This window comes from Haemaphysalis longicornis, unplaced genomic scaffold (assembly GCF_048455015.1).
Source record: "Haemaphysalis longicornis isolate Haplotype H1 unplaced genomic scaffold, Haemaphysalis longicornis Haplotype H1 scaffold_2, whole genome shotgun sequence".
NCBI classification, from domain to species: domain Eukaryota; kingdom Metazoa; phylum Arthropoda; class Arachnida; order Ixodida; family Ixodidae; genus Haemaphysalis; species Haemaphysalis longicornis.
This window is the reverse complement of record NW_027526295.1, coordinates 29,424,334-29,566,888: the sequence shown is the minus strand read 5'-3', so window position 1 is coordinate 29,566,888 and position 142,555 is coordinate 29,424,334. Positions and strand designations below refer to the sequence as shown.

The window sequence follows — 142,555 nt, the reverse complement described above, 5'->3', positions numbered from 1 at the left end:
CATAGGAAATGCACGGGCCGGATAACCCTCCACAAGCAGAGCGATGAATTTCAGATACTAAAGGTAGTAAGACCGAGAGATTCCATCTCTCCAAAACTATTCAAAGCATGTGTCAAAAGCTACCCGCCGCGGTGGCTCAGTGGCTAAGGCGTTGTGGTGCCGAGGACGAGGGGCTGATTCCGGCCGCGACGGCCGATTTTCTGATGGAGGCGAAAAGCCAGAACGCCCGTGTGTACGAGATAGCGGCGCACGATAAAGATGCCCAGGTGGTCAAAATTAATCCGGAGCCCGCCACTATGGCGCGCCTCATCGTCTGCGCTGCGTCGATGCGTTAAACCCTGCAATCCACCTGCAATTGTCAAAGGGGCATCACGGCCACTAGATGAAAGGCGCACTGATATGCAGCCTCACGCGTGCCCCCGAAGCGGCGTGAGTGCGCCTAGGCCCCGCCACTGTCAACGCGGCGCCACCGTTACTGGACTGGTCACGGCGATCACGGCCCACGGGGCGCCGGTTTTGGAGCCGCTCGTTCCTAAGTGTGTTCTTTTTACCGGACTTCCACGGTCTATATAAGGAATTTACCAGCACTTATGTTACGCCTACTAACACACAATCGCGGCGGGCGAGCATCTTTTGGTCAAGATGGAAGTTAAATTCCTTTCGTACCAGCAGTCGGCCGTCTCTCCCGCACTGCTGTTTCGGAATGTTGCACATTGCCCGTCACGCTCTTTGGGACGTCAGGCTCGGCAAAGGGTCACGTTTTGTCTGCAAGCTGCGAGTGCGCAGAAATATATTAAAATTCCAGGCAAACAGAAATAATATTTTTTCGACAGCGCTTGTTTATTCTCAACGTTTAAGACATAACCAACGGTTGTGTAGGTTTTTCCTCGCACTATAAATAAAACACCCCAATTCGTAAGCGTTTCTAGGCAGATAAGACATGATTACAGTTTGTTTATTTGTTTCGTAATAATATTAGTATAGTTATATGCAGTTGAATAAAAAGCGATTTCACTATCGAATAGATATGAAAGTCTCGACATCTGTTTCTGACAGTGGTTCTTGGGCAAACACTTCAAGCGGATCGACGGCCGCATTGATATTCCCGGTCCAGTCACCAAGCAGAATTCGCAGTATTTTGAGAACTTTGGGAAGTCCCTTGTTGTGGTCGGCATCATCCACGTCGATGTTCAAAGCGGAACACTACATGAGCGTGGCAAGGGCTCCGAGAGAAGATTCCACAATTTTCCGCGATCCCTCTGATCTCTGGTGACTGCATCACTTCCCTAACAAATGTGCATGTCATCAAGTCGCCGCATCCGACGCAAGCGCTGAGCAGGAAAGATACGTTGAGTTCAGATGCAGGTAGGCATAGGTGTCAATTGAATTGCAAAAGAGGGGTGGTGCGCTATTGAGGGCGCGACGCCCCCGCTTGGGAAGTTGGTATGTTTTTAGCTTCGTCAAGCTGCCCATGCAAAGTTTTAATTCTGCAAAATGATGATAATAGTATCGGCACAGAAAGAAATTACGTGCTCTCTCTCACAACATTTTCTAGTATGTCTTGTAGGGAAAAAAGCTATGTGGATCGACACTCGTGGTAATGCGGGGCCGTTAAACTGCTTGCAATTCTTACGTAATATGGCCCAATCATTTAGATTTCTGGTTAGCATAGTTTTCAAAATATTCAAAAGGAGGGTGTTAAAATTGAAATACCGTAGAACCCGGAATTACGACGAACCGCTTCTTAGAGCAGATCACCGCGTTCACGGCAAACTGCCCATAGAAACTATGCAATCAAACCCAGATGATCTGACTCTCGGATGCACACTCTTCGCTTCATACGACGGCCCCTGGGGCGGATAAACCGACGTTTTCTCATCTTTGAAACCGCTTAGCCTTCTTGTCTGGACCTTTCTTCTAAATCCCGGTTTGACGCTGCTTGATGTGCAAAGGTCTGCACACGGGCTATAGCACTTGCTGAACAAATGCAAGCAAGCAGATGGGTACTCGCGAGGTGGTGTTAACCTTCGATGGCCCCATGCGGGCCGCGAATTTGCAGCTCCCATGGACGCGCCGTAGAATGCTAACATACAGGACGCACAGTGATGACCGAACACCCGCTTTCGTCACCTGCTCGATCCAAGTTTCTTCCTTTCAAGACACTGTCTCTCCCCCTCTCTCTCCTGATCAGTGTCTTTCGAATCTGTGTTTCGGCCTCCTTCTTTCTTTGCTGCTTTTCTTTCATTACCGACCCCAACTACAGTCCGTTTTGCTTTCCCTTGACAGTTTCTCACTTGCCTTTTCCCCACCTAATTTGCTCGACCACTTAGGCCTTATGTCGCGCGCGTGAGACGCGAGGCTGGCAGGCTATAAATAGCGCCGGACGGCAAGGGGGTCGCATAGCACGCGACACTTGCTCGGCGCGCTAGCCCGGACGTCGTGGAGGGGAGGGTGCCTAAAACCGCCGGCTTCTTTTAACTTCGGATCAACCGAAAAGTTCGCAAAATACGCGTGAACGCGCAAAATATAGTAGTTTAACTAAGTTGATAGCGCACCTCTCGCACGAGACCATCTACTAAGTCGGCATTTTACCCGCACCCCGCACATACCGCTCCCGGTCATGCGACGCTTTCCCGCGGTCCCTTGAAAGTCACATTATCGCTGTTCCACCGTAGCTAGGTGATTTCGATAGTGCTCCCGCGGATTTTTTTTAAGGAGTAGCAAAGTGAGAAAGAATCTAAATGCGTTCGCATACATTACTCATACGGCCTGCTTTTTGCAGATTGCAAACACAAAAGTAGATATGCAATGACGTGACCAAGGGAATCGGACCGAAGCTCCAAGGCCGAAAGCTGATTGGTCAAAAGCTCACCATACAGAAAATTGCGAGTTTCTTGTCCGGCTGGGACAATTCACCCGTTCTTTTAAAACAAATTGCGAAGCAGCCACTACTAACTTTACAGGAAAATTTTGCGCTTTTCTCCAGCTCAGGGAACATACATCAGTGTTAAAGGAACACTGAAGTGATTTGTAAACAATGCGGGATTACGAGCGCAATAGGTAGTCCGGAGTCCCAAGGCCCTGTTTCGGCCACTCTGAGCGTATTTAGTAGAAAAATCAATTCAAAAATTCTGTCCTCCTCTCTGCAAACTCGTCCATTTTCTGTGGCGTATTCGTTTGACGTCAGCAGGAGAGGGGCTGGAAATTGGCTGCGCTACTGCACGGCTCACCGACCTTCCGCGACCGAGTCAGTCGGCGCAACGTTCCGCCGACGGGTCATCGCAATTCGCTCGATCAGTTGAAACTAAGCCACAACACGTTTGTGAATGGAAGAATATGCCTTTCATTACTTCGTTAGTTTGTACACTGTATCTGGCTCCAAGTCAAGGTCGCTTCACACAAGCGCTGCACAAGCGCACATGAGACGCTTCGCTGACCGGTACGCCAGTAGGAAAATATAAGGCCTCTTGAAAGGGGAGAAGAGTCAGCGAAGTCACTATAGGTACTAAGGAAATAAAATCAACTGATATTGTTACCGTACAGCATAAAAATAGGGTGCGGAAAGCACGTTTTTGCGCTGGGGGAAGAAGCACAGCGGTCAGCACCACGACTACGCATCTGCGAACGCTTTTCCGTCAATGCAATTGCTAGACGTGAGCTATTGTAGAAACTCAGGGGACGCTTACTGCACGAGCGCAATACAATACATATACACCTAAGCTGCTTGAAATACTAAAACTAAATAAAAGTGTAAACTGGTTATACATTATATACCTTATATTTCCATCACCGACAGCGCTGTCGCTTGTGGCCGAGTGGTCTGGAGCGCTTGGTGTGTCATCGCAGGTATTTTGCCAGTCCCAAGTTCGAATCCCCGCGGGTACAAGCTTTTTTTATAAGTTACCTTTTTCGTTGTTCGCCCATTTTTAAGTGTGAATACACTTTATAAGCGACCCTAAACCATCCACCGCCGGCGGCGGCGTCGGCGTCCGCAGTGCTCCTCTATAAAGAAACAGCATCCGGCGCCAGGTTTCGATCCGCGGACTTTACGGCCGCAGCGCGACGCTCTACCGATCAAGCCACGGACGCGACGGTGATATCAGTGTTGACGCGCCTTATTTCTTTAACGCATTCAAACTACGTCGTCAGCGGCGTGCGTTGGCGACTCAGCGGCGTTATAGCGGCTTGATAACTGCGTGGTGTACACGTGATACTACAAACCCGATGGAAGAGATGGAAGAGAAGGCGGCGAGGCGGTGGGCTGCGGGGGCCGAGCGCAAGCGCCGCAAGCGGGCCGACAACCGTGCATTCGCACTTTCACATTCTCCCCCTCGGGGAAATGCGGGGGAATTTTTTTTTTATACTGAGTTCACTTTTTTTGGGCCGCAACGTTCACTGCTCCACGAACTGGTACACAGAACTCGCGCTGGCGAGTTCTCGTTGGCGTGCTGTTGCCATAAGCACCGACTGCTTGCGGGCAGTGGGCACAGGCCAGAATCAACAAACCCTTGGCCTGGTGCGAACACGCTTTTTATGATACAGCCATGAGTGAGGCAAGCTCCAAATATGGGGAAAAAGCAAAGCGCATGCATTTGAGCGTCTGCGGGGACGCGGAGGGCGTTCATGCACTGCGTAGGCCTCGGCTAGTGAATGCTACGATTCCAAGCCTTCCTGGGAGGGTTATCTTACGCATTTCACAGCCGACAAAATGGCAGAAGCGCGGTACTACGATTACTGGGATATTGAGAATGCCCATCCAACGACGCCATCCGATGTCAAACATGTTGTTTTACAGAAGCGAAACCGAACCCGAAACTTGTTTGATTGCTAACCTTGAACCTTGGGTATTGTCCAATCACGGTGCCCCCTCCTCCCAACGTCACAGCTTAGTTGGTGCGGCCGCCGGAAACAGCGAATGGTAGTTTCTTTTCTTTCGCGCTTTGTAAAATAATTACCGATTTGTCAACCGGATAAACGATGAAAAGTGTGCTATGTTGAGCCAGTCTACGCAGTGCAACCAAGAACGGGAGCTTGACAAATTCACTTTAGTGTCCCTTTAAAGGAAAAAAAGTTAAGCTTTATTCTTGCGCGAGTAGATGTGGCGTACGGGTCGATAAATTTTTTGTTTAATTTTATCGACCCTGACTCCACTTTATCGATCGACCTGGTCGACCGGACGACTTTTATCAATTTTTTTAAAGACATTGTCAACTTTTGACACGTTCATAATTTGTCCGAACAAAAAAAAAGATAAAATGTACAGACCTTCTAAAAATACGTAAACATTGTAACACCGCTATTACATTTCACATTTTATTCTTTTCTTTGGTAGGTAGTTAACTTCTTTTGATCCAACAATATGCATCTATACTAGCATAAAATTTAATGTTCTAACTGCACAAATCACGCATTTTTGCAGTTACAACGCATTACACGTGCATTATGGAAACATATTGCCTGGGTACACAACAAAAAAGTTTGATTCCTTAAAAAGTTACGTGGTTATTTCCCTACACTACGAAAATTGATTCGAATAGAAGCGCAGTATGTTGGCAGAGCAAAAACACTGCAGCATCTTTAGAGCATGCTATTTCCGGCTCAGACAGGTACTGCTCCAGGAGCCGGGGTGTTAGTTTCATAGATGAATTCATATGGGTTCAAATCGCTGATGAAATAACGGAGGTAATCTCCGTAATGCTAAATATTATCGCAACGTTTACAAAATGCTTAACAGCTTGGAGACTCCACCGTACGCACCGTCCCCTGAACAACACATTGTTTATGTATTTTTTCTTATATACAACATTAGGTTTTCAGTAGTGTGTTTAAAGGCAGTGTCGCGCCTGCGAAAATAAAAAAACCCAAACCATTTTGCGCGGCCAGACATGAGTCAATACTTCTAGCTTCAAAAGGCACGCGTAGCAAAATGTGTGTATTTTCAAATGCTTTTACAACGATCTTGTCTCGTGTCCCCGTTTCATGAGGTGCACATTCCGACCATCAAACATATTCTTCCAAAAACGTGTCCCCGTACTCAAGGCAAGCTTAATTCCGTCGCCGGGAAATATTCTTCGCTGTCCTGTTTGTCGACAATGCGCTTCCCGAGAAAAGGTGCTTTTCGAAATTTCGGAGGACTAAAGTGCTAACAAATGCGTGCTGCTTCAGCTGTAACTAATCAACTGTGAACTATAAAAGTGCAACACGGTTTAACTGCTATGTGTGGGAGATATTTCCATGCAAAGCAGCTAACCCGTACTCTTATCTTGTTGTTCAATGTTATCTTTTTTTGACAATGTTGACGAATAAGGAGCATGTTTTTACACCTACTAGATCGCAAATGGCTTTCGGTTGTCTCACTCAAGAGTTATTTTAACTTCTGGTCGGGTGGCTGAATCGCGCACAGACTGACACACAGACGTACAACATGCAGATAGGCAGTTTCCGTGGTTTAGTAGCTCAGGATAGACTACAGTGTCTTTAAAACATGTGCGCCTGCTGCCCCCTTCAGTCGGCGCGAGCGCACAAGGGCTCGCCAAAGGGGATAACCCACTCCGTCCCGAAACCCGTCCCCGAACGCTAGCGCCGCGAGAGAGACTAGCGGCGGAAAACGTAAACACCCCCAGCCACGCCTCCGCCGGTTGAAGTCAGGGCGAAGCGGCAGGCGGCACCTTGCGTGCGCTGTCTCATAAGGGGCGAATACTTGAGCCACTTGAGGTTAGCGGACGATAAAGTCTTGCTGAGTGAGGCTCCAACACATATGCAAACAATGCTTAACTTACTACTTTCTGAAAGCACGGCTGTGAATCTAAAACATATTAATAAATCCAAAGTAATAAGAAGTAAGCTTGCCAAGAACATCTTCTTCAGCTTAATAAATGAAAGGTTGGATGAAGCGAAATATTACTGATTGATTGTAGGGTTTAAGGCGCAGACAAAACACACGCGATGAGGCCCGCCGAAGTGGAGGGCTCGGATGAATTTTGACAGCCTGATGATCTTTGAAGTGCGTCGAAATCCCCAACACACGGGTGTTTTGCTTTTCAGCTCAATCAAAAAAGGTACCGCCGCGGACGGAAAACGAACCCACGTCTTTTCTGACCCCCCGGCTTGTGAGCATTAGCCCACCCTCTGTACCCTCACAGATAAACAAAAAATCAGAAATACGTACCTTCAAAGACTATTCTAGGGCTAAAGACACTTTTATAATGGATTATCTGGAAAACTGTCTCTAGGAATTCAATGACAGTGACAGTGACCTTTGCTCCCTTTGGGACCACTTCAAGACAATTTGTCACATCTGCGTAGCTATATTTTTTGGGGAGAAACGCAAAAATGTTTGGAAACACACGCCGTGAATGACGCGTGACATAATTCACTCGAAACGCAAATTGAAAATACTAAAAAAGAAGCGGACGCCTACAAGAGTGATTAGAAACCTACAGAAAAACCTTTAAAACGCGATATTAGGCGCCAGAAATTACTACTTTAATACTTCACCGCCAAGCTTTATCAAAAGCGATCCTAGCACATTCTGGAACTGTATAACCGAGAAAAAACGACCAGTGTCCCAAATAATCACCAATGGTACAACTGTTTCTGATCAGTGAGGCATTGCTCAGCACTTTAACCAATAATTCCACGCTGATTTTTCATCCTCCGCTACATATGTGACTAACGATGCAATATCCAATTCATATGATATAGATTTTATTTCCTACACTGGTGTTTTTTCTTTCCTGCTCAATTTGAAAACCAAATCTTCCTCTGGTTCAGATAATATCCCAACTGTGTTTCTTCGTCGTTATGCTGAAATTCTCGCTTTGTAGTTGCTGTTTTCCGTGCTTCCTTGCGATCAGCCCAATTATAGGAAGACTGGAGGATTGAACGCGTGGTGCCCACTTTTAAAAAGGGAGACCGTGAATCGATAGAAAATTATTGCAAATTTTCTTAACTTCGTCGTCCTGCAAAGTGATAGAACATATTATATGACACTGCATAAATGAATATTTAGAATAACACTCAATCCTAACAAGATTTTAGCACAGGTTCAAAAAGGGCTGCTCTACCGTTACGCAACTAATTACGATTATCCACTCGCTCGATTCATCTGTAGATTAAAAAGGCCAGGTCCATGTCATTTTTTAGATTTTTGCAAATCCTTTGACGAGGTACCTCACACTAAACTAATTTTAAAAATTCGGAAAACTGGTGTCCCTGAAATTTTTGTCTCCTTGATTTCAACTTACTTGACCAATCTCAAACAATTTCTTGATGTGGACGGGTAGCACCCGGGCTGTCTTCAAGTCACTTATGGAGTACCACAGGGAAGTGTATTAGGTCTCATGCTTTATCTCTTGTATATCAATGACATTGTAGATGCAGTTAACCTTGGTGTTCCGATTCGAGTGTTCGCGGGTTATTGTACCATGTATAAAAATGCCAATTCGGCAACTGATCAAGACGTCCTGAACAATAGCCTAGGAAACATCCTGAAATGATGTGATGAATGCAGCACGACTCCTAATGCTAACAAGTGTGTGTGTCTTCCTGTCACTCGTAAAAAACAACACTCCACCAGGTGTACAAACTAGGTTCATTGCCGCTGGAAGAGGGAAATAACTATAAGTATTTAGGCGTGAAACTAATAAATAATTTGTCCTGGAACCCTCGCATCTACAAAGTTTGCTCTTCTGCCTTCCGAAAGATTTGTTATCTAAAACACAAACTTAAAAGTGCCCCGCCCAGCGGAAAGTGTTTAGCCTACGTAGCATTAATAAGAGCCAAGCTCGAATACGCATGCACCGTTAGGGAGGCGTAAACAGAAGTTAACATTGATAACCTTGAACAAACTCAAACAAAAGCTGTGTGGTTTATACACAACAAATTTTCCCGAACTGATTCACCCACCGAACTAATGAAAATAGATGTCTTACCTTTACTCAAAAATCGAAGACAGCAATTCAGACTTGACTTTCTTTCCCTACTCGTAGGTAAAAACTTAGCACTCATCGCCCTTAACAACAAGAGTAACCGGCACCGCCAACCCTACGCGCTTACTCCTTACTTTGCACAAACTAACATTTTCAAGTTTTTTTTCCACGCACTATCAGTGAGTGGAATGGCCTAGCCACCACAAATTTGCTGTCATAAAGTTGTGTATATCTGTTAAAATGTGTTCACTTGTATCGCCCACCTTGCTTGGACCTAGTGTCCGCAGTAGGTTATAAATAAATAAATAAAATAAATAATATAACTACCTCGGACAGATGGTTAGCGGTGACTAGAACGACGAGGGAGAAATCAGACGTGGAATTGCCATTGGTTGGGGAGCAATTGGAAAGTACTGCCAAATAATAAGAAGAAACCTACCTGTGTCACTTTAACGAAAAATCTACAACCACTGCATACTGCCGGTCATAACATACGGAGCTGAAACTTGGCGCCTTACTAAACAACTACAAAGAAAACTTAGTTCGGCTTGACGGGCGGTGGAACGAATAAGGGTAGGATTAACACTCATGGATAGGACACGGGCTACCTGGATTTGAGAACAAACTGGAATAGAAGAAATAATTGTTAAAATAAAGAAGAAGAAATGATCTTGGGCTGGCCAACTAGCGAGATGAACCGACAACCACTGGACAAATAATTGTTAAAATAAAGAAGAAGAAATGATCTTGGGCTGGCCACCTAGCGAGATGAACCCACAACCAATGGACAATAATGGCCGCAGAGTGAAAACCAGGAGATGCGACTAGAAGGGGGCGGTCATAAACCCGATGGAGGGATGAATTACGAAACTTCGGGGGTAAACTGTGGACTCGAGCATCGCAGGACAGAAGCGGTTGGAGTTCAATAGGGAGGCTTTTGTCCTGCAGTGGACCTGAGTAGGATGATGATGATTATGAGGATGATGATGATGATAAGGAGGCATACAAACTATTCCATTAAAAAGAACCCAAATCATGGAATTCGTACACACTCCTCTAGTAATCTAATGGGTCACACCCGCCACGGTTGCTCAGTGGATAAGGCGTTGTCCTGCTGAGTACGACAACGCGGGTGTGATTCCCGGCCGTGGCGGCCGCTTTTCTGGTTGAGGCGAAAAGCGAAAACACGCTTGTGTACGAGATTTCGGCGCACATAAAAGATCCTCAGGTGGTCAAAATGAACCCGGAACCAGCCACTACGGCGCTCCTTATCGCCTGCGTTGCGTCGGTGCGATAAACCTTACAGTCACTCATCCAATCTGGTGTGTCACACGATCGAAATCAAGGGAATAATAACAATAAAACTGCGTTTTTTCACCGCGCTGATTGATATCTAACTTGACGGATGAGTCATTCGGCGGTATCAGTACATTCTGCCGTTATCACGCTTTGTGTTTCGGTGTCCTTGACTCGTCATACAACCGACCGTCACTTCCTTCTTTTTGTGTAGTCACGCCATATACTTGTACAATAGCGTCAAGCGATAGCGTTGCGGTGGTGACGGCCAGAAAGCGGATAACAAGAAAGCGGATAAACAGGAGCGCTTATCTAACCTCTCATCGTGGTGCCTTTCTAATACATTGCTGTCCCCTTGTTGGCTCTCCCCACTAGCTTGTTTCGTTTCATAGCAACATCTGTCTTTAAACGTGTTCAGCTGTGCGCGCTATCACGAGATATGCATGCGGGAGCGGAATGTAATCAAGGGGCGCCCCCGCAATGGGTGGCGGAGCTAATCGCACACCACCACATCTGGGACGATCGTGTCGTCCCTATAAGGAAGCGTTTAAACAGGCATATTCAGGGCCAGCGGAAAAAAAATCATGCGCCTGTCTTTCTAACAGTGGCAACTTGCGTTTTGACGCCTTACCACAAGCATTTTAGGTGCAGAGCACCTTAGCACCGCACACTGTCCGTCCCCGTCCGTGTGCATAACATTTACAATCGCAAAAAAGCACACACGCACCGGCAGGATTCGATCGTGCGTCTGGTAGACCAGACAGAGCTAGCTTCCGTCGTATTACCCTTCGCACTAGGACCATGAGTTAGTACTCGAGCGTCAAGCGGCTTACAAACGGATTAGAAACGGCATCAAATGGCGCGTCAAAACGGTGCGGAGCAGCTTAGCACAGCCCAGTGTCCGTCGGCGTCCATCCGTTCGCACACCACAAACAAGCGAAAATCAAGCGAAATTCGATTTCAGCCGTGAGTTGCTGTTTCATATAGGGAATAATAAAGGTGCAACTCACGGCGGAAATCAAATGACGGTCGGGGCGCGAATCGGATGTCACTCGGGGCGCAACTTAGATGTCATTTTGAGTTCCCGTTCTCCGCACCCTCGCCATCATCCACGGAGTGGTGCTGCTGCCACTTTTTCGTTACACTTTTGATCTAATAAACATTTTCTACTACCTCCGTCTAACGACGCGATGGTTGAATGCGAAGTTTTGTGGTGATAGATTCTTTGGTTGTCGTCTGGGTTTTGCAAACCTGTTCTACAATGTTGAGACAGTCGGATAGACGCCGGCATCATTACGCGAGGGCCCTAGCTTCGACTTCACTTCATCCGGGATCATTCACCATTATAGTCAGAAAAAGTGGCTTAACTTCAGGGTGTATTCGTGTGGCACACGCCATCAGTGAGAAAACTAAAACTTCGCTTTAGGAGAAACCTGACCCAACCGGCCTAAGATGCAATTGTACGACGGGTATTTCGAAAACACCAAAGAAATAATGAACAAAAGTAATAAAGCACACCACCACATCTAACATAGCCTTATTGTGCTTACTCTAAATGGATGCAGAATAAAAAAATGTCGCCGTCCGCCCTGCGACAATGAATGTCCAATGAAGCTGTTACGAACCACTACAAATGGTGATGAACGAGGATATGAAATGTTTGTTGTCACGGCGGTCTCTTCGCTTCGGATCGCCTAGTGTCAAAATTTATGGGTACACAGTATCGGCGCTCTTTTCTCGCATTGTTAAGTGCCGTCGCTATGATCGTTGGTCAGTTCGCATTACCTGACATTGGCTTACTCTGCGACGGTTGATGGGCGCGCCATTTTGTCGTTAGGCGTTTTAGTCGGCCAACTCGGGTAGTCTTAGCTTGTCCTGCCTTCTCTGCGGCTGCGCGCCACTCACATCGCTCCGAATGCAAATACGAAATACGGCGTGTAACAGCATTTTCTCTGCAGAAGTGTGTTTTTTACTAAGTTGTATTGCGCATATTTGCATTCCTTTCCGCCTGCAATGTTCCCATGTATGTGTCCCTTCAAGTGACTTTTTTTTGTACATTCTTTTTCTCTTTAGTGACATATATCCTGTTATTTGCTGTTCCGTTCTTTCAAAGTTCATTCAAAGTTTGATGTTCCCTTACAGTTCTGTCACGACACTCACCCTTTGTTACCCCCCTTACACAATGCCCTGCAACAAGGGCCTGTAAGGTATTTTTAAATAAATAAATAAAGATGCCGTTTTGCTTATTCTGCGGTGGGGTTGTTAACAAACGATTCAGTTGAAGTCAATGGCGAGGCTGCAGCTGCGGCAATCTCGCCACACTGATGAACGACATAATGGCCGCAGTTAATGACTTGGATTTCTCAATGGCAATACTCTAATGCCCTATCTACTGACAGTGTGTGCGGTTGCTCCGATGGAAAATGCTCGGTACCGCCTAGCCTGACTCATGTGCTCGGCGTCTGGGCTAAGCACTGCTCTATATAGTGACAGTCGTCCTGCCGAGTCATCAAAGAAAATCTCTAAGCATAGTCATTACAAGGAACACGTGATGGGGGCTCCCATTGTTCACATGCGCCTTATCATCCACGATGCGCTTTGGATGGTTGTTTTGTGGTTTCCTTAACGAATTCTGATATCTATGCTCTCGGCCGGATTAGACCCAGGCATGCGCTCGACGTCGTAGGCCTTGGCGTCTAGGCGTTTCTGCCCACGGAGATAAAACTGTTTCGGGGTAGGGGTACAAAGCTTTGCTGTAAAATCACCCTTGCCTGCTTGCCCGCTTTTCTCCCGCGTGCTAAACAGTATATGCTTCCACAAACGACCAACCTCTACGTGGGTAGTCCGCCCTCTCCAGAGACGTGCGGCAATGATACATGAAAGGGGCGCCTCCTGCCCTCTAGCGAATACAGCAAGGCACAGATAGAGTGATTAGGCAACCCAAGACTATCAATACCAGTAATTATTTTAACCTTAATATTACGACCCGATGTTTAGTGTCACTGTGCCGCCAGCAGACGAAGCCACACGCTCTGCTGAGCAACATGTGCTGATGACCTTGTTTTTGCAAATGCAGATGATGTAAACCTGTGAGACGCCGCTCGCTATTTCCCCCTACAAATTTTTGTTGTTTCTATGCTCTGTATCTCACCAAATAAGATAAAATGGCAGGTTACTGACCCCAAGACAATGTTAGTTTTTTAGTAATGTACCGAATTGTGTACATAGCATCACAGGGGCAGGAGCGTCAAGCAGCGCTGAATATTTGCACTTACGTATATATTTGTGTGATATTTTTATTACAGCAATTTTTTTTAGAAAATGAGTAGAAGGAGTTTAAAAATATCACCCGCTGACTCGTGGCGTACATTGCCTATATGTTTGTTTATGGTTTGTTTACCTCAATGCGCATTGACATTTCAAATGATAGTTCATCAGCTCAACCGAAAGTTGTGTTTAGAAATCGCGCATAGGATACATAAACCACGCCAAGTAAAAACTGCCCACACAAAAAAAGAAATCTCTGCAGGAACTTTAACGCGCTAAATCGGCGGAGTGCGCAAAACGCTTCCTACCAGGGCCAGACACAAGAACACCTTGGTATGGGGAAATACTTTGTATAGCAGATGGATTCCCATCATTCGTTTATTGCTTCAATGCTTTGTACCTGTTTTAAAGAATTACTGGCTCGTACACTCAAGTTTTCTTAAATAACGCTTGAGCAGTAAGATATATATCAGCCCCCATGATAAATGATAGCAGCAACTGCGCTTCTTCGAGCAGAAAACCGGTCGCAATGTGTGCCAGGTCGCTGCTGCGATTTCACACTGCTCGGAAAGGGATTGCTGTAATTTTGGTTTACGGGTTTCCCGGAAACCATTGTCCTATATTGATTCCTGATAACCTTAATGTTCCTCCGTAGCTTTTGTCTTAACTAAAACAGAGCTGATATTTTCTACACGAGCGCCAACCGTATATACATATCCAGTTTCAGGGTGGCGAAGTCCCCGAAGCGCACTGTCCAACCGCCGCAAGCCAAAGTAGGGATAGCATTAAAGCTAGCCTTCGGCTGTATGGGCTTCGTGGGATTTACCAAGTTTGGTATATTCTAGAAAGTTACAAAAAAGGGCCACATTCATTACCACCCGAATGTTATCAGGGCACAGTTTTGCCTTCTCGGTAGATTCCCTACTATACCTGTCAGCGGACCGGTCAGTTTTATCCCCGTATTTGGTCAGCGAGGACTTACAGTACGCGGACTTTCGGTCGACCGACGTCTGTGTTTCGGCATCGGCGACATGGAAAAAGGCGGTCTCCCAACTCAGAAGTAGGCATTACTGTCGTGTAGTGGTCATATCGGCCTAATGTGAATGCGCCCTAACTAAACTGTGATAATACAGAAAAGAAGGTAAATATTGACAAAACGATAACGCGTAAGCGTGCTGAAGGAATTAGAAATAAACGAAAGATGCCTCACTGACCCGCTGAAGCTAAGGAGATGACGCTTCGTTTAGGTGCAGAGCACGTTATGACCGCACAATGCCCGTCCGCGTCCGTGAAAATTGCATTTACAATCGCAAAAAATCATCCAGGCTCCACCATCATTCGAGTCTGTGTCCTGTAGACTAGACAGAGTTAGTGTCCGTCATCATAACCTTTGGGCCAGGACCATGCGTTAGTACTCGACCGTTAAACGACTTACTCCTTTGCCTGCAATGGTGCGGAGTACCATAGACCTCCCAATCCCCGTCCGCGTATATCCGTGGGAACACCACCATCAAGCGACAATCAAGCGAAATTCGATTTGAGCCGTGAGATGCAGTTTCATTTAGGGAGTAATAAAGGTGTAACTCACGGCTCATATAGAATGATGGTCGGGGCGCAACTTGAATCTCATTTCGAGTCACCGTACTCCGCACCCCGCAATCACCCACGGAGTGAAGATGCTGCCATTTTTTGGCGGGAGACCGCGAAGAAAGCCCTCCCACAGCAGGATCCCTGATTTGGAGCACACATGGAGGTAGTTATAAGATATATGCGTTTAAATTGCGGTGTCCGAAACCACGCAAGAAAGGGTGAGAACAAAGCGACACCCTCTGCAAGAAAAGTGTCAGCTTTGCCCTTAAGGAAAAACAGTTACGCTTAGCAGGGATAACGTTCGCACCAAACTAAACAAATCTGCATATTCATTTAGTGCTCTCAAAACGCCTTGCAGGACCCTGTTAATAATACTTCGGAACACCAGCCCGGTCGAAAGGGCGTACGATCATCACTAAAACTGCTACATCGTAAGGACCAGCACGGGTATAAAAAGCAAAAAAAAACAGTAAATAATTCAATTTGAGAATATTTAGAGGAGCCGTCATTCTTAGACGATTGATTTTGGGGTTTAACGCGCCGACGCAAAGCAGGCGATGAGGCGCGCCGTAGTGGAGAGCTCCCCATTAATTTTGACCACCTGGGAATCTTTATCGTGCGCCGAAATCTCGAACACACGGGCGTTCTTGCTTTTCGCCTCCATCAGAAAAGCGGCCGCCCCGGGAATCGAACCCGCGACCTTGTGCTCAGCAGCGCAACGCCTTAGCCACTGAGCCACCGCGGCGGATCATTTTTAGACGAGCAGTATTATTGTTTGGCGTTTTAAATCTTTTGCGGAAAACATTTGTTAATTAATTCAACAAGCATACTCTGTTCAAACTCAAATCCGTCACAGCCCGTGACTCCCAAGCAGATTAGGCGCTATCTCCCTCTGTCTGTTATTTTCTGTGTATGTATATATATATATATATATATATATATATATATATATATATATATATATATATATATATATATATATATATATATATATATATATATATATATGTGACAGAAAATAAGGGTTGACAGTCAAGAAAACCTCGGGACGCGAAGCGGAGGTTATGGTGGGTCATAGAAACAAATGAAGAATTTTATGACTCAGACAAAAACTGGTGAAAAAATGCCCGCCGGGTGGGATCCGAACCCACGACCTCCTCATGTCGTAGACACTAGAGTCATGACCCGGGGGTTAAAAAGAAGGTCCCCTTCACCCCGAGTAGTCCGAGTGGCGCTGGCTACCACCCCCCAGTGCGGAAAGAAAAATACCTTAACATAACTACCAGAGAAAGTGTTGAGGGCACAGCCCCGCCGGTAACGTAGTGGCTATCGCACGAGACCGGTATTCTGGAGGTCGTGGGTTCGTGTCCCACCCGGCGGGAATTTTTTCACCACTTTCTTTCTTTCTTTCTAAATTCGTTATCTGTTTTAATGCCCTACCCGATCCTACTCTTTGCTTTCCGAGGTTTTCTTGACTGCCAACTCTTATTTTTGTGTTATTTTCAACGAGCCTCTCACTTCCTATTCTGATTTGCTGCATGCATAGCGAGAACCTATGTTCTGGCAGTCTTGGGGCCATAGGAAGCTTAAGACGGTTCAACGCTGGTCGACTACCCTCGACATGTCGTAGACACTCGAGTCACGGCCCGGGGGTTAAAAAGAAGGTACCCTTCAGCCCCAGCAGTCCGAGTGGCACTGGCTACCACCCCCAAGCACAGGAAACAAAAATACCTAAACATAAATACCCCAGAAAATGTAGGGGAAAATCGCCCCGCCGGTAGCGTAGTGGTTATCCCACCAGACCGGTATTCTGGAGGTCATGGGTTCGGACCCCACCTTAACGGTAACTTTTGCGCATTCGATACGGGAACACAGAAAAAGGTGACACGAACACAAGCGCCGACTAACAACTCAATTTTATTAAGAACATATCACATTTATACCATCAACGTCCTTCCTATGAAAACTGCGCATGGTCTGAATGGTGCACACATTGTCTAATCACTAAAAACAGTTTATTGAACAATCTTATTCATGCTGTTTAGCAAGTCAATCTCTTTTTGTGACAAGGCGATAGACGGATTGCTTACGCACCTTTGCATTACTTTACACATGTGCCATGCTTCCATAATCTCCCTGGTAGTCCGATTTGGGTGAACGAACAAAATGGTCGTCTTATCGAACAACGCTTCGCACTTTCCTGAAGTGCATTTCACACAATGTATTGCCAAATGTGTATATGGGCGTCCCTTGAGGCTTGACAAATGCTCCCTCAGCCTGATGTTAACGCATCGGCCCGTTTGCCCGATATAGTGCTGCTTACACGCGAAAGGGATTTTGTACACAACACTCTTTTTACATTCTACAAATTTCTTCTTGTGGCTCATAGAACACGTTTTTGTTTTCCTGCTCACCCCTTCTTCATATAATTTATTCACCACCGGGCAAACACGCCACACTTTGTTTCTTGCCGAAAAGACGACATTCACATCGTACAGAGCTGCGGCGTTTTTGAGTGTGTGGGAGAGGCCGTGCACAGACGGGATAACTGCTACTTTCTTTTTCTCCCCGCTTTTTTTCTTCAACTTGCCCTCCGACTTTATTCTCTTCAGTAGTCTTTCACTTGCCGTTAGCAGCAACGAAGTAGAGTACCCTGCCTTTCTAAGGCGCTGTTCCTGCTCTCTGAACGCTTCTCCTATCTTGTGTTTGCACGTCTTGGTGAGAGCTGATTGGAAGCATCCCATCGCTATTCCATTTTTTAATATTCTTGAATGGGCAGACTCGTATAGCAATAGGTGTTTTCCCATGCGCGGCGAGTATCTCCAGCAAACATGCAGGTCTTGCATCTCGTACCTGAAGCTCAACCCTTCACCTCTTACAGTAAAAGCATCCAACACCTTTGCTCTCAACTCTTGCAGTTCCTTGTTACTGCCAAGGACCAAATAAACGTCCACGTATCTGAAGATTTTCAGCTCACTTCCCTCTAAATCTGTGTTCACACGTCGATCCACCTTACTAAAAAAAATTGTGCTTAAAACAGGGACTACTTTCGACCCTATGCATACTCCGCTTTTTTGAAGGAACAAGGTGTTTTTATACTGTACAAACGTGCTCTCCAGATACATACACAGTACTTCTAGGAAGGTCTCCAGCGACATTCCATACTTATTCCGAAAGGCTATCCCTTCGTAATCCTGTTCAACACATTCCCTCACGCTCTGAAGCAAAGCCTCCTGTGGCAACGAATAATACAAGTCCTGTACGTCTACGCTAAATCCTGTGTGTCTCCCTTCCGCCAGACCGGATACATAGCCTACTACCTCTTCAGAATGCGTGACGGAAAACAGGTCATTCACTCTCAATGATGCAAGCATCTTTTGCAGGAGCCGACAGTAGTAACTGCCAGGACTCGCGTTCTGAAACAATTGCTCTAAAGGGATTTCCGGGCTTATGGGTTTTTGCTGCAAAAAACACCTGAAGTGTTTGGCCCTTTTCGTTTTTGATTTGTGAAGCCAATTTCTCTAAATTGTACTTCTTTAGCAATTCCATTGTACGTTTCTTGGCTACCTGCGGCCTTACCCTTACTTTTTTGAAGCACTTTTGCATGACATTGATAACTATTTCAGAGTACAGGCTATCTGGCATAACTACAAGGTACCCTTCTTTGTCTGCTGTCACTATTCGTAATTTATTTGAAAGCAAATAGCGAGCTAGCGAAACAACACACGGTTGCTTCTTACACCTTCCCTTGGCATTGGCTACTACTTCCACACAGTCTTTGATGCAAAGGTCGCTCTCCTCTTGACTGACGTTCCTGGATATGTTCCTTGCCAGAGACAGTCTCTCCGGCGCCTGAAGCAGCGATTCAACGCAGAACTTGATCCCAGTCGTAGGATCTTTTTCCGATCTTCGTCCACAACGGTGTCACCGCGAATCAACAGGTTCCCCGGCTCACCGTTTGTCTTCTCTTTCCTTGGTAGAGAGGGCCACACCTGAAGCCACAACACTTCCGTGAGGTTCACTTCACAGTCGCACCACCAACGGTATGCTTTTCAGTCAAATCTTCCACCCGCTGCCTGTGAACTGGCCACTCGAAGACAGGTCAGAGTGCTGGAGGCAGTGTCGGTTCCTCAAGGACTGTCCTCGAGTGGCCAGTTTGATTGACTTGAAAGAGAATGACTTGCTAAACAGCATGAATTAGATTGTTCAATAAAGTGTTTTTAGTGACTAGACATTGTGTGCACCATTCTGATCATGCGCAGTTTTCAAAGGAAGGATGTTGAGGGTATAAATGTGATATGTTCTTAATAAAATTGGGTTGTTAGTCGGCGCTTGTGTTCGTGTCACCTTTTTCTGTCTCCCCCTATCGAGTGCGCAAAAGGTACCGTTAAGATATCAAACCAACTAGCCCGGCTTTCCGTGTTATAACGGATCCCACCTGGCGGCCATTTTTTCTTCACTTTCTTTCTTTCTATATATCTATCAATATATATATATATATTTATATATATATACATTATATATATAAATATATATATATATATATATATATATATATATATATATATATATATATATATATATATATATATATATATATATATATATATATATATGTATGTATATATATATATATGTATATATATATATATATATATATATATATATATATATATATATATATATATATATATATATATAAATCTAGAGAAAGATAAACTCACAAAGCGCGCAGAAATGGTATAAGTAAAGAGCGGGATACACACACAGCACGAACAATAACAAACAATGTTTACTTACATAGCGGAAATGGGACTTGCCTTCATCAGAGTAAATTTACATGATTATGGCTACGTAAGTAAACATTGTATGTTAGTGTTCGTGCTGTGTATCCGACTCTCTACTTATACTATATATATATATATATATCTATATATATATATATATATATATATATGAAGAAAGAGAGAGAAAGAACCAAAAGCACGAAGAGAAAGACCGCTGCAGCCGAAGCCGACAACATGATGCAACAAGCCACTCCACCCACCGTGTCGTTTCACATATCCACCGGTGAAGACCCTGAGGATTGGCTGGAGAAAGTGGAGCACGTCCGCATTTTTCGGAGGAGGGATGACGAGAAAATTCCGCAATGGTTTATTCTGTTTAGAAGATACACTCCGAACGAGGTTCGAGCACTATGAATGCTCCCTAACCGACTGCACTCTCTTTAAAGAGAGTTCATTAAAACATTCGCCACCGTGGTGTGGAAAGACCAAGCCGAACTTTTGCTAAAAAAGCGCACGGAACACCCCACCGAAGGGTTCCGCAACCTCGTTGAGGAGATGAAGCGACTATTTCGCCGCGCCGTCCTCTAAATTACAGAAGAAACGAAACTCAGGTTTCTGATGCGAGGAGTCAGGAAAGAACTCTCTGATTGCCTTGTCCGCAACACCCTTAAAACAATGGCCGATATTACACCTGAGGCTGTCGCATTGGAGAAGACGACGAAAATTTGTGCGAGGCAGCACGACCGTCCCATCATTGCGCTTGCTTCGGAAAAGATTGGTGCCCGGGCACATAGCTCCGGTACACTACGCGAGACACTCCGTGCAGTCGTCAGGGAGAAGCGTCGGAAATTTTTAATGACGCCGCAACCTACAGTTGCGTCCCTGGCTGACGTCATCAGAGAAGAGGTTCAACGGGCACTGGGGACTTCTACTCCATCCGAAGAACCCGGCGAGCCACAAGCTATGGCATATTCTACAGATCTTCGTCGACCCCGCAGTGCTCAAAAACGTCGTCAAGAGGCCGCAACGTACTGCCGTCCACTGTCTCCCGCTCGACCCCTTGTAGTCGAATAGCAGACGCAAACGAAGACCGACATGTGCGAAACACGCGATAATCTTCCGCTTTGCTACCACTGTTGAGAGGCCAACCACATCTATCGTCGCTGCGCATACAAGAGGCTTGGACTGCGTGGTTTCTCCGTTGACGCACCTCGCCCAATTCCTAGCCAACGACCACGTGAGATCGACGAGTATCTATCTCAAACAAGCCATGGCCAAGCTCGTTTCAGCCGTTTGCGGTCACCCTACACATACCAGTCGCCGAACTGCCGTAGCAATGCTGACTTGGCACGTTGAAGTCACCCAGCCTACGCGGGGAACTACAAGCAGCAACTTCTGGAGGTGAAGTTGACCAACAACGGAAAAACGAAAACCCTCCAAAGACGCAAGGACGCACCGAACACCGTGCCCTCAGCCCGACGACTCGATCCTACCCTGACGTGACTCCCGAGCACGAGGACAGCCCAACGGTCTGACACGTACCCGACATGAACGGGCCTACTGGTGAGAAGAGGATGACAACAAGGACGCATAGTGTTCTACCGTCAACACGGACAAGCCGAGATACGACGACCGAACACACCCGGAACTCAAGGAAGGCGGCCTCTGACGTCACGGTGTGCTTCGACGGTTTTGATGCAGTTGCCCTCATAGATATGGGAGCTGAATACTCAGTAATGAGAGAGTCATTTGCATCTAAGCTTAAGAAAGTTACGACCAGATGGGACGGTCCGCACATCTGCAGATTAAGGGGCCATCTCGAAACGCCAAGTGGAATTTGCGCGCCGTACGTCATAATACACGGCACCATGCAGCCTGCTGCGTTCGGCATTTCGCCTAAGTGCTGCCACGACTTCATTCTTGGAATAAATTTTTGATGGACAAATGTGCAATAATCGATCTGCAGAAGAAATCGGTAACTTTTTTCTCTGATCCCTCCATGAAGAGGAAACCGAACCCCGAACACCGTGCTGCTGTAAGGATTGCCGGTGATAACGTCAGCCTGCCACCCCGCACAAGCCTGATGATCACCGTCTACTGTGAGGATGCTGCTCCTGACATCGACGCTATAGTGGAGAGTGACGAAAGGTTGCTTCTGGACCCGCGGTGTCTCGTTTCCAATCCCACGTATTGGTCCCTAATTTCACCGAGGAGTACAAGGACTAATACAAGGGCGTTGCAATTGCGGTCCTCGAAGAAACACAAGAAGCAAGGGACGTGATCGCGGTCCCCGACACGCAGCCGAAGTTAACTCCTAACTTCCACATCCCTTCTACCTCAGTCTGGTGCCACCGTAAAAAGAACGGTAAAACTTATTGGGTTTGCTGCGTCACTACAGCGAGTGTTTTTTGTCGAACTCAAAATTACATCACGCATATCTAGCGAACTACCGAATTATAACCGAATTTAGAGCCTGACCTACCAGACAGTCACCATACCGCCCGTCTTAACACGAGCAGCAAGCCATTCGGACACAAGGGGAAGACATGCTCAGCAGAGATACTATAAAGGCATTGAAGAGCCCCTGGGCTGCGCCGGTAATACTCGTAAATAAAAAACATTACACCATCTTCCCGAGGGGAACTCCGAGGTAATGCGAAGCCTCGCAGAGTTCTGATCCAATCCAATCCAAGCCAAGCCAAGCCAATCCAATCGAATCCAATCCAATGACCCTCGAGAGAGAGTCTTCGCTATCAGAGAGGAGAGAGGGTGAGCGGTGGAGAGCTCAGCTGGCGTGGCGAGGAGATTGGGGGAGGGGTGGACGCCGACAACGCCGACTACAACTCCGGGTGGATGCAAGGACAAGGCGAGTGAATGAGATTCGTCGCATCTAAAAAAGACGACCCATTAAGGTATTTTTTTGACTACAGGCGACTGTACTACCGATTAAAGATCAGTTTTAGGTTAGCGCTTGTCCCGTCTCCTTTCTTGTGAATCGTATTTGGTTTTTGCGCTCAACATATTTAAGAATCATGAACCAACTAGCCCCCCCCCCCCCAAAGTTTTGTGAAGTTACCTGTCACTTTCTGAGGGCTCCTTTGTATCCGTTCCCCCTGCTCCTTTCAAGTCAACACACATGTGTTCTTCATCATCACTCCAATGTGCCGGGATTGGTTAATTGCCTTCAACCTCTTAAAGGGACTTATACCAGCTGAATTGAGGGCTGTTTTCTGTTACTTGAACCCAGTCGTTTGGCTGCTCAAGCAGATCTGCGAGCATTTGTAGTCGGAACTACGGCGGCAAGTTCGTCGATGCAACGACCGGTTCAGAGTTTTGTGCTATGCCTTAGACACCGCTTGGCTTGCAGCAATTAAATTACGGTCTGCCTTACCCTACCCTGCTAAAATGACTGAAGTCTGCTGGACTCATTGCATTTGCGAAGCGTTAGGCTCTACCTAGAAGACGAGCAAGAAAAAGGAGGAGAGCGGCTTGTTGGTGCAGGGAGACGTAACTGTCTCCGAGAACGTGGCAAGCCTCTTGAGAAAGGGACCAAATTCAGTGAAAAACCGTGCATGCCAGCAGACAAACTTTTGGCAGTAAATCACCGCGTCGCGAGAAAGGTGTCACAGGAAGATAGAGATGGGTGCCTGTTGGAGGGTGTGGACGTCCTTTCACAAGCAGTGAACGGTACGGTTTCTTCTAACCCCAGGAATTTTACGGCCAGAGTGATATCATTCTTAAAACCCAATAAACTGCGAATGCTGCAAGCTGAAAAAGAAGGTGGGTTTGTGGCCATGCCAAAAAAAATCTTCCTCGAGAAGGCGGGCCAAGCGATAGACTGGAATTTCGTTCCTGTGAAAGCAAGTGCCACAAGAGAAAAAACATTCACAACCGTTGCAATGTGCAGCGACCTTGAATTGAATAAGTTGGCCGAGGATATTAATGAATGCAAGTGCCATGCTGTTGATGTGTTCTTATCGGTCAGAACGCATGAACAAAATTTCCCGTTTAACTACATCATCAGTGAAGAGGGCTCTTGGCACACTTACTCAGCCTATACCTTTTCAAGAACCTGAAGTGTCTAGAAATTGCTGCTCCGTTAGCTACCAATAGGTAAAATGAGGTGACCGGTTTTTGCAGGGCGGAGCACCTATTGGGTATGCGTTTTCTGTGGATGTTGAGGAACTGTTTCATTCGGTTATATATGGAGTTTTGTTCGACTCAGTTAGAGAGTGCATTGATGAAAATTGTGCCGTTGGTTTTCAGAACTCGGCTGGTGGGTCAGTGGACCACTTAATTTTGTTGCTTCAGTTTTATTTGATGTCTACTTTTATTCCATTTGACAACGGTCTGGTTCTGCAAACGCAAGAAATTTTTATTAGTTCCTGTGTGGCCCCTGTACTCTGTAATATATTTTTACCCGCAGTAGATGGTACCTTATACAAACATTTACGCGACAAGTTAGTCTTGAAAGTTTTTAGATATGCGGATGAGTTGTGGTGGTTTTAAAGAAGCATAACACTCTGACACACACAGAATCTGTTGAGTTTATTTTAGGCGCTTTTAGGCGCCACGAGACGGGCTTAGTTTTCACGCACGAGATTTTATTTACAGAAGTCGTTGCAGTTTATGTATATTATCATCCATTTTGTTGCGAAGCATGTCTGGTGGCGTTATTCCCACGGCCATAGAAAGAGCCCCTTCGTTTTGCTGTGCGCACTCCAAGACGGTGAAAAGACCACAAAGTCACTCGTGCCTGGAGTCGGCGCTCTCCAAGTCATGTCCCCACTCTATGCAGGCCAGCTTTGATAAGCAAATTGAAAGGCTGCTTACAGCCAGCTTCCTGTTCTCTGTTTTGTACTCAGTCACTGATACACTCCTCAAGACGGTTAAAGGAGGCAACTCTAGAAGAACGCCTGGGATAGCGCAAGGTACGGCAAAACCCGAAGTGGTGCCGTTGATCCACAAAGTCGCCCATCACCTCAAGAAGGTGACCAACAGGAATGGGATTCCGATCGTGTTCTTGGCACCATGAAAACTGACCTGACTTTGCGCGCGCACTTCTTTCAATGGTCAAAAAAGCAAGGCTGTGACAAGGATCATGCTAGGACCTTTGTGAACTGCGTTTAGGCGTCGTTTATCAGATTCCACCTAAATGAGAGAAAGTATAGGTTGGCCAGACCAGCCTATGTATCAACGACCGAGCACGGGAACATGATTTGTCCATAAAGAATAAAGGATATGCTCATTTGACATCACATTGCGATGCCCGCAAAAATAGGGTACTTGTGGGGAAGAGTTAAATTCTGGGTAGGAGCAGAGATGCGACAGCACAGGAACTCTTGGAAGCTTTTTATATCAAGCTAAAAGGCGATAATTGTATCAGCGATACGCCGGTGGTCCTTTTAAAGCAAAGCTTTTAACCTCTATTCCCCAAGGGTTCTTTCGCGGCCGTTGGTGTCACCAGAAAATTCCAGCGAACAATAAGCGAATTTACTGGCTCCGCCGGGAATGAAAACTGGAACTAATAGACTAACAAAGCGAGAGCCGTAGTCTTACCGATTTAGCTACGAGACCACGCGAAGACGGGGAAGACAGGTGGTGTACTCACCAAGCGCATCTACGTGTTTACCCCCTGCGTTCTCGCTGAATACCACGTGAAAGCGTCACGCGACCACTCATACCAGTCTAGCGATCCCTGTGCGCACCTTGCTCATGTGCTAAGAGTTAAAAAAATTATAGGAAGCTCACACCAATGCATGGCATCTCACTTCTAGTACGCCAATGAGCTAAAGCCTGTGGCCTCCAGTGTTCACGTAAAAAATCACAGCTCCTTGTCTTCCGCCCTCACGCCAAATAAAGGAATACATTCAAATACTCCTTGACGGCCAGGCCATCACTCCAAGCTCCAGCATCAAGATCCTGGGCCTACACCTCAAGGCTAACTCCAAGAGTGACGTCTGCTTGCAGCATCTTTAAAACAGCATCAATAAAATTACACACATGATCAGGCAAGTTGCCACCAAGACGCGAGGCCTAAAGGAATCCGGTACCTTTCAATAAATTCAAGCTTTTGTCCTCTCGAGAGTCACTTACGTCAATTCCCTGTCTTCTCGACAAGGAAGACTAAATAATGATTAGAAAGGCGGTTGAGGAGACCATTGGTCTTCTCATGAGTGCGTCCACATAGAGGCTGCTTAGCAAGCGGATCCACAACACGCTGGAAGAGCTGATAGAAGGCCATCTTTCTAACCAGAAGATCCGACTCAGAACTGCGGTGGGTAACCGCATGCTTCACCACATTGGCTGGGCAGCCCAGAATGTCATTCCGCTTGACGTACTACCAGACTCTTGGCGACCAAAACTAAAGATGCTCTTTTTGCTTAGAAATATGAAACCCTGACATGACGAGGGTCACCGAAAAGCACGGGCTCAAGTGCTAAACACCACCCTCGGTGGGGATCATGCAGTTATGTACACAGAAGCCCCTAAACATCGAGGGCAGCAATACGCCGTCATCGTGGCTACCTCCAGAACCAACCTCCTTGCGTGTACCACGCTTAGGACCCAAGAAATGACGGCAGCAGAACAGGCAGCCATCACCTTGGCTCTCAGTCAACCGGAGAGTAGTTTGGAGGGTAGGCACCGATTCCAATCAAGCCTACTGGAATAACCAGTCGAGTTGGGTGTCCTGACCTGCACTGCGCGTGCTAAAAAACCACTCCCCAAGCGGTTACATACAGATCATCTGGGCACCCCCTCACGCTTCAATGGAGGGCAACAAATATGCCCACCCGACAAGCCTGCGCTTTTACCTCCCGTGCTATGGAGCTGCACGAGGACAGTCATCCGCTTGTCACGCTCAGGGAGATTAACACAGCATTATCGCCTTCTGAGACAGACCGTAGCTTCGCCTTACCCTGACCTTTCCAGGGAACAACAAACTACCCTACGGCTCATACAATCCGGGCTCCTTCCCACAGCCTACGCGTCTTCACTTAATGTATCCGAATCGCTACGACGCTGAATGTAAATTTTGCCTATAAGTAAGAAGACCCGGCCTCGTAATTTAGCCCTGAGCACCCTCCTCTCTTTCCGTCAACTACCCAACAAGAGCAATGGGAGATGCTGCTGTCAATGCCCTCCCTACCTACCCAGCTCCAGCGGGTGGACAGAACACAGTCCGGGCGGAATGAGTATGGGCCCCACACAAGAAGGAATCACTCCCCAGGGCTGCACTCTGGGCCGTTCAGAAATCTCAACAGAAGTATTTCTTCCGCCTCCGCCTCCTTCTCGGCCGCCAATCTCGCCGCCTCCGTCCGCGGCGCAGAGACGGAGAAATCAGATCGTCTAACACCGGGTTGGAACTTTAATTTTATAAAACAAAGTGTTCACGCTTGTGCTACATCAATACAACTCATCCGAACACCGTTCATGCATCATGCATTGATTTAACCTTACCAAGAATATCTCTTTGAAGTTATAAATGGTGTTGTTAGTGCAAAATACTTTTCTCTGGTTTTACTATTTGTAGAGCGATGTGCGTGAATTTAAGTGACGTCGCATGGGAAATCGTCATGGGTGCCGTTTACAGCTTTGCTTTCCAACCACATTCACGGGGTGGATTGGCGCAATTTTTTTTAACTCGGAGAAATTTTTTTCCGATCGTTTCGGTGATTCACACACATGAGTACTTCTGATAACATAATGCGGCGCGGGCTGCGCATGTTCCAGTTTTTTTCTATATTTACCGGCTCCGCTGGTGATTACAGTTCACTTGAAAGTTAGCGCTTCTACCGTCTCCTTTCTTGTATACCGCATTTGGTTTATACCCTAAACATATTAAGGAATCTAGAACCAACTAGCCCCCAAAAAGTTTTGTTCCATTCCAGTTAGCTTGTACCGAACAGTTATTAAAATCGGCCACGGAAACGTCACCGAATTCGGAAAATTCGCTATTTATGGCATCGAAGGAATTTTTGTAGTCGCCAATTGTTTTCCGCGTTTGCTTGGCTTTTCGATAGGTTGCCTGGATGCAAACACTGTGAACTGAGTGGTGTCCGATACGCGGAAAGAAAGTAAGGGTTTAGGTATATTCCGACAGAAAAGAAACACGAGACGTTCCTGGTCGACCGCTGCATTTCGCGGGCACATATGGCGGCGACCCTCATGCTAAAGCGTACTCAGAACAAACAGAGCTACTGCTATCTAAAGGGAGTTTCTCGGTGCGGTTTGTACCTGCATTGTAAATGTATATTTGGCGGCGAGCTGCAATTTGGTGTTGTGCTTTGAAAGTCAGAATGTTTTGAGAAGTTGTTGCCAAGTTAGATTAGGTTTTAACGATCGATGCCGTGTTGTAATGTTTTTACTTTCTTTCAAATGCCCGTGCTTCTAAAGAATGACTTCGTTTGTTTTAAAACTTGCCAGTTTAGCTTTGACCTTGCGACATTTTCTCGGTAAGCGAGTACACAGATGCTTGGCTCGTTTAATAAAGTTGTTTATGAACGTCCAATTACCATAGATGATTATCTTTGAGCAGTTGAAACACTATTTTTATTTGTTTGCCAGGGTTACTGGGAAAGCACACAATTTCTCATAATACTTCAAAGCGAGTAGCAGGCAGTGGCTGCTATCAATATCCCGTGAGAGCAGGTACAATGGGGCCATTAATCAACAGCAAACGGGGGCCTGTAGGTGATATCAGGTGACTTCCTGTCTGTTCAAACAATAAGAACTTCTAACAGCTACTTTGAAGAAAATCACAACAAAAGCAAACGAGACAATGAAACTCCTATCTGCAGCGATGAGCAAATTAAACAATTCTGCTCCGTGCTAGTGATAAACTATTGCCTTCGCAGTGCCCCAGACAAAGAGGAAAAAATCAACGTATATACCGGTAGCGTTGCTGGGTTCATTTACCAGAAGGGCAAGGATTCGTATATAACATAATGCTGTCGTTTTACCGAGTAAAACAAAGAAAAATACTATGGCAATTGCATTACAATGTGGGAACTGGCCTTCGTAAATGAGATATGGGCAGTACATGAACCACCCTTGATTTGCAAACGAGTGTGTCTTGCTGTGTAAACTAGGAAAACGACTAAAAAATTCGCTCATATGTTTAAGACACCTCAGTCGGCGTTCCACAGAAACAATGATTCGTACGGACCAATAGATCGTTAAATCTCAAAAGTGTGCAGGAACCTGACATTCGGTGTTTTTATTCAAACATTTTGAAGAGGTGGATGATCATTGTGCTCTGGCACAGGTTTTCAGTGGTGATAGTTATCACACCAAGAAGTATGCGGAGCGGCAATAGCAAAGTGTGTTGAAATATTGAACTTTCATCTTCGTTCAATCAAAACAAACGTATACAACCGAAAAACATGTTAGGCAAATGCAATACACAAAATGTTGATAAACGTTGTGAGATTCTGCATTTCACACACTAGTTATTCCCCATCCTGCACCCTTCCGTGATCAGCAAACATGCCTTGCAAGCGTTGGCTGCGTACGGGTCTGTTGTTTGCGGAGACAGACAAAAGCAGGAGGTTACAAAGGCAAAACACCAATGGAAGCCTTTTTTGCAATGTGCAAGTGAAATATATTGCATGCAGACTAGTCATAGGCCATAACGGTAACATGGGGAACGAAGCATTAAGCAACATTAAAGATAGAAATCGTTCAACTCACCGATGGAGTACCGCAGAAGTGGAACGCCGCGCGTGCGAGCGCGGGTGCAGTCTCCGAGCTCACCTGTAAGCGTCCCTTTATGGCACGTTCCTCAGGTCCGGACCTGCGCGAACAAACGACCGCCCGCCAGCGCATCCCCAAGACCAATAGCGTCCTCTCGTTTGGCTACATCCCAGTACACCTCGCCAAACGGTGGCGTTAGCGAGAAGGGAAGAACTGGTTCTCGGGTAAGACAGGAAGAAAAAGGCTGACTCCATCCCGGCGACAACAAACCCTACGCTTGCTGGCGCTCGCCCGTCGCGCTTGCTAGGCGGGCTGTGCAACGCCGGCCGCGATAGAAAGCTACCGAGAAAATGGTTCGCCTGAAAGTCTCAATCCCCACATCCCTGCTTTCTAAATTGCTTGCGCCCGCCGGTGACATCACAATACAGGACTAGAGGCGATGGAAAGTTCGTTCGTCGATGAAACCACTATTCCCTGCATCCTTTTTCCTACGCCGGCATGCGCTCGTCCAACGCCACCGTTGGTGGTGTACCAGCAGGCCGGTCGTCACCCACTGATGTCTGCAGGAAGGTATATCCCGGGGGAGTCGCACCAGCCAGCCCCAGGAAGCGTTAATGAAGCGTCGGTACATCCGTGACTGCCTGTGGCCGCAAAGTGACCACAGACAACGGACTCCCTCGGCCAGGCTGGCGGTGGCATGCTGTACCGCGCCGCTTCAGAAGGCTCACAATCTGCAGACGACCCTTAGTCCAGAACAGTATTCAGCAGCATAAACATGCTTCTTCATATGGTCCTAGCCTGAGTGGCTCAGCTGCACAATGAAAATCCCCGCACATTCAATGTAGGCTGCAAAATAGCTCTCCTAATGCACGCCTTTTTGGCGCGATCCTAATGACAACTGTCAAGTTTTCAGCATTGCCATCGCTCTGTTTATGTCAACAAAGCCCGGTAAATTGTCCAAACCCTACAATGTATAGGGCGGTAAAAAGACGCCCCAGTAGCCCTTTGATCCCATTGATCATGTGGTTCGATGTCGAATGTCACCATTGTCATGCCTTCGGCATCGCAACCAGCCTGTTAACGTCAACAAAGCACACCAACTTGTACTAACCTTGCAGCGTGTAGTATGGGGAGAATACAAACTTGACTGCATCAGTAGCGTGACACAATCCGAAGGTTCAGCTGCTCAGTTTCTCATCAATGCAACCGCTCCCAAAACGTAAACAGAGCTAGAGAACCTGCTCTGACCCTGTAGCCTACAGGGCACAAATAACTGACGATGGCATCGACCACCCGGTAGGATGCTTAACTTTACAAACGCGAAAGCAGTATTTGCTCGCATCAGTAGCGCATATCAACGCGGAAACAGTACTTAATCCCAACGACAACCCTATGTTCACACATGCACAACGCTCGCATAAAAATGCCGAAGTACGTTTCAACACAGGCGCTTTGTTCACTGGAACCGAGCTTGGTCTCTCCAGCCGAACAGGAGCGCTCCTGCGAAGTTACAATTAGCAGGCCCAAAATTTGTCCCGCTTAATTCTCCGCGTTAAAGGAAATCAGGGAAGGATGAGGCACCGCTTTATTCCCGTCGCCAGCGTAGCGCGACAATTAAACCAGCTACGTTACGGAAATAAGGAGTGTTTTATGCCGCGTGGGGGTCAAAGCAACAGTATTCCTTTCTTTCTCTCGCGCTATTCAATCACAAAAAAGGGAGCACACCCTGCCGCCCTCGTATTGTTGCAAGGACGCTCCTTGCTCCGGTGGACCGGTCACCGGCTGTGAAAGCCGGCAAACTCACTTCCGCAAACGACCCGCATCAAAAACACGCAATATAAAACAGTCCAAACGAAAATAAACCCCTGAAGTACCATACGTGCAGCTGTGAGGATACACCTGCTTTGTTTAAGGTCCGACTCACTCGCTGCAACGCAAACAGCTTATGAGCGAACAGAGCGACCTCAGTCAATGGTATTGGAGGGCCCGTGCCAGGCTGCAATACCAGCTAGCCTTTTACAGCACACGTAGGCCGGCCACACGGCACCCAGAGCCTCTACTCCCGCAGTAAAAAAAAACATGAAAAAACAGTCCGATAAAAATTGCAGTTTCTGTATTCACTCACTTCGGGCTGACACAACGGCGCGGGCTGTGTGGCCTCGCGTGGATGCAAACTCGGAAACCCACGTTTCCATAAACAATTGTCGTTTATGGATTGTCGTCCTGAGTAAAATTCGGACACCACGTGTTAACTGGCAGCGATGTCCTGCCATTTGCACAATTGCTGCAAACTCGGCGCTTAAGAAATTAAAACCGCCGCCGCAATAAATAACCCTCCTTATTCTGGAGTAAAGTTCGCCTCTGCAAATATGTCGGAACAATCAGTTAGGCCTCAGATCTGTTGTCTGTGCTCGGATCGCCCGACACCAGAACAAAGGATGCTGCCGTGACTCCTGCTCGTCTCCGCAAACAAGGCCTCACGTTGGGGTGCCAGATATGGAATTCTACATTCCACACACTAGTTATTCCCCACCCTGGAGCCATCCGCGCTCAGCAAACATGCCTGGCGAGCGTTGGCTGAGGACGGGTCCGTTGTTTAGGAAGACAGACAAAGGCAGGTGGCGACAAGGGAAAACACCAATGACAGCCTTCATTGCAACGTGCAAGTCAAATATACTACATACAGACTAGTCGTAGGACATAACGGTAACATTGGGAGAGAGGCGAAAAAGAAGAAAACAAGGGGTGATGGCAGGGCGGGCAACATAGCCATAGGTGGTCTGCTTCTACGGCAGGTGGTGATTTCGGCCGTTATTTTTGTTTACAAATTTCGCGTCTGGGAAAGAGTTGTGGCTTTATTGCCGTGTCTCCGACGTAACTGTTATAAGGGAGAGGAGGTTGAGGCTGCTGACAATGCTTGTGAGTGTGCTTGTGCGCACTGAAGCTCCATTGTCTCCATTGTCACTTTTATTACCAAATATGAGCTTTTTCTGCCATTTGCGCCATTATATCAAAATGCAGGGTTGGCTCATTTGCTCACGGTTTTGCGGATTTTGGATATTTTGATTGGCGTTTTAAACATTATAGCGTGGTGTTTGTGCTTACTCTCCGCCTGTTGGTGGTCATATACAATATCATCAGGTCACTGGCAGCATCTTTATTACGGAATTTTATCAACCTTGGGTTTCGAAAATTGTGCTTGGCGACAGATCCCAATTTTCGCTATGATACCAAAGAACTGTGTTACTTCCGACTGGTGTGGTATTTTAAGGAAATGCATTGGCTTGCATGATTTGCTAATTTCGCGTTTTGTATTTGTTTTGAATGTGGTTTTCCGGGCTTGCCTGCTAAGTCTTCGCTTTTAGGAGGTTTATAAGATGCATGCTTTAACTTTGTTCTGTTCATAATACTAGCGCTTTATTCCTTTTATTTAACTCAATCTCTCATCTCCCAAAATTATGTTGCCACTAATTATTTTCATGGAAATTCAGGCCGTTGCACACTTTAGTCAATTTTGCAGTGTTTATTTACATTGAATGGTCTTCTGTTTTTTTTGTTGCTTTGCTACGGATTTTGCATGAGATGCATGAAATCAACATTTTCGATTACGTAACATCGTTTTTGCAAAATGTCCTTTCTTTCTGTTTACTTTTCTCTGGTTTATCCAAAGGGTGCTCCATCATTTATTCGATTTTACCAATCAGATGCGTTGGTGCCGCGAGTTATGCATTTTTTGTGCCAAGGAAGGGCGTTACATGGCTATTACATTTTCGGTTTTGTTTATGCGCATTTCAAACGTGCTTTTCCAGGGTTTTTTGTTTAGTTTTTAATTTTTAATGATTTATCTGATGCATACTTGTTAGTGGGACTGGTAATTTTCCAGAAACTTTTTTTAGGTTTACTTATGGTTTTTTAAAGTTTGGTCAGTTGTATTATTGTACGGTCCTACTCGCTCGCTGCAACGCAAACCACTTATCAGCGAATGCACAAACGCCATTTGTGCATTTTTGTTGAAATAAAGGGCTTTAAACGATTAGCGCATTCCTGCCAAGTTTGAATTTCTCATTTTGAAACTTCCAGTGCCGACTTTTTTTATTAGTCTTCCGTTTTCGGAAGAGATGTACAGAATAGATATCTTGCAGTCCCTTAAACAAATTGGTAATTTTATTTATTTGTTTTATTTTCCGATATTTTGGTTTTTAAACTGCTCTTTAATGAATTATCTGTATCTGATCTAGCACAACGATGAAATATCATTCTTTCGCCAGTGATGAATTGCTGTGTAAATTCAGGGCTTTATGCGCGTGGCTCAATTGTGCTTTTTCTGTAGTTCTTACGTTGTTTTGCTGGCGTTCTTGTTTAGTGCTTGTTTTCTCCAAGAGATGTATAAGGTGCATATTTTTCATTTCGTCACGTTATTTGCATGAAAACTTTATACTTTCTATTTCTCTTATTTTTTATTTTTAACAATGTATCTTTTACGAATTACTTCATTTATGCCGTTGTAAATATTAGTTGTGTTACTTCAACAAAGTCTGCATTTCCTGCGAATGCTGGGCGTTGGCATGGTTGTAGCTGTGTGATTACATGAGAAAGAATGCTAGGCATTCAGATTAGCCCTGCTTCGCTGACCTAACGCGGCGAACGCTGGTGGTAACAACGAAGCGGGTGCTGACCCGCTAATCCCATTAAGTGATTTTCATATAATTTCTCAATACCAGTAGATCGATTTCGATTCTCCCCCATTCATTTTTTGGTTTCTCTCTTGCCCAACATCATGTATTGCAACATTTTGTTATATTTGATCTTGGAACACCGCCAGGAGGAGTGCAGAGAGTGCTTAGTGTACTTCAGAGCTCTTCGTTGTAGAGAATTGCGAAACTGCGCCTCAAAAAACGGCCCGCACCGGCACCCCCCCCCGCCCCTGCGTTGAATCGTGCGTAGGGTGGCGCCACTGCGGCTGGCGCATGCACTATACTAAAAAGAAAGTTAATATTCAAACTGACAATTTAACATTCAATTGTGTTTTAAAGTGCATATGTCTTTATTTTTCGACTTTTCTGAGTTATGTATTACTATCTTAACGCTGGCTTTTTGGTTGCGGTTGTTTCTCCGTCCGCGCAACTGCCTCGACCCATTAGCGCTTGTGCCGGCACTCCGCCACAACATACGTCCTACCTGAAGTACTTCATTTGCAGTTATCGTTTGGCCTAAAGCACATTAGATGCCAAAGCTAATCCAATTGCCAAACAAGCTGCTATAAATAATCTTTTTCAGCTTGCATAAAGCCGTCGAAGCGCCCTATTTACTTTTTTGCTGCCACAAGACCGAAAAAGACGCGCAGCAGACGATTGTGTGCAAGCGACGGTTGACTCCACGGTTCCATTTCTTTTTAGTACTCTTGCTTGGTATGTATATAAAACACTTGCATAGTTCAACAAATTGCGCTCCTTTGGCATAAGAAATTTACATAAGCACTCAAATACTGCTTTTCACCCAGGTCGTCGAGTGGCGAGGCGAGTTATATACTTTATTTTCCCTCCAAAAGAAGGCGCCATTGTAAAACAGGATTCAAAGCAGGGGACCAATCGTAGCACCTTATTTTGATGCAGGGGGCGAATTGGGAGTTTCGAAACTCCTATATAAAGTCACTCTGATGTATTTTGGGGTCAGAACGTCTTTCAAAGGCGGGGTTTTTTTTTGTATCGGAAGAATGAAGCTGCCTAGTAATTTAAATAAACCAAAAATGAACCTATGACATGTATTGATACCTTGCCTAACGTATTCCTAATGTTTTCTTTTCGTTCAACCATTTCACGAGTATGCGAATTCCCGCTTGATCGAGTAATTTGGAAATATTTTGCCTAGGTAAACGTCTGTTTCAAAAATTCTTGTACATGGTTTACCTGCGCTTGGCCCGTGCTCTCCGCCCAGTAAGCTGTTGCCACAAAACTTCGGTGCGCCTGCGTTACCACGCGCCAAAACGGGAAATCCAAGACCAAGAACAGCTTCACCATCAAAAACATAAAAAAGAAATAATTCATGTAAAATGCAGCAATCCACGGAAATAAAAATTTTTGGTTTAATGCCGGGAAAATATAACTGGTCTAACGAAATTTTAAGAAACAACAAAAATAAGAAGGAAAGTAAACTTTTTTAGCACAATGCTCAAGCTATTACCAAAACTACGGATTTTATGCATTTCAAACGAAGAATAAAAAATCCAGGGAAATTTTGAATATGCCAACAACAATACCGCAAAAATCAAAGCTTCTAAGGCCATGTATTATACCCGTAATGCATAACTGGCTGAAAATCTACATTTTACCACATAGTGTAAATGGAGACAATGTCTGGAACAAAATTTTCAAAAACCAAGAACTAAGAAAAAGGGGAAAAATAAAAGTTTACCACAATAATCTGGCGATTTGAAAACTATAAAGATTATACACATTCTATGAAAACCGAAGACTAAACAATAGAAGTCCGCGAAAGCACTGGAAATACAAATAAAAACAGCAAAGATGGGCAACGCTGTACTCCGACTTGAATGTGCAAATAATTCCTCATTCGCGAATAAAAGGCAGGCAACCTTTACAATATTATAATATACATCTTTCCCGAAAAGAAAACAAAAACTTAAAAATATCAACACAACTCAACGTCCTTGGATGATTATAGTCAAATCTAGCTTTGGATAAGTAACACTCTACACAAGCGGCACAGGAATACATCAGGGGACAAATTTTTATGAATCTTCGCAGAATTTTTCCATTTAAGATTGGTAGCCACCACGGGGGTGGGCAATGTAGAAAAAGCTCAATCAAACAGGGTAATTTTCCGCCTTTTTGATCCGGAACGTGGATTTGTAATGAATCACTTACCCGCTGGGTATTTTCGTATAAAGATGAATATTATAGCAACAATTGTTACCCCAGCCCTGCATGAATGTGATGCGCTCGTAATGGTATTATCTCGCTGCGTGCCTTTATATAATTACGGCCGCATAAGTCGTCTAACGAAGAAAACTGAACAATTCTCGGCGTATTCTCAGAAAAGCATGTTCTTAGCCAAATATTTACGTTTCGACACTAATTACGCTAATGACAACTTGAATTTCACATCTCCTACTTCTTCGCTAATAAAATTACTATGGTTTTTTTTACATTGTATATAGCACGGAACTTTCCTCGAATAATTTTTAAAACTCAACAATATTCTGTGATTTCTGTAATTCCCTTTAGTAGCTGGTCGATTATCTAAAGCTATACAAGATAGAAGTCCACTCCCTCTCGGTCTAGGGAATGACGGTAATAGCAGATATGGCACCCTTCATCGTAAAAGCAACCTTTTGTTCTGATAAGGCTGGCTATCTCCCCTTTATCCCAGCTGCAAAATCATGGCTTGAGTGCTTTCCAGGCAAGCGTGACCATTATCGCGAAATTCAAAGCAGCCCTACGCGATATCAGCGCCCGATATCACGGACTTATGAAACAGTTGGCTTCGGGGGTTTCCCTTGATAGACGCCCTCTTGATATATATTCCGCGTGACCATATCTGCCACCCGGCAGACCCAGCAGCAAGAGCGACGGGAGAAGACTCAATTTCTGTTCTTGCAGGTTTGTAGAACTAATGAATTTTTAACCAAGAAAGCGCCCCTTGATGCGAATTTCTGGATCATACCTGAAAATTGGTATCGCAGCCATGTCGTAGTAAACTTGCGAACGTTTTGCTGTTGTTGTAATGTGGCGACGTTGGGTCTCTGGCCTCCGTTTTTCGAAGACGACCTCAATTTGCTCAGTTCAAGTAGAGTGCACTCCAACTAAAAGCCGATGAATATGTGATGCTCATGCACATGGAAAGCGTAAGTTCTTTTGGCGTGGTGCTCTGATGAGATCACGACAAACAGTATCTGAAGTTTTGTTTTAAAGCCCGAAGAATTTCTGTTAAAAAAACAAATTCCCGAGTCTTTTCGGCCGCGCTAAAGTAATGGCTTTTGTGATGGCTCAAAAGGGCGGCCAATATACTTTTACAGCCATCAAGTTTAACAAATGTTATCATGAATTTTCCTCTAAATATAATATTGCCATCCAGATACTAAAAGCAGATATTAAAAAAAGTACAATTTGGGCGTAAAAAATTGTTTGCGTTGCTCGGAGAAAGCTGACGTGAATCTTCAAGCAAAGATTGCAAGAACGCTCAGAGATACCAGAGGAAAACAGGTGGAGTAATGGAAACTTTTCAGCAACTTTCGGGGGGTTTCTACAGGAAGTATCTAAAATTTGCAGGCGTGATTGGCTTCCGCAGGCCAGGCCAAAGAAAACAGGAAATAAGTCTTGTGGGCAATCGCAGTGGGGCCTCTAGTACTGTTTTCTATGCTCATGTGCTAACGTGCGATTAACACAGTGATAATTATATTTTATTTCTGGCTCATATTACGTCACTGAATAGGAAGTTTTAAACTTTTTAATTATACTGGTACTTTACAGGCTAAAACGTCCATCAATTGGCTAAAATCAAGCTGAGTGAGTTACCAAGAGCTATTTGTCCTAGAAATAACCATTATGCATGTTGTTTTAACGGACCCTTTATAAATGTCATCTCTAATTTCTTATACTGAATTTTTAACCAGCTATTCGTTTGGCATCGTTCTGACGATACAAGTGCGGGTTTTCCGGTGAGAGTAGTAAATAGTTTATGGCAGGAGCGCACTCCTCTTGTTGGGTAAGCGCCTCCTGACCCACTTCATTGATTTAAAGCGCTTTTATTTAAAAAGTGTGCGCCTTCACAGGCGTGAAAACTTGACTTCGTGCAGGCTTCTTCAGATGCCACCACGCCCGCAATGCAAGCGTGTGATTAAGTTACTGCATTGTTCGTTGCGTGTAATGCATTTTTTTTCAGCAGTGTTGCTGCGAGCTAGGAGAGAACTGCCCTTTGAGCATATCGGCTGCCACTGTTGCATAGCAATAGTACAAACGCAGGTGAGGGAAGAACGTATGAAATAGCGTTTTCAGTACACCCTCTTCAAACCACGCGATTTCCGCAGCCCAAAACTTGATCGCCAACAGTTTCTGTGCCAGCAGAAAAAAGTAATACAAGAGCCTGTAACTTTTTTACGTTGGGAGGTAATTCCCAGAAGATAAGAGTAATTTTCAAAACGCACTATAACATGGTATATCAGAATGAAGAGCGTTATTAAATCTTCCCCGCTCCTCCCCTAGCCTTATACAGGCGCCTCAAAACTACCAGGGAGCAGCTCCCATGTGCCGAAAGTTGCAATTCATTTAAAATTGGATGAACATCATGCGGGAAGACCAGGTACCGCGTGGTCAAGCACATAACGACCACCACCGTGGATAAAATAGCAGCTGTTATTGATGATAAACGTTATTGCGACAAGGTTCTTGACAGCAAGCCTCGCTGAATGAAACGGTCACAACTGGTCAGCTGGGCCACCCATTGCTAGTCCCACGAGTTGCCGTCAGGGTCATGTGTGGGGATTGGTAGTTTTCTTGTACGATGTGAAACAGGATATGCGGTGTACCAAAGAATTCACAGGTCGCCGGGGAAAGGGCACGGTGCGTAACCTGTCATACCGTACGCTGCTACACGTCCCGTAAAAGCGCTGCTCCAAGACACGGGATAGCGTACGCCACTCCAAGGTCGTGTCCATTGATTACGACTTCCAACAAAATGACCGAAGCTCAAACTTACCGCAACAATGACGGAGTAAAGGTCGTTGTGGCAGCGAAGAAGAAGCAAATCGGCTGAAATCCTGACCTTAAACGTGTGTGACGATCGTGAAGGTTGCATACCGCTTCGCTACCTTCACATCTCACGCGTTAGACTAAGCTTCCTCCATTTTTTACAATAAAAGTTGTCTCGTGGGGGCCTGCATTGGAGTGTCAGATACCGAAGTGTTTTGAGCCGTGATAGAGCCCAAAAGCGCAGGTGTATTGTAGAAACGCGTAAGTAAACATGTAGGACAATCTGCTAGGCGGCGAAGTTTACCGTTGGTATTGTATTCTTTCTGAGAAGTAAGAGGCAGGGATGACTCAGTCACTGCAATTTGCTGGCAGTCTCAGCTCACCCGCGGTGCCCTCCGATAAATATGTGGTGCAGACTGAGAACCTCCTTCCCTGTCACACTCATCTCACCCATGTAATGTTTTTGTATTGTTTGGCCGCCTGCGAGAAAAGCGGGGTATATTGTTGTACGGTGTGTGCTCTCTCATACTTGCAGCTATGGGCCTGTGCTTCTGTAAACGTGTGTTTTTTTCCGCGAACATTGCAGCGTTCACGTGTGGGCCTGACGTGCTGAAAACATGTCGAGGACACCGTGTACTACAAAGTAAGTGATGTCGAAAAATAATGATATTCTTCATTCACATGGAAAAGTGCATATGTATGGTGAATTCCAGCAAATTCAAGCGTGCCACAAAAAACAAGGGCGGAACAGTCAACTCAAATCAACTCTCCCAATACAATTGCAATTCTATAGTTTTTGATCCCACTTAAGCAGTTATGATTTAGAGCAGTCTGCGCAATCCAACTTCGTGCACGGGGACCAGGTTTATTCTATTTACAGAATATACGAAGAGAAGGAGGAGTAAGAAATCTCTATAACTAAAAAACTAGTAATGAAACCGAACTAATACGGACAAATTAATACAGGACACAAAAAACTGCATGTAACGCAATATTGAATACAGAACTTTTGATAAAATAGTAAGATGTGGGCAGCATCGTATTAGGTAGGCACGCTTAGAAATTATCAAAACTTTAGTGTTAGCCACTGTGGGAAACATGTTGTTTTTGAAAACCTAGGGACGGCGGCGCCAAACTGAAGTTTTTTAAAACGAGAAAGCACATAATAGGAGCGTGTTGCAGGGTCCTCTCCCGTAGTTGATATAAACACAAATCATTACTTCTTATAAACCACAAAGATGTGTTTGTTTCGTGTCGTCGTCTTTAAAGATACTTTAAAGTATTCTCTGCAAAGTGAATTCAGTATAAACTGATTGTCGTCCTGAGAATGTTACGTTGATGTGTGATTAAGTCTGCCCACTCAGTGGAAGTATGTTCCACATAAAATGCTACGAGATATTCCCATGTTGCGGTTTCAGATTTTTGGTCGCTATTGAGAGGCTTGGTCCTAAATCGTTTTACCGGACATCAAAAGTTTCGTAAAAGTTTCGTAAAGTACCGTACTTCAAAAGTTGATGGTTCAAAAGTTTCGTATTCTATTTTTTTGTAAAAGGTGTGGGGCGTAAACCGTAAAAAACACACGTGGCTGCACACGGCCGGTAAACGCTTTGCTACTTCTTAAAAGTGTGCATGCAAAGACAATGTCTCGTCAGCGTGGCATTCTCAGCTCGCCCAGGGTGCTTCAACCACTTTTCCATATTTGAAGTGACAAGAATTGACAGAGACGCCTAAAACTGTCGCTGTCACGTAAAACTTAGTCTTTCATGGTATGACATGTTTCCGTGGAATATGAAAGCAATGAAAGCTTGTATTGGTGAATATCATATATAAAAACAATACTTATTCGGTAAAATAGGATACATCTGTTAGAATATTGTCCAGGACTTTGTTTACGACTAACTCGGCAGGGCTAAGGCCCTGTTGTCAGCATGTATGTAACCTTCCCGTCTTTCGATTTTAGTTAACCAAAATGCAAAACAAAATATTTACTAGCAACCACCCTTGCAGAACGCCTAAATCGACCACCCGGTTTTCGATAAAACAAATTTCTAATTTGACTCATTCTAGACAATTGCGGAAACAATAAAAAAACCAGAAAAACGCCTCTAGATTTAATATATTTGAGTGATAATAATTGATAAGTACTTTCAAGCGCCCGTTGTAAGTCTAAAAACAAAGAAACAATAAAATAAATATATGGAGTTTAGTGTAAAACAAACGGCTAGTCTTCTAGTGGTGTTGCCGTTCGTTAATCAAACTGGACAAGATTTATTTTTGTAGTTCTTTATTACTCTAGTTTCAATGACAAGAGGCCGTAATGAAGAAAATGGTTTAGTTTTAAAAACAAAAGTTATATTTGGTACAAAACATCCAGTTCTTATAAACAAGTTTTCTATGATGCACGTTATTCAGTAAAGTATTGCCATTGTCGAAGGTATTAATATATCTTTCTCGAGCACATTTGCAAACGCCTCGCTTAAGGCAGTGTCGATAAGCCTCGCGGGAGTCCTTGCCAAGTTGGTATTCTTGATGTTGGTTTGACCTGATTAAGGTAAGCGGAAAACTTGATCACGTAGTGTGTTTTCTTAGTAGTCCTTTGTTTGCAGAAACCTTTTTCCTTTTTTAGATCCCCCTTTGATTGTGATATTATCATGTTGCTGGAGCAATTTTAAACCCGACACCATTTAGATAGTTCAGTTTTATCATCTTGTCTTACACCCAAGGAATAGCTCTGTTTCTGCATCGGACCGTTATTTCCTTTTGAGTTATTCTAAATGTCATTAAACTTCTCGTACATACATCGTACACTACCAAGTGATTGTATTTAGTAAGTTTTTCCCAGTTATAGTTTTTGTTTTCTCTTCTTCCCATATTTCCTGATTTTTCAGCTCATGCTGTATGGGGAGCAAGGCAGCTACAATCATCGGAAACCCATAAATAATTAAAGTAGTGGTCTGCAGCTTTTAAAGATTCTGCCAAGTGTATTGTTTTTCTTTATAATTAGTTTAACTCAGCAATTGCAATAAATTCAGCTATTGTGCTCAATTTTTACTATATATGCATCTTTAACAAGTAATCAGTGACGATGAAGAACATAAAAGCCAGCTAAAGTGAGCAATTCGCGGCGCCATTTATGATTACTTTGAACGGAGCGTCAGTGTTAGTAACGTTGTGCAAATTGGCAGCTAAAGAAAATCTTCATGCTCAATGTGGAACAAGAAGTTGTGCTGCAACATGCCGAGTGCGCGGAGAGAGCAACAAAGCGCCGCCGTCCCGCACCTATGGCAGCGCACTGAGAGCACGCGCTTTGCTTACAGAATGCATGCGTGCCACCACTTTGTCACGCGTCAGCTGTTTTCACCGCTGCTGGCTGCCTGAGCGGCACCTCAGCACACCCGATGAGCCCTCTTCCTGAAAGCGCAGCTAGGCCTTAACATGCTGGATCAGCCACTTCTGCGTCACCAACGGGCAGCAGCATTAGCCTACGACATTAGCGAGTGACTCGTCCATGTTGGCCAAAAAGAATGGCAGCGAAGCATCGTTGCAGGTCGCTACGTATGTGCCGTTCTAATTCCCTTCAATGTCAGACTTACCCCCTGAAAGAGACGCTCCACTCTAAATCAAAATCATTGTCTAGAAAATAGTCTTCCTGAATCTCACAGTGATCACGACGCGCTTGTCGAGGCGCGAATGAGCTCTACGGCCAGTTCGTTCAATTTCGGGGCTATGGACTGTGCGAATACCTTTACATATAACGGTGGTTACACTTCTTTGTTACAATGTCCCACGGAGGCTAAAAGAGTTTTTTTCCGGAATAGTTTAGGAAAAGACAATAATATACAGATTGGTCGGCTTGAGGCACCGCCCAAGGGCTATTTTCCGCAGCCAGGCAGCAACGATCCTCCAATGGCGTCAGCGCCTTCACGACATATCGGATGGGAGAGGTGCTTCAAGCACAATGTATGGATGTGCATGAAATATGACACTTCAAAATGGCCTTTCCGGGCATGTCGATAGCAGGAAACGATGCGCAGATTCAAGCAAGAGAGGGAGGAAACATTCAGTACATGTTTTAGGTTCCGCCAGACTGAGCAGGTTCTACCGGTTCATCCTTCGGTGTAGATATGCGCAAAAGTTGCTGCAATTATGGGCGTTAAACAGGTTCCGGCATAAGTGAGTGTGTATTCTGAGGAGTGAGATGTATAGTGTCGCATTGTTTTCAGGAAGCGTCATGATTTGTGAGGTTACAAAATACAAAAAAGTCCGCAAAATGCCCGCGTTTTTCACATTGGCGGGTTTTACACACATGAGAGGACCCCGTTTAAAATTAAAGGATAATTTATGTGGCCACCATACCGCTGAAGGTACGGTTCACGCGCTCGGTAAAACCCCAAGTTCTGTTTCGTAGGGTGTGTAGTGTTAGATTGTAGGTGCCGGATTTAGAGTGTATAGTGCTGGGATTAGGGTGTATAGTTGCTCTCTGTATAGTTGGCCTCTGTTGCTCAACAATCATCACACCGCAACACAAAGGAGAACGAAATGACACAAAAGGAAGAAATTTATTTCTTGTGCTGTGCCCAATGCTTACCATGATGTTTTGGGGTGCTGGTGGGGTGATCAACAGCAAATAAGATTACACTTTACCCCCAGCCGTCGAAAAAAGTTCTCTGAACAAGTCACGATAGAAGTCCAATTGTTGGGTAGTCATGCCAACAGCTTTCCACCACCTGCTTTCTGGTCAGGTCCCAACTTTCGGTTCCGACATTGAATATAATGGCGAGAAACTCCTAAATTCTCTCTAAATCGTACCTAAGCGGATTGTTTTGGAACGTCTTGATCATAAGGTCGTGAGGACACTATCCGACGGCGTGAATAAAATCGGAGGTAATAAGGTACAAAGGAAAACAAATTACTAGGGACCACATCCGCTCTTCGGAGATATATCTACGGTGGGAGGGGTAGTTATCACGGATTGGGAACTGACAGGTGGGATCTCGAAGGGCTGGGGCTGCCTAAACCGTCGACAAGTTTGAAATAGATGTTCATACCGAAGAAATGCGAGATGTTTTTTGGCGGCTCAGTTGTCATGGTAGATAATGAAAGACGTGCAACAAAACTGCCCTGGGAGGCTAGAGAGGCCTTAGGGACGACCGCTGGTGAGAGGAAGAGTCCACCAGCGGAGGCATTCTTCGATCCACAGCTGTAGATAAGAGAGTTAAGGCATTACTTCATCTTAAAGGTGAAACGCTGAAATCACCACTTTCATATTGTTACGTGGCGGCAGGACACAGATGAGACGAACGATGGGATGGGGTGAAGCAATCTATTTACAGAATGGGCATAGCGGCGATAACACCGACCTCGCGCAAGATGGGCGCCGGGAACGTCGTCGTCGTCGTAATCGTTCTTCAGTCAAGGGGCTGTGAGGCATTGCCCACCTTAGTCCCGTAACAATTATGTAAGGGGCGCGATGTCCTGTCCCGAAAAATATTGGGCGGCCGTAAAACTAAGGTTCAATGTTGGATTAGGTACTCTTTCCCAGGGGTACATATGGTACTTAAGGTACATATTGTACACATGCTGGGGGGGTGCACCTTACATACGCAGCGGCTGACTAAAATCCACTAGGCGGTGCACGACCGCCGCGACCACCCCAAAACCAGTCGCGTCAGAGATATTTTGGTTTGCGTGCTTTACGAAGTGTAGAGGGCTAGATGGAGACATTAAAGGCAACAAACCGTGTAAAAAATAAAAAACAGTTCCGCCCAACGTGAAAGCTGAGAAGTGCGGACTAGTTATTCGCGACAGGGGGTGTGTGGCCGTTCTCCGCTCATGTTCAATGCAACTCAATATTCCTGCTTCCACAGTGCTCGCGCACCTACTCCGAGGACAGCTAGAATCTTTTTTCTTACATTTTGTTTCTTGGTCGGCGTGGAACTGGAGGTGCGCAAGTTTTGTTACCACAATATAAAAAATACCACGTCCGGGTGTGTGAGTGCCGGCAATTTATATTTTTATATTTTGTGGGGATTCTTTATCAGCGAGAGTAAATGATTGCGCAATTAGTTTGTCGCAGAAAATACCACATTTAGATTCTTTTCTTGGGTACTTTAAAGTGTCTCCTTGACACTTGTGATTAGGCAAGTACTTTCCGAACACAGAAAATTAATTTTTAGTAAATAAATCTTAACAAGAATTACTGGGCACTACTTCACGGCACTGGAAATATTATACGCAACGTTTGGTGTAAGTAACACCATTGCTCTTTTTTTTTAAATGTTGGTGCATGATAGGTGGGGCACAGAGCCTTTAGTACGCGTAAACGCACCTGCACTGGGCGAAATACAGACTAGAAATTACTGACTGCAATTTGCGCAAGTAATGCTACAATGCTTATAAGTCACTGCAGTATCCTTTTAACTGCTCCACTCTCGACCGTTGCTGTTGCAGTTTGTATTGAAGAACAAGGCCGCCACATTACGGTAGAAGAAAAAAACACGTGTCATCTCCTGAGAACCGAACTGAGGTCTTTGCAGTAGTAGTCTAGTGCTCGACCTAGTTTGCTTTCTTCACACTTTGCCACGATTAAATCGCTTTGTTGTTATTGTTTCTCGTTTGTTGGGCACACATACTGGGGGTATTGCCAAACAGAAAATTATGAGGTATGAGAGTAATGTGCCGGTTATGTCCGCGCATTCAGTGACACGCTGATGCATGGCCACACTTGAAGATACGGTTTATTTAGCCAAGAAGAGCACGGCTTTTTCGACTGCACTGAAGCAAATTCCCAAAGCATCTCCCCGTGCAATGTCCATTTCCCCGTGGAGACGGGGGTGGCGTCGGAGAGTGAAAGGGCCCCTTCGTGGGGGACACTAGTTGGCGCACTGTCGTGAGGCGCCTACAGAGAACTCCGCTTCCGCTGGGGAGCACTAACACATTTCTTCCCCCCTTCGAAGGGCACCTGGTAACGGTTACGGAAGTGTCGCTGCTGTGTGGCTTGGCGTTATAGCGACGGCTTCGCGGTGCAACGAAGACGGGAGCTGGCCGTTTGCACATGTGGTTGTCGGCGCCGCAGCGGCGCTTTGCGTAGTGAGATGCCAGGCCCTGTTGACGGGTAGTGACGCGCAACTTCCTTCAGAAGAGGTTGTTTGCTTGAAGACGGCCTCAGCTGGCCGAGCTGATGGAGGTGGCCCCGAGTTGTCATCCCGAAAATGTCGACGAGCCCCGAGCGCAGGCGAATCCGTTTTTTCACGGTCGCTGGGACCAATTCTGGCTTGTCTTGAAACTGGCGGGCGAGAAGCGTTCTCTCTTTTGTATCCCCCGGCTGCCCGGTGGGCCGCGGTCATCCTGTGCTGCCTTTAAAGATGGCTCTGGTCGAACGGCCCTGAGAGGCGTTCTCATTTCCCGTGAAAACATTAGTCTCGCCGGGACCTGGCCTCTGGTATTTTGCACGGTTGTGTGCTTCTTGAAAAGGAAGCGAGTCAAGTGTCGCTGTAACAAGCCTGTCTCGTCTTTGCAAGGTGCCCTCTTTGATTCGGCCGCGTAGCGTTCGGCTTGGCGATTTGTTGCTGGGTGGTACGGGGCGGATGTCACAACTCTGATGCGGTTGTCTGTAGAACCGGCTGATCTCTGCCGGCAAAAATGGCGTGTCGCTGTCCAATACTATTTTTTGCGGTAGTCCGAACGTTGCAAACAACGCACGCCGAGCGTCGACGACTCCCACAGATAATGGCCTACTAATTTGTTTAACTTCCAGCCATTTCGTGTAGGCATCTACCACAACTAGAAATGTTGTTCCTTCGATTGGGCCTGCAAAGTCAACCTGTAGGGTGTCAAAAAACTTCTAAGCGAATAAAAAAGAGGTCAAAAGAGGGGACAACCAACCGCCTTATGGCGGCGGGTTTCCCTCCGTCTGTACTGTGGGCAGTGTGTGGTGACCTTGTGCGCAAGATAAACAGCAAATTTTCACAGGAGAAGAAGGACCGGCGTGAAAGAAAATGGGCTGTAGTCCCGTACGTCCATAAAATGGCGCGCGGTTTGAAGAACGTGAGGTCTCGATACGGTGTAAGGGTGTTGTTCTCGGCAAAAACAAAGTGGGCAGTCTCTGCCGCATTGTTAAAAACAAGGACCGGCCTAGGAAAAAGAGGAACGAGTTTGGCGTCACCCATACGCAGCCTCTTGTTCGTTGTGCGATTGGCGTCGTTTACAGAATCCCGTTATCATGCAAGTCTGGGTATGGGTCCAAACTGGATGCTGTCTAAACATTCTTTTGAATGAGCATGCGTCAACTGTGAAATTCAACAGGCGCCAATTTGCGTGCTCATTGCAAAAAGTGTAAGCATCACCCGTTGTTTGGTTACACAGAGGTGCTCTAAGGCATAGTGATCAAACCGTCAGGCCATCTGTAGAGGCATTCTTTATCAAGGAACATAATGACAAGTGTATAAGCAAATCATCCATTACTCTTCACGGGAAAGAAAACGCTCTAATCGGCGCAATGTTTGTTTATTCTGTTTGGCGTTCATGTATAAATTCATCGTTTTTCAATAAAACTGGCAGTTGCGAGTAAGCGCATGTGTGTGTCCCTCCGCGTTGTCCCCGTTTTTTGTGTGCTTTAAAGTTTTTCGTTATCATGCACCAACTAGCCTAACTTGCGGCACTGCTTCAGGGTGTGCCATGTAGTTGGTGGCTTCTCCAAATCAGGAATGGTGTCTCTCGGTGGAGCTTGTTGGATTCCCTGGCAAGCTTGACAAGTCTGCGCAGCTGTTTTGATGTCGTAGTCAATTCCTGGCCACCACCTGAAGCTGCGAGCGCACCTTTTCATGGCTACTACTCCTCGATGTCCAGCATGGATGAGGGCCATGGCTTGCTCGCGTAGTGCGTGCGGTATAACGACTCGTGACCCGAGTTATACGCAGCCGCGATGGAGACAACTCCGTTGCTCTTTTGTTAAAGGCGTTGAAGTTTTCTCCCTTCAGTTTCTGCACGCGGCCTTGGTGTAGTTCTTCGCTCTGTTGCCACAACGTCGAGGCCTCTTGCGTCGCTACGGCGACCGTGTCGGCCTTTAGCGGTGAATTTCGCAGGGCTTCAAACATCAGTACGCGGCCCGCTTGTGGAGGATGCTCAATTGTTTCGCCGAGCACCAGACGTCTCAATGCATACGCGTTCTGGTGTATTTTTCCTGGGCAGTGCGCGAGCTCGTATTCGTACGCTGACATTTGTATGCACCCCTGTGTCATACGGGGAGACGGTGTATGGGGTATTTGTTTCTGGGGTGCTCAAAATACCCAACAGCGGTCGGCGATCCGTAATTGTGATCACGTGTCTGCCAGCAATCTACTGGTGAAAGTGTATGGTTCATACATGGTTGCGAGTCTTTCTCCATCCTGTTGTAATTACGCTCTGGCGCTGAAAGGGTGCGGGAAGTAAAAGCAATCGCTGCTTCCCTGCCTTGATCGTCGGCTTGTGAGAGCACTGCGCCCACACCATAGGGCAATGCATCACCGGCAAGAAGCAGAGGCTTTGTTTCATCGTAGTGCCTGAGGACTAAGCGCTGCAGAGCAGGTCCTTAAGCGCGTCGAATGCCTTCTGGTGGCGCTGCGACCAGCTCCACTGGACATCATTTTGCAAGGTGGTACAGGTCATTAGCCACAGTTGCTCGCTGCTCTAGGAATCGATCGTATAACGTAATTAGCCAAAGAAAGTACTCCAGTTCCTGCTTGTTGGTTGGTGCTGGTGCCTTACTGGTAGCACGCACCTTGACATCAGTGGGATGAATACCTTGACCATTGATCGGGCACCCCAAGAGCTTAACCTAGGGCACTGCAAAAGAGTGTTTATCTATGCTTAAGCGCAAGTTTGCGTTCGCTAGCTTGTCAAGCGCAAGCTCTAGGCATGCTGCGTGTTCTTCGCTTAATGTTCCACTAATGATCACATCATCCGTAAACGAACACTTCTGCAATTCCATAAGCTTGGACTCCATGTACTTCTGCACGATTCTGGGGCTGCTACCACTTCAAACTGAAGTCGTTACAACCTGTAGAGGCCCCTTGTAATGTTTATAGTGAGAAATTCAGATGTTTCTTCGCGCACCTTCAGCTGTAGGTACGCCGGGGTCAGGTCCAGCGTGCTTAAAATTCGGCCTCCACGGAGTGTGCTGAAAACCTCCTGGGGCATTGGTAGTGGGTAAGCAAGAAGTCTTTGTTGTCAGGTTCATGGTGCTCCGGCAGTCTCCCCAAAGACGTGGAGGTCCGTCTTTTTTTCTTACTCCGACAAGTGGTGTGGCCCAGTCTGGCTTCTGCGTCGGCTCAATGACATCGTGCTGCTCGAGCTTGCGAAGCTCTTCGTCGTACGCCGACTGCATGGCAAAGGGTACTGGCATGGCTTTGAAAAATTTGGGGCTGGCGCCCTGATGGAGGTCCAGGTTGATGAGAGGTCCGTTGTCACCGGGAATATGCTTAGCGAAGACCGCTTCCTGCTTCCTTTGAAGTCCCTCCACCAAATCCTTTCGGTCGGGAATATTGTCATCGGCAGCCGGGTTTATACCTCGGATGGGTATCCTAAAAGCGTCAAACCAATTTCGGCCCAAGAGGCTAGTTCCGGCCCCTCGCTCGATAAGCAGTGGTAGACGGCAGGTTGTGCCATTGAAGTAATTGTCTACGTCGGCTCTGTCCAGTAGTGGCAAGTCCGGCCCTGACCACGTTATCAGGTGCGTGTCGTCGTCGAGCAAGATGTGTGCACGCTGCCGCCAGGTCTGGTGATACGTCTGTTCGCGAATGAGCGTACATGCTGCTCTAGAATACACCTCGAAGTGGACCGGCTGGTCATGCACGTGTGACGTCGATCATGGTCTTCGGTTGCGTGCGTAGGTTGAGAACGTTGTTTAGGTCGTACAGCACCGGGGACGCTGGTTGGCTACCGTGCGTCTCCGATGCGTTATAGCCTCGGGCGCGTTCACGCGCTTTTGCCTTTTAGGGGGTGGCTTCGACTGCTTCCTCTTTGTTATGAAAGCCTCCTCAATGTGACCTCGTTTCTTCAAAAAATGGCACATTGCGCCTTGAAGCTTGCATGACTGCGGTCTGTGCTGCTCGGCACAGCGCCAGCAGCGCTCTTCCTTAGGTGGTTTTTTGCCACTTGCCTGGTAGGACTGGAGCTGGTGATCTGGGAGGAATGCCGGCTCGGTGAGCTTCCGGCTGTCACGCTGCTATTTTCCGGCATTCTCCGATCAGATGGCGATGTAGTAAGCCTTTGCGAATGTCAATTCGGTCTCAGCAAACCGGCGCTGTTGTAGAAAGTCATCCCACAGTGCGCGCACAAATCGGTCACGGAGAATAATGTCCAGTGGTTGCAAGATAGGGTTCGCAGGTGGCGTGGCGACTACAGGATTTCCCGCTCAATATAATCCAAACGCCAGTGAATATAATCCCAGCGCCAGTGAATATAATCCAGGCGCCAACCAATATAATCCAGGCGCCAACCAATATAATCCAAGACCCAGGCAGTGCACAACACATGACAGCGCTTGGTAATTTAGTTGGCAACCAATACCATTCGGGCGCAGTGTATTTTCATCCAAGTTAGATGAAGTAGGTTACGTGACCAGTTTAACTAGACGACCTAAGAACTGCGCAATAAAACAGTCACGGGACTATCCAGCACTCTCCCTAACTACTATAGTGAATACGAGGATGGTGTTATGGGTATGAATTATGGCCTTTAAATTGCTCGCTTACTCGAAATTTTAGGGGAACCTGCCACAATGCCTAACTCTCGAAACCCAATACGGGCACGTTCGGTTTAATTAATTACCTAATATAGCTACTTAATTGATTATTAGTTAGTCATTGATTTGGATAAAAGTCAAATTGATGTAGCCAGGGCTTGTGAAGTACCAAAATAATGGTCTAGATAAGGGGAATCACGTGGGAGAAATAAAAAATTGCTTCCTGCTTATGGTCATGAGATAGTCACGTTAGTCATAGATTGGGTTAAATGTCAGAATAATGCCACTAGGGCTTGTGAGGTATCAAATTAAACGTCTCGATAAGTGGTGTCACGTGAGACAAATAAAAATAGCTTCCCGGTTGTAGACATGAGAGAGTCACGTGAGCCCTAGATTGGGTTAAAATTCAAAGTGATGGCACTAGGGCTTGTGAGGTATAAAATCACAGGTCTCGATATAAGGAATTCCGTGAGAAAATTAAAAATTTCTTCCAGGTTAAAGTCATGATAATAGTCACGTGAGTCATAGATTGGGTTAAAAGTCAAAGATATGTCACTATGGCTTATAAGGTATCAAATTAAAGGGCTCGACGAGCGGAATCACGTAGTACAAATTAAAATTTGCTTCCTGGTTATAGTCATGGGATAGTTACGTGACTCACAAATTGGGTTAAAAGTCAATGTGACGTAACTGGGGCATGTGAGGTTCCAAATTAAAGGTCTCGATGAGGGGAATCACGTGGGGGAATTTAAAAATTTCTTCCTAGTTATAGTCATGATAATAGTCACGTGATTCACAAAATGGGCTAAAAGTCAAATTGACGCCAGTAGGGCTTGTGGGGGATCAAATTAAAGGTCTCGATGAGGGGAATCCCGTAGTACAAATTAAAAATCTCGTCCTGGTTATAGTCATGAGATAGTCTCGGGAGTCATAAATTGCGTTAAAAGTCAATGTGAGGCAACTAGGGCTTGTGGGGTGTCAAAATAAAGGTCTCGATGAGAGGAATCACGTGACACAAATTAAAAATTGCTTCCTGGTTATAGTCATGAGATAGTCACGTGAATCAGATTGGGTTAAAAGTCAACTTGATGTCGCTAGGGCTTGTGAGGTAACAAATTAAAGGTCTCAATGAGGAGAATATCGTGGGACAATTTAGAAATTGCTTCCTGGTTATAGTCATGACATGGTCATGTTAGTCGTAAATTAGGTTAAAAGTCAATATGTGGCTTGTGGGGTATCAAAATAAAGGTCTGGAATGAGGGGAGTCACCTGGGAAAAAATAAAAATTGCTTCCTGGTTATAGTCATGAGATAGTCGCGTGAGTCATAGATTATGTTCAAAGTCAATATAATGCCACTAGGGCTTGTGAGGTATCAAAATAAAGGTCTCGATGAGAGGAATACCGTCAGAAAATTAAAAATTCCTTCCTGGTTAAAGTCATGATAATAGTCACGTGAGTCATAGATTGGGTCAAAAGTGAAAGATATGTCACGATGGCTTATGAGGTATCAAATTAAAGACATCGATGAGCAGAATCACGTAGTACAAATTAAAAATTACTTCCTGCTTGTAGTCATGAGATAGTTACGTGCATCATAAATTGTGTTAAATGTCAATGTGACACCGCTAGGCCTTGTGAGGTATCAAATTAAAGGTCTCGATGAGGGGAATCTCGTTGTACAAATTAAAAATCTCGTCCTGGTTATAGTCATGAGATAGTCACGTGAGTAATAAATTGCGTTAAAAGTCAATGTGAGGCAACTAGGGCTTTGGGGGTGTCAAAATAAAGTTCTCGATGAGGGGAATCACGTGGCACAAATTAAAAAATGCTTCCTGGTTATAGTCATGAGATAGTCACGTGAGTCAGATTGAGTTAAAAGTCAACTTGATGTCACTACGGCTTGTGAGGTATCAAATTAAATGTCTCGATGAGGAAAATGTCGTGGAACAATTTAAAAATTTGCTTCTTGGGTATAGTCATAAGATGGTCACATTAGTCGTAAATTACGTTAAAAGTCAATATCTGGTGACTAGGGCTTGTGGGGTATCAAAACAAAGTTCGCGATGAGGGGAGTCACCTCGGACAAAATGAAAATTGCTTCCTCGTTATAGTCATGAGATAGTCGCGTGAGTAATAGATTATGTTAAATAGCCACTAGGGCTTGTAAGGTATCAAATTAAAGGTCTCGATGAGGGGAATCACGTAGTACAAATTAAAAATCTCTTCCTGGTTATAGTCTAGAGATAGTCACGTGAGTCATAAATTGCGTTAAAAATCAATGTGAGGCAAGTAGGGCTTCTGGGGTGTCAAAATAAAGGTCTCGATGAGGGCAATCATATGGCACAAATTAAAAATTGCTTCCTGGTTATAGTCATAAGATAGTCACGTGAGTCAGATTGGGTTAAAAGTCAACCTGATGTCGCTAGGGCTTGCGAAGTTTCTAGGTAAAGGACTGGATGAGGGGAATCACGTGGGACAATTTAAAAATTTCTTTTTAGATATAGTCATGATAATAGTCACGTGATTCACAAAATGGGTTAAAAGTTAAAATGGCGCCACTAGGGCTTGTGAGGAATCAAATGAAAGGTCTCGATGAGGGGAATCACGTAGTATAAATGAATAATGCTTTCTTGTTATAGTCATGAGATAGTCACGTGAGTCATAGGTTACATAAAAGTCAATATGAAGGCACTAGGGCTTGTGTGGTATGAAATTAAAGGTCTCGATGAGGGGAGTCACTTGGCACAAATTAAAAATTGCTTGCTGGTTATAGTCATGAGATAGTCATGTGAGTCATAGATTGGGTTAAAGTCAACTTGATTCCGCTGGGCCTTGTGAGGTATCAAATTAAAGGTCTCGATGAGGAGAGTCGCGGTGGACAATTTAAAAATTGCTTCCTGGTTATAGTCATGAGATGGTCACGTAAGCCACAAAATGAGTTAAAAGTCAAAGTGATGCCACTAGGGCTTTTAGGGATAAAATTGAAGGTCGCGATGAGGGGAAAGACTTAGAACACATTAACAATTGCTTCCTGGTTATGGTCGTGAGATAGTTACGCGAGTCATAAATTGGGTTAAATGTCAAAATGATGTTGCTAGGGCTTGTGAGGTATCAAATGAAATGAGTCGATGAGTGAATTACGTGAGACAAACTAAATATTGCTTCCTGTTTATAGGCATCAGATAGTCTCGTGAGTTATAGATAGGGTTAAAAGTCAGTGATGCCTTAGAGCTTGTTATCGCCCGCCTGAATGAAAAAAGAAAGTTACATATGCAAGAAAGAGGCTGATGGTGTGTTGAAAAACTTGTTAATTGGATTTTAATGATTTCGCGGGACTCCTACGGATGGTTAATCAGTCACGTGACTTACCATGACGTTTATTTTTCACGAGTAAAAGCATCTTAAGTATCAAATGATCGCCATTCATTTGCTTGTTTGCAGTATGTGCAAAAAATTTGTCTTAGCAAACATTATTCCCAAAGATGTCACATGATTTCCATGCGTCATGATTTAGTGACGTGACTCACCATGAGGGTAATTACATCACGAGCATTGGCATGATGGGTATGAAAAAAACACTGTTGAATTGCTTGTTTACGTGATGCGCAAAAACCTATTGTTATAGTGAACATGCCTCCTTTTAATGGCGCATGATTCCTATAAATCATGAATTGGTCAGGTGACTTACTGAGGTTTATTACACGACGAGTATTGGCATCATGGCTGTCAATAAACGCTGTTTAATTCCTTGTATTTGAGATGTGTACGAGAATCTTGTCATGGTGAATGTGATTCTTTATGATGACGTATGACTCCAATGGATCATGAATTAGTCACGTGACTTACGATGAAGTGTATAACATCACCAGTACTGGCATAATGGGTGTCAAATAAACGCTGTTCAATTACTTGCTTTACTGATGTGCAGAAAAAGCCTCTTATTGTGAACATGTTACCTTAGAACTCGTATCACACCTATTTATCATGAATTATTTATGCGAGTGGTAAGGTTTATCATACACGATTAATCACATCATAGGTATGAAATAAATACAGTTGAACTGCTGCTTACGTGATGTCAAATTTTTTTTTCTTGTGGTGCACGTGATTACGGATTATATGGCATGGTTCCTAATTATCATAAATATGTAATGTGACATACCATGAGGCTTACGAAGTCACGCATACTGTCACCGTATATATCCAAGAAAACGCCATTGAATCGTACTTCACGTCATTTGTGAATACATGCTTTTGTGAATACGTGGGTGATTGCAGGTACATCAATTTGAAAGCACAAAGATGGGCCTGGTTTCGCGAATGTAGTACTCTTCATGACACACTGTCATGACAAACACCGATGTGTTATATATATATATATATATATATATATATATATATATATAGTAATGAAATGAGGGTCTCATTGAAGAACTACAGAAAGATAGGTCAGCTGTCTGTAATGCCAAAGTAGGCATAGGGTGTGGTTAGGCTCTTTTCTTTTCTTTTTTTTAGTACGGTTAATGAAGTGAACATTTTTTTGAAATATACATAAGAAAGAAAGAAAGAAAAACACGCGCCCAGAGTGGGGACCGAACCCACGCCTTTCGATTACATATCGAATGCCTTAAAAAAAATGTTCACTTCAATAACCGTAGTAAAAAAAAAGAAAAGAAAAAAAAAGAGCATAACCACACCCCTATGCCTACTTTGGCATTATAGACTGCTGACCTATCTTTCTGTATATATATATATATATATATATATATATATATATATATATATATATATATATTGCCTAGCCATGACGGAACTGTCATGAAGAGTACTACACCGATGTGTTTTCAGCATTCGCGAAACCACGCCTTTCTTTGTGCTTTTAAATTGAAGTGCCTGCAATCAGGCACTATAGCAAAAAGCGTGTATTCACAAATCACGTGATGGCGTTTTCTTGGATATATACGGTGAGAGTACGCATGTCGTCATAAGCCTCATGGTATTTCACATTACATATTTATGATAATTAGGAACGATGTCATATCATCCGTAATCACGTGCAAACCAAGAAAAACATTTTGACATCACGTAAGCAGCAATTCAACGGCATTTATTTTTACCTATGATGTGATTACTCGTGGCATAATAAACATTATAACTCGCATAAATATTTCATGATCAATATGTGTGATGCGAGTTCTAAAGTAGCATGTTAACAATAACAGGCTTTTTCCTCACATCACGAAAGCAAGCAATTCAACAACGCTTATTTGACACCCATTATGCCAGTACTGGTGATGTAATACACCTCATAGTAAGTCACGTGAATAATTCATGATTCATTGGAGTCATACGTCATCATAAGGAATCATATTCACTATGTCAAGATTCTCGTACACATCTCGAATAGAAGGAATAAAACAGCATTTATTTGACACCCATGATGCCAACACTCGTCGTGTAATAAACCTCATAGTAAGTCACGTGACCAATTCATCATTTATAGGAGTCATGCGCTATCAAAAGGAGACATGTTGACTATGACAAAAAGTTTTTGCCATTCACATAAACAAGTAATTCAACAGGGTTCTTTTCGTACCCATGATGCCAATACTCGTGATGTAATTAACCTCATGGTGAGTCACGTGACTAAATCATGACGCCTGGAAATCATGCGACATCTTTGGGAATAATGTATGCAAAGAGAAATTTTTTTGCACATACCGAAACAAGCAAATGATTGGCGATCATTTGATACCAATGATGCTTTTACTCGTGAAAAATAAACGTCATGGTAAGTCACGTGACTGATTAATCATTCGTAGGAGTCACGCCACATCATTAGAAATACAATTAACAATTTTTCACCACACCATCAGCCTCTTTCTCGCTTATGTAACTTTCTTTTTACATTCGGGCGGGCGATAACAAGCTCTGAGGCATCACTTTGACATTTAACCCAATCTATAACTCACGAGACTATCTGATCCCTATAACAGGAAGCAATATTTAGTTTGTCTCACGCAATTCTCTCATAGAGACATTAAATTTTATACCGCACAAGCCTTAGCGGCATCATTTTGACTTTTAACCCAATTTATGATTCGCGCTAACTATCTCACGACCATAACCAGGGAGCAATTTTTCACGTGTTCTAAGTCTTTCCCCTCATCGTGACCTTCAATTTGATAGCTAAAAAGCCTAGTGGCATCACTTTAAGTTTTAACCGAATTTGTGACTCACGTGACCATCTCATGAAAATAACTACGAAGCTATTTTTAAATTGTCCGGTGCGATTCCCCTCATCGATACCTTTATTTTGATACCTCACAAGCTCTAGTGGCATCATATTGACTTTTAACCTAATCTGTGACTCACGCGACTATCTAATGACTATAACCAGGACGCAATTTTTTATTTGTTCCAGGTGACTCCCCTCATCGAGACCTTTATTTTGATACCCCACAAGGCCATGGCCAAATATTGACTTATAACGTAATTTATGACTCACGTGACCATCTGATGACTATAACAAGGAAGCAATTTTTAAATTGTCCCACACGATTCTCCTCATCGAGACCTCTAATTTGATACCTCACAAGCCCTAGCGACATCAAGTTGACTTTTAACCCAATCTGACTCACGTGACTATCTCATGACTATAATCAGGAAGCAATGTTTAATTAGCCCCACGGGACTCCCCTCATCGAGACCTTTAATTTGATACCTCCAAGCCATAGCGGCGTCATATTGAAATTTAAACCAATTTTTGACTCACGTAACAACCTCATGACTACAACCAGGAAGCAATTTCTAATTTGTGACACGTGATTCCCCTCATCGAGACCTTTATTTTGATACCCCACAAGCGAAATTGGCCTCACGTTGACTTTTAACGTAATATGTGACTCACGTGACCATCTCATGACTATAACCAGGAAGCAATTTTTAAATTGTCCCACGCGACTATCCTCATCGAGACCTTTAATTTGATACCTCACAAGGCCAAGCGGAATCGAGTTGACTTTTAACCCAATCTATGACTCACATGACTATCTCATGACTATAACCAGGACGCAATTTTTAATTTGTCCCGGGTGACTCCCCTCATCGAGACCTTTAATTTCATACCACACAAGCCCTAGTGCCTTCATATTGACTTTTAATGTAATCTATGACTCACGTGACTATCTCATGACTATAACCAGGAAGCATTTTTCATTTGTACTACGTGATTCCCCTCATCGAGACCTTTCATTTGATTCCTCACAAGCCCTAGTGGCGTCACTTTAAATTTTAACCCATTTTATGAATCACATGACTATTATCATGACTATTACTAAAAAGAAAATTTTAAATTGTCCCACGTGATTCCTCTCGTCCAGACCTTTAATTTGGTACCTCACAAGCCCCAGTGACGTCACATTGACTTTTAACCCAATTTGTGAGTCACGTAACTATCTCGTGACTATAACCAGGAACAAATTTTAATTTGTGCTACGTGATTCCGCTCATCCAGCCCTTTAATTTGATACCTCATAAGCCATAGTGACATGTATTTGACTTTTAACCCAATCGATGACTCACGTGACCCTCATGACTACAACCGGGAAGCTATTTTTTATTTGTCCCACGTGATACCACTTATCGAGACGTTTAATTTGATACCTCACAAGCCCTAGTGGCATTATTCTGACATTTAACCCAATCTATGACTAACGTGACTATCTCATGACCATAAGCAGGAAGCAATTTTTTATTTCTCCCACGTGATTCCCCTTATCGAGACCATTATTTTGGTACTTCACAAGCCCTGGTTACATCAACTTGACTTTCATCTAACTCAATGACTAACGAATAATCAATTAAGTAGCTATATTAGGTAATTAATTAAACCGAACGTGCCCGTATTGGGTTTCGAGAGTTAAGCATTGTGGCAGTTTCCCCTAAAATTTCGAGTAAGCAAGCAATTTAAATCCGATAATTCATACCCATGACACCATCGTCGCATTCACATAGTAATTAGGCGAGAGTGCTGGATAGTCACGTGACTGTTTTATTGCGCAGTTCCTAGGTCGTCTGGTTAAACTGGTCACGTAACCTAGTTCATGTAACTTGGATGAAAATACACTGCGCCCGAATGGTATTGGTTGCCAACTAAATTACAAAGCGCTGTCATGTGGTGTGCACTGTGTGGGTCCTGGATTATATTGGTTGGCGCCTGGATTATATTGGTTGGCGCCTGGATTATATTCACTGGCGCTGGGATTATATTCACTGGCGTTTGGATTATATTGAGCGGGAAATCCTGTAGATGTTCGGTAGCTACCGTTGTGGTGGACAGCGTTCCAAAGTTGCAAACGGAGGCCAGTTTTTTCAGCACCGCAACGTAGGCGCTGATCGCTGCTCCTTCCATCTTGTCTCTTCGTTGAAAACGGGCCCGGCTGTACACTTAGGATGGCCTCGGGTCGTAGCGCTTCTCCAGTACCGCAACTACGTCGTCGTAGTCCACTGCTGCTGGGGTGCTTGGCTGAACCTAGGAGCAGACGATGTCATACGTCTCCTCCCCACAGAGCATGAGCAGGTGTGCCTTCTTGTTGCTGGGTGTGTACGATGTTGTTCGCCTCGAATTAAAATTGAAGGCGTCCAAACCATGATCACCTGGAGGTGCTGTTAAATTCATGCAATCGTCCTTATGCGTGCGTGGCCATTTCGTAGCACTGTTCTGTTCTGTAGGTCGTGCAAACACTTTCTCGTCGTCGCTGTTTTGTCCCCGCAGTCAGTGACAAGCTGACGCACGGGCACACTTGAAAATACGGTTTATTTAGCAAAGAAGAGCACGGCTTTTTCGACTGGACTGAAGCAAGGTTCCAAAGCGTGTCCCCATTCATTGTCCATCTCCCCGCGGAGTCGGGGGTGGGGTCGGCGAGGTAAAGGGCCCCTTCGCGGAGGACACTAATTGGCGCGCTGTTGCATCGCGCCGGCATAGAACTTCGCTTTCGCTGGCGAGCCCGACTTCAACAGTGCCCCTCAGCGTTTCTAAACTCTCAGCTGTTCTTGGTTCCTCGGCATGGTTTGAAATTTTTTGGAGATTTCAGAAAAAAAGCCAGAACATGTGATTCTCAAAACGCTGATTTGAGATGTCGCTTGATCGCCTGGTTCGTGGCCGCTTTCTTTTTGCCTTCATTGTAGAGCGTAAGTTCAGCCCCATAAGCGCGAATTCCAAGAGCAACTTTATCCTTCAGTGATATCTGTCATTTCATTTTTGGAGGTTGTGTAGTAATCTACATTAAACGTAAGCAAGCGCAGTCCTTGTCGCACAGAAAGAAATACCGCCTTTTCAAAAGCAGAGATTTAAACTCAAAAACGTAATCAGTCTTAACCCACTAGGTTAAATGTAAGCTGCCTGGATTGTTTTAAAAGTGCACAAGAAAAATGTTGGAGATCAGTTTTTTCTGCACAAACATCAAGCGCAAAACTTCAGGCAGAGAAAAGTGCTATTCCTGTTCGTCTTCTCTCTGAATTTTTGTGGTTGAAATTCGTACAAAGGATTCGTACAACTAGCTCGAACCTACACGCCATTGTTTTTCTAGCGATTACGCTGCAAAAGACATAACGGTAAATATGTTTCGTATATGTAAAAGTAGTTCAACACCACAAGAAATTAACGCGTATTTTAATTATGCGTACCTTGTTAATAGGCAACAATTTGAATGGTATCCTGCTCATGTTGGGATAATTTCCCATGTCTTCAGATGGTGTGCCCAAGGCCCGGAGGCATGATAAAGATGTCATGAGGTGCACTCGAAAAAGAGAATTCCCTTGATATAGCATTTAGAGCATTGCGAGGTGATTCACCCATTTTCGGGTGGTGACGCCACCTATGGCTGACCACGCCTGAACTGGAGATTTTTATGCATTCATTCCATGTGACACATACACCAAGAAACCTGAGCAAAACCTATTGCATACTTCACTCGTAAGTTTTGTCCTTTACTCGTGCAGGTATTCTGCACTGCTGCTTACCTCCATGCTGGCAGTGGTGGTTGGATCCGCGTTCAAGTCAGAACGAGATTCTCAGCACCCAACGGAAGGCCCACCACAGGCTGTTGGTAAGAGAGAACTACAACCGAACAACGTGTTTTGCTGTAATGCTTGTAATGTAATGTAAAGCATGACCACAAAAATTGCGTACGTGGCTTTAGGTATCAAAACGAGGAAGACAGAGAGGGGGAGAGAGACGGAGCCACAACGGAATAAAACGTACAACTTGCGAGGTACAGATGATGAAACGTGGAACACAGTTCGTACAGGATACGCCTATCTAAATTGAAGCAGAAATCTTAATGTCACGGGGTAAAGTGAGCTAGTTCAAATGCCCGAAGATATATCTCTCTCTGCATCAATACATGTGCGTATATATATATTGTTACGAGATAGATTTATTTACAGTGAGGTCGGACGGTGTAGGACGAGCGCAGATGGTCGAGCGGTCCATGAATAATGATGATGATGATGATGTCCTCAAATTTATTGGCACGTACCCACAAGGGGGGATTGGCCAGGGCTAAATCGGTTAAAAACGTGGGGACTTCAATATACTTATTTCCGGAAAGAGGCTGTAAAAGGAAACTTAGTTGTTAATGAAACCCGAATTACCCATTAATCAGCACCGCTTAGCAATTCAAACGACCTGAGGCAGAAAGAAAATTTTGAATGCAATTATATATATCCCTTCTTGCAAATCCCAGCTTTGATGCGCCAATAGATAATATAAGTGTTATCGATAAAGTCAACCCCAACCTCTCAATCGGCTCCTTCAAAAACAGTTGTCCAGCTGTTGAGAAACGGCGACAGTCGAGGAATAAATGGTCGATTGTTTCGGGGACCTGGCATCGCACACATAGTTCTGTAGGTGAGAGTTCTGATCTGAAAAGATAGAAATTAAGCCTCGGTACCCTGCAGCGCAGCTCGGTGAAGGTCACCTCGCATTGCCGAGAGCCACAAAAATGAACATTCCACCCGTACTTTAAATGTTGGAACTCTTCAAATGATAAGAGTGAATCGGAACGGGTGGCGTCTAAATGCCAATATCGTCTTAGTCTCGCAGATGCAAATAGAGCCAGATTAGGAATTCCGAATTGAATGGGAGCTGGGACGGCGAGATTAGCTAAATGGTCCGCTTGCTCGTTGCCCCTGATGTCCGTATGGCCAGGGACCCAAGACAAGCGTACCTCCTTCACGTGCCTGGGAACAAAAAATAATAGTGTGCGGTACAATGGTGCCAAGCCGGAGTGCAGCCTCGTTCTCTTTTTCTTCCAATCCGCTTGCTCAGATGGTTGACCGTTGAAATGCCATAAACGCATCGGCGAATATACGGCACTTATGGTGTGCGTAACATTTCCCCCGTCGGAAACGAAGCCCCCAGGGCGAGTCAGCTTGTGGAGCGTTCTTCACAACGTTTGAGCCGGGCAACATGGACTACTTGCGTTATTTTGCTCTTTCGGCCAGTCGAAGTCAATCGAGAGACGACGTATGTGACGTCGCTGAGACGTTGTAGTACAACAAATGGACCCACGTAATGAGGTAGAAACTCCTCATACAAGCCGCGCTTACCCAGCGGTGTCCAAAGCCACACTAAATCACCCGGCGTGTATGTTACATCACGTCGACGACTGTGGCAACGATGCTGAGAGCGCTTCTGGGAGGCCAGGATTCGCAGGCAGGCAAGCCGACGTCGTTCTTCGGCAAGGTTGAAAGTCCTAGCTAAGGAAGGGTCGTCATGCTTGAAGAAAGGAAAAATGGTGTCGACACAGCTACCGGGCCGCCGGGCATAAAGGATGAAGAAGGGGCGGTAGCCCGTTGTTTCGTGCTTCCCAGTATTGTACGCGTACGTGATAAATGGGAGCAGATAACATGCCCGCTAACGTGCGGTTGGTATGTTCCGTCAGTCCATTTGTTTGAGGGTGGTACAGCGTAGCATGGCGAAATTGGGCGGAACGAAGGCGAAGCAACTCTTCAACGACATTTGCAGTGAACTGACGTCTACGGTCACTGACTATGATTTGGGTTGGTCCATGGCGTAGAAAAATGTAGCGAAGCAAAAAGAAGGCGATCTCTGTAGTAGTGGCAGACGGTAGAGCAGCCGTGTCAGCATAGCGAGAGAGGTAATCCACGCATACAATGATCCAGCGATGTCCATGTGATGAGCTGGGGAAAGGCCCTAACAAGTCAATCCCAACTTGTTGGAAAGGACGACTTCGCGGGTCAACAGGTTGGAGTCGCGTTGCTGGAGCAGTTGTAGGATTTTTGTACCTCTGGCATTGGGTGCAAGTGGCGACATAGCACTCAATAGTCTTGCGCATGTTCGGCCAGTAAAACCGTTGTTGAGCGCTGTGCAGAGTGCGCGTGAGCCCCATATGGCCCGATGTGGCGTCGTCATGAACAAAACTTAGGACAGCGCTACGGAGGCTTTCTGGCACAACAAGTAGGAGACGTGGTCCGACAGCCAAATAGTTCTAAAGTATTTCGTTGCGCACGCAGAAACGGCTAGAAGGATTAGATTAATCGGCTAAAGCGAAAAGCGAGTCCAAAGTATTTTCGTTGCACTGCTCCCTTTTGAAAACATTCGGCTCAGGGGAAATGTCGAAATGGAGGCGAGATACTGGTCAAAGTTGTCTTCGTCAGAGGCCACTGATTCCAGTGGCAGCCGGGAGAGACAGTCAGCGTCGGCAGTCTTGCGGCCGCTTTTGTATGATACGGTGAAATAATACACCTGCAGACGGACAGCCCAGCGTGCCAGCCGCCCACAAGGATCACGAAAGTTGACGAGCCAGCAGTGTGAATGGTGGTCTGTGACGATGGTAAAACGATGTCCATAGAAATACGAGCGAAATCGCTGTGTGGCAAAAACTACTGCCAGACACTCTTGCTCCTTGACAGTATAATTCCTCTCCGACTTGCTGAGAGTTCGGCTGGCGTAAGCAATAACATGCTCACCATCACTGTGGCGCTGAACAAGCACGGCCCCAACTCCAACCCCACTGGCATCGGTGTGAACTTCAGTAGGCGCCTGGGCATCAAAATGGCGGAGAATCGGTCCGGACGCAGAAGATGTTTGAAGTGACGAAAAGCGGCGGTACAGTCGGTGCTCCATTTGAATGGAACGTTTTTTCGCCGAAGACATGTAAGAGGATGGGCTATGTCAGCAAATCCAGGGATAAAACGACGAAAATAGGAACAAAGTCCCAAGAAGCTGCGAAGTGCCTTCGCAGAGGTGGGTTTTTAATGCAGCTAACTGCCCGTATATTATGTGGATACCGTCTGACGTCATGTTTGTCGACAACGAGGCCTAAGACAAAGAGTTTCCAGCTCTGAGAATTGACATTTTTTTTAGTTCAAGATGAGAGCAGCCTTTTCTAAGCAGTCCAAAACAGTGGCCAACAGCGTGTTGTGTTCACGAAATGTGCGACCAAAAATGACCATATCGTTAAGGTAGCACATGCACACTTACCACTTGAGGCCCCGAAGTACCGTATCCATGAAACGCTCAAACGAGGCAGGGGCGTTACAGAGTCCAAAGGGCATAACAATAAATTCAAATAGTCCATCGGGTGTAATAAACGCAGTTTTTTCTTTATGGTCGAGGTTCATGGGAATTTGCCAGTAGCCTGATCCCAAGTCAACTGAAGAGAAGTACGAAGCCGAATGAAGACAACCTATTGCATCATCTATGCGGGGAAGAGGGTAGACGTCTTTTTTAGTAATTTTGTTGAGGCGCCGATAGTCAACACAGAAACGCCATGACCCGTCTTTCTTTCTGACCAATATCACCGGAGCTGCCCAGGGACTTGAAGACTCTCGAATCACGCCAGTCTGCAACTTGTCTCGTAGTTGTTCATTGATAATCTTGCGCTCGGATGGTGAAACGCGGTACGGCTTTTGTCCTATGGGCCGGGCTTCCCCAGTATGAATTGAATGGTGGGTCCGTGTGGGCGGTATTGACGAGCATCGATGTGTTCGCCCGAAGTCAAATACGCGTGAATATTGTGCAAGCACGGCAACCAACGCACGGCGTTTTTCTGGTTGAAGGGATTCGTCGATCATACTTTGCAATTTGGCAGGATCCACCGGGCAAGGATCAGTGGACGGATCTATGGCTTCGGATAAAACTACTACTGAAGTTGAAACATATTCGATCACTTCGGCAAGTTTCAGCCCGCGTAGAAGTAGAGGGGGTTCGGCCGAAGAGTTGATAGTCCACACAGAGGCTTGTCCCCTGTTTACCGTAACAACCGATCGAGGCACCAATACATTTTTCTTTGCACAGTTTAGGGGAATCGACTCCAGCAAAGCTTCAAATTTATCCAGATCAGTTCCCGTGCAAAAGACTGACACGAATGCGGCTGACCGCTCCGGCATGATGGTGTTGCTCAACACGCTGAGTGTGCGGGTGGTATCGGGACAAGAATCTTCTACAAGGGCAGATGGGTCGGTCCCGTCCACATTAATCTCCCCATTACGACAGTCAACTGTGGCACCACACTCCTTCAAGAAGTCCAGACCTAAAATAACATCGTGAGTTGACCGCGGCAATACTGCAAGATCCGCCCTGAATGTGTGGCCGCCAAACGAAACAGTCGCTGAGCAGATTCCAAGTGGGCATAGGGACTCACCACCAACACCTTGAAATGTTACCATTTTGTCCCAGTGAAACATTACTTTGCGGCCAAGACGGGTTTTAAACGCAGAACTCATTACCGACACTGTTGGGCCCGTATCGATCAAAGCCAGTGTTCGGGTGCCATCGACTAATAATTCCACTGTGTTTTTTGCATTCATACAGGCGAAGGTAGCTCCTAGTTAGGCTGTCCGGTAAGAGGCATTTCACGTGACAGTTGTGCCGCGGCCTCACCTCCATTGGCCGCGCTGGCTAGTTTTCCGGCGGCGGTGACCGACGCCGGGGTGATGGTGAACGCCGCTGTCGTGAAGCGGGTGGGGTTAAGCTGCGGTCAGAAGCCGGTGAATCGCGGCACGGTGGTGCCTCGCAGAACAAAGCTGTTGGCAGGCGAGTGTCGTAGCGGACATTTCGAGCGTTCGGGTGGTTCCATATGGGAGCTTGCTGGTACCGTGGCGCTTGGCGGCAACGGCGGCAGTAGCCAGAAATGTGGCCCTCAAAACCACTGTTGTAGCAGACGGGAAAGTCAAGCTCACGGGGACGGAAGGATCTCTCGTAGACGCCATCAAAACGGCGATCATAAGCCGGGCGCTGAGGACGCTGGTCGTAAGATGGACGTTGAGGGTGCTGAGAGAACTGCTGGACATCGTGACAGTAGCGTGGTGAATCCCAATTGTCGAGCCGCTGCGGGCTTTCATTGCGAGGCGTATAGCTCGGATTACGGAACTGAGCACTCGAAGGCGAGAGGCTATTGGCCTGTACATCTTGCAGCACGTAACTTTCGTGAAGGTGCAAGCCGTCAGTATAGCACCGAGGCTCTTGGTGTCGCAGCAATTCCTCGCGTACGATGCGCCGGGTGGATTCAGCGAAGTCCGGTGGTGGGGTCACATCAACACTTGCCACAGCAGTTACAATAGCCAAGCGACCGAACTTTGGCGTAATACCACGCTTCTTCAATGCCTCGAAGGTGCGACAGTGCTGGACAACGTCTGACGCCGATTCCAACTTTTCACGCCCTATTAAAAAGTTGTAGACGTCTTCAGCGACCCCGTTTATTAAGTGACCCACTTTATCATCCTCAGACATTTGCGGGCCGACGAGTCTGCAGAGCTTTAGCACCTGTTCAATGTAGGTTGTGCATGTCTCGCCTGGGACTTGGGCGCGATGGAGCAATGTCTGTTCAGCCTGCTTCTTCTTTCCGATGGAGTCGCCAAAGCGGTATGAAGTTTCTTCGACGAAACGGTCCCAGGTTCTGAGCTTGCTTTTGTTGTACTCAAACCAGGTCAGGGCAGTCTCATCTAGCGAGAACACGACGTTTGAGAGTTGTGAAGCAGTATCCCAGCGGTTGTACCGGCTCACTCGCCGATAGTGCGTCAGCCATGCCTCAACGTCTTCACCGGCATTCTCAGTGAACATTCGAGGCTCTCGCAGAGGATGCCAGCCAGGCGTGGGGGCCGGCAAAGTGTTCCCACCTTGAGGCATCGTAGGCGACAGCGGTAGCAGACCCGCGACACGTCGGCTGCGGCGGAAATCCTGGAGGTCCGGCGTGGCGTACCCAGAACCTCACCAAACTGTTACGAGATGGATTTATTTACAGTGAGGTCGGACGTGTAGGACGAGCGTAGATGGTCGAGCGGTCCGTGAATGATGGTGCCAAGCCGGAGTGCAACCTCGGTCTCCTCTTCTTCCAATCCGCTTGCTCAGCAGTTGCCGTTGAAATGTCATAAACGCATCGGCGAATATACGGCACGTATAGTGTCGTAACAATATATATAAATATATATATATATATATATATGTGTGTGTGTGTATATATATATCTATATATATATATATATTTATATATATATATATTCAAAAACTTGGGTGCGACCACTTGGAAACCACTAACAAATACTTTATTTCGACAGTTTCGACAAGTGGTATGGCCTGCTTCAGGGAAAATTACAAGTGACTGAATATGCTCTACGATACACACTTCACGAGAGGGGAATTATGCCCTCTACCTCTCTTTCTTGCCAGAAAAGAAACCAAATAAATGAAAGCAAACATGTACAATATTCTCAGCGGCGCATATACACGTCTCTCCCCAGGCGAGCGGCGATACAAAGCAAGTAGAGGGGAAAAGGAAAACAGGAGAAAAAAGGAGTATAAAGAAGGAGGCAATTAGAAATAGAGAAAGAGGGGAGAAAAGGAGAGGCAGAAGAAAGGGGGGTTCTCAGAAGCAGACACTGACGAATACGAAGGTCGAACAGCGGAAAATTGAAAGGTAGAGTGAGGGACCGCTCAGCGGCTCAGAATGACGTGACGTGCCGCATTCCGCGTACTGTAGAAAAAAAAACAAAAACAAAACAAGCGGAAGAAAAACCCTTAGGAGTGAATTATGTTTGAAGAACGTTGTTGCGAATGTAGATAGGCGCCACATGGCCCCCAGCAGCTCACGAATGCCAATACAGGGTCTAAACACACATAGCGAGAGGAGCCGAGGAAACATGAGCACGGAGGCTGCGGCGTCGGGCAAGGTCCGCGCACTCAACATGGTCCGAAGTCGTGTTGTAATCGATAGCCCGAGTCGGCGCGGCGCGCCACGGAGATTTATTGGTGCAGAAGCGCTAGCGGAGCGCCGAAACGTCGCCGGAGGAGTCATTCCCGTGCGGAAACGCACCCCCCTAGCCCCCCCCCCCGTTTTCCCGAAGCTCGTAACCGTGTGGTCGCCAGGCGCGTGTTCTCTATTTGGTTAAAAATGGCAAAACGATAATGAGGAGAAAAGTAGGTCTGAACCGCAGATTTATTGCTAACAGCACTCGTTTGGCTCCCTCGCCGCACGCCACCCGCCTCCTTCCCCCAAAAACAATAAGAAGAATAATAAAAAAAAAGTTCACGTATGGTCTCGTAGGCAGCCCAATCTCCCTGCGCTCTCGTTTATACCCTCAGTAAGCGTCCGAAATTTATGTATAAAGAACGATTCTCTCTGTTCCCGCTCGTCAGTATTGCGGAAGCCGGACTGAATTAACACTACTTGTATTCTTTCGAAGGAGTGATCCGGGAGGCGGAGGTGCCTGGACAGTGGAAGACCGGGAGGTCCCTTTACATGCGACTTGTGATTGTTAAATCTGGTGCGGAAGGGCGTTTCGGTCTCTCCAATGTACTCCTGATTACAAACGAGGCAACGAAGTTTATAGATTACGTTTGAGGGGTCGCAATTTAAATTTTCTTTGATAGCATATTTAAAGATTGACCTGCTGGCTTGGGCAATATTAGTCGTCTCGATGTGGGTGCAGACTTTACAGCGCGGCTTGCCGCATGGTCGGCAGCCTTGAGCTCGCTCAGGTGGCTCTGTTTTAGCGTTGACCAAGAGGTCCCTCAAGTTTTTGCCACGTCGGTACACAACACGAGGGGGCTGCTGGAAAATGGCCGACCACCGGTCGCTCTGTTTGATGATATTGAAATTTCTTCTCAAGATGTCATTTACTTTAGGAATTTTGGAAGAGTAGGCGAGAACCAAATTAGTCTCGGGGTGGTTTTCTTTTCGGCTTTCAGCTAGAATGTCCTCTCTTTCTAAGTTGCGAGCGCGCTCAAATGCATCGTCAACTATTCCTTCTGGGTATTTTTGGCCAATCAGGGAGGTCTTAAGTTCACGTGCATGTTTCTCGAAATCCTCCTGCCCAGAGCATATTCTACGGTACACAGTGTGCCTGTGAATACGGTATGCCTGTTTTACAATGGTGAGGGTGGCTGCTAAAGAAGTGGAGATACTGTTGGCGGTCAGTGGGCTTCCTGTACAATGTTGTTGAAATGTTCCCACTGTCCAGGAGCAGCGTGACATCTAAGAAATTAATGGTTTTGTTTGAGATCTGATGGGTTAGTTTTATTGAAGGATGCAGGGAGTTGATATCTGAAATGAATTCCGTGAGGCTCGCCTCATCGTTGTCCCAAATGAAGACGATGTCATCCAGAAAGCGCTGGTAAATTACGGGTTTAGGGCAGCGTTTTCCAATGAATTCCGTTTCTAATGACGCCATGAAGATATTGGCATATGTTGGTGCCATTTTAGGGCCCATGGCTGTGCCGTTAATTTGAAGGTAGTGTTCACTGTCGAATTCAAAGTGATTGTATTCAAGGACTAGGCGGAGGAGGGTTTCTAATGTGCTAGGGTTGACATCTAAGCAAAAATTAGAGTCCCCGTAAGATGAAATCGCGGCCAGTATGCCATCAGTATGAGGAATGTTTGTATAGCGCGACGTAACGTCCATGGTGGCGAGAAAACTGCCAGGTGGGACAACTAGGTTCGAAACCTCGCGGAGGAAGTGACCCGTATCTTTTATGTATGAGGGGAACGTTGGAGGGATATGCTTAATTAGGTGGTCGATAAAACTGGATATTTTTTCTGTTGCCGTTCCATTGCTCGACACGATAGGGCGGCCAGGATTATTTTCTTTGGGTATTTTGGGAAGAAGGTAGAACCGGCCAGGCTTAGAATTATGAGGTACCATTAATTTATACATTGCGTGGGTAATTTTCCCATCGTCCAGCAAAGACTTGAGTACGTCGATAATTTCGGCTTCAAACTGTATTGTTGGGTCGGCAGCAAGCTTGCGGTAGAATGTCTTATCAGTTAGCTTTCGCTGCCCCTCTTTTAGATAGTCATTTTTGTTCAGAATCACTACAGCCCCTCCCTTATCCGCCGGTTTTATTACGATGCCAGAATCCTCACTGAGGCTCTTGAGTGCTTTGCGTTCGTCTCATCCGAAGTTGCTGCGAACGGGCAACCGTTTTTCGAACGTGGTGATGATATCTTTCTGTACGGCCGAAATGTACATGTCTAAGTGCTTATTTCGTTGCTCACTTGGTGTAAACATTTTGTCTGAAAGTCCGGGAAATAGTTTTTTGCTGCCCGTGGGCTGGTCATGAAAGTATTCTCGTAGGCGCAGGTTTCTAGCAAAGTTGTCGAGGTCCTGATACAGTTCGAATTCATTGATGTTTCCCGAGGACGGAGAGAAATTTAGTCCTTTTGAGTTTGAGTTCAGCTGGAGAGAGCTGTCTGCTTGAGACGTTCACAACGTTACAACACGGCAGGTTGTCTTTTGAGTCGCATATCAGTGCGGGCCCTACGCGGCCATCCACCCCCGAAGCCTCCGCCTGTGCCGCCCCGTTCCCGCAAATGGGAAGTTGATCTCGTTCGTACTTTTTTGATTTTCTTTTCTGCGCCATAACCTGCTTTTTATTTTCGTACCCCTCAAGTTCACATTGTTCTAATTCTGAAAGAACTGATTCCTTACGTTTTGCCAGTTCTGTTGACTTTAGCTCTTGGGCCTTCCGAGTGCTGTGTTCCATAACCAATTTCGTCAGGCTTACGGATGCGTCATTTAAAATTTTTGTCCACTGATTCCTCTCGGTGTCATTAAATGTCGACAATAAAGGTGATAATTTGACTTGGAGACCCTTGGGTGCTTTATTATATTTCACGTAAGAATTTAGGTAGCACGCATGCGAGTCAAACCGTACTCGTTTCTCCACACATTTGCGCAATTCTAGAAAGGACCTGGACCATGTTGCGTTAGAGCGGACCTCACCTGAGCTGCTGTCTTGTCAATTCTGAGCACCAAGCACGCCCGCGCCCGCCGCCTCGACGTAGGAGAGTCGGCCCGACGAGGGCCCCCCAGGCTCATCAGCAGTCGGGCTGGTCCGCACAGGAGGTCGAACAAACTTTCGGCGATCGCCGCCCACAATTTCGTTGTTCAAGTGAACTAAAGAGGTACGAAAATAAAAAGCAGGTTATGGCGGAGAAAAGAAAATCAAAAAAGTACGAAAGAGATCAACTTCCCATTTGCAGGAACGGGGCGGCACAGGCGGAGGCTTCGGGGGAGGACGGCCGCGTAGGGCCCGCACTGATATGCGACTCAAAAGACAACCTGCCATGTTGTAACGTTGTGAACGTCACAAGCAGACAGCTCTCTCCAGCTGAACTCAAACTACTTTCAAAAGGACTAAATTTCTCTCCGTCCTCGGGAAACATCAGTGAATTCGAACTGTATCAGGACCTCGACAACTTTGCTAGAAACCTGCGCCTACGAGAATACTTTCATGACCAGCCCACAGGCAGCAAAAAACTATTTCCCGGACTTTCAGACAAAATGTTTACACCAAGTGAGCAACGGGATAAGCACTTAGACATGTACATTTCGGCCGTACAGAAAGATATCATCACCACGTTCGAAAAACGGTTGCCCGTTCGCAGCAACCTCGGATCAGACGAACGCGAAGCACTCAAGAGCCTCAGTGAGGATTCTGGCATCGTAATAAAACCGGTGGATAAGGGAGGGGCTGTAGTGATTCTGAACAAAAATGACTACCTAAAAGAGGGGCAGCGACAACTAACTGATAAGACATTCTACTCAAAGCTTGCTGCCGACTCAACAATACAGTTTGAAGCCGAAATTATCAACGCACTCAAGTCATTGCTGGACAATGGGAAAATTACCCACGCAATGTATAAATTAATGGTACCTCATAATTCTAAGCCTGGCCGGTTCTACCTTCTTCCCAAAATACACAAAGAAAATAATCCTGGCCGCCCTATCGTGTCGAGCAATGGAACGGCAACAGAAAAAATATCCAGTTTTATCGACCACCTAATTAAGGATATCACTCCAACGTTCCCCTCATACATAAAAGATACGGGTCACTTCCTCCGCGAGGTTTCGAACCTAGTTGTCCCACCTGGCAGTTTTCTCGTCACCATGGAAGTTACGTCGCTCTATACAAACATTCCTCATACTGATGGCATACTGGCCGCGATTTCATCTTACGGGGACTCTAATTTTTGCTTAGATGTCAACCCTAGCACATTAGAAACCCTCCTCACCTAGTCCTTGAATACAATCACTTTGAATTCGACAGTGAACACTACCTTCAAATTAACGGCACAGCCATGGGCCCTAAAATGGCACCAACATATGCCAATATCTTCATGGCGTCATTGGAAACGGAATTCATTGGAAAACGGTGCCCTAAACCCGTAATTTACAAGCGCTTTCTGGATGACATCTTCTTCATTTGGGACAATGATGAGGCCAGCCTCACGGAATTCATTTCAGATATAAACTCCCTGCATCCTTCAATAAAACTAACCCATCAGATCTCAACCAAAACCATTAATTTCTTAGATGTCACGCTGCTCCTGGACAGTGGGAACATTTCAACAACAGTGTTCAGGAAGCCCACTGACCGCCAACAGTATCTCCACTTCTTTAGCAGCCACCCTCACCATTGTAAAACAGGCATACCGTATTCACAGGCACACAGTGTACCGTAGAATATGCTCTGGGCAGGAGGATTTTGAGAAAAATGCACGTGAACTTAAGACCTCCCTGATTGGCCAAAAATACCCAGAAGGAATACTTGACGATGCATTTGAGCGCGCTCGCAACTTAGAAAGAGAGGACATTCTAGCTGAAAGCCGAAAAGAAAACCACCCCGAGACTAATTTGGTTCTCGCCTACTCTTCCAAAATTCCTAAAGTAAATGACATCTTGAGAAGAAATTTCAATATCATCAAACAGAGCGACCGGTTGTCCGCCATTTTCCAGCAGCCCCCTCGTGTTGTGTACCGACGTGGCAAAAACTTGAGGGACCTCTTGGTCAACGCTAAAACAGAGCCACCTGAGCGAGCTCAAGGCTGCCGACCATGCGGCAAGCCGCGCTGTAAAGTCTGCACCCACATCGAGACGACTAATATTGCCCAAGCCAGCAGGTCAACCTTTAAATATGCTATCAAAGAAAATTTAAATTGCGACCCCTCAAACGTAATCTATAAACTTCGTTGCCTCGTTTGTAATCAGGAGTACATTGGACAGACCGAAACGCCTTTCCGCACCAGATTTAACAATCACAAGTCGCATGTAAAGGGACCTCCCGGTCTTCCACTGTCCAGGCACCTCCGCCTCCCGGATCACTCCTGCGAAAGAATACAAGTAGTGTTAATTCAGTCCGGCTTCCGCAATACTTACGAGCGGGAACAGAGAGAATCGTTCTTTATACATAAATTTCGGACGCTTACTGAGGGTATAAACGAGAGCGCAGGGAGATTGGGCTGCCTACGAGACCATACGTGAACTTTTTTTTTTATTATTCTTATTATTATTTTTTGGGGGGAGGGGGCGGGGGGCGTGCGGCGAGGGAGCCAAACGAGTGCTGTTAGCAATAAATCTGCGGTTCAGACCTACTTTTCTCCTCATTATCGTTTTGCCATTTTTAACCAAATAGAGAACACACGCCTGGCGACCACACGGTTACGAGCTTCGGGAAAAGGGGGGGGGGGGGCGCTAGCGGGGTGCATTTTCGCACGGGAATGACTCCTCCGGCGACGTTTCGGCGCTCCGCTAGCGCTTCTGCACCAATAAATCTCTGTGGCGCGCCGCGCCGACTCGGGCTATCGATTACAACACGACTTCGGACCATGTTGAGTGCGCGGACCTTGCCCGACGCCGCAGCCTCCGTACTCATGTTTCCTCCGCTCCTCTCGCTATGTGTGTTTAGACCTTGTATTGGCATTCGTGAGCTGCTGGGGGCCATGTGGCGCCTATCTACATTCGCAACAACGTTCTTCAAACATAATTCACTCCTAGGGGTTTTTCTTCCGTTTGTTTTTTTTTTGTTTTTTTTCTACAGAACGCGGAATGCGGCACGTCACGTCATTCTGAGCCGCTGAGCGGTCCCTCACTCTACCTTTCATGTTTCCGCTGTTCGACCTTCGTATTCGTCAGTGTCTGCTTCTGAGAACCCCCCTTTCTTCTGCCTCTCCTTTTCTCCCCTCTCTCTATTTCTAATTGCCTCCTTCTTTATACTCCTTTTTTCTCCTGTTTTCCTTTTCCCCTCTCCTTGCTTTGTATCGCCACTCGCCTGGGGAGAGACGTGTATATGTGCCGCTGAGATTATTGTACATGTTTGCTTTCATTTATTTGGTTTCTTTTCTGGCAAGAAAGAGAGGTAGAGGGCAAAACGCCCCTCTGTCGTGAAGTGTGTATCGTAGAGCATATTCAGTCACTTGTAATTTTCCCTGAAGCAGACCAGACCACTGGTCGAAACTGTCGAAATAAAGTATTTGTTAGTGTTTTCCAAGTGGTCGCACCCAAGTTTTTGAATATTTAAACAGTAGCCAAGAATTCCTTCTCTGCTATATATACTCATGGCTACTGCTCGCACCACGATGGAGAACCTGACCTGGAAGTATCCTTAAACGAACATCAACTCCGTCGTCATCGGCGACTCACAGATGAAGCATTTCTTCACGAACTTTGACCCCCTCCGGCACGGGACCCCGGCCTTCATTTGCCAGTTGGACGCCACTGTCAGTGATATTCTGCCCCTCCTGGACTTCGTCCCACGAACAGCGAGTGTGTTTGTCCTCCACGTCGGAGCGAATGACATCCGAAAAAACACAGATCGGCAACAAGCACATTCGACCACTACCAGGAAATGCTGGAGCTTGTTCATCGGGAGCTCCCGGACATTGCGGACATATTCGTCACCCTGCTCCTTCCCCAGACCCCGAACCGCCGTCGCGGATGCGCCAACAGAAGAGCGGTGGAGCGGTACATCCGGGAAGCCTGCCACTTCAACTCGCTGTTGCGGGCGCACTGCCGCCGGTCCCGTAACGTCCGCTACATCGACCACGGCATGGAGTGGCTGCCGTCGGGACGGGTGTTCGCTGCGGACGGACTCCACCCTAGTTTCGAGGGGGTCGCTGTGATGACAAGCCACCTGCAGCAAGTCCTCCTGCGAAACTCTGCTCGCTCCGCACATGCATAGATGAACCACGCGTCGTCCGTTTCTACAACCCACCCGAACCTCAACAGTAATTCGGACTTCCCCGTGTTCTCACAGAGGGAAGAGGCAAGGAGCGACTTGAAGAACGACTTGAACAACGAAATTGTGGGCGGCGCTCGCCGAAAGTTTGTTCGACCTCCTGCGCGGACCAGCCCGACTGCTGATGAGCCTGGGAGGCCCTCGTCGGGCCGACTCTCCTACGTCGAGGCGGCGGGCGCGGGCGTGCTTGGTGCTCAGAATTGACAAGACAGCAGCTCAGGTGAGGTCCGCTCTAACGCAACATGGTCCAGGTCCTTTCTAGAATTGCGCAAATGTGTGGAGAAACGAGTACGGTTTGACTCGCATGCGTGATACCTAAATTCTTTCGTGAAATATAATAAAGCACCCAAGGGTCTCCAAGTCAAATTATCACCATCAATGTCGACACTTAATGACACCGAGAGGAATCAGTGGACAAAAATTTTAAATGACGCATCCGTAAGCCTGACGAAATTGGTTATGGAACACAGTACTCGGAAGGCCCAAGAGCTAAAGTCAACAGAACTGGCAAAACGTAAGGAATCAGTTCTTCCAGAATTAGAACAATGTGAACTAGAGAGGTACGAAAATAAAAAGCAGGTTATGGCGGAGAAAAAAAATCAAAAAAGTACGAACGAGATCAACTTCCCATTTGCGGGAACGGGGCGGCACAGGCGGAGGCTTCGGGGGTGGACGGCCGCGTAGGGCCCGCACTGATATGCGACTCAAAAGACAACCTGCCGTGTTGTAACGTTGTGAACGTCTCAAGCAGACAGCTCTCTCCAGCTGAACTCAAACTCAAAAGGACTAAATTTCTCTCCGTCCTCGGGTAACATCAATGAATTCGAACTGTATCAGGACCTCGACAACTTTGCTAGAAACCTGCGCCTACGAGAATACTTTCATGACCAGCCCACGGGCAGCAAAAAACTATTTCCTGGACTTTCAGACAAAATGTTTACACCAAGTGAGCAACAGGATAAGCACTTAGACATGTACATTTCGGCCGTACAGAAAGATATCATCACCACGTTCGAAAAACGGTTGCCCGTTCGCAGCAACCTCGGATCAGACGAACGCGAAGCACTCAAGAGCAGTGGCGGTCCCAAGGGGGGGGCGAAGGGGGCGATCGCCCCCCCCAAAGAGGTCCTCAGCTTCTTATTTTTATTTTTTTTTTTTCGAAGCATTCCACTTTCGCGAGGTTAAATCCCACTTGTGCGAGGTCGCAAACGTGTTGCGACCGTCAGAAATACGGGCTCGAGTCAGCCGTTGCACCGCCTACGGGGAGTCAAAAACCACTGTGTCGCAAAGTGATTTGTGCGCAAGCGGGTTACACCACATACGCGCACACGCCGGCATTGTTGTCACCTCCTCCACAGAACTGGCGCAAGGAGAAAAGCAGTTCTTATTCGCCCCCCCCCCCCCCAAAAAAAAATCAAATCGCCCCCCCCCCCCAAAAAAAAAAAAATTCGCCCCCCCTAGAACCAATCTCTGGGACCGCTACTGCTCAAGAGCCTCAGTGAGGATTCTGGCATCGTAATAAAACCGGCGGATAAGGGAGGGGCTGTAGTGATTCTGAACAAAAATGACTACCTAAAAGAGGGGCAGCGACAGCTAACTGATAAGAAATTCTACCCAAAGCTTGCTGCCGACCCAACTATACAGTTTGAAGCCGAAATTATCGACGCACTCAAGTCATTGCTGGACGATGGGAAAATTACCCACGCAATGTATAAATAATGGTACCTCATAATTCTAAGCTTGGCCGGTTCTACCTTCTTCCCAAAATACACAAAGAAAATAATCATGGCCGCCCTATCGTGTCGAGCAATGGAACGGCAACAGAAAAAATATCCAGTTTTATCGACCACCTAATTAAGGATATCCCTCCAACGTTCCCCTCATACATAAAAGATACGGGTCACTTCCTCCGCGAGGTTTCGAACCTAGTTGTCCCACCTGGCAGTTTTCTCGTCACCATGGACGTTACGTCGCGCTATACAAACATTCCTCATACTGATGGCATACTGGCCGCGATTTCATGTTACGGGGACTCTAATTTTTGCTTAGATCTCAACCCTAGCACATTAGAAACCCTCCTCCGCCTAGTCCTTGAATACAATCACTTTGAATTCGACAGTGAACACTACCTTCAAATTAACGGCACAGCCATGGGCCCTAAAATGGCACCAACATATGCCAATATCTTCATGGCGTCATTGGAAACGGAATTCATTGGAAAACGCTGCCCTAAACCCGTAATTTACAAGCGCTTTCTGGATGACATCGTCTTCATTTGGTACAACGATGAGGCGAGCCTCACGGAATTCATTTCAGATGTCAACTCCCTGCATCCTTTAATAAAACTAACCCATCAGATCTCAACCAAAACCATTAATTTCTTAGATGTCACGCTGCTCCTGGACAGTGGGAACATTTCAACAACATTGTACAGGAAGCCCACTGACCGCCAACAGTATCTCCACTTCTTTAGCAGCCACCCTCACCATTGTAAAACAGGCATACCGTATTCACAGGCGCACAGTGTACCGTAGAATATGTTCTGGGCAGGAGGATTTCGAGAAAAATGCACGTGAACTTAAGACCTCCCCGATTGGCCAAAAATACCCAGAAGGAATAGTTGACGATGCATTTGAGCGCGCTCGCAACTTAGAAAGAGAGGACATTTTAGCTGAAAGCCGAAAAGAAAACCACCCCGAGACTAATTTGGTTCTCGCCTACTCTTCCAAAATTCATAAAGTAAATGACATCTTGACAAGAAATTTCAATATCATCAAACAGAGCGACCGGTTGTCGGCCATTTTCCAGCAGCCCCCTCGTGTTGTGTACCGACGTGGCAAAAACTTGAGGCACCTCTTGGTCAACGCTAAAACAGAGCCACCTGAGCGAGCTCAAGGCTGCCGACCATGCGGCAAGCCGCGCTGTAAAGTCTGCACCCACATCGAGACGACTAATATTGCCCAAGCCAGCAGGTCAACCTTTAAATATGCTATCAAAGAAAATTTAAATGGCGACCCCTCAAACGTAATCTATAAACTTCGTTGCCTCGTTTGTAATCAGGAGTACATTGGACAGACCGAAACGCCCTTCCGCACCAGATTTAACAATCACAAGTCGCATGTAAAGGGACCTCCCGGTCTTCCACTGTCCAGGCACCTCCGCCTCCCGGATCACTCCTGCGAAAGAATACAAGTAGTGTTAATTCAGTCCGGCTTCCGCAATGCTTACGAGCGGGAACAGAGAGAATCGTTCTTTATACATAAATTTCGGACGCTTACTGAGGGTATAAACGAGAGCGCAGGGAGATTGGGCTGCCTACGAGACCATACGTGAACTTTTTTTTTATTATTCTTATTATTATTTTTTGGGGGGAGGGGGCGGGGGGCGTGCGGCGAGGGAGCCAAACGAGTGCTGTTAGCAATAAATCTGCGGTTCAGACCTACTTTTCTCCTCATTATCGTTTTGCCATTTTTAACCAAATAGAGAACACGCGCCTGGCGACCACACGGTTACGAGCTTCGGGAAAAGGGGGGGGGGGCGCTAGGGGGGTGCGTTTCCTCACGGAAATGACTCCTCCGGCGACGTTTCGGCGCTCCGCTAGCGCTTCTGCACCAATAAATCTCCGTGGCGCGCCGCGCCGACTCGGGCTATCGATTACAACACGACTTCGGACCATGTTGAGTGCGCGGACCTTGCCCGACGCCGCAGACTCCGTACTCATGTTTCCTCCGCTCCTCTCGCTATGTGTGTTTAGACCCTGTATTGGCATTCGTGAGCTGCTGGGGGCCATGTGGCGCCTATCTACATTCGCAACAACGTTCTTCAAACATAATTCACTCCTAGGGGTTTTTCTTCCGTTTGTTTTGTTTTTGTTTTTTTTCTACAGTACGCGGAATGCGGCACGTCACGTCATTCTGAGCCGCTGAGCGGTCCCTCACTCTACCTTTCAAGTTTCCGCTGTTCGACCTTCGTATTCGTCAGTGTCTGCTTCTGAGGACCCCCCTTTCTTCTGCCTCTCCTTTTCTCCCCTCTTTCTTTATTTCTAATTGCCTCCTTCTTTATACTCCTTTTTTCTCCTGTTTTCCTTTTCCCCTCTCCTTGCTTTGTATCGCCACTCGCCTGGGGAGAGACGTGTATATGTGCCGCTGAGATTATTGTACATGTTTGCTTTCATTTATTTGGTTTCTTTTCTGGCAAGAAAGAGAGGTAGAGGGCAAAATTCCCCTCTCTCGTGAAGTGTGTATCGTAGAGCATATTCAGTCAATTGTAATTTTCCCTGAAGCAGACCAGACAACTGGTCGAAACTGTCGAAATGAGGTATTTGTTAGTGTTTTCCAAGTTGTCGCACACAAGGTTTTGAATATTTAAACAGTAGCCAAGAATTCCTTCTCTGCTATATATATATATATATATATATATATATATATATATATATATATATATATATATATATATATATATATATATATATATATATATATATATATATATATATATATATATATATATATATATATAATATATATATATATATATATATATATATAATATATATATATATATATATATATATATATATATATATATATATATATATATTGGAACGAGGGTAATGAAAAAATGCATTAGACGCTACATGCCACCCAGACATCGGGGTATGTGCCTCACCGGCATAGCCCATATAGGATTACGCCAAATCCCCACACAGGGATTTGTTCCAAACAGGTGTCAGGGAAGACGATGAACCCCAGGACGTGCATGCGCCCGAAACGCGCTTGGTGATCGCAATGCTCAGACCTGCGTTATCCATCGGCTTCTCTCCTGCAATTCAACAACCTCAACCGGCTACCGGCGTGTCGGCTGCCTTCTTGACAAGTGGTGGAGTTTAGGAGTTTTGATCCCGCCCTGGAACTTCCTTCCCGCACGCTACCACCCCCAATGTCCAGAGAAACCAGTCAGCCTGTGATCTGCCGCGGCTCCATGCGCGAGCGGGACCCGGCCAAGTTCAGCGGTACAGGCGACAGCGACGCGGAGGACTGCCTTGCTTCCTTCGAACGCGTGAGTGCGTATAAGTGAGACGACAATGCCAAGCTTAGCAACGTTGCCTTCTCTCTAACGAAAGTCGCGGAAACATGGTACAGCAATAATGAATCCGATCTCCGGCCGTGGTCTGATTTATGTTGTGAAATAATTAGAATTTGAATATATCTATATATATATACACATATATATATATATATATATATATATATATATATATATATATATATATATATATATATATATATATATATATATATTAAGTAAATGAGGGGCTCCTTGAGGAAATACAGAAACATAGGTCGGCAGTCTACAACTCCAAAGGAGGCATAGGGGTGTGGTTAGGCTTTATTTTTTTACTATGGTTAATGAAGTTAGGATTCTTTTTTACATATAAGGAAGAAAGAAAGAAAGAAAAACACGCGCCCAGAGTGGAAACCGAACCCACGCCTTTCGATTAGATCTCGAATGCCTTACCAATTCGGCTATCTGGGCGACTGTGTTGTGCTTCACTTTCTGGGGTATTTATATTTACTACAACTGTATCTGACGCTTGAGGGTGGTAGCCACCGCCACTCAGACTACACGGGGAGAAGGGGACCTTCTTTTTCAACCCCCGGCGCGTGACGCGAACGTCTACAGCCTGTCATGAGCGGTTAACTGGCGGGAAACCCTTTATGCTACCTTGGCATCAAGGCTGCCAGAACCGAGGCCCTCACTAAGCTTTCGCACGATAGTAGGGTTTGGAAATGAGGGGCTCGTTAGGAAATACAGAAAGAAAAGCCGGAAGTCTACAACGCCAAAATAGGCATAGGGGAATGGTTAGACTTTTTTTTTACTGTTATTGACGTTACATATATTTTTATTATTATTAATTACGTGAGAAAGAAAGAAAAACACGCGCCCAGAGTGGGGACCGAACCCACGCCTTTCGATTAGATCTCGAATGCCTTACCAATTCGGCTATCTGGGCGACTATGTTCTGCTTCACTTTCTGGGGTATTTATATTTACTACAACTGTATCTGACGCTTGAGGGTGGTAGCCAGCGCAACTAAGACTACACAGGAGAAGGGGACCTTTTTTTCAACCCCAGGGGCGTGACGCGAACGTCTACAGCCTGTCATGAGCGGTTAACTGGCGGGAAACCCTTTATGCTACCTTGGCATCAAGGCTGCCAGAACCGAGGCCCTCACTAAGCTTTCGCACGATAATAGGGTTTGGAAATCAGGGGCTCGTTAGGAAATACAGAAAGCAAAGCCGGCAGTCTACAACGCCAAAGAAGGCATAGGGGAATGGTTAGACTTTTTTTTTACCGTTATTGAAGTTACATATATTTTTATTATTATTAATTACGTGAGAAAGAAAGAAAAACACGCGCCCAGAGTGGTGACCGAACCCACGCCTTTCGATTAGATCTCGAATGCCTTACCAATTCGGCTATCTGGGCGACTGTGTTCTGCTTCACTTTCTGGGGTATTTATATTTACTACAACTGTATCTGACGCTTGAGGGTGGTGGCCAGCGCCACTCAGACTACCCGGGGAGAAGGGGACCTTCTTTTTCAACCCCTGGGGGTGACGCGAACGTCTACAGCCTGTCATGAGCGGTTAACTGGCGGGAAACCCTTTATGCTACCTTGGCATCAAGGCTGCCAGAACCGAGGCCCTCACTAAGCTTTCGCACGATAATAGGGTTTGGAAATGAGGGGCTCGTTAGGAAATACAGAAATAAAAGCCGGCAGTCTACAACGCCAAAGAAGCCATAGGGGAATGGTTAGACTTTTTTTTACCGTTATTGACGTTACAAATATTTTTATTATTATTAATTACGTGAGAAAGAAAGAAAAACACGCGCCCAGAGTGGGGACCGAACCCACGCCTTTCGATTAGATCTCGAATGCCTTACCAATTCGGCTATCTGGGCGACTGTGTTCTGCTTCACTTTCTGGGGTATTTATATTTACTACAACTGTATCTGACGCTTGAGAGTGGTAGCCAGCGCCACTCAGACTACACAGGAGAAGGGGACCTTCTTTTTCAACCCCCGGGGCGTGACGCGAACGTCTACAGCCTGTCATGAGCGGTTAACTGGCGGGAAACCCTTTATGCTACTTTGGCATCAAGGCTGCCAGAACCGAGGCCCTCACTAAGCTTTCGCACGATAATAGGGTTTGGAAATGAGGGGCTCATTAGGAAATACAGAAAGAAAAGCCGGCAGTCTACAATTCCAAAGAAGCCATAGGGGAATGGTTAGACTTTTTTTTTACCGTTATTGACGTTACATATATTTTTATTATTATTAATTACGTGAGAAAGAAAGAAAAACACGCGCCAAGAGTGGGGACCGAACCCACGCCTTTCGATTAGATCTCGAATGCCTTACTAATTCGGCTATCTGGGCGACTGTGTTCTGCTTTACTTTCTGGGGTATTTATATTTACTACAACTGTATCTGACGCTTGAGGGTGGTAGCCAGCGCCACTCAGACTGCACGGGGAGAAGGGGACCTTCTTTTTCAACCCCGGGGGTGACGCGAACGTCTACAGCCTCTCATGAGCGGTTAACTGGCGGGAAACCCTTTATGCTACCATGGCATCAAGGCTGCCAGAACCGAGGCCCTCACTAAGCTTTCGCACGATAATAGGGTTTGGAAATCAGGGGCTCGTTAGGAAATACAGAAAGAAAAGCCGGCAGTCTACAACGCCAAAGAAGGCATAGGGGAATGGTTAGACTTTTTTTTTTACCGTTATTGACGTTACATATATTTTTATTATTATTAATTACGTGAGAAAGAAAGAAAAACACGCGCCCAGAGTGAGGACCGAACCCACGCCTTTCGATTAGATCTCGAATGCCTTACCAATTCGGCTATCTGGGCGACTGTGTTCTGCTTCACTTTCTGGGGTATTTATATTTACTACAACTGTATCTGACGCTTGAGGGTGGTAGCCAGCGCCACTCAGTCTACACAGGAGAAGGGGACCTTCTTTTTCAACCCCCGGGGCGTGACGCGAACGTCTACAGCCTGTCATGAGCGGTTAACTGGCGGGAAACCCTTTATGCTACCTTGGCATCAAGGCTGCCAGAACCGAGGCCCTCACTAAGCTTTCGCACGATAATTGGGTTTGGAAATGAGGGGCTCGTTAGGAAATACAGAAAGAAAATCCGGCAGTCTACAACGCCAAAGAAGCCATAGGGGAATGGTTAGACTTTTTTTTTACCATTATTGACGTTACATATATTTTTATTATTATTAATTACGTGAGAAAGAAAGAAAAACACGCGCCCAGAGTGGAAACCGAACCCACGCCTTTCGATTAGATCTCGAATGCCTTACCAATTCGGCTATCTGGGCGACTGTGTTGTGCTTCACTTTCTGGGGTATTTATATTTACTACAACTGTATCTTACGCTTGAGGGTGGTAGCCACCGCCACTCAGACTACACGGGGAGAAGGGGACCTTCTTTTTCAACCCCCGGCGCGTGACGCGAACGTCTACAGCCTGTCATGAGCGGTTAACTGGCGGGAAACCCTTTATGCTACCTTGGCATCAAGGCTGCCAGAACCGAGGCCCTCACTAAGCTTTCGCACGATAGTAGGGTTTGGAAATGAGGGGCTCGTTAGGAAATACAGAAAGAAAAGCCGGAAGTCTACAACGCCAAAATAGGCATAGGGGAATGGTTAGACTTTTTTTTTACTGTTATTGACGTTACATATATTTTTATTATTATTAATTACGTGAGAAAGAAAGAAAAACACGCGCCCAGAGTGGGGACCGAACCCACGCCTTTCGATTAGATCTCGAATGCCTTACCAATTCGGCTATCTGGGCGACTGTGTTCTGCTTCACTTTCTGGGGTATTTATATTTACTACAACAGTATCTGACGCTTGAGGGTGGTAGCCAGCGCCACTCAGACTGCACGGGGAGAAGGGGACCTTCTTTTTCAACCCCGGGGGTGACGCGAACGTCTACAGCCTCTCATGAGCGGTTAACTGGCGGGAAACCCTTTATGCTACAATGGCATCAAGGCTGCCAGAACCGAGGCCCTCACTAAGCTTTCGCACGATAATAGGGTTTGGAAATGAGGGGCTCGTTAGGAAATACAGAAAGAAAAGCCGGCAGTCTACAACGCCAAAAAAGGCATAGGGGAATGGTTAGACTTTTTTTTTACCGTTATTGACGTTACATAAATTTTTATTATTATTAATTACGTGAGAAAGAAAGAAAAACACGCGCCCAGAGTGGGGACTGAACCCACGCCTTTCGATTAGATCTCGAATGCCTTACCAATTCGGCTATCTGGGCGACTGTGTTCTGCTTCACTTTCTGGGGTATTTATATTTACTACAACTGTAGCTGACGCTTGAGGGTGGTAGCCAGCGCCACTCAGACTACACGGGGAGAAGGGGACCTTCTTTTTCAACCCCCGGCGCGTGACGCGAACGTCTACAGCCTGTCATGAGCGGTTAACCCGCGGGAAACCCTTTATGCTACCTTGGCATCAAGGCTGCCAGAACCGAGGCCCTCACTATGCTTTCGCACGAGAGTAGGGTTTGGAAATGAGGGGCTCGTTAGGAAATACAGAAAGAAAAGCCGGCAGTCTACAACGCCAAAGAAGGCATAGGGGAATGGTTAGACTTTTTTTTACCGTTATTGACGTTACATATATTTTTATTATTATCAATTACGTGAGAAAGAAAGAAAAACACGCGCCCAGAGTGGGGACCGAACCCACGCCTTTCGATTAGATCTCGAATGCCTTACCAATTCGGCTATCTGGGCGACTGTGTTCTGCTTCACTTTCTGGCGTATTTATATTTACTACAACTGTATCTGACGCTTGAGGGTAGTAGCCAGCACCACTCAGACTACACGGGGAGAAGGGGACATTCTTTTTCAATAGCCGGGGCGTGACGCGAACGTCTACAGCCTGTCATGAGCGGTAAACTGGCGGGAAACCCTTTATGCTACCTTGGCTACAAGGCTGCCAGAACCGAGGCCCTCACTAAGCTTTCGCACGATAATACGGTTTGGAAATGAGGGGCTCGTTAGGAAATACAGAAAGAAAAGCCGGCAGTCTACAACGCCAAAGAAGGCATAGGGGAATGGTTAGACTTTTTTTTTACCGTTATTGACGTTATATATATTTTTATTATTATTAATTACGTGAGAAAGAAAGAAAAACACGCGCCCAGAGTGGGGACCGAACCCACGCCTTTCGATTAGATCTCGAATGCCTTACCAATTCGGCTATCTGGGCGACTGTGTTCTGCTTCACTTTCTGGGGTATTTATATTTACTACAACTGTATCTGACGCTTGAGGGTGGTAGCCAGCGCCACTCAGACTACACAGGAGAAGGGGACCTTCTTTTTCAACCCCCGGGGCGTGACGCGAACGTCTACAGCCTGTCATGAGCGGTAAACTGGCGGGAAACCCTTTATGCTACCTTGGCTACAAGGCTGCCAGAACCGAGGCCCTCACTAAGCTTTCGCACGATAATACGGTTTGGAAATGAGGGGCTCGTTAGGAAATACAGAAAGAAAAGCCGGCAGTCTACAACGCCAAAGAAGGCATAGGGGAATGGTTAGACTTTTTTTTTACCGTTATTGACGTTATATATATTTTTATTATTATTAATTACGTGAGAAAGAAAGAAAAACACGCGCCCAGAGTGGGGACCGAACCCACGCCTTTCGATTAGATCTCGAATGCCTTACCAATTCGGCTATCTGGGCGACTGTGTTCTGCTTCACTTTCTGGGGTATTTATATTTACTACAACTGTATCTGACGCTTGAGGGTGGTAGCCAGCGCCACTCAGACTACACAGGAGAAGGGGACCTTCTTTTTCAACCCCCGGGGCGTGACGCGAACGTCTACAGCCTGTCATGAGCGGTTAACTGGCGGGAAACCCTTTATGCTACCTTGGCATCAAGGCTGCCAGAACCGAGGCCCTCACTAAGCTTTCGCACGATAGTAGGGTTTGGAAATGAGGGGCTCGTTAGGAAATACAGAAAGAAAAGCCGGCAGTCTACAACGCCAAAGAAGGCATAGGGGAATGGTTAGACTTTTTTTTTACCGTTATTGACGTTACATATATTTTTATTATTATTAATTACGTGAGAAAGAAAGAAAAACACGCGCCCAGAGTGGGGACCGAACCCACGCCTTTCGATTAGATCTCGAATGCCTTACCAATTCGGCTATCTGGGCGACTGTGTTCTGCTTCACTTTTGTCGCCCAGATAGCCGAATTGGTAAGGCATTCGAGACCTAATCGAAAGGCGTGGGTTCGGTCCCCACTCTGGGCGCGTGTTTTTCTTTCTTTCTCACGTAATTAATAATAATAAAAATATATGTAACGTCAATAACGGTAAAAAAAAAGTCTAACCATCTCCTATGCCTTCTTTGGCGTTGTAGACTGCCGGCTTTTCTTTCTGTATTTCCTAAAGAGCCCCTCATTTCCAAACCCTATTATCGTGCGAAAGCTTAGTGAGGGCCTTGGTTCTGGCAGCCTTGATGCCAAGGTAGCATAAAGGGTTTCCCGCCAGTTAACCGCTCATGACAGGCTGTAGACGTTCGCGTCACGCCCCGGGGGTTGAAAAAGAAGGTCCCCTTCTCCCCGTGTCGTCTCAGTGGCGCTGGCTACCACCCTCAAGCGTCAGATACAGTTGTAGTAAATATAAATACCCCAGAAAGTGAAGCAGAACACAGTCGCCCAGATAGCCGAATTGGTAAGGCATTCGAGATCTAATCGAAAGGCGTGGGTTCGGTCCCCACTCTGGGCGCGTGTTTTTCTTTCTTTCTCACGTAATTAATAATAATAAAAATATATGTAACGTCAATAACAGTAAAAAAAAAGTCTAACCATTCCCGTATGCCTTCTTTGGCGTTGTAGACGGCCGGCTTTTCTTTCGGTATTTCTTAACGAGCCCCTCATTTCCAAACCCTATTATCGTGCGAAAGCTTAGTGAGGGCCTCGGTTCTGGCAGCCTTGATGCCAAGGTAGCATAAAGGGTTTCCCGCCAGTTAACCGCTCATGACAGGCTGTAGACGTTAGCGTCACGCCCCGGGGGTTGAAAAAGAAGGTCCCCTTCTCCCCGTGTAGTCTGAGTGGCGCTGGCGACCACCCTCAAGCGTCAGATACAGTTGTAGTATATATAAATACCCCAGAAAGTGAAGCAGAACACAGTTGCCCAGATAGCCGAATTGGTAAGGAAAATTCGAGATCTAATCGAAAGGCGTGGGTTCGGTCCCCACTCTGGGCGCGTGTTTTTTTTTCTTTCTCACGTAATTAATAATAATAATAATATATCGTCAATAACGGTAAAAAAAAAGTCTAACCATTCCCTATGCCTCCTTTGGCGTTGTAGACTGCCGGCTTTTCTTTCTGTATTTCCTAACGAGCCCCTCATCTCCAAACCCTATTATCGTGCGAAACCTTAGTGAGGGCCTCGGTTCTGGCAGCCTTGATGCCAACGTAGCATAAAGGGTTTCCCGCCAGTTAACCGCTCATGACAGGCTGTAGACGTTCGCGTCACGCCCCGGGGGCTGAAAAAGAAGGTCCCCTTCTCCCCGTGTAGTCTGAGTGGCGCTGGCTACCACCCTCAAGCGTCAGATACAGTTGTAGTAAATATAAATACCCCAGAAAGTGAAGCAGAACACAGTCGCCCAGATAGCCGAATTGGTAAGGCATTCGAGATCTAATCGAAAGGCGTGGGTTCGGTCCCCACTCTGGGCGCGTGTTTTTCTTTCTTTCTCACGTAATTAATAATAATAAAAATATATGTAACGTCAATAACGGTAAAAAAAAAGTCTAACCATTCCCCTATGCCTTCTTTGACGTTGTAGACTGCTGGCTTTTCTTTCTGTATTTCCTAACGACCCCCTCATTTCCAAACCCTACATATATATATATATATATATATATATATATATATATATATATATATATATATATATATATATATATATATATATATATATATATATATATATATATATATATATATATATACAGTCGAACACGGATATATCGAACACGGCTATATCGAATTATTGTCTATATCGAACTCATAAATTATCCCCTTGAAAATTCTGTGTAAAAGTATACGAATTCGTACGTTTATATCGAACCGTATTTTTCCCGACATTGCGTATATCGAACGCCGCGCGACCTGGAAGATACTCTTCGGCGGTCGCTGCACCCCCAATTGAGGTTGAGGAGAATGTGGAGGAATGCGCGGGCTTGGTGAAGACTGGCTCGCGGAACTAATCGCCCCTACCGGAACGAATTTGCACTTGCCCAGTCGGGCCCCGCTACCGGCCGCCGTAGCGTTAGCGGGCGGAGCCCGGTATGCTGAATCTCTCTAGGCACACAAGCCCGAACGCTCGGAAAATGTGGCAATGCGAGGTAGGGATGCCCCGACTGCGCACGTCCTTTTTTTGTTTTGCGGCTGCGTACGTTCCCCGGCTCGCCGAAAAAGGGTTTTTTTTTTCTCTCTCTCTGGGTCTGTCTTCCCCCGATGTCGTCTCGGGAAAGGGAAGAGGGAACGAAGGCGCTGGCGGCCTCCTTTTGCATTTTGCTGCTGTTGCTGCTGTTTGGCGAGCTGTCCCGCACCTTTCGGAGATCACTGTTTCTCTCGAAGATGGCCATCGCGAGCGCTTTGTTGGAGTCCGTTCACAGAGCCTTGGAATTGTCACCTTCAAAGTTCTTGTGGTGCGCGCTGTTCTTTTGCGTGCGTGTTGTGCATGGTGTGCGAAGGCGCAGCGTACTGCTTGAATTTTGTAGTTGTGCAGCCTCGAGAAGATCGAGTCCACCTTCTTTAATTTCCAGGACGAAGAAGCAGGCCAAGGTCAGCGAATTCTTTTTCACGGAAATAAAGCGTCCTGTTGCGCCGTGAGTGCGGAATTAGTTGTCATTCTTGAATGCGACGATCGGTAAGTGCTCGTCCGCCATAAGTGAGGTGTCAGAGCCCATATTTTTTATATCGAATTTTTTATATATCGAACTATTTCGCGATCCCCTTGGAGTTCGATATATCCGTGTTCGACTGTATATATATATATATATATATATATATATATATATAACACAGAAATAAGGGTTGGCAGTCGAGAAAACCTCGGAAAGCAAAGGGGAGGATGTGGTAGATCAGTGAAACAGATTAAGAATTTGGAAAGAAAGAAAGAAAGTGAAGAAAAAATGCCCGCCAGGTGGGATCCGAACCCACGACCTCCAGAATACCGGTCTGGTGCGATAACCACTACGCTACCGGCGGGGCGATTTTCCCCTTCACTTTCTGGGCTATTTATGTTAGGTATTGTTGTTTCCTGTACTTGGGGGCGGCAGCCAGCGCCATTCGGACTACTCGGGGTGAAGGGGACCTTCTTTTTTAACCCCCGGGTCGTGACTCGAGTGTCTACGACATGTCCAGAGTGGTCGACCAGCGTTGAACCCTCTTAAGCTCCCTATGGCACCAAGACTGCCAGAACAGAGGCCCTCGCTATGCATGTAGCGAATCAGAATAGGAAATGAGGGGCTCGTTGAAAATAACACAGAAATAAGGGTTGGCAGTCGAGAAAACCTCGGAAAGCAAAGGGGAGTATGTGGTAGATCAGTGAAACAGATTAAGAATTTGGAAAGAAAGAAAGAAAGTGAAGAAAAAATGCCCGCCAGGTGGGATCCGAACCCACGACCTCCAGAATACCGGTCTGGTGCGATAACCACTACGCTACCGGCGGGGCGATTTTCCCCTTCACTTTCTGGGCTATTTATGTTAGGTATTGTTGTTTCCTGTACTTGGGGGCGGCAGCCAGCGCCATTCGGACTACTCGGGGTGAAGGGGACCTTCTTTTTTAACCCCCGGGTCGTGACTCGAGTGTCTACGACATGTCCAGAGTGGTCGACCAGCGTTGAACCCTCTTAAGCTCCCTATGGCACCAAGACTGCCAGAACAGAGGCCCTCGCTATGCATGTAGCGAATCAGAATAGGAAATGAGGGGCTCGTTGAAAATAACACAGAAATAAGGGTTGGCAGTCGAGAAAACCTCGGAAAGCAAAGGGGAGGATGTGGTAGATCAGTGAAACAGATTAAGAATTTGGAAAGAAAGAAAGAAAGTGAAGAAAAAATGCCCGCCAGGTGGGATCCGAACCCACGACCTCCAGAATACCGGTCTGGTGCGATAACCACTACGCTACCGGCGGGGCGATTTTCCCCTTCACTTTCTGGGCTATTTATGTTAGGTATTGTTGTTTCCTGTACTTGGGGGCGGCAGCCAGCGCCATTCGGACTACTCGGGGTGAAGGGGACCTTCTTTTTTAACCCCCGGGTCGTGACTCGAGTGTCTACGACATGTCCAGAGTGGTCGACCAGCGTTGAACCCTCTTAAGCTCCCTATGGCACCAAGACTGCCAGAACAGAGGCCCTCGCTATGCATGTAGCGAATCAGAATAGGAAATGAGGGGCTCGTTGAAAATAACACAGAAATAAGGGTTGGCAGTCGAGAAAACCTCGGAAAGCAAAGGGGAGGATGTGGTAGATCAGTGAAACAGATTAAGAATTTGGAAAGAAAGAAAGAAAGTGAAGAAAAAATGCCCGCCAGGTGGGATCCGAACCCACGACCTCCAGAATACCGGTCTGGTGCGATAACCACTACGCTACCGGCGGGGCGATTTTCCCCTTCACTTTCTGGGCTATTTATGTTAGGTATTGTTGTTTCCTGTACTTGGGGGCGGCAGCCAGCGCCATTCGGACTACTCGGGGTGAAGGGGACCTTCTTTTTTAACCCCCGGGTCGTGACTCGAGTGTCTACGACATGTCCAGAGTGGTCGACCAGCGTTGAACCCTCTTAAGCTCCCTATGGCACCAAGACTGCCAGAACAGAGGCCCTCGCTATGCATGTAGCGAATCAGAATAGGAAATGAGGGGCTCGTTGAAAATAACACAGAAATAAGGGTTGGCAGTCGAGAAAACCTCGGAAAGCAAAGGGGAGGATGTGGTAGATCAGTGAAACAGATTAAGAATTTGGAAAGAAAGAAAGAAAGTGAAGAAAAAATGCCCGCCAGGTGGGATCCGAACCCACGACCTCCAGAATACCGGTCTGGTGCGATAACCACTACGCTACCGGCGGGGCGATTTTCCCCTTCACTTTCTGGGCTATTTATGTTAGGTATTGTTGTTTCCTGTACTTGGGGGCGGCAGCCAGCGCCATTCGGACTACTCGGGGTGAAGGGGACCTTCTTTTTTAACCCCCGGGTCGTGACTCGAGTGTCTACGACATGTCCAGAGTGGTCGACCAGCGTTGAACCCTCTTAAGCTCCCTATGGCACCAAGACTGCCAGAACAGAGGCCCTCGCTATGCATGTAGCGAATCAGAATAGGAAATGAGGGGCTCGTTGAAAATAACACAGAAATAAGGGTTGGCAGTCGAGAAAACCTCGGAAAGCAAAGGGGAGGATGTGGTAGATCAGTGAAACAGATTAAGAATTTGGAAAGAAAGAAAGAAAGTGAAGAAAAAATGCCCGCCAGGTGGGATCCGAACCCACGACCTCCAGAATACCGGTCTGGTGCGATAACCACTACGCTACCGGCGGGGCGATTTTCCCCTTCACTTTCTGGGCTATTTATGTTAGGTATTGTTGTTTCCTGTACTTGGGGGCGGCAGCCAGCGCCATTCGGACTACTCGGGGTGAAGGGGACCTTCTTTTTTAACCCCCGGGTCGTGACTCGAGTGTCTACGACATGTCCAGAGTGGTCGACCAGCGTTGAACCCTCTTAAGCTCCCTATGGCACCAAGACTGCCAGAACAGAGGCCCTCGCTATGCATGTAGCGAATCAGAATAGGAAATGAGGGGCTCGTTGAAAATAACACAGAAATAAGGGTTGGCAGTCGAGAAAACCTCGGAAAGCAAAGGGGAGGATGTGGTAGATCAGTGAAACAGATTAAGAATTTGGAAAGAAAGAAAGAAAGTGAAGAAAAAACTTCACTTCTTCACTTCTTCACTTTCTTTCTTTCTTTCCAAATTCTTAATCTGTTTCACTGATCTACCACATCCTCCCCTTTGCTTTCCGAGGTTTTCTCGACTGCCAACCCTTATTTCTGTGTTATTTTCAACGAGCCCCTCATTTCCTATTCTGATTCGCTACATGCATAGCGAGGGCCTCTGTTCTGGCAGTCTTGGTGCCATAGGGAGCTTAAGAGGGTTCAACGCTGGTCGACCACTCTGGACATGTCGTAGACACTCGAGTCACGACCCGGGGGTTAAAAAAGAAGGTCCCCTTCACCCCGAGTAGTCCGAATGGCGCTGGCTGCCGCCCCCAAGTACAGGAAACAACAATACCTAACATAAATAGCCCAGAAAGTGAAGGGGAAAATCGCCCCGCCGGTAGCGTAGTGGTTATCGCACCAGACCGGTATTCTGGAGTTCGTGGGTTCGGATCCCACCTGGCGGGCATTTTTTCTTCACTTTCTTTCTTTCTTTCCAAATTCTTAATCTGTTTCACTGATCTACCACATCCTCCCCTTTGCTTTCCGAGGTTTTCTCGACTGCCAACCCTTATTTCTGTGTTATTTTCAACGAGCCCCTCATTTCCTATTCTGATTCGCTACATGCATAGCGAGGGCCTCTGTTCTGGCAGTCTTGGTGCCATAGGGAGCTTAAGAGGGTTCAACGCTGGTCGACCACTCTGGACATGTCGTAGACACTCGAGTCACGACCCGGGGGTTAAAAAAGAAGGTCCCCTTCACCCCGAGTAGTCCGAATGGCGCTGGCTGCCGCCCCCAAGTACAGGAAACAACAATACCTAACATAAATAGCCCAGAAAGTGAAGGGGAAAATCGCCCCGCCGGTAGCGTAGTGGTTATCGCACCAGACCGGTATTCTGGAGGTCGTGGGTTCGGATCCCACCTGGCGGGCATTTTTTCTTCACTTTCTTTCTTTCTTTCCAAATTCTTAATCTGTTTCACTGATCTACCACATCCTCCCCTTTGCTTTCCGAGGTTTTCTCGACTGCCAACCCTTATTTCTGTGTTATTTTCAACGAGCCCCTCATTTCCTATTCTGATTCGCTACATGCATAGCGAGGGCCTCTGTTCTGGCAGTCTTGGTGCCATAGGGAGCTTAAGAGGGTTCAACGCTGGTCGACCACTCTGGACATGTCGTAGACACTCGAGTCACGACCCGGGGGTTAAAAAAGAAGGTCCCCTTCACCCCGAGTAGTCCGAATGGCGCTGGCTGCCGCCCCCAAGTACAGGAAACAACAATACCTAACATAAATAGCCCAGAAAGTGAAGGGGAAAATCGCCCCGCCGGTAGCGTAGTGGTTATCGCACCAGACCGGTATTCTGGAGGTCGTGGGTTCGGATCCCACCTGGCGGGCATTTTTTCTTCACTTTCTTTCTTTCTTTCCAAATTCTTAATCTGTTTCACTGATCTACCACATCCTCCCCTTTGCTTTCCGAGGTTTTCTCGACTGCCAACCCTTATTTCTGTGTTATTTTCAACGAGCCCCTCATTTCCTATTCTGATTCGCTACATGCATAGCGAGGGCCTCTGTTCTGGCAGTCTTGGTGCCATAGGGAGCTTAAGAGGGTTCAACGCTGGTCGACCACTCTGGACATGTCGTAGACACTCGAGTCACGACCCGGGGGTTAAAAAAGAAGGTCCCCTTCACCCCGAGTAGTCCGAATGGCGCTGGCTGCCGCCCCCAAGTACAGGAAACAACAATACCTAACATAAATAGCCCAGAAAGTGAAGGGGAAAATCGCCCCGCCGGTAGCGTAGTGGTTATCGCACCAGACCGGTATTCTGGAGGTCGTGGGTTCGGATCCCACCTGGCGGGCATTTTTTCTTCACTTTCTTTCTTTCTTTCCAAATTCTTAATCTGTTTCACTGATCTACCACATACTCCCCTTTGCTTTCCGAGGTTTTCTCGACTGCCAACCCTTATTTCTGTGTTATTTTCAACGAGCCCCTCATTTCCTATTCTGATTCGCTACATGCATAGCGAGGGCCTCTGTTCTGGCAGTCTTGGTGCCATAGGGAGCTTAAGAGGGTTCAACGCTGGTCGACCACTCTGGACATGTCGTAGACACTCGAGTCACGACCCGGGGGTTAAAAAAGAAGGTCCCCTTCACCCCGAGTAGTCCGAATGGCGCTGGCTGCCGCCCCCAAGTACAGGAAACAACAATACCTAACATAAATAGCCCAGAAAGTGAAGGGGAAAATCGCCCCGCCGGTAGCGTAGTGGTTATCGCACCAGACCGGTATTCTGGAGGTCGTGGGTTCGGATCCCACCTGGCGGGCATTTTTTCTTCACTTTCTTTCTTTCTTTCCAAATTCTTAATCTGTTTCACTGATCTACCACATCCTCCCCTTTGCTTTCCGAGGTTTTCTCGACTGCCAACCCTTATTTCTGTGTTATTTTCAACGAGCCCCTCATTTCCTATTCTGATTCGCTACATGCATAGCGAGGGCCTCTGTTCTGGCAGTCTTGGTGCCATAGGGAGCTTAAGAGGGTTCAACGCTGGTCGACCACTCTGGACATGTCGTAGACACTCGAGTCACGACCCGGGGGTTAAAAAAGAAGGTCCCCTTCACCCCGAGTAGTCCGAATGGCGCTGGCTGCCGCCCCCAAGTACAGGAAACAACAATACCTAACATAAATAGCCCAGAAAGTGAAGGGGAAAATCGCCCCGCCGGTAGCGTAGTGGTTATCGCACCAGACCGGTATTCTGGAGGTCGTGGGTTCGGATCCCACCTGGCGGGCATTTTTTCTTCACTTTCTTTCTTTCTTTCCAAATTCTTAATCTGTTTCACTGATCTACCACATACTCCCCTTTGCTTTCCGAGGTTTTCTCGACTGCCAACCCTTATTTCTGTGTTATTTTCAACGAGCCCCTCATTTCCTATTCTGATTCGCTACATGCATAGCGAGGGCCTCTGTTCTGGCAGTCTTGGTGCCATAGGGAGCTTAAGAGGGTTCAACGCTGGTCGACCACTCTGGACATGTCGTAGACACTCGAGTCACGACCCGGGGGTTAAAAAAGAAGGTCCCCTTCACCCCGAGTAGTCCGAATGGCGCTGGCTGCCGCCCCCAAGTACAGGAAACAACAATACCTAACATAAATAGCCCAGAAAGTGAAGGGGAAAATCGCCCCGCCGGTAGCGTAGTGGTTATCGCACCAGACCGGTATTCTGGAGGTCGTGGGTTCGGATCCCACCTGGCGGGCATTTTTTCTTCACTTTCTTTCTTTCTTTCCAAATTCTTAATCTGTTTCACTGATCTACCACATCCTCCCCTTTGCTTTCCGAGGTTTTCTCGACTGCCAACCCTTATTTCTGTGTTATTTTCAACGAGCCCCTCATTTCCTATTCTGATTCGCTACATGCATAGCGAGGGCCTCTGTTCTGGCAGTCTTGGTGCCATAGGGAGCTTAAGAGGGTTCAACGCTGGTCGACCACTCTGGACATGTCGTAGACACTTGAGTCACGACCCGGGGGTTAAAAAAGAAGGTCCCCTTCACCCCGAGTAGTCCGAATGGCGCTGGCTGCCGCCCCCAAGTACAGGAAACAACAATACCTAACATAAATAGCCCAGAAAGTGAAGGGGAAAATCGCCCCGCCGGTAGCGTAGTGGTTATCGCACCAGACCGGTATTCTGGAGGTCGTGGGTTCGGATCCCACCTGGCGGGCATTTTTTCTTCACTTTCTTTCTTTCTTTCCAAATTCTTAATCTGTTTCACTGATCTACCACATCCTCCCCTTTGCTTTCCGAGGTTTTCTCGACTGCCAACCCTTATTTCTGTGTTATTTTCAACGAGCCCCTCATTTCCAATTCTGATTCGCTACATGCATAGCGAGGGCCTCTGTTCTGGCAGTCTTGGTGCCATAGGGAGCTTAAGAGGGTTCAACGCTGGTCGACCACTCTGGACATGTCGTAGACACTCGAGTCACGACCCGGGGGTTAAAAAAGAAGGTCCCCTTCACCCCGAGTAGTCCGAATGGCGCTGGCTGCCGCCCCCAAGTACAGGAAACAACAATACCTAACATAAATAGCCCAGAAAGTGAAGGGGAAAATCGCCCCGCCGGTAGCGTAGTGGTTATCGCACCAGACCGGTATTCTGGAGGTCGTGGGTTCGGATCCCACCTGGCGGGCATTTTTTCTTCACTTTCTTTCTTTCTTTCCAAATTCTTAATCTGTTTCACTGATCTACCACATCCTCCCCTTTGCTTTCCGAGGTTTTCTCGACTGCCAACCCTTATTTCTGTGTTATTTTCAACGAGCCCCTCATTTCCTATTCTGATTCGCTACATGCATAGCGAGGGCCTCTGTTCTGGCAGTCTTGGTGCCATAGGGAGCTTAAGAGGGTTCAACGCTGGTCGACCACTCTGGACATGTCGTAGACACTCGAGTCACGACCCGGGGGTTAAAAAAGAAGGTCCCCTTCACCCCGAGTAGTCCGAATGGCGCTGGCTGCCGCCCCCAAGTACAGGAAACAACAATACCTAACATAAATAGCCCAGAAAGTGAAGGGGAAAATCGCCCCGCCGGTAGCGTAGTGGTTATCGCACCAGACCGGTATTCTGGAGGTCGTGGGTTCGGATCCCACCTGGCGGGCATTTTTTCTTCACATTTTTTCTTCACTTTCTTTCTTTCTTTCCAAATTCTTAATCTGTTTCACTGATCTACCACATCCTCCCCTTTGCTTTCCGAGGTTTTCTCGACTGCCAACCCTTATTTCTGTGTTATTTTCAACGAGCCCCTCATTTCCTATTCTGATTCGCTACATGCATAGCGAGGGCCTCTGTTCTGGCAGTCTTGGTGCCATAGGGAGCTTAAGAGGGTTCAACGCTGGTCGACCACTCTGGACATGTCGTAGACACTCGAGTCACGACCCGGGGGTTAAAAAAGAAGGTCCCCTTCACCCCGAGTAGTCCGAATGGCGCTGGCTGCCGCCCCCAAGTACAGGAAACAACAATACCTAACATAAATAGCCCAGAAAGTGAAGGGGAAAATCGCCCCGCCGGTAGCGTAGTGGTTATCGCACCAGACCGGTATTCTGGAGGTCGTGGGTTCGGATCCCACCTGGCGGGCATTTTTTCTTCACTTTCTTTCTTTCTTTCCAAATTCTTAATCTGTTTCACTGATCTACCACATCCTCCCCTTTGCTTTCCGAGGTTTTCTCGACTGCCAACCCTTATTTCTGTGTTATTTTCAACGAGCCCCTCATTTCCTATTCTGATTCGCTACATGCATAGCGAGGGCCTCTGTTCTGGCAGACTTGGTGCCATAGGGAGCTTAAGAGGGTTCAACGCTGGTCGACCACTCTGGACATGTCGTAGACACTCGAGTCACGACCCGGGGGTTAAAAAAGAAGGTCCCCTTCACCCCGAGTAGTCCGAATGGCGCTGGCTGCCGCCCCCAAGTACAGGAAACAACAATACCTAACATAAATAGCCCAGAAAGTGAAGGGGAAAATCGCCCCGCCGGTAGCGTAGTGGTTATCGCACCAGACCGGTATTCTGGAGGTCGTGGGTTCGGATCCCACCTGGCGGGCATTTTTTCTTTACTTTCTTTCTTTCTTTCCAAATTCTTAATCTGTTTCACTGATCTACCACATCCTCCCCTTTGCTTTCCGAGGTTTTCTCGACTGCCAACCCTTATTTCTGTGTTATTTTCAACGAGCCCCTCATTTCCTATTCTGATTCGCTACATGCATAGCGAGGGCCTCTGTTCTGACAGTCTTGGTGCCATAGGGAGCTTAAGAGGGTTCAACGCTGGTCGACCACTCTGGACATGTCGTAGACACTCGAGTCACGACCCGGGGGTTAAAAAAGAAGGTCCCCTTCACCCCGAGTAGTCCGAATGGCGCTGGCTGCCGCCCCCAAGTACAGGAAACAACAATACCTAACATAAATAGCCCAGAAAGTGAAGGGGAAAATCGCCCCGCCGGTAGCGTAGTGGTTATCGCACCAGACCGGTATTCTGGAGGTCGTGGGTTCGGATCCCACCTGGCGGGCATTTTTTCTTCACTTTCTTTCTTTCTTTCCAAATTCTTAATCTGTTTCACTGATCTACCACATCCTCCCCTTTGCTTTCCGAGGTTTTCTCGACTGCCAACCCTTATTTCTGTGTTATTTTCAACGAGCCCCTCATTTCCTATTCTGATTCGCTACATGCATAGCGAGGGCCTCTGTTCTGGCAGTCTTGGTGCCATAGGGAGCTTAAGAGGGTTCAACGCTGGTCGACCACTCTGGACATGTCGTAGACACTCGAGTCACGACCCGGGGGTTAAAAAAGAAGGTCCCCTTCACCCCGAGTAGTCCGAATGGCGCTGGCTGCCGCCCCCAAGTACAGGAAACAACAATACCTAACATAAATAGCCCAGAAAGTGAAGGGGAAAATCGCCCCGCCGGTAGCGTAGTGGTTATCGCACCAGACCGGTATTCTGGAGGTCGTGGGTTCGGATCCCACCTGGCGGGCATTTTTTCTTCACTTTCTTTCTTTCTTTCCAAATTCTTAATCTGTTTCACTGATCTACCACATCCTCCCCTTTGCTTTCCGAGGTTTTCTCGACTGCCAACCCTTATTTCTGTGTTATTTTCAACGAGCCCCTCATTTCCTATTCTGATTCGCTACATGCATAGCGAGGGCCTCTGTTCTGGCAGTCTTGGTGCCATAGGGAGCTTAAGAGGGTTCAACGCTGGTCGACCACTCTGGACATGTCGTAGACACTCGAGTCACGACCCGGGGGTTAAAAAAGAAGGTCCCCTTCACCCCGAGTAGTCCGAATGGCGCTGGCTGCCGCCCCCAAGTACAGGAAACAACAATACCTAACATAAATAGCCCAGAAAGTGAAGGGGAAAATCGCCCCGCCGGTAGCGTAGTGGTTATCGCACCAGACCGGTATTCTGGAGGTCGTGGGTTCGGATCCCACCTGGCGGGCATTTTTTCTTCACTTTCTTTCTTTCTTTCCAAATTCTTAATCTGTTTCACTGATCTACCACATCCTCCCCTTTGCTTTCCGAGGTTTTCTCGACTGCAACCCTTATTTCTGTGTTATTTTCAACGAGCCCCTTATTTCCTATATATATATATATATATGTATATATATATATATATATATATATGTATATATATATATATATATATATATATATATATATATATATATATATATATATATATATATATATATATATATATATATATATATATATATATATATATATATATATTTATATATATATATATATATAACACAGAAATAAGGGTTGGCAGTCGAGAAAACCTCGGAAAGCAAAGGGGAGGATGTGGTAGATCATTGAAACAGATTAAGAATTTGGAAAGAAAGAAAGAAAGTGAAGAAAAAATGCCCGCCAGGTGGGATCCGAACCCACGACCTCCAGAATACCGGTCTGGTGCGATAACCACTACGCTACCGGCGGGGCGATTTTCCCATTCACTTTCTGGGGTATTTATGTTAGGTAGATTTGTTTCCTGTGCTTGGGGGTGGTAGCCAGCGCCATTCGGACTAATCGGGGTGAAGGGGACCTTCTTTTTAACCCCCGGGTCGTGACTCGAGTGTCTACGACATGTCCAGAGTGGTCGACCAGCTTTGAACCCTCTTAAGCTCCCTTTGGCAACAAGACTGCCAGAACAGAGGCCCTCGCTATGCATGTAGCGAATCAGAATAGGAAATGAGGGGCTCGTTGAAAATAACACAGAAATAAGGGTTGGCAGTCGAGAAAACCTCGGAAAGCAAAGGGGAGGATGTGGTAGATCATTGAAACAGATTAAGAATTTGGAAAGAAAGAAAGAAAGTGAAGAAAAAATGCCCGCCAGGTGGGATCCCAACCCACGACCTCCAGAATACCGGTCTGGTGCGATAACCACTACGCTACCGGCGGGGCGATTTTCCCATTCACTTTCTGGGGTATTTATGTTAGGTAGATTTGTTTCCTGTGCTTGGGGGTGGTAGCCAGCGCCATTCGGACTAATCGGGGTGAAGGGGACCTTCTTTTTAACCCCCGGGTCGTGACTCGAGTGTCTACGACATGTCCAGAGTGGTCGACCAGCTTTGAACCCTCTTAAGCTCCCTTTGGCAACAAGACTGCCAGAACAGAGGCCCTCGCTATGCATGTAGCGAATCAGAATAGGAAATGAGGGGCTCGTTGAAAATAACACAGAAATAAGGGTTGGCAGTCGAGAAAACCTCGGAAAGCAAAGGGGAGGATGTGGTAGATCATTGAAACAGATTAAGAATTTGGAAAGAAAGAAAGAAAGTGAAGAAAAAATGCCCGCCAGGTGGGATCCGAACCCACGACCTCCAGAATACCGGTCTGGTGCGATAACCACTACGCTACCGGCGGGGCGATTTTCCCATTCACTTTCTGGGGTATTTATGTTAGGTAGATTTGTTTCCTGTGCTTGGGGGTGGTAGCCAGCGCCATTCGGACTAATCGGGGTGAAGGGGACCTTCTTTTTAACCCCCGGGTCGTGACTCGAGTGTCTACGACATGTCCAGAGTGGTCGACCAGCTTTGAACCCTCTTAAGCTCCCTTTGGCAACAAGACTGCCAGAACAGAGGCCCTCGCTATGCATGTAGCGAATCAGAATAGGAAATGAGGGGCTCGTTGAAAATAACACAGAAATAAGGGTTGGCAGTCGAGAAAACCTCGGAAAGCAAAGGGGAGGATGTGGTAGATCATTGAAACAGATTAAGAATTTGGAAAGAAAGAAAGAAAGTGAAGAAAAAATGCCCGCCAGGTGGGATCCGAACCCACGACCTCCAGAATACCGGTCTGGTGCGATAACCACTACGCTACCGGCGGGGCGATTTTCCCATTCACTTTCTGGGGTATTTATGTTAGGTAGATTTGTTTCCTGTGCTTGGGGGTGGTAGCCAGCGCCATTCGGACTAATCGGGGTGAAGGGGACCTTCTTTTTAACCCCCGGGTCGTGACTCGAGTGTCTACGACATGTCCAGAGTGGTCGACCAGCTTTGAACCCTCTTAAGCTCCCTTTGGCAACAAGACTGCCAGAACAGAGGCCCTCGCTATGCATGTAGCGAATCAGAATAGGAAATGAGGGGCTCGTTGAAAATAACACAGAAATAAGGGTTGGCAGTCGAGAAAACCTCGGAAAGCAAAGGGGAGGATGTGGTAGATCATTGAAACAGATTAAGAATTTGGAAAGAAAGAAAGAAAGTGAAGAAAAAATGCCCGCCAGGTGGGATCCGAACCCACGACCTCCAGAATACCGGTCTGGTGCGATAACCACTACGCTACCGGCGGGGCGATTTTCCCATTCACTTTCTGGGGTATTTATGTTAGGTAGATTTGTTTCCTGTGCTTGGGGGTGGTAGCCAGCGCCATTCGGACTAATCGGGGTGAAGGGGACCTTCTTTTTAACCCCGAGGTTTTTAACCCCGAGGTTTTAACCCTTATTTCTGTGTTATTTTCAACGAGCCCCTCATTTCCTATTCTGATTCGCTATATATATATATATATATATATATATATATATGATTGCGTGAAGGGCTGTATTTGGTTGCCGTAGCAAATAGTAAAAAAAGGGTATAGCTTCCAACAAAACTGTTTAGTGGTCGACGTTTCGATCGGATGCCGATCTTTCTCAAGACTTTTCTCAAGATCTTTCTTGAGAAAGATCGGCATCCGATCGAAACGTTGACCAATAAACAGTTTTGTTAGAAGCTATACCCATTTTTTACTATATATATATATATATATATATTTGTGGTTTCTACCTTGTTAGAAGTTTTCTTTTATGGCGTTCTCTACCATCATCACAGTTTCATTGCTTCCTACATCTACATATATACACAAAAAAACTTCAATTTTTTTTTATATTTTCTTGTGTATTAGGAACTCCGTCGTCTCCTACGAAGTTAGTACCCATTCGACAATGATTAATTCCTGTCAGTGACCGAAATTCCAGAGACTATTTTCCGCTCCGGCTGAAGGGGCTGCTAAGTGATTACAGCTCAGTTGATCACTTGGTTTTTGAATATTAGTGTAGTTGTTAATGAGATGTTAGTTGGGATACAAGAGGTAATAGTTGTTAGTGTAGCACATTAGATGTTAGTTGACATCCTTGTAGCAACTTAGGGTGTGGTGTCCTGCGTTTTTGTTGGAAAAAGCATAAAACGACGCTGTAACTGCACCATTCTACTATACGCTGGCCCTCGGGCCCGGAGTTACGTTACTTTGGGAGGGAATATTTGATATTGTCGCGCGATTTCTCTTATGGTATTATTGTAAAACAGCGAGTTATATCTGAACGTACTCACCGAAAAGAACCCTAAGAGTTGAATAAAGCTTGATTTTCATTATTGGCCTGCTAATTTTGCGCATGTTACAGCCTATATCCGACGAGACACAACACGTTCTGAGTCTTAAATGTGTTAGGTAAATCCGTAACTTACATATAAATTGTTTTCAATTGCCTAAACCCCATAAAACATCTTCTAGAACTGAAGAACAAAACCAAAAGTGCTTGTTTTCTGAAGGAGCCTTCTTCGTGGATGTTTCTTGCCATATGCACCACCATTCTTGCGCTTCTGCGCCACTGGACCGTATAAAGGGAAGCTATAAGGACGGTAATGCATGGTAAAGGTTTTTGGTAGGAAACTGATTTCCTGGTTTGTGAAACCGTCTGTACATCTAGATATATTTGCGTTTGTAGTCTTATATTTTGACGCTGTAGTCCGCTTAACCTTCGTTTTTTGAAAACATGTCAAATGTGTATAATTTCAAAGAAAATATATTTGCCGTTATAGATAATTACTGTCATGAAATCTAAAGTTTGACGACATTTGTCTGGTCGCGTAAAGGGTTCATATTTGAAAACTTGCGGTCACCGACCAAAGACTCATTATAAGAGCAAAAAAAGAAGAGATCAAAAAAGAAGGATCTTTTTCACGCTTTTAATAGGCCATTTGTCGGTGACGCAAGTTTTCAACTATAGTTACGGTCATCCCTGTGAATTAATTCCTACTATCACTACCAGATTAATTGTTCGTTTAGCAGCTTGCCTTTAAATAAACCACTTGCCTTGGCTATCTCAATGACGTAGTTGTTTTTCATCGTCGTTTATGGGGCGTCGCCAGCACCTCTCCGAAACCCTTGCTCTTTTTCCAAGTTAAGCTGCAGCCCGAGTTACCGAAGTAATAATTCGCGAGACTCCAAATAACGATCTTACGCCACCAGTTCGATTTCATCGCCTGCAGTATGATACTGATGGGATCAAAGAGTTATAGATTTTTTTCTTTGTTCAAAAAAAGCCCCGCGATTTATTATGCATCTTGTGTATTTTGCTGAGTTTTTACCAGGATTAATTGTATCCCTCACGCTTTTCCAGCTTTGTCATGAAACGAGACAATCTTTTGGGGGAAATAAGAGAGGCTGAAGTCTTTACCACATCCGCCTCTCTACTCGCGAGCTTGTCTGTGTTTACCGGGCTTTTGTTAGTAACTTTCGTTGAAAAAGAAACAGGCGCTAGTCAACATTGCATTGGAGCTGGCCTAGCTTAAGGATAGTGTGGTCACGACTGCGTTATCGCCAGCGCCATCCGTGGCCTGTCGCCATCTTTGCAAAATGATTGCATAACAGAAGGAGAGTGCTTTGCCGGTGCACGTGCCGTGAGTGAATTGCGCCGTTACCTATGCGGCCCGCTATCTCCGCCGGTTGCAGCCTTTAAATATGGTACAGGAAGACTCGGGCCCTTGCCTCTCCTCCTACAGGAGTGTTCCTACTCATTTTGGACAAAGTGGCGGATGACATCTTCGTTTAGGTACCTAAATGTACGGCGCGAATCGCGATAGTGTTATTTCGACGCCGAGGGTGCGTGCGAAACGCAGTACGGCATTTACGATGTATACATTACAAGCACTGAAGATCACTGAAGATTTCAAGGCTATAGCCGCAGCGGTTTTAATTGACGTGGCAGTAAAGGGATGCTGTCTACCCTCGTGTATTTTCATGTGCAGGGGCGAAAAGTAGCGGCTTCTGGGTGTTGGTCAATTTCAGTAAGAAGCTGGCAGTGTCAGTGTTTCAAGTTACCTATTTTTAGTGGCATTGCAGGACTGTACTTTTTAGTTCTTCCTACGACAGATAGAGAGAGAGAGAAAGAAAGAGAAAGAGAAGGAGAGAAGAAGGAGTACAGATTTGTTGAGGAAGAAGTAATGGTAGTTTGAAAATATGGCCTAGACAGATGATACAGAGCTCAGGGGCTGAACGCAAATTCCCTGACCCGAGGTGCAGCATCTCCTTCCTTGTCCTACAATCAGCTCGCTCGTACCTCGAGTAAAAGAGATTGCCCAAGCTGCCATCCATGTCTCAGTTTTTGTGAAATATCTAATGTTTTTGTTGTTCTCGCCCAAGCATAGCCTTGGCATAGCCAGGTTATGCAAACGAGGGTGTAAATTGGTTCTCAACTACATCAGTTTACGTTGATGTGTTGCGTTTCCCGCGAAACACAAACACCTTCGACTGTCTAGATTTGGTTAGTTATCTGTTTCTTGATCCCGAAGATCGTTTGACATTATTCGGCGCTGATACTCTCCTTGTCATGGGGGAGGATAGTATTCTTGGGCTAAGGATTAGGCGGTTTTTTCTATATTTGTCAGGTAGGGGAGTGTAGTAGTTTTCTTTGCAATGAACACAGTATGTGGCTTCTGACTTGTATACTCCCATACGCTAGAGTATTGATCTCCATATCATGTCGCGAATGTTGTTCATACTGAATGGCAGAATTTGTACACAGCTCCTATGTATTCCGCATATGGCTATCAGTCTAAGCGTTTCTTAGGAGCTTGTATAGATGTCTATTCTTCCATATGAGGTATAGCTCTGCTAATTGTATTGCCAAGATATAACCATAAACTTGCGCTTCTTCTGTTTCTGCGGGTAGGCAGGTCATACTGTCTGAGAAGGATTTCCAAGGTTGGACACTAGAGGAATTGTTGCCTGCGTACTTTATGAATCTCAGCTGTGGTGTAGAGGATGTTTTCGCAGTTTTGGAACTTTGCTAGAAGGAGTTTATAATTCCCAGGATCGAACTTTCTCTCCCCAAAGAAAGCTTCGAATCCCCGCTTTTCGGAGGAGGAGGGAGTGTTTTTGTTGAAACTTCGTTGGATCGGCGACTTGTGCATTATGGAGTCCAGGCATTAATTTTTCGGGGGGATGGCTTCCTATCTTCCATACGATGGACCGTGCACAGACTGATTTTAGGGGCGAAGCCCCTTAGTGGCTCGGGCTTTCAGTGTCTCCTGTCGTCGTCGTCGTCGTCGTCGTCGTCGTCGTCGAATATTGTGGGATGTAGTCACGGTACTATAACACCCGAAAGCTCGTTTTCTGATGCCTCGAGCTAGAACGTAACGCGAAATAAAAAAACACGCTGGGACACTCGTTACCCAACGCCTCGTGCTAGCACGTTTCTTCTTCACAGTCGAAAACGCCTACTAAGAAAATGCACCCGGATAATCGATTTCCAGCGCCTCGCATTAGAACGCTTCGTACTTCAAATACACTGGCATTTTACAGCCAAGCTATAAACCTCTAACTCCCAACTGTTTCATCTCTGGGGGCAAAAACACCAAGGCGCCAGACGACAATAAAACAGTGCATGCTTCACCCCTCCCCATGTTTCATATTAGTGGATATGGCCCGGGATATTTCTGGCGTCTTCGTTTCTTCTACGAGAGTTCTATCCCTGATTTTTTGGAAGATGTTATGAGGACCCAATTTTAGAAACTTTTATCACCGCAAAATTGGTAGGTTGTGGGCTATTCCAAATGTTGTCGTGGTAACCCTGTTTATTTAGTTGTGTTTGACGTGGGTGTGCTTATGGTACGGTAGCGTGTACAATACCCAGCTCATGATTGTGAGTGCCGGGTCTTATTATTTACTCTTATCTCATTTCTGTTATTCGACCGCTTTATTTTGGCTTTAAAATGGGGGCGAATCTATTGAACATTCTCGGCATTTAGGTGATTGTGTGACCTGCTCAACCACCTCTTAGTATGGTCATGATGGGAATTTTTACGTGACTCCTCTCTGCGATCACGTCCTTGCCTATTTTAGTGTGGTTTTTGTCCCTTCCCCACGCTGGAATATCCTTGTTTGCGAGGACGATTTTGCGGCGATGGTATCATAGCGATAGATTAGATAAGACAGCTGGAAATTTGTGTAAATAAACCCTACATACTGACATTGATTTCTTAATAGTACACAATTTAATAGTTGTCGGCTCACATTGCCTTCCTATTTTTGAGTGAGTGGGGCTAATTATTTTCTAATTCCTTTGAAGAGAGTATGTATGTTCCCCCATCAGTGCCGGTGTGCCAGACACTGTGGTGTGATGGCATGAGTTGCGGGCACAGCTGCTACCCGTGTATGCCGAGCATGCTACCAACAACAGCGTGCAGAACAAAATGACCTGCGCAGGCGCAAAGTTTGCTGAATACACCCACCTTTTTTTGTCTCGGCTGTAGTATCGTGGCATTCCTTTACACACTCGAGTTGCCCTTCCGGCGTATTTCTGATTTAGCCGAACCCTCTTTTTGCTGCCTCAGTAGTAGCTTCCGCGTGGCAGAAATGGGATATTTCCATGAACGGTAGAAAAGCGCAGTTGATCGTAAACGGCTACCTTCAAAGGCAAAATCTAAAAATTTGCCTAATACCCCTATCAGGTTAAAATGCGGTCTTCAGCAAGGCGACGAATAGTGTCTCTCCCGCTCCCCGTCGAATCTCCCAAGCCTACACGTTCGGACACTGTTGCGCCCTTATACTGCATTTCTTTATTCTTTTCGGGGAGGCCCAGCACCAAAATGTCTCTGTACGACGAATAACTGAACGGATAAGCTCATCGCCGTCCGGTCCTTCAGTGACTGTATTCCAAATCAAGGGTCGTGTTGTTGATTGTCAGAACATCCGCCAGGATGGTCTGCAGGTGCTTTTCGTCGCCCCTAAGCCCTTCTGTCTGAATACCCAGGAGCAGCTTTATGATCAGCAAAGGGCTGTCCCCTCAATGGTTTTCCAGGTGTCGGCTACGTGCGACGACACTTCTTGCCGTGGCGTTACCGCTCCATTCGCCGTTGCGGTGCCGCATGTGACACAGAAATATGTCAACGACTTCACACAGCGGAAATTTCTGCCCCCAAATAAGCGGTCGCACGGTTCTTCCGTGTCGACTGAGATGTCTTTCGCATCTTACTTCACTCGCTACATGAAATAGTTGGGAAAGCTGTGCCCATTGACTGCGGCAGACGACCAGCAATCGCCGGGGCCCTTCCGAACAGTTCGGCTACGGATGTAACATATGCTCTTCTGTACGACGTACTAATTCACCGTTGTACTTGCCTCCTGCTTTATATATGACGCAAAACGCACTTCTTGTACTTAGTGGTTTATGACGTCCTCCTTTCCTAGGCGGCGAAGCACAAGTTTACTTCTTCCGGCCATCCCCAATGTAACCGCTTGGCGCAGTGGCTTAGTCGTGATTCGACTGAAATCCTCCCAAGGCATGCTTCTTACGCCTATCGTTACTAGGATGGGGTTTGTTGTATGTAACCTAACGTTGACAAACATTGTCATAATAGTGGTGAACGTACCCACCGGTGCTTTTTCTCCTTGTCGAGGGCTAAAATTCCCACTGCCAACATCCAGCTGCAAAACATTACCAACATCACGCGAGCAAACTGTACCACTTGATGGATATGCAAGATATGTCATCTGATGCGCCCATTTTGCCAGCCACATCGCGCGTTCCAGACTCTCGCAGTCGCAAAGTTCTCAGAAGAGCAAACACAGTAGGCACCACTTTTAACCTGGATGGCTCACTCAACTCTGGCCCCCTACACGCAGGGTAGAGCGCTCGCAAAACCTTCTCGCTTGATACTCGGTGTTTTATGCGGTGTACAACGCCAAGTGAGTCAGGCCAAAAACAAAATTACTTCCGGACATCGTACACGCCTACAGTACAACATACCACTCACCACTTCCAGCTCTGCTAAGACAACAACCAGGACGAAGATCCTACCGAGGTGTGGGATAGCGTTATTGGGAACCTCACGTCGTATTCAAGAAAACATTTCATGTGCTGTGCCATGGCGCAATGGTTAACATCAAGCCGAAACAAACCACTGCGCGAGCTGGTACGTTATGCTTAGTAACACCACGACAAAAGAAGAGGCAGAAACACGGCCCTTAGAAACAACTGATTTGCGATTGTGCTTTCCAGTCGTTTTTGATACATACCAAGGCAACAACAACAAAAAAAGGAAAAAAAACTACACAACACCCTAAAGGCGTCCCAAATGTGCCGAAAAGTAAACAAGCGTTAAGCGACGCGAATCAGGTGCACAACAAATCACCAATTCAAGTTTGTTGCATGAGCAGAAAAAGGTATATATTCATTCCTCTTATCGTGCGCGAAACATTACGTCAGCAAAGCTGCTCAATGTTTCTAATAAATATTGGGGAAACACCATAATAATGTTTTGACATCATTCCGGACCCAGACATTGTCGCAATTACGATAGCAAATTTCAGCCGCTGCTGGGCCAGAGAGTTGTGATAAGAAAACATTGCAACCACATCCTGAGGGAAGGGAAATCACAGATGCCACCGAAATTAAAACTTACGGGATGCTTAAGCACACATTCATTGTCCTCTCAGAAAAGGGGAGTCGCTTCTTGGTGCAGCAACCCCCACCGTTAATTAAAGATTGCTAAGGCATGCCGCGGTAGTCGTGTCCCAGTCAGGCTCGCCATTTCGCAGAAGTTCTTGCGTAAGTTAAAATTCAATGACCTCTGTAGCATGACACTTTTAGTTACAAAAGTCGATTAATTTTACAAAAAACAAAAACGCTAAGCCATTGACAAGCGCTATTCATATCTCTCACGTATCCAGTAATAAAATAAAGTTTCCTTCAAACCATGTTTGGATGTTTTTGCTCCAGGTTTGGGAAAAAATGACTGGGAAACGCAATAAAAATCAGTTTCTACTCAGCTTCACGTTCGTGCTCCCTCCCATTTTGATTGATTGATTGTAGTGTTGAATGCGCCGAGTCAACGCAGGCGATGAATCGCACCGTGGTCAAACGCTCCGGAATAATTTTTACCACCTGGGGATTATCAATGTGCGCCGAAATCTCTTACGCACCGGCGTTTTTGTTTTTCGACTCCACCAGAAAGGCTGTCGCCTGCGTCGGGGAATTGAACCCGCCTTATCGAATCGCCTTAGCCACGTAACACCGCGACGGGTTACGATATAAATGCTACCCCCTCCATATCCAAACACGTGTGCATCATGCCTGGCTTTTTCTTATCTTTCTGCTTTTCAAATATAATGAAGTTACCGCGTATATGTGTATGTGCCTACAATATCACTAAACTATATGAACCATACAGCTCAATAGCCTTTATCTAGCATGAGTAAGGTAGTGATTGTACATTTTATTTTTTCTCGATGAAGTTCACTCTTTTTGTCTGGCCGCAAACTGGTTGTGTAATGTTGAATACGGTTGTTTCTAAGAGTTATCACTTCCTGTACAAAGGCACCCAAAAAATTCAAATATTGTTCAAAAGCTTTGTATATATGATTGATGCGGCGTTTATCTCGTCTTTCCTGAATTCTTAGAACAAATAATTTTACGTGTTTGCTTTAACTATTTCAGAATGGCTATATTCTTCTAACAAAACCTTAATCTGTAGTAGAGCTGCCACATCGAGGAATAATATAAAATTCCCATAACGTAAGCTGCGAAACCTTCGCTAACAATGCTCAGGCTGACAAGATTATGAAACCTAAACCCCCAATGCAGAAATCATTGTAGGCTTTCAAACTCAAGTGGCATTGTAAACAAATCATGGAAAGAATGCATACAATGTGAACACAAAACACAATTTTCTTGCAATAAAACTTCGGCATTGCAGCAGTCAGATTTCTATTTATCAGGTTTTGTTGCATCTCGTTCGAGCCATTTCTTAAGGGGAATCATGAACCCTATTCTTGACTCAAGTAAATGCTAACTGCGACACATCTGGGGCAGTGTAACGATGTGTTTATTCACGATTGTGAACTCTCTCCCCCCAGCGAGCAAGGCGGGCCGGCAGAGCCACGAGCCGTACAATCAAGTGGCGACTGCAAAGTACGACCGCGTTGACACGGACAATGAACTGTCGTGGCAAGCCTATGCTCCTGAGGTCGAACCGCAACCGGACGCCAAGTTTCTGAATCATATTCCATTGCCTCGCGACATGTACGGGTACTTAGCCAAGAACGTAAGTCTGCTGGTCGATTTCTGGTGGTATTTGTCTACCAGGTCGATGTTTGTGTTTAAATTGTTATCAGAACATTACATTGATTCAGTATTATGTTTTATAGTCCGTACAAGGGCATCATCTGTAGCGCACTATAGCAGGCGGAGCGAAAGAACACCTAACATTTGTGCACACCTATTTGAATTATACAATAGCTATTTTTTAGAGTTTGCGTCGTGTTGCACGGTAGAAATTGGTTGCATGATTTTATGGTAGAAGTTGTACATGCTTGAAGGAAACACGACTCAGCCTATGTTTGCTTTGATTCAATATTCCTCAGCAATTTGCATGATTTATATAGACAGAAGTGCCATTAATAACGTCTACATGGCGATTCCTGACATCATCACAATGCTTGTCGCCTGCCGAAAGGAATTGGCTAATGTAGCTCACTAAAGGTGGAGGTGTTTTAGTTTGCTAGATACGTCCTCCAGACATTTGTCATTAAACGCCACCAAATCTTAAAACGGAAGCTGTAGGCCGCATAAAAGTTTGCTTTAACTGACAAATCATAGGATTCCTAGCTCTGTTATCCTTTGTTCGACGAGCAGCAATGCGTATTTTCTAGGACCTTATTAGAATTTTTCTCTGCCATAACTCTTTTGTTGTTTGTGACGTAGCCATTGAGTCACACAGGAGCAACGAGGCACCGGTGTTATCTTAATCGTAAACAGTAGGTGCTAGGCGCTCTTGGGTTGCTTTTACGTCACCAGGCCATACCCGCCCACAAGAACGCGTCTTCGACTGATGAGGCTGGCTTGCACTATTAATATTGATTACCGACGAGAACTGTTTTTCACCGCTCCAGTGGTCGGGGCGGTGAAACCTATCGTAAAGTTTACACTCGCTTACCGCAGCCGTCTCAACTTGTCCTCGTGTCCGAGGTGCCACCCTGCCGAAACATAACGAGGGTAGAGGTTGGCATGCACCATTTACGGATGACCTGTCAACGCCGGCAAGCGGCGAACAAAAGAACGCAAGTTCTTATCGGTCCGATAGCCCCCTCGAGTACGTACCTTTCAAGGGCAGCAAGGTTCGATCCGGGCACGGTAAAGCTTTACCGATAGCATCCGCACACGGAGAACGGATTAGAAGCTCAGGGGGGCGTTTAGCCACCTGCAGATCATCTTGCTCCTTTTGTGCTTCTTGCCGGGCTTATTTTTCACAGAAGTTCGTGGGTTCACCGTGGTAGGGTACTGGCTTCGCAAATAGCACTAAAAGGCTTGTTTAAAACGATGCTGAAATCATAATGTGTGACCGTGAAGCCTATATCAGCTCCCGCAAAGTTTTCATTTAAATTGATTAAAATATCGCTTTGCTGCGAGGCTACCGCGAGTGTTTTTCGTCGAACTCAAAATTACGTCAGACACCTCTACTGAAGAACCGAATAATAACCGAACATTGAGCACCACCTACACGATAGTCACCGTAGCGCCTGTCTTCAGACCAGCGGAAAGTCATCCGAACTTACGTCGACGACACGCTAAGCAACGACATTATACAGCCATCGAAAAGCCCCTGGGCTGCGCCGGTCGTACTTGTAAAAAAAAAGACTGCACATTAAGGTTTTGCGTTACCTACCGGCGACTGAAAAAAATCCCGAAAAGGACGTGTACCCCTGCCACGAATAAACGTCGCCGTCGACCACCTCTGCCATGTGAAGTACTTCTCATAGATGGATCTGAATACCGGCTACTGGCAAATTGAGGTGGACGAGAAAGGCCGAGAGAAGACCGCATTTATAACCCCGTACGGCCTGTGCGAGTTCAAGTTGACGCCTTTTTTTCTGTGCACTGCACCAGCAACGTTTCAAAAAGTCATAAACACGGTGGTAGCTGGCCTGAAGTGGCACACCTGCTTCGTATACCTCGGCGACATCGTAGTATTTGCCCGGACTTTCGACGAACACCTTGCAAGGTTGGAGTCTGTACTCGAGGCCATTGGTATGTCAGGGCTAACGCTGAAGCCTGAAAAGTGTAGTTTTGCGTACGAGGAGCTCAAGTGTTTGGGCCACGTCTTCAACGCCGCGGCAGTCCCACCTGACCCGGCAAAAACTGCAGACATTTTGAACTTGTCAAGGCCGAAAGGCAAGAAGGGCGTGAACAAATTTCTCGGACTATGCGCATACTACCAGAGCTTCGCCGCAAACTTCGCACGCATTCCATTGCCACTCACACGCTTGACGAAAGATGGCACCCTTTTAGCTGTGAAAGCGACCAATAAAAAGTATTCTGCAAGCTGCAAAAACGCCTGCAAAGCACGCCCGTGCTCCCCATTTCGACGAAGATGCCAAAACAAAAATGCACATGGTCGCCAGTGATATAGGCATTGGTGCCGTCCTCGCATAAAAACAAATCGTATGAGAAAAAGTAATCGCTTTGCCAGCCTTGGTCAGTTTAAGGAGGAGAAAAACTACTCAGCGTCTGAAAAAGAGTGCCTCGCTAATATATGGGCGATTTCAAAATTTTGTCCACACGTGTATGATAGACTATTCAAGGTTGTGACAGACCACCATTTGCCGTGTTTGCTCCCCATTTTGAAGGGCCCCTGAGGCCGTCTTGGGCGGTGGAGCTTGCGCCTGCAAGAGTTTGACGTTACAATTGTTTATAAATCCGGCAGAAAACACTCCGAAGCCGACTGCCTCTCCTATGCTTTCGTCGAACCACCAGCACAAGACTTTGATCAACAAAGCGCGGGCCGCTCAGCAGCGTGCCGACCCCAACTTACGCGTCATAATCGTGTACCTCGTAGGATGCAACGACACCATGCGTAGGACCTTCAAACGCAACCTACAAGCATTCAGCCTGAAAAACTTCGTTCTCGTGAAGAATTTGAGCCCCGAAACGAGAACCGATTATCTTCTCGTCATCCTCGCAGATCTTCGCGACAACATTTTGGAAGCGTGCCATGACGATCCGACTTCCGGACATCTCGGCACAGCTCGCCCAATTGGAAAAATCAAGGCAAAGTGCTACTAGCGCCGAGAGACACCCGACCCGACGTCACCCACTAAGTCCGGAGCTGCCGTGTCTGCCAGCAACGAAAACCGCCACGGACGAGACCCGGCAGACTTCTGTAGCCGATCGCCGTCCCATCGAGGCCCTTTCGACAGAGTGGAATGGACCTTCTGGGCCTGTTACCTGCATCCCGATCCCAGAACAAGTGGATTGTCGTAGCGACAGACTGCATGACCCGCTACGCAGAGACCGCCGTTCTTCCGAGGGGTACTGCACAAGAAGTCGCAAAGTTCTTCATAAGACAAGTTTTGCTGCGATATTGAGCCGCTGAAGTCGTAATCACGGACCGCGGAATGGCATTTACTGTGGCGCTGATGCAAGCAATATTACGCTACAGCAACACGGATCACTGAAGAACGACACCGTACCACCCCCAAACGAACGGACTAACAGAAGGTCTGAACAAGGCAATCGCAGATATGCTGTCAATGTAAGTCGACGTTGAACATGAGACTTGGGACGAAGTACTCCCGTATGTCACGTTTGCGTACAACACGGCTGTCCAGGAAACTACGCAGATGACGTCGTTCGAACTTGTTTACGGAAGACGGCCGACCACGATGCTTGACACCATGCTTCCACATGTAGAATACGAAGACCTCAACCCCGACGTCGAAGGGTACCTTCAGCGTGCGGAGGAAGGCCGCCAGCTCGCTTGAGTTCGTACAACGGACCAGCATCTGGTGGATGCCGCGCGCTACAACCTCCGACGCCTACACACCGAGTACCACCCAGGGGATCGTGTTTGAGTTTAGACTCCTATCAGACGACGCGAACTGAGTGAGAAGCTTCTGCGGCGCTATTTCGAACCCTACTAAATTCTACGACGTGTCGGCCAACTTACCTACGAGGTGATCCCCGATGGTGATTCCGGAATATCACGACGACGCAGGCGGCGCGAAGTCGTCCACGTGGTTCGCTTGAAACCTTACTATGCAGCATGACGGACTTTTTTGTTTTTGTTCGGATTGTTGTTTGTTTTAGCCTCGGGTCGATGCTCTCTTCGAGGGGGAGTAATGCCGCGTTTTTGAGTACTTGAGTCCAAAATCAATTCCCTGCAAAAAGTAAGTAAAGGCGTGCGAATTCCGCAATCTTGTATGACAAGCTCAAAAGAAACCGGTAATTATTATGACATTAAAAGTTTTGACGCAGAATTTTCTAACCATAACTCGTTTTCTCGTATGCACATCAATACGAGAAGTCTTAGAAATGAGATTGATGAACTGGATATGTTATTACAATCAATTACATGTCAATTAGACATCTGATTTCTTACTGAAACTTGGTTGACTGGGAGTGACTCAATACCACTGCTAGACCGGTACCGTTTAATGCTCCTCAGAAGGGAAAAGAAAAGTGGTGGAGGAGTCAGTTTATACATGACACCATTAGTTTCATGGGTATTGAAGAATTTTCGGAAATTATCAATGATTTCGTATGCTTAGCTTTTCACCTACCGAAAATTACTCTGTGGAATCATAGAGCTCTTACGGGTAACAAAAGAACATTTTACACCTTCTGGTAGCGAGTATTGACATATGCTTGTTCGCGCAATGAATACTGCACTATAATGGGTGATTTGAACATTCATATGACCTTGAAAGAAGGAGCTTCTCTTACACTGAAAACCTTGTTATCTTGTCATGGTTGTGTTAATCACATAATGTTACCAACTAGAATTGACACTAACAGTGCCACACTGTTGCATGTCTTTGTATCAAATTTTTGTGATTGTGATATATCCACAGGAGTTCTGACTGTGGATGTCAATGATCATTCTCCAAGTTTTTTTATGGAGACTCATTCTGGTATAGATGATGTATCCACTCAACCGAGCTTCTTCCGTAAGGTGAACAACCACACAATCGAACATTTCCTAAAACTAGTGGAATCGTTAGATTGGGAAATCATCTATCGAGTGAGCGATCTGAATATCGGTTGCAATGTTGTCCTCCAACCCGTAGGAGAATGCTACCATGCAGCCTTTCCTCTACAACCTACAAGTAAAATAACAAAACAGGTGCGGAAACCCTGAGGGGATCCAGATCTGTATACACGCATAAAAAATAAAAATTCTAGGTTACGCAATTTAAAAAAAACGAAGGATCCCGAAATATGCAAGGCGTGCAAAATGTTTATAAACAACCTACAGAGCTATTTAAAGAGAGCGAAAAGAAAATATTACGAAAAGCTATTTTTTCACATACGAGGCCAGCCTAAAAAGATATGGGACACTGTTAACAAAATAAGAAGTAGAAAAACAATAGCACAGCGTCAATTCACGCATTTAGATGGAGAACCGGCAGAGAACCTTCAGCTAGCCAACTGTAAGAATATTCATTTTATTGATGCTGGTGCGCACCCAACACACACTGATAACGCCAGCCGCGGTGTGACTGGCATTCCACGATTCTTCAGATCTATCTTTTTTGAGCCAACGAATGGTACCCAAGTACGGGACCGTATCGGAAAAATAAATAATTATGCACCGGCAGAAGTTGACGGTATTTTATTGAGTGTGATTAGGCGCTTGGCACTAGAAGTAAGTGACGTGTTAGCGTACATTATTAATCTGTGTCTGTACACCAGTGTTCTTCCTGAGGAACCTAAAGCTGCTGGAGTGACGCTGATCCATAAATGGGGAGCACGCGAAAATGTATCAGAAAGAGGCCGATATCTGTATTGACAATTTTTTCCAAGGTATTTGAGGGAGTAATCTATATTACACTATCAAATTTCGTAACTAAACACAATGTAATTTCGAAGTATCAATTTGGTTTCGAACATCTAAATCAACAGATCAACCATTACTATAAATTAAAGATAAAATATTTGCAAACATTGAAAACAGGCAGTTCACAATTGGACTGTTTTTAGACCTTAACAAAGCATTTGATTCAATAGATCATAATATTTTGCTAAATAAATTGGAGAGAAATAGACTACGTGGCGTGGCAGGTAACCTCTTAAAAAGCTATTTGACTCAAAGAAAGACGTTTGTTTCTCTAAACTTCATTGCATCAGACATATTAGTGCTAAAACAGGGTGTCCCGCATGGCTCTAAGTTAGGGCCGTTACTGTTTATACTCTATGTAAATGACATCATAAATATAGAAGGTCCTCAAGAACGTGTAATGAATGCAGATGAGACTAACGTATTCTTCCCATCTGATAATATCACTAAGCTTTACTCAATGGTAAATGTTTACTTGGAGCAATTATCAAATTGGTTATTAGATAATAAATTACAACTTAACGCTACAAAGACAACTCCCATGATATTTAGGCCTTACAATAACAATGTCGAGATAGAAGTACCGATTACAGTCAACGGAACCAAAATAAATTAAAGTGACAGAACAGAAGTTCTTAGGTGTTTCGTGTCAAGAACAAGTTCCGTGGAATACGCATATGGCTCACCTGTCCACCGAACTCCATAAAGTATAGGTCTATTTATAGAATCGGCCTTTTGATACCACGGTGGTTGAAACAAAACTTATAAAATGCTCTCATTTATTCAAAACTATGCTACGGGATTTTGGTGTGGGGGACCACCATCAAAACTAATTATAACAGGCTCATTGTATTGCAAAAAGAATTTCGCGCATATAATTCTATTATCATGGCTGTTACGCTGATTTGAGGACAAGTACTTTATTTACTGAATATTCAATGCTTCGAGCTGACCAAATCTATTAAATGAAGGTTCTGCACACCATTTATAAGCAAAAGACCCACAATCAAGTTTACAATAAATCTTCTGGCTACCATCTCAGGCATACAATACGGCACACTCCAAAAGTAAGAACGAACTATGGTGAGCAATATTTCCTGTACCAGTCAATTTATATATTAAATAAATTGGGAGAAAAATTAAACTTCAACGCCAGTGAACTTACGTTTAAAAAACAGGTCAAAGAAGTGTTACTTAAGCAAAACGCTTGCAATACTGATACGTAATTAAGAGTTTGAAGTGTATGTCTATATGTTCCCCTAAAGGTAGAAATTAAAAACAATCAGAAACAAAAATACATTAATACATATTTGTGACATAGTAGTGTAATTGATGAAAGTTAATGCGTGCGAATTACTGCGTTTATACGGATTTGTGACCTAGTAGTCTAACTGATGAAATTTAATGCGGGCGAATTACTGCGTTTACGTGTACACTGTGATCCTTCTGTGAATTTTAGGCCTGTGCTTTGTATATTACATAAGAAATGTAGTAATGAATTTGCCTTCTGCTATTTCTCTATTACGATTGTGCTATTATGCCTAAATTTGTGAACAGACATGTTAATATATACGCTGTACACCGGGTGGCTGAGGCCTCTGTCAGGCCAAGTTCGCCTTTAGTCCCCGCCTCCCCTTAATTTTGCAAAGAAATAAAAATCAATTTTTTTAACTTAGAGTTTTTGCCGCGCAGAATATGAGAGGCGGTTTATTGATGGGAAGATGGAAGAAAGTAGGAAGGAAAAAGAAAGAAGAAAATAGGGAGAGGGGGGCTGCCAAGAGCACCGAAGGTCACAAAGCCGACAGGTTTTCAAGTCTACAGGTATGCATGCAGTCCAGTGGCGTGCAGAAAGTCCATCAGTCACCTGCAGAAATTATCGTCCTGCACCCAGCGGTTGTAGTCATCCGGTTTATCATACCCGAGACCAACCTATCGAAGCGCATCGTCTCTAGCTGTCCTTGTTCCCGCTCACGTCCACAAAAGATGCTTGGCTTCAGCTTTAACCGCCGGAGACGGACACTTTGGACACGTTCCAGGGTCGTCTTATGAGTGCCCCCAAGTCCAAGTCACTGAAGGTGTGAGGGCCACCCCAGCCAGAAGCCTTCTGAGAGAAACTTTCTCCACCCGAAAAAGATTAGGGGGCAGGCAGCATACACACGTAGGAATTAGGGCACATATGTCTCTTCCCAGGAGGGATTTCCGGGCTTAAAGACGGGAGCGCGGATAACAACGACGGGGGCTAGGGGAGGATTCAGGGGAGGAAGAAGAGTGGGAAATACGGTCCGCTAATTGATTCAGTATATTCTAACCGTGCCCCTGTACCCAATGTACACGGATCGTTAGCTGTGATGTTCTGTGGGGCTGTGAATCTGCTGGCCGAACAGAGGTGTCTTTTTTACTTGCTGCAGATGCTTCAGAGCACTGAGCGAGTCTGTGTACATATGCACCTCCGTGATGTTATGCAGTGCACTTGCAGCATTGACTGCGTCATGAACAGCCTATAGCACCAGTAGCAGCGGGTCCTGTGTGTCGGTAGCGTAAAAACGCGAGCCCTTGATTTTTGGGTGCGTGGCACTGATGAAAACAGGCCGTCCTCCATCCGGCAGAAGAGCTGCGTCTGTGTACAGTAGGCAGTGGCCTCCAGGGACTCGTTTTATCCGAGGTTGGCGCTGGCCGGTCACGGCGACGAAGCTTCGTAATGTTATTCGTTGTCATTGTCGTGTACCGCCATGGTGGAAGATCGTCCGAGGTTGAAGTGACGGGGGACGCATGACAAAAATGGGAATGAAGCACTGCATTGAGCTGGGAGTTTTCTTGTAAGGTGGGTATCGGGGTAAGACGAGGAAGTGCCGTGATGGTGCACATGGCTTCTCTGTTTATAGTTTCAAGTTGTGCCCATTGTTGCATGGTACGTCTGTGAAATTGTGCCTGGTGGAGTAGGTGCGGCTGGAGAACACACGAACGAGTCTTTTAGCCACCTCCTTGCGGGCTCCGGCACTACGCGTTGCAATCCGGCGGATCAAGTGCAAGGTTGTCGAGGACTCCTTCCTTGCCTTTCGGAGCCAGTGAAAACCAGAACCCGACTGGTGAATCAGAAGTCCGAGCACCCGCAGCTCTTTTTTGGCTGGTATGGCAGCTGAACCAATTTTAAGTTGAAAGTTGGCCATAGAGGCAAACTTCCTTCCTGACTTAATAGCCACTTGTATGTAGCCCTTCTGCTCAGCTGAAATTTCTGAACCCGCTGATTCCGCAAAGACATGGAAAACATCTATGGCTTGCTGGCGATAACGGCACTGTAAACCGAGGTCGTGGTTTGTGGACCACAGTGTGACATCATCCACGTAGATAATAAATTTCACGAAAGGGATGTCTTGCAACTTTCATGCCAAGAGTGCAAACGCGATGTTGAAGAGCAGCGGTGCTAACACAGAACCTTGCGGTACCCCACGATTCGATGTAAACAGGCCCACCGGCTTCCCATCCACTCGTACAGAAAATGTCCCTGAGCACAGGAAGGAGTGTACCACTTTGGATACACGATGTGGAATACCTAAAGACTCCATGTTTCTGAGTATTGTCCTGTGGTCCACGTTTTCATAGGCCTTGGAAATGTCGGTGGCCACAACAGTCCGCACAAGATGGCTGTGGGGTGAAACATGCAAGATCATCAGCCAGAATAGAGATTCCATCCTCTGTACCTGAGTGCGGTATAAAGCCAATTTATTTTACTTCAAAAAAACCCTAAAGGCCCTCTGGGGAGGGTATTACATAGGGTAGGTGAGGTTACAAAGGTGTCACATAAACTAGTTACAAAAGTGTCACAATCTGAGCAGGATGGTATTTCCTGTTGTGCTCCTGCCACGAGGATAATCGAGTGGCCAGTATTCGCTCAAATATCTTGCGTATTGTCGGTGTCAAAGAAATAGGTCTGCAAAGAAATAGGTCTTAGCGCAATATTACCCGTGGGTGGTTTCCCTGGTTTGGGGATAGGCAACAGCAGAGAGTGTTTCCAGTCGGGGGGAATGACACCTTTCGCCCAAACATCATTCAACGAACGGAGTAAAGTGTCCAAGGCCACCCCCTCCAAGTTCTTGAACAGCTGATACGGGATTTCATCACACCCTGGATAAGAGTGTGCTTTTGATTCTTTATTGGCCGCGTTGAGCTCGGCCATCGTAAACGGTTCGGTTATACACGATTCGTCCAGTACCACAGCCGACGGAGGAGAGGCCGGAGGTTGTTGGTGGTTGCGAAAGAAACTCACGGCCGCTCTGTCGGCAAACTCTTCTGGGGGGATGTTGAGACCCAGGCGAATGCTAGCTGATGGGTCAACCACGCTACCACACCTACTGAAATAAAAAAACATGGATTGGTTTGTTTATTTATTGTATGTTTTTACTGCACGGCCACTCCCGGCTCTGTTATCTGTGTCCCAATCGAAGTGCGTCTTCAATTCTTCTTTTTATGCCGCACGGGCTATCTCCTTCAAATAAGCACACTGTTTCGTCGTAACGTCACTAGCCCAGAATAATCTTCTTTGATCTTCAATGTTTGGGATGTAAATCGACGGTTCCAGAAACACTCGCACCGAAAGATAAAAGCCCGCAGAGCAGACGCCGCCGCATTCTAATCGTCGATGCTCGCCGTCACACGTCACTTTGTTGGCTGCTGCTTCGCCGCCTGTATTCTTTGAGTTAGGGAAGCACAAGTTCGCTCCAATAAACTTATTTTCCTTGAAGACACCGGCGTCGTCTTTAACCACGTGACAATGTGATTACTGCCGTGATAAAGCATAGAGAGCAGTGTTTATGGTGTGTTTTTTGCCGGAATGCTTCGATTCCAAGCAAGGACTTTAGTTTCGATTGGGCAAATAAAGAGAACATGAAGAATGTAAATGCTGTACTGCACCACTAAAAATTTAGCGAAAATAGTTTGTGGGGCATAACACGATTTCCCAATTAACGTTGCAAACTAAACGAAGTGAAAATAAATCAAAATAATTTCGACCGGCGAAAATAAGACAAAAATTGGCACCATCTCTACTCCGCCAATGAGGGCGAGGGGGCGGAGTACGGGAATTCGAAATTATATGAAAGGTGCGCCCCGAGTGACATCCGACTTGCGCACTGACCATCATTCTATTTGAGCCGTAAGTTTCACCTTGAATATTTTCTAAATCGCTTGATGGTAGTGTGCGCACGGATGGACGTAGACGGACATTGCGAGGTCCTAATGTATTCCGCATCGTAGCAAGTGAGGGAGTAAGCCATTTGACCCTGGGGTACTAACTCACCTTCGTAGCGAAGTGGTTAAGAGGACTGACACCAACTCCGTCTGGTCTACCACACACTGGCTCAAATCCTACCGGTGCCCTGTGGTTTTTTTTGCGATTGTAAATGCTATAGGCCTGGGCGTGGACGGACATTGCGAGGTCCTAAGGTACGCCGCACCTAAAAATTCTCACTCATAATTACGATACCTCCTAGCAAAAAATAAGCGCACAGGGTGAACTTGCGGATTCTGGAGGTTTTGCTTACATCGGCTGTATTCTCACCAAGTGATCGCCGCTTCAGCGAACGGACGAAGGCTTGCGATATATTCTGCCGTTGTCTCGTAGCGCGTCCCCATGGGGGGCTATTTCTCGCACCTTTCGCCACACTTTCATCCACCGGTTTTCTGCTCGCTCTATCTTCAGATGGCCTCTTTGCTCTCTCGGTTTTCACGTAGCGCGTCGCTGCGGGGGAATATATCTCTCACCGTGTTGGCCTACGTCCCTCCCCCTCAAACTGAAAACATTCTTTCCTCCTGGGCTTCGCCGATCGTACTATCTCCTTCGTCTTCGGTGTCCCCTTCCTTCGCTGGGCTGCTACGACTTACGACGCGCAGTGAAACCATACGAGCAAGTGCTTAGTTGCTGCGTATTAAAAGTGGGTAGATTCTGTGCTCGAGGCCAGTTTGAACATGAAAGTGTCAAATCCCCTAGCTCACATACACACACAAGAGGTGCTCAGCGCTTATTTGGTACTCTGCAAGGTTGGCCCTCGCATATTCGCGCACGTGTTCCGAAGTCGCTGGAGTGAGAGGGAATTGACGCATGCTCAAAATATGGATAAAGAGAAAACGGCTAATATACGCCATTTATTACATAGGTAGGCCAGACAACACTTACAGTAAGCTTTACGCTAGCAAAGGCACTTACAGGGATGCTAGCATGAGATGCACGACTGGAAAGTAACACATTCGTTTGAGGCTGCGCTAAGGCGCTGTCGCAGGCACAAAATCTCCAACACAATAAAGAGGCTGCAAAATGCTCTACGCCGGACTCTAAAACCGAACCATAAGGTTCACTGCTTAACAGGCATGGCCGTCATGGACCGATGCCAAGTAGCAAGTAACAAACACCTCGAAATCTCACCCTAAGCATGGCCTGGACACGGCACGTTAACTCTAGATTTGGTCTTCACGCCCCAGTAAGACAGAGTGAAGAGCCCACTGAAACCCAGAAAAGCACATTTCCGGGTAGGGATAATCTCCCAGCAGCGCCTGCCGCCCCGCTTTTACTTCGCTCTCTTTCTGATTTGCACTCGCTCCCGTTCGTGTACCTTTGCTCGTTGCTCTCCCATACTTCGGTCTGCCCACCGGCTTGTTCCTTTTCACAGCTTCATTTGTCTTTAAACATATCAAACTGTGCAGGCAATCAGGAGACCGGTGTACGCGTGCTGAATTTATATTTTTCTCACTGTGCGTGGTTGCAATGAGCGGTGCGAGTTATCGCATACCAGGTACGTACGTGATGAGAATTGCTTATTTTCAAACAGGGAGCGTTTAGTTCGACATACCAAAAGCAGCTGAAGAATACCGACCTCAACGTGAAAGCTCTAAAGTGTGGAGCAGTGATTCTCTATAGCACCTGTGGCGCCCAGGAATTATTACTTTGTGTCAATTTAGTGATGAATTCAACTGTAGTAAAGAGGTCACTCAGAAGCCTTTGGGAAGTCCAACAAAAAACACTAGATGGAGTTTTCAATTGTTTGGATTTATTATACGCTACTTCATGATGAGTTCATTATTTCTATAATTGTCTTCTCAGTTGCGGATGACCAACGGCCGCGTACAGTGCAAAGATCACCACCGACAGTGTGGAAATGGTACCACGTACCTCTGTGATGCAATGAGATACGATTCAGCTTCGAGGCCGGGGCGACCGACGTTTAATTCAGACAAGGAAAAGTGGTTTTCTGTACGAGGCCTCTCTTCGAATTCGTGACCTCATGATGCCGTGATCCGTTTGGTTGCGCGGCTCTGGACGAGCTGCGTCGACCAGGCCGGCCCGTAAAGTTACCCGAACAAAACAAATGGTGAAAAGAAGCGCATTTCCTGCACCTGAACACTGCCGAATAACATCTAATTCCGCACTCTGTTCTCTTGCTTTGTGAGTTATCTTAACTATCCGGTTTACTATTCCATTCCCTGTTTTGTGGATTTTTATTTCTGAACGACAAACCACCCACGTGCACTTCTTCTAAATTATTCGGTAATCGGCCGTTGGTTGTTTTCTTTTGTTTTGCTTATCGGTTAAACGCTTGCGAATAAAAAGCATTGCCTTCGGTCGAATTATTTAGTAGTAGGTGAGCACTCTGTCTTTTTCTTTACTTGTGCGGCGTTGTTTTCGCCCTTTTATTTTTTTAATGTATGAACTCGCCCAAGCTTCAGCTTTAGTAAGGTGCATTCATGAAAGTTCTTCTTTATCCCAGCACCACAACGTTACAGCCCCACCCCCCGACCGCAGCCAAAACATTTATGCAAAGAATCGTTTTGTAATTGCTCGCCTTTGAATGTTTTACCCTGTTTTATTTTTCGCTGCCCAGCGCTGTAAAGAGAACTTTTTGAAGACCACAAACGCATTCAAAAAATGCCTGCCAAACAGACTCTACTTGAACCAGTAAGGAGCTGTACGTTCTTTGTATACTAACTTTTATCGCGTTCTCTTTATCCCGCAGATTCCCTGCCGGAACGAAACCAGCGGCTGTCGAGTAATCCTTCCAGCTGAAGAAGCCGCTAATTATTCTCCGCTACAGCACCCGTCGAAATTCTTCCTATGCTTAGCAACCGTAGTATGCCACGACGAATGTATACTCAAATGTACGGCGCCTGTAGAGGATTTAGTGCCAGAAAAACCACTCGTGCCAGCGGAAAAGGAAAATGAACAGCTGGTAAAGTTTGAAAAAAATGTTACAAGCCAGGTGGATGCACTAGATGTAAAGCTTGCAAAGCTAATAGAGGAGTTTGATTCCCAGAAGAACAAACTCGTAGAAATTGGCCATCAGCTCAATCATTTCAACGATGCACTCCAGCAAAAATTGAGAGCAGCCACCACCAGCACTTTAGAATCTGTGGACACTAAGGCACGTGAGGTGAAAGCTTTCTTGAATGAAAAAACGGATTCAATGACGACGACGTTATCCTCAGTATTATCAACGGTGGCAATTAATCCGAAAACACACCGGTGGACTCTAACAGGATACGCAGAATACAAAGCAAAAGCAATAAAAAGAGGTTGGGAGTGGCAAATGGGCGAGAAAGTTTATATACAGCACTACCTAATATCTTGGGGCATTGAAATGAGAGCTGAGGATGGTCATCTGAACGTTTATTTGTTGTTTAAGTTGCACAAAGGCCGAAATGACGATTTTCTTGATTGGCCATTTTCTAATAGGTTGAAGCTGTGCCTCATCCATCCGGAAACGCAACAGGAACACTGCGCAAGTCATAAGTCAAGTCTAAAAGAACAGAGTATCAAATTCTTTGTTAAACCGCTAAAGGACAGCAATGAACGGGTCCTTTTACTTGGCGCCAAGATTGATGCAAGGGACATTGAGAATAATGGTTATACAAAGGAAGATAAGCTGTTTGCAAAGTTGGAGGTTCTCACATGATTTGATTTTGAGGCCCAGTTTCCCTAATACTTACTAGAAATGTATAATTTCTTCATGAATATAGAATAAGAACGTAAAAACAAAAACGTGTTTCCGAAACGAGCTGTTGGGCCAATCGTCGCTTACTTGGGCACGTAAACCTAAAAAAGGGAAACAAAAACATTCCTATAAATCAAGTTTAATGTATTCTGAACCGAATTACTACAAATAAAGTTACCGACAATTATCCCTTCTGCAGCGTGGTTTTCGTCTTGAAAAAACACAAGGAATTCACCAGTTCCACAGAAAAAGACAATCACCAATGCACCAATTGGTTATTTTCTCTCTGCATTGATCATAATATACACAAGGCGCGTTTTGGCCCGAAGAAGCGGACGATTCTAGACAACTGGACGAGGTTCTTGCAGTCGTTGGAAGAAAAAAGTACTTGTTGGGCAAGTTTAACAGAGAAAGTTTTTCCAAGGGTAAGTTGAACCATCTGCGCTAAGCAAAGTGTAACACCAGAAAATGGCACTTCACCATAATCATTTGTGGGGATGCCATCCACACATGCCTGAACTGCAAACGCGGCAAACGTTCCGGGCCACGGCGGTCACGTTTCTGATGGAGGTGAAAAGCAAAAAACGCCCGTTTGTACAAGATTTCGGTGCACGTAATAATCCCCAGGTTTTCAAAATTAATCCGGAGCCATCCACTACCGCGTGCCTCATCGCCTGCGTTGCGTCGGCGTGTTAAACGGGACATTCAATAAAAACGTGGCAGTGGTTTAGACATACACGTGAGGTGATTGTACAGTGTTCAGTCGAACCTGTGGTTGCGGTGAGCTTCTTCGTGCCGTAGACACTATTATAGGGGCAATACGGCTTTGTCAGACTAAGGTGGTGCGGGGTTGCTCGTGTTGCGGTCGGTACTTCGTTTGGCATCGTATCTCGAAACTATCCTCCTCACCACCCTCTCCTACGAATGACCACAGGCGCCGCCACCCTCTGGCCAAGAGAAAAGATTATCTCGTTTCGCGCGCACCGTTTGTCCACAGTTCAACGCCAGCTGAGCACTTGTTCAGTACCACCGAAGTGGAGACAGCCATGAAGGAATAACGGTGCGGGCCAATCAACCTGATTGTGCTCGGTAACCTAATCCTGAGTTTAGCCAATTATAAAGACTGGAGGAACTACAATGATGGGCAGCTGAAGGCGTTTGGCATTTGGTTTTGGCAGGAATTTCTCAATGCATTGGTTTCACATGGTTACACGAGATACACATGCACTCCTGTTACCAGCATGGGAGGAGATTTTTTACTTTTTATTTAATGTGACGAAACATTTCTGTCCCAGTCGTACAGAATAGCAATGCATGCCCGCGAGGCGGAATATCTTCGGTGCTATACTGGTTCCTACCACGTTCACAAGCAGAATGTCAATGAGTATTCTGTATTGTGCAGGGAGCCAGTTATGAGGCATTGCAATGCCGGCTCGCCCTGTGACATGAAACCAGCGCAGTGGGGTTAGGCATCTTCTGGCAAGCCCGCTCTCCCTAATGAAACGTTGTAAGAGTACTCAATTCAGGCCCCTTTTAACACAAAGGTGTTTTCTGCCTGGCTACACAAAGATTTTGGTGACGGGAAATCCGTCACGGAAAGGACGTCGCCAGAAAAAGTGCCAATGACGCGGCGGCGCCAGGGTTTTGATCCCACGACTCCCTGGCCGCAACGGGAGGTACGCGACTCATTGCCAACAGGGCTACGAACCGTGACATGAGCATATGCCATGAACGCGCCTTATGTCCTTCCCTATGACTCATACAGATGGTGCACGCGCCGTCTAGAACAGACGAAGTGAAGTAGCGCATCATGACGCTAATGAGCGCCCACAGTTGGCGTCTCAGAGCCGGCCCCTTCATGCACGGGGGACAGGCGTGAATTTGGCACCCTCCCTATTTTTGTTTCTCGCGTGTCAGTTTCACGGTTTCACTTCGTCTGGCGGGGTCAGGCTCGCGAACCCTTCGCACAAGCAGGAAATTCGTTTAACATTCAACTGGTACTGTGAAGGCTCCTTTCGCTTTCGTTTCTTCCAATTCCTATGAAAGAGGGACCAACCACATTTTTTGTAAGCTTTTAACTTCCAGGCAGTAGTGTAATTACTCGTCCTCACCTCGAAGTACTGTTCCGTGTATGTGTACTACTAACAGTAATATTGAACTACAGTGTGCCATGGGTACATGGTCAGTTCCATTCCGTCGCATTGCTGTCGTGCTTCTGTTAGAAAGGCATAAAGCTCAGGGGTCTGTAGAAACGGAAAAATTGGCTGTAGTAGTCGTATTGTTTTTGTTATCACGACGAATGCTTCAAAATAATCACTGCTCTGTAGAACAAAAACGGGGCGCCTTCAAAACAGCACACGACGAAAGGGCATGCTACAGAAGAGCACCGACATAACAGCACGGCGTCAAAAGAGCACGCGACAAAACAGCACGGCGTCAAAAGCGCACGCGATGGAAGAGCACACCTACAAAACAGCACAGCGTCAGAACAGCACAGCGACAGAAGGGCACGATTTTATGGAATTCATAACTGGTGAATTGTTTTGATTTTAAAGCGTATACAAACATTATAGAGGGTGCAAGATGCTCTGTAGGAGTTTCTCTTCAGATTCCGCTACTCTTTCTCGAAAAACATGTTCCGGCTTCAGTTTTTACACCATGTAGGATGTTTGAAATGAAAGCGGCAAAGGCCAGGGCCATCATTTGGTAAAACTATTCCGACACCGAGAGAAAACAAACTTGTATAGAACCAAAAAATTCAAAAAGAAAAGACGAAAGGTTGGGCTTTATAGATCAAGGTTTATAGAAACGATCCCTTACACTAATCGTTTTTGAAGTAGCCCTTCAATCTTTGGGGGTAATATCAGAGTATAATAATAATATAAATAATAATATTAACAAGCTATTCCCGAGACCCCCTTACAAAACTTTTTGGAAGTCTCTGCGTATCACAGTTCTTTCGATTCTATTCAAATATTTTCAACCTTTGCAGTTCCGGTTGAATGTAGAGGTGCGACCATATGTGGAAGCTCTCTTCCACCTTATGCGACTTGGCGTTGCCTACAAGTTTTTCTTGTTTAAAAAATGGCGCAGCTTGCACTGCAAGAGAAAAAGCAGAGCTAGCGGCCCCCTTCCTTCGTCGGAGACCAGTCTGTTGCATCTCACATTTATTTCCCAATTTGCCGTTGAAAGGTCTCCAAGACTGGCAGGCCCGGACGTTTCGTCCGCAGGCTTCCACATCTTTCCCAAAGTGGGCCGCCCGCGCTAGAACTGGCGGCCGAGTCTAAAGTCCACGCCCGTGCTACGAACCCAAAGGAAATGCGGTGCGCACGGAATGCGATGCTCAATCAGTATTCCTAACGCGTTGATCCCAGGTTCGCTACCGACCGCGGGCAGGGGCCCTTTGGTGGCTGGGGATGTTGGCGTCTCCTGCCGTCGTCTTCGTCGTCCTACTCGTCGGCTCACGTAGTCATGGTGCTAAAACACAGAAAAAGTCGTTTACGACTCGTGCTAGAACGTAATGCGTAATAAAAACCGGGACACTCATTTACCCCTCGCGCTGTAGCACTCCGTAACGCGTACTAAAAAAAACCCCGGGGCACTAGTTTACGCCTCGCGTAAGAGAGCTGCGTGCTTCAAAGACAAGAGACGTTTACAGCAAAGCTGTATTCCTATACCCCCAGTGGTTTTATCTCCGTTGGCAAAAACGCCAAGGCACCAAAACACACTTATAGTCTTATACACTGCATGCATCGCCCCACCTCAGGTTTCACGTTAGTGGAGATGGCCTGGGATTTTTTTCTTTCCAATAATTGTTATTGTGTTGTTTACTGCCGCCGCTACACCGTGCTACCCTTCGGGCCTTTGGGGTGGTACAGTGTTAGGTGTCAAGTTTCATGGCGTTTCTGGTTTGTGGTTTCATACCCTCCCGAGCCACAGTTATTTCTCAGGCTTGGAGGCTTTTTGGTGAGACTGACGGACAAAGCTTCGCCTAACCAGTTTTGCTGTTAAAATGACTGAAAATTCGCCATTCCGCGCATGCGGAGAGAAAAGTTTTCCAGAGTGTTATTTTAGACTGCCAAATATACTCCAGACTAAAACGTGAACTGTACCACAAACAAAAGCAGTAGCTAACCATATATGTGGTAGGCCCAGAAACTATTAGGGATATGGTCTGACGCTAGACGTCAAAATAAGGTTGTCCGTGCCTTCAATGCTTTCTTTAATCAACAGGCATCCCTTCAAACTAATAACGAATAGTGTAAGCCTTTCCCCGCGAACTCCTAAATACGAACCCAGAAAGATCAACTAAACCTCAGGAGCCTTGTGGACGTTGTCGTGTACTTGTGATTTCCTTAACTGGGTCTATGGCCCTTCGTTCAGCGAAATGGAGTAGCCGGCTTTTACTCATTTCCAACCCTTCCTATGAATAAACCAGTTAATCTAGCTACCTACCTATTTTTTAAAAGACCTAGATGGGTTCCTAGGCACAAAAGCTTTAAACATAGCTTGACTGGGACCAAGGATTCAATACATGGCATGGCTGACGCTGCGTAAACCTACAGTGTCGAAATATTTACACTATAAACAATACGATGTTACCTCGAATGTGTAACTTGTAAAAAATGGGAAAATTCAAGTTCGCTAGATACGAGGATAACAAGTTATAGCAGCCACCACGCAAAGTTTGAACATAGTAGCAAACAGTGTTTGCGAAAGAAGAAAAACTCGTACCATCTCCACTCCCGTGAAACCTGGGGAGGGGCAAAGCATGCAGTGTATACGTCTATTCTTGGCAGATTGGCTTTTTGCCCACGGAGATGAAACCGTTGAGGGGTGGAGCCTAGACCTATACGGCTTTGCTGAAAAAGTCTCGTTTCTGTGAAGCAGGAAGCGTTCTAGAGCGAGGCGTTGGAAAACGAGTGTCCCGGTGGGTTCTTTTAGAACGCGTTTTTCTCTATGAAGATGTCACTTTTTAGCGCAAGTCATTGGAAAACGAGTGTTCCGGTGTTTTAGCACCGTGACTACAATGACGACAATGACAGGAGACGCAGAAAGCCCGGGCCCCTAAAAAAACATCGAGAAAATACACATAACCTGATACGATGAAGTAGAGACCGATGATTAGCTTAAGGTACAGGACAGCGAATGCGCATAAAACAGAATCATATCAATGGCTCCGACCTACAATAAAAAACATTTAGTGTAGCAGGTTGCAAATTAAACAGTATATACGCAGACACTGCGGGAAGCAATGTAGTTATTCAATTCAACGCAAATTATTCTTGCACAGCTGATATTCAAGGCGAAACCATTCCACCGTGTGGATAAAATCATAGCGTTGGCTTTAAACAAGTAAACCTAGAATCAGTTAACGCGCTGAAATAAACCGCCACCAAATAATGCCTTTCTTAGCGAACGGCGTTTTGTAGAAGGAAGATTTTGTCAAGACGTTTCGTTTAATTAAATCGTACACATCGAGAGAATCGTCTTTGGTGGGGATGGACAAAAGATAAGCAAGGTTGTTGTATTATATTCACGCTTACTGCATTTAAAGTTGGTATTTCGACAGCAATCTTGTGTTCTAATTTGTTGTGCACTGTAGGTATCCATGCCGCTCATTTATTCAAAAACAAATTTATAACTATGAAGGGCTTAGCTCTTTTGGATTCTGCGGGGTAGTTGCATGCATTTTCCTTAACATGGAAGAGGAAGAAGACGAGACGCGTCAGCCTTTTTCGTCGGCTCTCATATTTTAGACTCGAAACCATTTTTCAAGATGTAATCCTGCTGTGACGATACTGCGAGCATCGCATATACAACCCGTGGCAGGCGTGCGGCCAGTATTCGCGCTGTATAGCCTGCCCCACAGCCATTCATCAGCAGCAGGACATGATCCCCAGCCCGTAATGGCTGCCGCTTCCCTTCTACATGGACTTCCAGTGCAACCGGATGCCTCCGCTCCTACGAGCCGAATTTCCAAGTCAACTGGGCCACCATTACCTCCTTGTCAAGTAAGCTCAGTTACGGCCTCTGTATCTTCGAATACGACATCACCTGATGCAAAGCCGCAGCTACAAGAAGAAGCATGCACCGTTTTCCCACCAGTAGACGGTGATACCATCTCGGACTCTCAGGAATCAGACAAATTTTGCCCCCTCCCGCAAAAGCGCCCCCGTAATTCTTCACAATGTCATCAAGTCTCCGACAGAAACTTTGCTTCATATGCTCCAAAATGTGGTCTCGTTGTTATTATAAAACCAACAGACCCTTCAAAACTCATCACCCGTTTCAATCCCCTTGTCGTGAAAAGCGCATTGGAGTCCGTGGCTCCTGGTGGGGTGCTCCAAGTACGTCCAAATTACAGATTGAATCTACTAGCCATTGATACCCGAAATACAGTTTTCACGGAGCGTCTGCTAAATATTACTAGCATTGCAAAGATCCAAGTGCACGCATACGAGCCCCACCCCAGAAATTGCGGGATGGGTGTAATTAGAGGTGTGGTCACGGACCTTTCAGACTCGGAAATTGCTGACGCTTTGCGTGAGAGGGTGGCTATACGATCGATCCGAAGATTAGGCCAAAAATCACAAAGCGTGCTGATTGTGTTCGCTACTGAAACTACGCCGGAACACGTCATCATAGGCTACACACGGTACCGTGTATTCGAATACAATGAAACTCCCAGACAGTGCACAAAATGCCAACGTTTCGGCCACGTGGCTGCGGCATGTACATTTTCCTTGCGCTGCGCCAGATGTGCAGATAACCATGATCGCTCTGCTTGCGGTGTTAAGGATCCTCGCTGTGCTAACTGCGCTAAGCAGCACGAGTCATCATCCCGTAACTGCCCAGTACGCCGTAAGGAGAAGGATATCACACGCGTCAAGTCGACTAAAAAAACTGATTATAAGTCAGCCAAGGCGATTGTGCAACAGCACTGCGGCACGACAACAAAAGATACGCCGAAGAGGAATATCAAAACGCCTGATGCATACATGCCCGTCGATGTCGACAAGGATTTCCCACCTTTACCTGTACGCGAGTGCGGGCAGTCGTTGAAACTCCACATGGAACCAACACCACCACAGCCTCCTCTTGAAGCCGCTAGTATGGCTGCCCCGCCAGATATGACTGTGCATACATCACCAGATGTGTCCTCGGTTGCATGCCCACCTGCAGCTCTAACCTCGCCTACAGCAAAACAAACTGCTGTTCCCACTCCCAGAGAGACTCCGAATACCGGTCTTGCAAAATCTCCACATCGTGCATGCGTTAGAGAAGGTCAGTCAGAAAACTCCAATCACCAAGGTTTGGGCAAACTCAGCTCCTTAATTCTCTTTATGACGCAGACCATGCGTACATTCCTGGCCTCGTTTTCCTCACCAGAAACTAAAGCCCTCATCACCCTCATAGACTTTGCAGCTCGCTTCCTCACTCAGTGGCTGTAGGTGTTATTTCCCCAGCCAGAACTCCTACAATGCAACAAATTCGCAACGCAGCCACAATTTTCCAGTGGAATGCGGGTGGGCTGCAGTCTCGACTACCAGATTTCCGGAGATTTGTAAACAAGCACCGTTTCCCTGTGATCGCAATTTCGGAATCACGTCTATCTGAAGACGTACGCCTATCAGGATACACATTACTGCGTTCCAAAACTGGTGTGCCTTCAACAAGAGCACTTTTAGCTCTCAGAAATGACCTCACCATTGTACACCATGATTTGACGCCAAGTGCAGAAAACGAATACGTAGCAGCCACGGTGCAAATCGAAGGTCTGTCTTTCACCGTCATTGCCGCCTACATTCCACCTCGAAAGGCGTTAGATAGAGACCGTTTGGAGAGTATCCTTCGTGCTACGCCGCCTCCGCATATACTCACTGGCGATTTTAATGCGCATCATCCGTCATGGGGAAGCCGCAGAACAACAATTAAAGCGCAGCACTTGCTAGATATTGCTTATCAGCACAACATGACTGTACTTAATACCGGAGAACCAACATTTTTCCGTAAAGGCGTTTCAAGCGCTCTTGACGTCACCCTCGTTTCCTCTACGCTGCTTTCCAGATTAAGCTGGTCTGTGGATATTGAATCCCACGGCAGCGACCACCTCCCTACTTACATAACACTGGACGGTGCTCCGGGCAGTTATAGAAAACATGAGGTCCGATTCACAAACTGGGAGGTATTTACCACAGCAGTACAAGAGGGCCTGTGTTCAGTGTTATCCTACAACGACTTTGTAAGCACGATGGCTATTGCGCGCAAAACGAGCACGACGGCTTTTATATTACCCAAGTTATTTTCTGTCGCCGATGCAGAGTTTGAAAGGCTTCGTGCCATACGCCGGCGAGCAGAAAGAAGAGCACGTAAAACACTGGCACCTGAAGACATTCGAGAATCCAGACGAGTGCAGAAGCGCATTCAACGGCACATGGGCAAATTGGCTAAACGTGAATGGACATCTTTCTGCTGAAAGTTGGACCCCAGGAAACCACTCACTAGAATATGGAGCCTCGTCAGAAGTATTCGCACACCACCGACATGTCTCCACCCATTTAACGCGGTTTCATTACGTACCAATTCCACATTCTTAGACGTCGCTGAGATGTTCTGTGCAAAAATTGCGGCCACATCAACGTCACCTCCGTCACTTCCATTTTCGGATAAGAGACGCCTATCACATCACACGCCCCTTACGGATGCCCCGTTTACAATACCGGAACTCGTCAAGGCTTTATCTGCAGTGAACAAGTCCTCCTCCCCTGGTCCAGACGGCATAACTTATACTGCTCTGACCCATCTTGGAGAAGAGGGGAAGAGATTTCTCCTGGACATTTTCAACCAATCCTGGAGGACCGGTCGTCTGCAGCCCAGCTGCAAGACTGCTCGCATTGTGCCTATACTGAAGCCAGGAAAAGATCCCTCAGACATTCAATCGTATCGACCCATTGCGCTTTTGAGCTGCGTAGGTAAGCTGATGGAGAAAATGGTGCTGCTTCGGCTAGATTGGGATCTAAGTACTAGAAATATTTACCCGCCACAAATGTCCGGTTTCCGCAAAGGCAGGAGCAGTATCGACAATGTAATTGCCCTCTCTAATTGCGTCAAGCGCGAAAAAGCACTCCGTAACACCGTTATAGCGGTGTTTTTGGACATCAAGGCTGCGTATGACTCTGTCACGCATGACGCTATCCGCTTTCAAATGCACTCATTGGGTATTGGTGGTCGAATGTACGATTGGCTGTCCAATTACCTTACCGACAGAAGCATCTTCATGACCACCTCTGATGGCGACACATCGAAGCACACAGTAACTCGTGGTGTTCCACAAGGAGGAGTACTCAGCCCAGCGCTTTTTAATATTTCCCTCATCGGCATTGAAAAATGTTTGCCACCTCATATCGCGATTTCCTTATATGCCGACGATATTTGCATATGGTGCTCCGGCCGAAATAGGCGTGTGCTTCGTGCGAGGCTTCAGCGGGGAATAGATGCTATCTCAGAATTCCTCGCAGTGCGTGGACTCCAAATCTCGGCAACAAAATCAGCAGCCATCGCTTTTACGAAACGTGATGTCACACGGTACGTGCTCACGGCAATGGGGACACCAATACCTTATGTCACAAATCATAAATTTCTCGGCGTCACATTCGATAGATTGTTGACATGGACACCCCACATTCGTAGTTTGAAAGAAAAGTTCTCGTCATTTTTCAACATCTTCAGAATGCTTTCCAGCAACAGTGGTGGCTGCACAGTTTACTCGCTTCTTCGTCTCTACGACGCTCTCTGCGAAGGGCTTTTACGCTACAGCCTTCCTGCGTTGTTTCCCCTCTCAGCTGGAAATCTCAAGGCTTTGGAAAGCATGCAGGCGCGCATACTCCGAGTGTGTATCGGCGTCCCAAAAACAACATCAACCCTGGGAACGTTCACTGAATGTAGACGATTGACGCCGGTAGCGCTGCGCAAACAGGAACTGCTTCGGGCATGTTTGCGTTTTGTCACGAGGCAATGTCACCATCCATTGGCTGAGACTTCTGCTTCAGATCTGCAAGAACTTTTACCGCAACATTACGAGATCCCATCTCCGCCTTCGTACCCGCTTTGGTTGCTCCCACCCATAAGCATTCACACAGCCGTGCCAGGAGTGACGCGAAGAGCAAATGTTCCCGCTCCAGCTCTTAAGTTTTACACTCTACAACTTCTAGACAGCAAATACATCGGCCATAAACATATATACACTGATGGCTCAGTGACAGAAGGATCTTCCACGATTGGTATTTGGATACCTGCGTCGGGCACTACGATAGCCAAAAAACTCAGTCACAGGACGTCATCAACAGTAACTGAGCTCGCCGCCATCCGTGCTGCTATTGAATATATCACCACGCAGTCACCCAGCCAATGGGCTATCTTTACGGATTCCCGCGCGGCCCTTCAATGCCTCCAATCTTTCCCTTCTGACCAGCTAGTCGGGGACATTCGGTTTTTACATCACCAAGCCGTGAATGCTTGCCATTTCGTCGAACTACAGTGGATACCGGCACATTGCGGGGTATCGGGTAATTCAACAGCAGACGCTGCAGCTTCCCAAGCTCACAACTGCCAAGTGCCTACTGCGGCAATACCGTTCTCTAGGAAGGATGCGGCCGCACTTGCGTGTCGTGTTGCGCGGCAGGTACAGCTTTCAATATGGGTGGATCCTTCACGTCGCTATACCCCGCTTTATTCTGTCGACCCAGAATGTACTTTCAAGTTACCCTCTAATCTCACGAAACACGACGCAGCCGTATTACATCGCATACGCCTGAACGTCGCCTATACTCGCCTTTTTCGTTTCAAGCTTCAGCAGACCAGCTCACCCTTCTGTCCGGACTGTAACTGTACCGAAGATGTTTACCATGTCGTATGTGTGCGTAAACGATATGACGAACCAAGACGCTCCTTGACAGTGACTTTGGGCAGGCTCCCCACATCGTGTCTTACGTTGAATGATGTGCTTGGCCCCTGGTCATGCGCAAAGATGGCTTCACGTGCGACGAGGGCCTTCCTAAGCTTCCTTCGCAGTTCAGGCCTAGTTCACAGACTTTAACAGTGCCGAGCATTGACTCGACATGTGCTACTGAACCGTGACCGTCACCTTTGCGCTCTCAAGCTCTTAGTGGTGTCCCAGTGAACATTTCGGGGCTGTGATCACCGTGACTACTAGGTTGGCGGTCAAAGTGATATGATTGCTCGTGGTCGCTCCGCAGTTTTCTGAACTGTGCTTAAACTCAAAGTGAACCTTCAGCCATTGCGTGTTTACCCCGTCTTTTATTTTTAACCTGACCTAGTGATCTCATGACCCCGTGTTGTCGCTCCGCGGTTGCCTGAACTCTGCTAAATTTGAAAGCGAACATTTCCCCAGGGCGCTAGAACAATTCTCTAGTGTGTTTTAACACTTCTTTTACTTTTACTTCGTACTACTGAACTCTGTATACAGACCGCTTGTCGTTTTTTCTTTCTTTCTTTTTTTTTTTCATTTGTGTCATTATTCACCTGACGTAGCATGTTAGGCTATCTGCTGGACAGACCTCGTCAGTACCATTAAACTGCGTTCTCTCTCTCTCTTAACATGGCAAAATGTATGCCTTGTTTTAGTTGCTGCCTTTCAAATGCTACATGCAAACACGGCTCCAGCACACAAAAAATAATCAAAGTCTTTTAATGAGGAAGACGGCTGAAACACCAAGCTTTCTCTGGTTTAAATGAAGAAAGTGTGCGCTTACGATTCGTTTCTTAAAGGGACACTGAAGTGAATTTGTCAAGCTCCCGTTTTTGCTTGCACTGCGTAGACTGGCTCAAATTAGCACACTTTTCACCGTTTATCCGGTTGACAAATCGGTAATTATTTTACAAAGCGCGAAAGAAGAAAAACTACCATGCGCGGTTTGCGGCGGCCGCACCAACTAAGGCTGTGACGTTGGGAGGAGGGGCGCCGTGATTGGACGATGCCCAAGGTTAGCAATCACACAAGTTTCGGTTTCGGTTTCGGTTCTGTAAAACATAACCAATGGCTTTGTTGGATGGGCATTCTCAATATCTCAGTAATCATCGTACCGCGCTTCTGCCATGCTGTCGGCTGTAAAATGCACAAGATAAGCCTCCCAGGACGGATTGTAGTCGTAGCATTCACTAGCCGAGACCTACGCAGTGTATGAACGCCCTCCGTGTACCCGCAGACGCCCAAATGTCATGTGCTTTTCCCCTATATTTGGAGCTTGCCTCCCTCATGCCTGTATCGTAAAAAGCGTGTTCGCACCAGGCCAAGGGTCTGTTCATTCTGGCCTGTGCCCACTGCCTGCAAGCAGTCGGTGCTTATGGCAACAGCACGCCAACGAGAACTCACTAGCGCGCCAGTGCCAGCCTGCGCGGGTTTTGTGAACTAGTTCGTGTAGCCATGAACGTTGCGGCCCAAAAAAAGGTGAACTCAATATAGAAGACATCGGCGGAAAACAAAAAAGTTAACTTACAAAAAAAAAGCACGTACCCGCGACGATACGAACCCGTGACTCGCAAAACATTTGCGGTGAATTCCTAGCGCCCCAGATCGCTATGCCACGGAGCGGGACGCGAATGCCTTGCTAATATAGGGTATATATTGTACCACCGGTTTACACTTTTATTTAGGTTTGGCATTTCAAGCCGCTTAGGTGACTATTTGTTGTACTGCGATCGTGCAGTAAGCGTCGCCCGAGTTTCCACAGTAGCTCGCGTCTAGCAATTGCATTTCGTAGACGGAAAAGCGTTCCCAGATGCGTAGTGCTGCTGACCGCTGTGCTTGTTCGCCCAGCGCAAAAAAGTGCTTCCCGCGCCCTAGTTTTACGCTGTACGGTAAACATATCAGTTGATTTTAAGAGCGAATGCTCTTTATAAGCGACCCCAAACCATCCACCGCCGGCGGCGGCGGCGTCGGCGGCGTCCGCAGTGCTCCTCTATATTTAAGAAAGAAACCGCATCCGGCGCCAGGTTTCGATCCCAGGACTTTGCGGGCCGCATCCCGACGCTCTACCGAATAAGCTACGGACGCGACGCTGATATCGGTGTCAGAACGCGCCTTATATCTTTAACGCATTCAAACTACGTCGTCAGCGGCGTGCGTTGGCGACTCAGCGGCGTTATAGCGGCTTGATAACTGCGTGGTGTACACGTGATACTACAAACCCGATGGAAGAGATGGAAGAGAAGGCGGCGAGGCGGTGGGCTGCGGGGGCCGAGCGCAAGCGCCGCAAGCGGGCCGACAACCGTGCATTCGCACTTTCACATTCTCCCCCTCGGGGAAATGCGGGGGAATTTTATTTGCTTAGTACCTATATTGACTTCGCTGACTCTTCTCCCGCCTTCAAGAGGCCTTATATTTTCCTACTGGCGTACCAGTCACCGAAGCGTCGCATATGCAGCGCTTGTGTGAAGCGACCTTGACTTGGAGCTAGATACAGTGTACAAACAAACCAAGTAAAGAAAGGCACATTCTTCCATTCACAAACGTGTCCTGGCTTCGTTTCAACTAAGCGAACGAATTGCGACCAAGCAATTTTTTTTATCCTCCTTGATTGCGACGACCCGCCGGTGGCCGGCGGACGAAATGCTGGGCCGACTGACTCTGTCGGCCGGGGAGCCGTGCAGTAGCGCAGCCGTGGCGCAGCCAATTGCCAGCTCATCCCCTCCTCACGTCACACGAAAACGCCACAGAAAATGGGCGAGCGTAAAGAGAGGAGGACAGCGTTTTCGAATTAGTTTTTCTACTAAATAAAATCGCGTAAACGCGCCTAGAGTGGTCGAAACATGGCCTGGGGACTCCGGACTACAATTTGCGCTAGTATTCCCGCAACGTTTACATATCACTTCAGTGTCCCTTTAAAATTCTACTTATTCAGATGTTAGAGCGGCTTGGAGTAAAATTCCATGCAGAAAGCACGCCATTCTGAACTATTTATTACAGATGTTCTTGCTCGCAATTCTGCGTTATTTAAGACCAGCGGAAGGTCATGCGGCCTTTCCAGAAATGTACATTTAATTGTGGAATATGAGCCGACATATTTAAAGCTTTCAGTCAATATTGTTCTTTATTTCTTCTTTTCTAGGGACTTAATTTATAGAGCAAATCAGTGACAGTATCATCGTGTATTTTTGTTTACTGGTTTCTTGTAAGGACTTATTGCCGTATTTTTTTAGCAAAGCTTTGAGCAACCTGCGACAACAGCTGGGCAATATAGCGCCACGGCCTGCGTAATTGAAGTAAGTTCGTGTTGAAATATCGTTTAGAAGAAAGTTCAGCCAATGAAAAAGGATCGACGAGCTATCCTCATTCAAAAATATCGCAGAAGCTATTCTTTCAAAATACGCGCAATTATAACTTCGCGATTTCAATCAAGTTTTCATTGTTATTTTCCGGGATTTTCTATTTCAGTCATTGTTATTTTTTGAATATGTTGTGGGTTCTCTACCTCACAATATGCAAAACCGTACATTGCACAAGGCATGCACTCATGCACACTGCGAGGAACCACCGCGGGTTTGAGCTATTTGAGCACGCTCACGATACTGAAACGCAGTCGCGCCAACTTAACACCGCCTCTGTTGGGCAGGTGGACAAGGTGGCGACAAAGGAATATGCCCAGTGTACCGAGGGAAGACATTTATTTTACATTAAGGTCCCAGTTACGCAATTTAAAGTATAAGTACGCACTTCCCTTGAGGTGAAAGAGGTGATGGGGTGCCACGCGCAAGTGTGCGCGTCGTCGGCACAAGGCCAGTGGGCTCTTCGGTCAGGGCAAATCGCGGGGTGCGCGCACGTTGTGCGCGCGCGCATTGCCGTGCTGGCCAGATCGGCTCGCAGCAGCGAGGGAGACGGTGCCCATTCGCTCACAGGCGCGTACCAGACGGCGTGATCGTCAAGTGGTAGGTACGGCCTTACTATATGCAAGCGTAGGGGCAACAGGAGTAGCCTTAGGCATGGGCCGCAGCAGGAAGGGCTGGTGGGCTTTCGCCGGCGCAACAGAGTTGCATCCGGCCGGTAAAAAAAGCGCCACATACCTTCGGCCAACGCCTTCGGCGTCCTGGAAGCGTCTCCATAACGGACCCCTTCACAGGGCGCGCGTTCGCGTCCCGGCGAGAGGGGGGGTTCGGGAATTGTTCAAACGGACCAATGAGGTGATGTTAGCTCGACTACCAGGGCGGAGCACTTGCAGCGCGACAGTGTTTTATCGCTGCAATGGTCGCTGCAGCCTTCGTCTCACAGAAGAGTTTGAGAAGACGGCTCGGCTCTACATAGTGGCGCCAAGACGAGCCGGAATTTTGAGGAGAGAGGGGAAAAGCGCCGCGCAATGGCACAAACCCAGCGATAGCGCAATGGCTCGGGCGACAGGGTCCTCACAACCTATAAGATGCACACTTTTTATTTCGTTAAGTAATTTTTGTAAGTTTGTTACTTCTATTCTTGGGCGTTCAAAACCTAATTGGACCAACTGCCATCAGTCACGCTGCTATAAAGATGAAATGTGTCAGCTTGTTTTGCTTTAGTCGGCGCGTATGCTTTCGTAGTGCCTGCGAAAGCCTCTGTAGGTTTTTTTCTACCAGGAATGCCGCAGATGAGAGGGTGGGGGGGAAGGGAGTGTAGGTGGTGGCCGAAGAGCCGGAGAGAAACAATTTAGACGCTATTGTACAGGACACTTAACACTCGCCAACTTCACCTACGAGCCACGGCTCGCGGGGAAAGGTCGACGAACCCAAATTCCAAAAAAAGGAGTTCCGGGCACCCTGCGGGCCAGCGACGGTCGTCACTGCATTGGCGTGGGTTGTCATCTTTTGGAGGAGAAAAACATGATGAGGTGGGAAAATGGGAGTAGACGAAGACGTTGACCAGAGAGGCCAGCCGGCTTGAGCCGATAGCTGGCGGGTTGCCAGAGAGTAGTTATCGCCTTGCAATATACGCTAAGAAACTTGTAATAAACGAGTGATGGCATAAACAATCATGATATAATGAGCCGGAGAATTCAATCTCGTCTACATCGTCAGTGCAGCCGCAACGAGTCCCAGTGTCCCCCTCGGGGGTCACGGAATCGACACACACACACAAAAAAAAAGAACGCGAATGATATGTCGCGAGTAAATTAACACAGCCGCTGCTTGAGCTGGCGAACATGGGTATGTCGTGCCCGCTAATTAAAGGGACACTGAAGTGATTTGTAAACAATGCGGGATTACGAGCTCAAACTGCAGTCCGGAGTCCCTGGGCCCTGTTTCGACCACTCTGTGGGCGTTTACGCGAATCTATTTATATAAAAATCAATTCGAAAATGCTGTCCTCCTCTCTTAACGCTCGCCCATTTTCTGTGGCGTTTTCGTGTGACGTCAGCAGGAGAGGAGCTGACAATTGGCTGCGCTACTACACGGCTCGCCGACCTTCCGCGACCGAGTCAGTCGGCCCACCGTTTAATCCGCCGGCCGCCGACGGGTCGTCGCAATTCGTTCGATCAGTTGAAACTAAGCCACAACACGTTTGAGAATGGAAGAATGCGCCTTTCTTTACTTCGTTAGTTTGTACACTGACGAAGTGCGCTGCACAAGTGCGCTGCTTGTGCGCTGCACAAGCGCACATGCGACGCTTCGCTGACTCGTACGCCAGTAGGAAAATATAAGGTCTTTTGAAGGGGGAGAAGAGTGAGCGAAATCAATATAGGTACTAAGGAAATAAAATGAACTGATATTTTTGCCGTACAGCGTAAAACTAGGGTGTGGGAAGCACTTTTTTGCGCTGGGCGAACAAGCAGAGCGGTCAGGAGCACGACTACGCATCTGCGAACGCTTTCCCGTCTACGAAATGAAATTGCTAGACGTGAACTATTGTGG

The 142,555-nt window shown here is 46.3% G+C and overlaps 1 long non-coding RNA gene and 1 other non-coding gene across 2 annotated transcripts; both read left to right on the top strand.

Annotated features, from left to right (window-relative positions):
* Positions 1 to 37,095: 37,095 nt before the first annotated feature.
* LOC144168810 (uncharacterized) lies at positions 37,096 to 125,846 on the top strand. Its single transcript, XR_013322244.1, has 4 exons — positions 37,096 to 37,185; positions 39,860 to 39,916; positions 60,999 to 61,105; positions 124,685 to 125,846. It is a non-coding gene; the product is annotated as an uncharacterized LOC144168810 (long non-coding RNA).
* Positions 86,822 to 86,893, top strand: Trnar-ccu (transfer RNA arginine (anticodon CCU)). The gene has a single exon. It is a non-coding gene; the product is annotated as a tRNA-Arg (tRNA).
* Positions 125,847 to 142,555: the final 16,709 nt, after the last annotated feature.